The sequence below is a fragment of the Pristiophorus japonicus genome, chromosome 3, assembly GCF_044704955.1.
Source record: "Pristiophorus japonicus isolate sPriJap1 chromosome 3, sPriJap1.hap1, whole genome shotgun sequence".
Lineage (NCBI taxonomy): Eukaryota > Metazoa > Chordata > Chondrichthyes > Pristiophoridae > Pristiophorus > Pristiophorus japonicus.
This window is the reverse complement of record NC_091979.1, coordinates 97,163,234-97,307,412: the sequence shown is the minus strand read 5'-3', so window position 1 is coordinate 97,307,412 and position 144,179 is coordinate 97,163,234. Positions and strand designations below refer to the sequence as shown.

General features: G+C 46.4%; 1 protein-coding gene across 1 annotated transcript; it reads right to left on the bottom strand.

Moving 5' to 3' along the window:
- Window positions 1-30,779: 30,779 nt before the first annotated feature.
- On the bottom strand, window positions 30,780-132,605 carry LOC139254225 (TGF-beta receptor type-1-like). The gene is made up of 11 exons (XM_070873656.1): window positions 132,491-132,605; window positions 101,434-101,446; window positions 94,767-94,987; window positions 92,122-92,352; window positions 89,550-89,717; window positions 80,088-80,244; window positions 74,843-74,967; window positions 64,324-64,454; window positions 51,472-51,584; window positions 49,911-50,027; window positions 30,780-30,993 (listed from the first exon to the last, which is right to left on the bottom strand). Exons 1-11 carry the CDS (start codon window positions 132,603-132,605, stop codon window positions 30,780-30,782), a joined length of 1,605 nt encoding a protein of 534 aa, XP_070729757.1.
- Window positions 132,606-144,179: the final 11,574 nt, after the last annotated feature.

The following is a 144,179-nucleotide window of genomic DNA, read 5'->3' as shown; positions in this document are numbered from 1 at the left end:
GAAATCAAAATGGTATCACAAAGTAGCTTATCTGATTTTTGTGAACAATAAAGTCCATGAAATAATGGCCCAGAATTTGCTGGGAAAATAACAGCGAGTTTAATGTGTTATTAGTGTAAATAACGCAGCATTGTGCTCAAGGAAGAGACAGCTGCGAGTTGGGAATCTCCACAAATTGCTGGACGATTTGCCTGCTCCGCTGTTAGCCTCACGAAAACGGGAGCTCCCCGTCAAGCTCCCTGTCAGTTTCAACAAATTGCTGCATTTGTGCTGTGAAAACAATTGATCTCACCGCAGAAAGTTAGGGCTGGTACTTTACGACACAAGGACCCTTATAATGACAAGATTTATAATCCTACAATACCACTCAACCTCTTTGGTCCAGAAAGAGAACAATTCAAACTGTGGAGGTAATAAATTGTTCCTAGGACATTTTAAAAATTATGAATTTTTTTATATTTTTCCCTCTGTCGCTTTTTTCTCTCTTAATCAATCTTTCCTTCCCACTTTATTCCTCTTCCTTTATCTAACTTGATTCTAATTCACCCTATTTCCTTCCCCATCATTTCTCTGTTTATTACTTAATCCTTAAATCTCATTGGTTTAGGAGATAGACTGTTGATCCCTTCGTTCACCAAAATCTCAGATGCCCCAGTAACCTCGCACATCCAGCACAATAATGTCTTGAGCTGAAGGGTGAGGGGGGGAAAATCTAACAAAAAGGCTCGCCGTAAAAACGGTGATCAGCCCTGCTCCAGCAAATTCTGGGCCAATCATTTTAATTAATTTCTTTTCCAGTTTAAGTTCAACAAGGATTACAAATAGAATGTTATGACCATCTAAAATATGACAATTGTTACAACTGTGACAATCACTGGTTTAGAATATAAGAATTAGGAGCAGGAGTAGGCCATTTGGCTCCTCAAGCCTGCTCTGTCATTCAATAAAGTCATGACTGATCTTCTACCTCAACTTCACTTTCCTGCACTATCCCCATATCCCTTGATTCGCTTAATATTCAAAAATCTATCGATCTCTGTCTTGAATATACCCAAAGTCTGAGCTGCCACAGCCCCACACCATGCTCATCTCAGTCCTAAATGGCCGACCCCTTATTCTGAGATTGTGGCCCCTGGTTCTAGACTCCCCAGCCAGAGGAAACATCCTTCCTGCATCTACCCAGTCAAGTTCTGTAAGAATTTTGTATGTCTCAATGAAATCACCTCTCATTCTTCTAAACTCTAGAGAATATAGGCCTACTCTACTCAATCTCTCCTCATAGGACAATCCCCCCATCTCAGGAATCAGTCTGGTGAACCTTCGTTGCATTCCTTCTATGGCAAGTATATCATTCCTTAGGTAAGGAAACCAAAACTATACACAATACTCCAGGTATGGTCTCACCCAGACACTATATAATTGCAGTAAGATGTGCTTACTCTTATACTCAAATCTTCTTGTAATTAATTGACAGATACCGAGGGCTAAACACTACAGAATCTCTGGAGGAGTATAGAAAGTCCAGAGGTGAAAGTAAAAAGGATATTAGGAAAGCAAAAAGAGAACATGAAAGATTCTTGGCAAGTAAAATCAAGGAAAACTCAAAGATGTTTTATAAATATATTAAGAGCATGTGGATAACTAAAGAAAGGGTAGGGCCTATTAGAGACCATGAGGGTAATCTGTGTGTGGAGGCAGAAGATGTGGGTATGGTTCTCAATGAATACTTTGCGTCTGTTTTCACAGAGAGGGACAATGCAGGCACTGCTATCAGGGAGGAGGAGTGTGAAATATTAGATGAAACAAATATAGTGAGAGAGGAGATATTAAGGAGTTTTGCAGCTTTGAAAGTGGATAAGGCCTCAGGCCCAGATGAAAAGTATCCCAGGCTGTTAAGCGAAGCAAAAGAGGAAATAGCAGAGGCTTTGACCATTATTTTCCAATCTTCACTGGCTTCAGGTGTAGTGCCAGAGGACTGTAAGACTGCTAATGTGGTACCTTTGTTTAAGAAGGGAGAAAAGGATAGACCGAGTAATTACAGGCCAGTCAGCCTAACCTCGGTGGTGGGAAAATTATTGGAAAAAATTCTGAAGGATAGGATAAATCTTCATTTAGAAAGACACGGATAATCAAGCGTAATCAGCACATACTTGTTAAGGGAAGGTCATGTCCGACAAACTTGACTGAATTTTTTGAGGAGATAACAAGGAAGGTAGTGCGTTTGATGTAATGTATATGCATTTCAGCAAAGCTTTTGATAAGGTCCCTCATGGCAGACTGGTCACGAAAGTGGATCCAAGGCAAAGTGGCAAGTTGGATCCAAAATTGGCTCAAAGTCTGGAAGCAGAGGGTAATGGTTGATGGGTGTTTTTGTGACTGTAATGCTGTTTCCAGTGGGGTTCCACAGGGCTCAGTACTAGGTCCCTTGCTTTTTGTGGTATACATCATGAGGGAGTGCAGCGAAGGTTCAGAAGGCGTTCGACAAGGTCCCACACAAGAGATTGATGTGCAAAGTTAGAGCACATGGGATTGGGGGTAGTGTACTAACATGGATTGAGAACTGGTTGTCAGACAGGAAGCAAAGAGTAGGAGTAAATGGGTACTTTTCAGAATGGCAGGCAGTGACTAGTGGGGTACCGCAAGGTTCTGTGCTGGGGCCCCAGCTGTTTACACTGTACATTAATGATTTAGATGAGGGGATTAAATGTAGTATCTCCAAATTTGCGGATGACACTAAGTTGGGTGGCAGTGTGAGCTGCGAGGAGGATGCTGTGAGGCTGCAGAGCGACTTGGATAGGTTAGGTGAGTGGGCAAATGCATGGCAGATGAAGTATAATGTGGATAAATGTGAGGTTATCCACTTTGGTGGTAAAAACAGAGAGACAGACTATTATCTGAATGGTGACAGATTAGGAAAAGGGGAGGTGCAAAGAGACCTGGGTGTCATGGTACATCAGTCATTGAAGGTTGGCATGCAGGTGCAGCAGGCGGTTAAGAAAGCAAATGGCATGTTGGCCTTCATAGCAAGGGGATTTGAGTACAGGGGCAGGGAGGTGTTGCTACAGTTGTACAGGGCATTGGTGAGGCCACACCTGGAGTATTGTGTACAGTTTTGGTCTCCTAACCTGAGGAAGGATATTCTTGCTATTGAGGGAGTGCAGCGAAGGTTCACCAGACTGATTCCCGGGATGGCGGGACTGACCTATCAAGAAAGACTGGATCAACTGGGCTTGTATTCACTGGAGTTCAGAAGAATGAGAGGGGACCTCATAGAAACATATAAAATTCTGACGGGGTTAGACAGGTTAGATGCAGGAAGAATGTTCCCAATGTTGGGGAAGTCCAGAACCAGGGGTCACAGTCTAAGGATAAGGGGTAAGCCATTTAGGACCGAGATGCGGAGGAACTTCTTCACCCAGAGAGTGGTGAACCTGTGGAATTCTCTACCACAGAAAGTTGTTGAGGCCAATTCACTAAATATATTCAAAAAGGAGTTAGATGAGGTCCTTACTGCTAGGGGGATCAAGGGGTATGGCGAGAAAGCAGGAATGGGGTACTGAAGTTGAATGTTCAGCCATGAACTCATTGAATGGCGGTGCAGGCTAGAAGGGCCGAATGGCCTACTCCTGCACCTATTTTCTATGTTTCCATAGAAACATAGAAAATAGGTGCACTAGTAGGCCATTTGGCCCTTCGAGCCTGCACCACCATTCAATAAGATCATGGCTGATCATTCGCCTCAGTAACCCTTTCCTGCTTTCTCTCCATACTCCTTGATCCCTTTAGCTGTAAGGGCCATATCTAACTCCCTCATGAATATATCCAATGAACTGGCATCAACAAATCTCTGCGGTAGGGAATTCCGCAAGTTAACAACTCTCTGAGTGAAGAAGTTTCTCCTCATCTCAGTCCTAAATGGCTTACCCCTTATCCTTAGACTGTGTTCCGAGGTTCTGGACTTCCCCAACAGCGGGAACATTCTTCCAGCATCTAACCTGTCCAGTCCCGTCAGAATTTTATATGTTTCTATGAGATCCTTTTTCATCCTTCTAAACTCCAGTGAATACAGGCCCAGTCGATCCAGTCTCTCCTCATATGTCAGTCCTGCCATCCCGGGAATCAGTCTGGTGAACCTTCGCTGCACTCCCTCAATAGCAAAAACATCCTTCCTCAGATTAGGAGACCAAAACCGCACACAATATTCCAGGTGAGGCCTCACCAAGGCCTGTACAACTGCAGTAAGACCTCCCTGCTCCTATACTCAAATCCCCTAGCTATGAAGGCCAAACATACCATTTGCCTTCTTCAGCACCTGTTGTACTTGCATACCAACTTTCAATGACTGATGTACCATGACATCCAGATCTTATTGCACCTCCTCTTTTCCTCATTTGCCGCCATTCAGATAATATTCTGCCTTCCTGTTTTTGCCACCAAAATGGATAACCTCACACTTATCCACATTATACTGCATCTGCCATGCATTTGCCCACTCACCTAACCTGTCCAAGTCACCCTGCAGCCTCTTAGCGTCCTCCTCACAGCTCACACCGCCACCCAGCTTAGTGTCATCCACAAACTTGGAGATATTACACTCAATTCCTTCTTCTAAATCATTAATGTATATTGTAAATAGCTGGGGTCCCAGCACTGAGCCCTGCGGCACCCCACTAGTCACTGCCTGCCATTCTGAAAAGGACCCATTTATCCCGACTCTCTGCTTCCTGTCTGCCAACCAATTCTCTATCCACGTCAGTACATTACCCCCAATACCATGTGCTTTAATTTTGCACACCAATCTCTTGTGTGAGACCTTGTCAAAAGCCTTTTGAAAGTCCAAATACACCACCTCCCTTGTCCACTCTACGAGTTACATCCTCAAAAAATTCTAGAAGATTTGTCAAGCATGATTTCCCTTTCATAAATCCATGCAGACTTGGACCGATCCTGGCACTGCTTTCCAAATGCGCTGTTATTTCATCTTTAGTAATTGATTCCAACATTTTCCCCACTACTGATGTCAGGCTAACCAGTCTATACTTACCCGTTTTCTCTCTCCCTTCTGCGGGTCCCAATGTGTCGCAGAAAGCCACACCTGGGAGACGGCAGAGCAGGGTGGGAGGGAGAGCTGAACCTGAAATACAGGATGCAGGGAACATAGGACTGCTCGTGGGGATGAGTGGGGATAGCATCCAGCTAACGAGATTGCTCCTGGAAATCTTGGATGGAGTGAGGGTAGAATTAGCAGGACTGGCATTTGAAGTAGCAACACTGGCTGAAGGAATGGGTGAGGTGAGGGTAGAAATTGCAGGACTGTCATTACAGGTGGCAACACTGTCAAGAAATGAGGGAGGGGATGTCAGAGGTAGTAGCAGCAATAAGGGGGCACACCCAGGCTGTCATCGGTGCCACTAACATTCTAATCCCCAGACCAAAGTCAGGGGTTGATCCACAGGCTGAAGAAGAGTCTGGAGGAACCTGAGCCTTCCACAATGATGTCTGCTAGCTTTGTTCTTGTAGAAACCCACCAGCAACAAACACGCTGTTATAAAAAAAAACAGAAAAATCTTGGGGAGTGGGTGTTTTGGGTTGCCGTCGGATGCTGGTCTTTGTGCTGTTTTATAAGTTAATTTAACAGGGAGTTTTTTTCCCAATATTTTGCAGTGGCTGGGGGCGGTTGATTGGCTTAATATGTGATCTTAGAGATTATGATCATTCTCTGTAAAGGGGCATGCGAGTGTCACCTGCCTGTCCGATAGGAAATATCATCAGAGTTCTTCTACCAATTCAACGCGTAACATTAGTGCTTGTAGTTTCCCTTTCAGCTCCAGTACACAGTCACAGAATGGGAAACTAGAAGATTGGGAAAATTTTAAACGACAGCAAAGAATGACTAAAAAAAGCAATAAAGAAAGGAAAGATAGATTACGAAGGTAAACTTGCGCAAAACATAAAAACGGATAGTAAAAGCTTTTACAGATATATAAAATGGAAAAGAGTGACTAAAGTAAATGTTGGTCCCTTAGAAGATGAGAAGGGGGATTTAATAATGGGAAATGTGGAAATGGCTGAGACCTTAAATAATTATTTTGCTTCGGTCTTCACAGTGGAAGACACAAAAACCATGTCAAAAATTGCTGGTCACAGGAATGTGGGAAGGGAGGACCTTGAGACAATCACTATCACTAGGGGGGTAGTGCTGGATAGGCTAATGGGACTCAAGGTAGACAAGTCCCCTGGTCCTGATGAAATGCATCCCAGGGTATTAAAAGAGATGGCGGAAGTTATAGCAGATGCATTCGTTATAATCTACCAAAAGTCTCTGGACTCTGGGGAGGTACCAGCGGATTGGAAAGCAGCTAATGTAATGATTCTGTTTAAAAAAGGGGGCAGACAAAAGGCAGGTAACTATAGGCCGGTTAGTTTAACATCTGTAGTGGGGAAAATGCTTGAAACTATCATTAAGGAAGAAATAGCGGGACATCTAGATAGGAATAGTGCAATCAAGCAGACGCAGCATGGATTCATGAAGGGGAAATCATGTTTAACTAATTTACTGGAATTCTTTGAGGATATAACGAGCATGGTGGATAGAGGTGTACCAATGGATGTGGTGTATTTAGATTTCCAAAAGGCATTCGATAAGGTGCCACACAAAAAGGTTATGCAGAAGATAAGAGTACGTGGAGTCAGAGGAAATGTATTAGCATGGATAGAGAATTGGCTGGCTACCAGAAAGCAGAGAGTCGGGATAAATGGGTCCTTTTCGGGTTGGAAATCGGTGGTTAGTGGTGTGCCACAGGGATCGGTGCTGGGACCACAACTGTTTACAATATACATAGATGACCTGGAAGAGGGGACAGAGTGTAGTGCAACAAAATTTGCAGATGACACAAAGATTAGTGGGAAAGCGGGTTGTGTGGAGGACACAGAGAGGCTGCAAAGAGATTTAGATAGGTTAAGCGAATGGGCTAAAGTTTGGCAGATGGAATACAATGTCGGAAAGTGTGAGGTCATCCACCTTGGGAAAAAAAACAGTAAAAGGGAATATTATTTGAATGGGGAGAAATTACAACATGCTGAGGTGCAGAGGGACCTGGGGGTCCTTGTGCATGAATCCCAAAAAGTTAGTTTGCAGGTGCAGCAGGTAATCAGGAAGGCGAATGGAATGTTGGCCTTCATTGCGAGAGGGATGGAGTACAAAAGCAGGGAGGTCCTTCTGCAACTGTATAGGGTATTGGTGAGGTCGCACCTGGAGTACTGCGTGCAGTTTTGGTCACCTTACTTAAGGAAGGATATACTAGCTTTGGAGGGGGTACAGAGACGATTCACGAAGCTGATTCCGGAGATGAGGGGGTTACCTTATGATGATAGATTGAGTAGACTGGGTCTTTACTCGTTGGAGTTCAGAAGGATTAGGGGTGATCTTATAGAAACATTTAAAATAATGAAAGAGATAGACAAGATAGAGGCAGAGAGGTTGTTTCCACTGGTCGGGGAGACTAGAACTAGGGGGCACAACCTCAAAATACGGGGGAGCCAATTTAAAACCGTGTTGAGAAGGAATTTCTTCTCCCAGAGGGTTGTGAATCTGTGGAATTCTCTGCCCAAGGAAGCAGTTGAGGCTAGCTCATTGAATGTATTCAAGTCACAGATAGATAGATTGTTAACCAATAAGGGAATTAAGGGTTACGGGGAGCGGGTGGGTAAGTGGAGCTGAGTCCATGGCCAGATCAGCCATGATCTTGTTGAATGGCGGAGCAGGCTCGAGGGGCTAGATGGCCTACTCCTGTTCCTAATTCTTATGTTCTTATGTTCTTATGTTCTTAAATCATGCTTGAGAAATCTTCTGAAATTTTTTGAGGATGTTTCCAGTAGAGTGGACAAGGGAGAACCAGTTGATGTGGTGTATTTGGAATTTCAGAAGGCTTTCGACAATGTCCAACACAAGAGATTAATGTGCAAAGTTAAAGCACATGGGATTGGGGGTGCTGACATGGATTGAGAACTGGTTGGCAGACAGGAAGCAAAGAGTAGGAGTAAATGGGCAGGCAGTGACTGGTGGGGTACCGCAAGTTTCTGTGCTGGGGCCCCAGCTGTTTACGTTGTACATTAATGATTTAGACGAGAGGATTAAATGTAGTATCTCCAAATTTGCAGATGACACTAAGTTGGGTGGCAGTGTGAGCTGCGAGGAGGATGCTATGAGGCTGCAGAGTGACTTGGATAGGTTAGATGAGTGGGCAAATACATGGCAGATGAAGTATAATGTGGATAAATGTGAGGTTATCCACTTTGATGGTAAAAACAGAGAAGCAGACTATTATCTGAATGGTGACAGATTAGGAAAAGGGGAGGTGCAACGAGACCTGGGTGTCATGGTACATCAGTCATTGAAGGTTGGCATGCAGGTACAGCAGGCGGTTAAGAAAGCAAATGGCATGTTGGCCTTCATAGCACGGGGATTTGAGTACAGGGGCAGGGAGGTGTTACTATAGCTGTACAGGGCCTTGGTGAGGCCACACCTGGAGTATTGTGTACAGTTTTGGTCTCCTAACTTGAGGAAGGACATTCTTGCTATTGAGGGAGTGCAGCGAAGGTTCACCAGACTGATTCCCGGGATGGCGGGACTGACATATCAAGAAAGACTGGATCAACTGGGCTTGTATTCACTGGAGTTCAGAAGAATGAGAGGGGATCTCATAGAAACGTTTAAAATTCTGATGGGTTTAGACAGGTTCGATTCATGAAGAATGTTCCCAATGTTGGGGAAGTCCAGAACCAGGGGTCACAGTCTAAGGATAAGGAGTAAGCCATTTAGGACTGAGATGAGGAGAAACTTCTTCACCCAGAGAGTGGTGAACCTGTGGAATTCTCTACCACAGAAAGTTGTTGAGGCCAATTCACTAAATATATTCAAAAAGGAGTTAGATGTAGTCCTTACTACTAGGGGGATCAAGAGGTATGGCGAGAAAGCAGGAATGGGGTACTGAAGTTGCATGTTCAGCCATGAACTCATTGAATGGCAGTGCAGGCTCGAAGGGTCGAATGGCTTACTCCTGCACCTATTTTCTATGTTTCTATGTTTCTATTATGGCCCTGACATTTATGGAGAGGCGGGGAGGGTGAGGGTGAGCATGGAAATGAGGAGGGAGGTCGCCGATTGGAGGAGGGAGCCAGATGTCGGGACTGGTGCCGGGGGGAAGGGATAGGTCGTGAGGGACGCGGAGGTGAGAAGGAGGGAGGTCGCTGATCGTGGGAGGGAGCTAGAGATCAGGGCTGGGATGGTTGGAGGTCGCTGATCATGAGAGAGAACGAGAGATCAGGGCTGGGTTGGTTGGAGGTCACTGATCGTAGGTGGGAGGGAGGGAGATCACCAATTGGGGGAGGGTGCCAGAGGTCGGGACTGGTGGTAGGGGGGATAGATGGCTGATTGTGGGAGGGAGGGAGCCAGAGACAACAATTGGCAGAGGGGAGCCCAAAGGCTTCCATGAGCAGCCGTGGAAAACACTCCTTCTCCTCCTGGCCAACAAGGAGTGTTGGAAAGAAAGAAGAAAGACTTGCATTTATATAGCACTTTTCATGACCACCCGACGTCTCAAAGCTCTTTACAGCCGATGAAGTACTTTTGAAGTGTAGTCACTGTTGTAACGTGGAAAACGCGGCAGCAGAGCAAGCTCCCACAAGCAGCAAGGTGATAATGACAGATCATTTGTTTTTGTTATATTGATTGAAGGATGAATATTGGCCAGGACACCGGGGATAACTCCAATGCTCTTCTTTGAAATAGTGCCATGGAAAAGGAACTTACCTTCTTGAGCTAGCAGCTGCAGCCTCCCTTTCGCTGTCGGGTTTTCCCGGGTCCTGGGAAAACCCGACAGCAATTGTTAAATTTGAATTGGGCTCCCAATTGCGCTGTGGGAGCCTGATTTAAAAATGATAATTAATTTTCCTGCTTCGCGAGGGAGGGAAACACACACACACAAATTCTGAATTCAGGATTGAAAAAAAATCAGGAAAGAGTGACAACAGAGGTTGTATCTGCATTGATAAACATTATTGTAAGCAGTCAGTCAAAAACCTACCTAGGAAGCCAATAATTGGATTCCATTGCTTTAGCTCATTCCTTAGATTTATAGCTTTCAAATCACCAAACATGCCCTGCAGTAAAAGGAATAATTTGTTTCTTGGACTTAACATTGCATCACTCACATACGTATAACCGAAATCTTAAATGCCATATATTTATTTTTCTAAGTTATCTACACTTCCATGACACTTGCCAACAAAAAAAAAAATTACACTCAAAGTACACTCCTAACCATAAAAGTAATGCAAGACTGCAACAATGGTTGAAATTATGTTAATAACTGCTCGTTTCACTTTCATGGTTTATGACATTCTATCAACTTCTATAGCATGTGACATATTGCAACCAATGCATATGCTAAAATCAATGGAAATAAAAATCAATTTTCTTGAGATAGATGAAAATTAAAGTTATTTTCTCCCAGTTGAAAACCTAGCGTAATTGTTGAACAGAAAACAGTCATATCATAATATATTTCCATATGGAGCAACTATAACTTGTGCATTGTGTACTCAGTTGCATTTACAAATTAGGTAGTCAGTCCGAGAAACACAAATTCTGTTTTACAATACCTCCATCTGTGTTTTTTATTAATTACAACATGGTATTAATGAAAATGTTGGGAAAAATACACTCGGGATGAAGTGAAACTTTCTACAGATTTGCATAGAAATTCTCTGTAGATTTTCACTCATCTCCACAATAGCAAAACAAAATATTTAATGAGTTAATGAAACATCCATCTTCCCCTTTAAGCTAGTTGTCTTAGCTTCCACCGCATCAAAGGTCATTTGTTCATTGCAGTGAAGTCAGTATAATTCGCCATCTCCATACTAACTGGAGGAAGTGCATCCAGGAGGGTGCTGAGCACCTCGAGTCTCGTCGCCGAGAGCATGAAGAAATCAAGTGCAGGCAGTGGAAAGAGCGTGCGGCAAACCAGTCCCACCCACCCCTTCCTTCAATGACTATCTGTCCCACCTGTGACAGAGACTGTGGTTCTCGTATTGGACTGCACAGCCACCTAAGAACTCATGTTAAGAGTGGAAGCAAGTCTTCCTCGATTCCAAGCGACTGCCTATGATGACGATGATGATGTACTCATGCTTTGATCTGTTATTACAACTATCATTTACATTGCATATAGGTTTTTCAAATTTGATTAAACTTTTTTTTTTAATTCCTGAAAAATAATGCCAGTTATCATTCAACATTCTGAAGATGGGTGAAAGGGTCCGCTGTGTGAGGGGAAGACACCGAGTGAATTAAGTGGGTAAGGAGGCAGAAGAAGAGCTCAGCGTCGTGCCGAGCTGAAAATTCATTGAGGTGAGTCATTAGAGGATGAAGCTGAGGCCTTTGCTGAGGACTGTACAGCCACCATTCGGGGTCAGAAAGGGGAAGGTCAGAGTGGATAGTGAAAACACGGCAAGGGGAGAGATTGGAGGAAGGGATGGGGATCAGAGAAAAGTGAAGGGAAAGGAGCGTTCTGGAGAGGTGATGGTATCCAAGAGATGGTAAAGCTTGTGATCCATGACACCTAAAAGGAAGGAAAAAATGTTTTGTTGAAGCACTGGATGAGGTGAAGGATGGAATGGAACTGAGGACCAGGACAGATTTAGAGTGATGGTGCTGCTGAAGAGAGAGGTTGAGAGTGTGCATGTGGCGGCTTTAGCATTGAGTGTGGATCCCAGGATGCGGCGAGAGCAGTGGTTGGAGGAACGCTGAATATCTCGGAGATATCTGTAATCCTGGGTGGATCCAAAACATGAAGAGTGGAATTTCAATTGGAATCCACGTGGAATAAGTCGGAGCCAGAGACAGTTACTGAGAAAAGAGATACTGTGAAAGTGAGTCTTGGCAGATACCTGATCAAAAACGAGAAGGGAAACAGAAAGCAATGAAGATGAACAAGGAAAAAGAGACAAACAGAAATCCCGAAGGAAAGAGCAGAACTTCAAGGTGGGCATTCCTGGAAGAGAAGTGGCAGTTAATTAAACAAAAAATAAATTACTGTAGATGCTGGAAATTGTAAATAAAAACAGAAAATGCTGGCCAGTTTCCTGGCCCTAACCAACTCCTTTTTGCCATGGACATCCAATCCCTACACACCTTTTCCCCCCATCAGGACAGCCCAAGGGCGCTTTGCTTCTTCTTTGAACAGAGGCTCAGCCTAACCAGTCCCCATCCACCACTACCCTCCTCTGCCTGGCTGAACTTGTTTTCACGTTGAACAACTTCTCTTTTGACTCCACTTATTTCCTCCAAAAAGTAGGTGTTGCTATGGGTACCTGCATGGGTCCTAGTTATGCCTCCCTTTTTGTGTGATATGTGGAACATTCTTTGTTTCAGTCCTACTGGGGTCCCCTCCCTCACCTCTTTTTCCAGTACATTGATGACTGTATCAGTGCCGTTTCCTGCTCTCGCCCTGAACTGGAAAATGTCATTCACTTTGCTTCCAATTTTCACCCTTCCCTTGGTCCGTCTCGGACACTTCCCTTCCCCGCCTCGACTTCTGTGTCTCCATTCCTGGGGCTAGACTATTGACCAGCATTCACTATAAGCCCAACAACTCCTGCAGCTACGTTTACTATACTTTCTTCCACCCTGCTTCCTGCATGGACTCTATTCCATTCTCCCAGTTTCTCAGTCTCCATCGCAACTGTTCTGATGATGTCATTTTCCCCACCAGTGCTTCTGATATGTCTTCCTTTTTCCTCAACCGAAGAATCCCCTCCACCATGGTTAACCGAGCTTTCGACTGTGTCTGTTCCATTTCCCGCACTTCGGCCCTCAGCCCTTCCCCTTCCTCCCAGAACAACAATAGGATTGCCCTTGTCTTCACCTTCCACCCCACCAGTCTCCACATTCAATGGATCATCCTCCACCATTTCCGCCACCTCCAGCGTGATCCCACCACCAATCACATCTTCCCCTCCCCACCACTTTCAATATTCCGAAGGGACCGTTCCCTCCACGTTCCCTCACCCCTAATGCCCCCTCCCCACGGCACCTTCCCATTCAAGCGAAGGAAATCCAACACCTGCCCTTTTACCTCCTCCCTTCCCACCATCCAGGGGCCCAAACACTCCTTCCAGGTGAAAGAGCGATTCACTTATACATCTTTCAATGTAGTTTACTGTATATGCTGCTCACGATGCAGTCTCCTCTACATTGGGGTGACCAAATGCAGATTGGGTGACCGCTTTGCAGAACACCTCCTTTCAGTCTGCAAGCATGACCCCGAGCTTCCAGTTACCTGTCACATTAATTCTCTGCTCCACTCCCACTCTGACCTCTCTCTTCTTGTTCCAATAACGCTTAAAATAAGCTCGAGGAACATCACCTCATCGTTTGATTAAGCACTGTAAAGCCTTCCGAACATTAAGTTTAACAATTTCAGACCATAACCTCTGCCCTTATTTTTTCAGATGGCAACTTGTTGATGTTTCTACCATTCCCATTTACACTTCTTCTAGACTTCTCTTTTGCTCCTTTACTTGTTCCATTCCCACAAGACAGAGGTCGATAAATTTTTGGGAACTAAGGGAATTAAGGGATATGGGGATAGTGCAGGAAAGTGGAGTTGAAGTAGATCAGCCATGATCCTGTCGAATGGTGGAGCAGGTTCAAAGGGCCAAATGGCCTACGCCTGCTTCTGCTCCTATTTCTTATGATCTTATGTTAAAGGATGACCTTCAGCCACTTGCGAAAACCTGCATTGCCTTCTCAATGGCCATGAAGGTAACCACAGAATTGAACATCTATGCAGTCAGGTCATTTCAGTCAGACATATACAACATCACCCAGAGTGCTGCAAGGGCCTACATTCACCACGTCATAGATGCCATATTCTGTAGGACTTCATAGACTGTGACATCCTCTCAACAGCAAAGGGAGAGGTCCCTTGCATTCTAAAAGATTACTGGCTTCCCCAAAGCGATTGGGGCCATCAATGGAACCCATATTGCACCCTGTTACATACATCAACAGGAAGGGGTTTTATTCCTTAAATGTAATGATCAGCTGTGATGCCCAACCACGGATTCTTAATGTAAATGCAGATCACCAGGGAAGTGCTCATGACACCTTCATCCTCTGGCACTCAGTCTTACATGACGCCCTCAGTACATTGCGTTCAGGATCTGGATGAATATTGGGCGTCAAGGGCTTCCCGTTAAAACCGTGGCTGATGACACAATACCGCAGGACCAATAATGAAGCAGACGAGAGATATAACAGTGCACATCCTGGAAATGTCAGGGGGACTTTGTAATACTCATCTGTGAAAGTGTCAAGGATTGTGGTGGGCTGTTGCACTATGCACAACTTTGCTATGCGGGAAGGACTGACCCTTAAACTTACAGACGAGATCCCCATCGAAATGGACAACATGGAGGATGCCAACATGGACGTTCCTATGCTTAGGCTTGGTGGGGCACCCGAGAAAGCAACAGCTGCAGAAAGCAGACGGCTAGCAAGCAACTAGTGGCTAATACGTTTACAAGAAGGAAACAGTAAACATTTACAATGGTGAAGCACGTTGATCTGGCAATCACAGAAGCTGATATTCCGTGCAAACCTTCCAGCCAACATAGCTGGACAGAGCAACAATGAAACACTCACCTTTCCTTATTCCAATGTCTGCATGGGCACCAGACACTGAACTGCCACTGATGCCCTACAGCTGAGTGAGCCTTTCCTCTTGCTCCGTCAACTCCTTCAGAACGGACAGACCACCGCCTGTCATAGCATGCTCTCAGGCATTATGTACCATCATACTCTAAAGAGATGAAAATTAAACTTCAGTTTTTGCTTACTTGTTGGCTAAAAAAGACCACCTGGCTGCTTTGGAGGCAGGATATTGTTCACTAATTGCAATTGCACATCTCAAATCTATGGAGAACAGATAAAAGATGTTTACAAGCACATAGTGTCTTTCACCATCTCCAAAGCAGTTACAACTAGTTGACTGAATAATGAAGTCACGACACAACACCTATGCACATAAACAAGCTTTTCTATTTTGCTATAGTAAAATAACATTTCAGGAAACCTTACATTTAAAATTTGAAATAACTGTACAAACCTTAGAGCGTATTAAATCATTCAGATTTTAGCGACATTGTTGTGCGGCACAGTGAAGTTAGCACTAACTGCCTGCGCAACATTCTTCCATGATAACAAGCTTCATTTACGTGGCGCTATGGACATTTTACTACCAATGAGGCACTAACGCTTTGCCTCCACCTCATCGAGGAGTGTGTTCCGGTTATCTACAATAAAGTTGAGAGCCCTTTTCATCTCAACTATCTTTGCCGCTGTCAAATTCTCTCTGTAAGTAAGTGCACAACTTTACTTGTACTTTACTTTTTACAAACTGTCCATTTCACTTTGCCATTTAATTAAAATTATTTAACATTATTTAAAATTTTTTAGTCTTTCATAGTCTTCAAAAAGTTTTTATAAACATTAAAATCCACTTACATTTAACAAACACAAGTAATTTCAATGCTACTCACCTTTGCAGACTGAAAGAAGCTTCTGTGGGCGTGGCTTATGCAAATGTAAGTTGACAGATTTTGTGAACATGCCTTCTCTTATGCATAGGTTTTATGCTGCGCTCCTGGGCTCTGTGATGCAATACATTGCGCGCAACTCTGCAGCATTGGACAGCAAGATTATATGTGGGGCCTCACACCAGGTAAGTGCAAATTATTTTCGCAAGGGGGTGACATACTTCATAGCTATGCCACCGATTGCAATTTCTGGGCCATCATCTTTTTGGAATTAAAATATTGAAGAAGTGTGATAGAAGTCACATATACAAGGGACAAAAGTTCCTCAGTACAGCAGAGAGTTTAACATTTCAGTCGAAGATTGGCACCTCAGTATTGCGCTGGAGTGTCAACCTATGATAGTTAGTCACTTACTGACACGCAGAATGGCCTATACATTGAGTGCATGTCAGTCAGTGTGCATGTTCCTTCAATTTCCAGTATCTCAATATTACATTTCTCCTTGTGCAACACATTAAGCACACAATTCTTACTTGGAGAAAGGCTTTCCTGGCGAAGCATCAGTGGCAAAGGTATGTCTGTGACAGGCCCAGGGAACTCTGAGGAATATATGACCCTGTATATTCGGAGATCGGGAGGAGCTACCTGCAGCAGCGACAAGAGTAAGAGACATAAAGTAAAAAGAATCGAAATCGAAGAGTGACGTCACAGCCAAGCAGTAAGCGATTGGCCAGTTGATTGGTGAGTATTTCTTTGTTTTTAAAAAAAAAAAGCCTTGGGCATTGGTGTAAGTTAGGAGCTGCAACTAAATAGACAAGTGCTATTTATTATCCAAAGAAACCTGATTAATTAAATCAACTGTTTGCTGAGTAGTGGCTGGGTGTGTTTTGCTAAGGTTTACAGTTTATTTCTGCTTGATAGTTCCGAGTGTAACTAGAGGGATGGCAGGGCAGCTCAATTCCGTGGATTGCACATCCTGCGGCATGTGGGAAGTCCTGGACGCTTTGCGCGGCCTAGACAACCATGTGTGCAGGAGGTGTCACCAGCTGCACCAACGCGAGCTCCGCGTTTTGAGCTTGAGCGGCGCTGGAGTCACTGCATTGCATTCGCGACACTGAGAATTTTGTGGATAGCACATTTCTAGAGGTGGTCACCCTACAGCTTAAGAGTGTGCAGGCAAAGAGGGAGTGGGTGACCACCAGACAGAAGAAGAGGACTAGGCAGCTAGTGCAGGAGTCCCCTGAGTCCATCTCGCTCTCCAACTGGTATTCTCTTCTGAGTACCGGTGGGGGCGATGGTGCCTCTGGGGAGTGCAGCCAGAGCCAAGTCCACGACACCACGTGTGGCTCAGCTGCACAGGGTGGGTGGGGGAGGAAGAAGAATGGAAAAGCTTTAGTGGTAGGGGATTCAATAGTGAGGGGAGCAGACAGGTGTTTCTACGGCCGCAGACGTGACTCCAGAATGGTATGTTGCCTCCCTGATGCCAAGGTCAAGGATGTCACCGAGCGGCTGCAGGGCATTCTGGGGGGAGAGGGCGTGGTCCATATCTGGACCAATGACATAGATAGAAAGAGGGATGAGGTCCTGCAGGCAGAGTTTAGGGAGCTAGGAGAAATACTAAAAAGCAGGACCTCAAAAGGTAGTAACCTCCGGATTACTCCCGATGCCACGAGCTAATGAGTACAGAAATAGTTGGATAGAGCAGATGAATGCATGACTGGAGAGGTGGTGCAGAAGGGAGGGCTTTAAATTCCTGAGACATTGGAATCACTTCTGGGGGAGGTGTGACCTGTATAAGTCAGACGGAATGCACCTCAGCAGAGCCAGGACCAATATCCTCGTGGGGGGGGGGGGGGGGGGGGCGGTTGCTAGTGCTGTTGGGGAGGGTTTAAACTAGCTTGGCAGGGGGATGGGAACTTGAGAATAGATTCAGTAGGGAGGGGAGTAAAGCTGGAATTGAAAGGATGTAGAAAGTGAATTTGAAAGACAGAGGAAACAAGGGCTAGAAAGTAGGCAACAAAGAGGTCTGGCTATACTAAATGGAATACACCTCAATGCAAGGAGTATAGCGAATAATGTAGATGACCTGAGAGCAAAGGTAGATACTTGGGAGTATGATATTATAGTTATTACAGAAACATGGCTAAAGGAGGGGCAGGTATGGCAGCTTAACATTCCTGGTTATAGGATTTTGAGACGGTACAGAGAGAGGGGCAAAAAGGAAGGGTGGGTCGCGGTATTGATTAAAGAAACTATTACAGCTGTGAGGAGGGATGCTATGTTAACGGGATCATCAAACGAGGCCATATGGGTCAAACTGAAAAACACAAAAAGGGCGATCACACTGCTGGGCATGTACTAGAGACCCCCAAAACAGTGAGAGGTAGAAGAGCAAATATGTAGGCAAATTTCTGGGAAGTGCAAAAACTATAGGGCAGTAATAGTAGGGGATTTCAACTATCCTAATATTAACTTGGACAACATTAGCGTGAAGGGTATTGAGGGTGCGGAATTCATAAAATGCATTCAAGATAACTTTTTTAGCCAGCATGTAGCAAGCCCAGCATGGGAGGGGGTGGTTCTGGATATAGTTTTTGGGAATGAAGCTGGGCAGTTGGAAGGGATATCAGTGGGGGAGCATTTAGGTGCAAGTGACCATAATTTAGTTAGATTTAAGGTAGTTATGGAAAAGGACAAGATTAGACTAGTAATAAAAGTTCTAAATTGGAGAAGCGCCAACTTTACTAAGCTGAGGGGTGATTTAGCCATAGTGCACTGGAAACAGCTACTTGAAGGTAAATCAGTGTTGAGCAGTGGGAGGCATTCAAGGAGGAGATCCGCAGGGTTCAGGCCAAATATGTACCTTAAAGAAAAAGGGTGGGACTAACAAATCTAGAGCCCCTGGATGTCTAGGGACATACAGGGTAGGATAAAGCAAAAAAGGGAAGCTTATGACAGATACCGAGGGCCAAATACTGCAGAATCTCTTGAGGAGTTTAGAAAGTCCAGGGGTGAGATCAAAAGGGATATAAGGAAAGCAAAGAGAGAGCATGAAACATTCTTGGCAAGTAAAATCAATGAAAACCTAAAGATGTTTTATATATATATTAAGAGCAAGAGGATAACTAAAGAAAGGGTAGGGCTTATTAGAGACCATGAGGGTCATCATAGGTCTTCCTCGGAATCGAGGAAGACTTGCTTCCACTCCTGAAGTGGGTTCTGTTATGTCTTTAGATGTTCTGATAATAACTCCACGAGGCACAGTATTGCACTTGAACTGTAGCGACTTTAGTCTATTTAATATAACTCCAGAGTGAGGATACCACATGGTGGACTCCCTTTTATACCTGGGTACCTGTGGTGTACAGGTGACCCCTGGGCCTCCACCAGTTGCACCCTCTGGTGGTGCCAGCATAGTGCATACAGTGTGAACCTTGTTGATGGTACCTCCGGAAAACAAGTCTCCAGCTTATGCAACTATACAGTGACTACACAGAGAGTATATCTTTAGTATGTATATATAACATCACCCTCTCCCAAGACTTTTGTGCCAATATTTTTGCACCATGTGCTCTGGCTTAGCTCTCCCCAGACAAGTGCCAATAGCCCTTGCACCTTGGCTGTGCTTTGGCTTGGCTCCCGCCCTGTTAACCCCCAAGTCCTTATTGCCACAACACTGGGTAGTGGGTTACCAGTTGGGATGGTTCGATGATGCAGTGAGACTTCAGTGCATTCTGGGAGTGATCCATGTGTGTGTCCATGGCTACATGCATCCATTTCCCCCCCCCCCCGCCCCACATGTAGATCATGTTGGTGGCTCATCACATTCATATATATTCAAGTCCAGAAAAGGAAATTTATATTTACATCATTGCGTTTATGGTACAGTTGTGAGGCAAGTACATTTGACTGATGAGATACATTGATGGTACATCTTTTGGATCAGTGCTGGGGTCAGCACCGGTGTGTGAGGACAAGCTCGTTCCAGAGCTGCTGGATGGTGTCCAGGCAGCCTGGTGGCGGCGCGTTGCCCGGTGCTGGCAGTGGGATACCGGTTGGTTCGAGTTGCCTGCTCTCGGGGCCTTTGCCGCTGCTCCTAGCATCGGGCAGGTTCATAGATGCCTGTGACCTCCCTGTCTTCTCTTTGCACCCCGGGTCGCTGCTGCTCCCAGAGGAGCAGTTGTCGAGCAGTGCACAGGGAACTGCTAACTCGCTTGTCTGGGCGTTATTTGGTTTGGGATCCTGGCTGGTCCCAGTCCCAATTGGAAAATCTGGTGCGGGTGATCCCTCATTCCCGGGCGTAACTTTGGTGGTTATGGGGTCTGGGGGCTGCGTCTTAGCGCAGTTTGCTCTTTCAGGCTTGTGGTGGTTGGTGCCATCGGGTGCCTGAGAGCTGGAGCCGATCAGGGGCAGGGTATCGATACCGGTGCCGTTGCCCTCCTGAGATCGCTTGCTCTGCAGCTTGTCTATTTTAGCTGCTTGTGGCCACACTCCGTGGTGCATCACCCTGGTCCCAGGGGCGCAGGTTACAGCATCGGGTAGCCCGCTGGACCTGTGTGCTTCCGATGGGTGTTTGCCCGCTACATAATCAGAATACAGTTGAAATCCTGCATCGCACAACGTTTTATTGCTTATTGTAGATAAACTGTAGCTCCGATCAAATCGCCCGACTTTTCTTTGCTTATTACATGTATAAAATTCTGATCAATTACAAGCTTTACATTTAGCTCACAGTTGTTATTAAATTGTGTGAGAATGTGGGACTGTCCCTTTAAGTGTGGTGGGTTGCTGCCCTTCTTTAAGAGAGCCTTGCTATCTTTACCCCAATCCTCTTCTTCACTTGGTACCATGTGTTGCTCCATCAGCGCTGCACCTCATGGTCTGCCCGCCGCCATCTTTTCCTTCAGCGCTTCACCTCGTGGTTTGGGCACCATCTTTCTTCCATCCATGATGTCGGCTGCTGTGATCCTCTTCTCTCCGGGTTCTGCCACCGAAGCTGGGAAGTCGTCTTGGGATCCAATTTTCTTCCTCCAGAGTCCTGCCACTGGAGCCTGGAAGGTGCGTTCGGGTCGTCTCAGCTGGATCATCTCCACGCAGTTGTGCTGAGCGGTCTGTGCCTCGGGTGCTGTGCTGGCCTGCTCTCTGGTGCCGGATCCAACCTCAGGTGGGGGCTTGTTTTGCCTCTGAGCATGGGGGACGTCAATCGTTGGAGGGATTAAATCTTCCCAGCTCCAATGGATCTTCTCCATCCACCTTCTTCCGAGTAGCGTTGGTCCATCACCTGCAACAATCCACAGGGGTAACTTATGCACCGCGCCATCATGGAGTACCTTTATATTCGCACTACCAATGACTGGGATGAGTTCATTGGTGTAGGTGAGCAGCTTTGCTTGAACCGGGACCAACTTGGGTCATTTAGTTTGATTATCCCATAGCCTCTCAAAGGCTTCTTGATTCATTACTGACTGGCTCGCCCCCATGTCCACCTCCATGAAGACTGGAGCGCCGTTTATCTTGACTTCCATTCTCAACGGGGAACATTCTGTGGTGCAGGTAAACCTCATCGTGGGGCTGAGCTTCCTCTCTGACTGCCTCTTCATAATCCACGCTGGATTCATGGCCCTCTGCAGACTCTTCATCAACACGGTGAGTCCTATTTCTTTTACACATTCACTGGAGGTGGCCCTTTATGCGGCACCCTTTGCACTTGTGAGCCTGGTGATTTCCTCCGCAATGCCAGCATGGTGCTAACTGATTAGTCCCCCTCGGCGGACTCAGATTTAAGGGACTCGGGGGCCTGTTCGCTCTCCCCTGAGGAGATTCACATTCTACAGTCCAGCCTCTAAAAGGCGCTAGTGTGTGTACAGTGCTTGCTGGGTTTGAGTCCTGAGGATGAGTCATCCGCCTAGAGCCGCAGGTCGAGGTCATGAATGCCTGGCTCATGGTGATGGCCTTCTGCAGTGTGACTGTGGAATCCTCAGATAGTAGCCTGTGAAGAAGGTTCTCGCAGCTGATTCCAATGACAAAGATATCCCGCAGCGCTTCGGTGGGGGAGGCCCAGGGGTCGCCTGTACACCACAGGTACCCAGGTATAAAAGGGAGTCCACAAACGGACCAAGGTCACTACAGTTCATGTGCAACACTTTGCCTTGTGGAGTCATTATCAGAGCATCTAAAGACATAACAATTGGCGACGAGATTATGGACTTTCACGCGAAAATGGCTAACTTTAGTGCATTGCAGCAGTTCGCCGATGGGGATGATTGGGACACCTTTGTGGAGAGGCTCGAACATTTGTTCACAGAAAATGACCTGGCAGGCGATGATCCGGCCACACTGGCTGATAAGCGCAGAGCTATCCTGCTCACCAGTTGTAGGCCCACCGTCTATGGCCTCGTCAGGGACTTGCTGACACCAGCGAAGACAATGACCAAGACGTACGAGAAGCTTGTAACGCTGATCCAAGAACAACTCAAGCCCAAAGAGAGCATCCTCACAGTCAGACACCGGTTTTACACCCACCGACAGCCCGAAGGCCAGTTGCGCCCTCTGGTGGTGCCAGCATAGTGTACACAGTGTGAACCTTGTTGACGGTACTTCCGGTAAACAAGTCTCCATCTTATGCAACTATACAATGACTACACAGAGAGTATATCTATAGTATGCATATATAACAGGTTCTTTGGTGGCTGAACAGTCCAATATGAGAGCCACAGACTCTGTCACAGGTGGGACAGATAGTCATTGAGGGAAAGGGTGGGTGGGACTGGTTTGCCGTGCGCTCTTTTCGCTGTCTGCGCTTGATTTCTGCATGCTCTCGGCATTGAGACTCGAGATGCCCAGCACCCTCTCGGATGCAATTCCTCCACTTAGGGCGGTCTTGGGCCAGGAACTCCCAGGTGTCAGTGGGGATGTCGCACTTTATCAGGGAGGCTTTGAGGGTGTCTTTGTAGCGTTTCCGCTGCACACCTTTGGCTCGTTTGCCGTGAGGGAGCTCAGAGTAGAGCACTTGCTTTTGGAGTCTCGTGTCTGGTATGCGGACTATGTGGCCTGCCCAGCGGAGCTGATCGAGTGTGGTCAGTGCTTCAATGCTGGGGATGTTGGCCTGAATGAGGACGCTGATGTTGGTGCGCCTGTTCTCCCAGGGGATTTGTAGGATCTTGCGGAGACATCATTGGTGATATTTCTCCAGCAACTTGAGGTGTCTACTGTACATGGTCCATGTCTCTGAGCTATAAAAGAGGGCAGGTATTACTACAGCCCTGTAGACCATGAGCTTGGTGGCAGTTTTGAGGGCCTGGTCTTCAAACACTCTTTTTGTAAAGTCCTGTCCCCTCAGTACATATTCACACGAGGCATGAAGTGAAATCAAGGTCACTCTGGACCTGCACCTTTATTTCACAGCTCTGGAATCCTGCACTTGCCTGAGACCTGTCCTTCTATACCTGTCTCTTGCAAGTGCACCCCTGGTGGTAAGGTATGCTGGTGGTTACAGGTCATATCTTATTACAGTCATGTATAGCATGTTAGGATACAGTTATATATAATAATGTAAGATACATGACATCACCCTCCCCCAAGGTCTTATTATCTTTATAGATTCAGTCTCTCAGGTGGTCTACGCTCTCGTGTGGAGCGTCTGAGTTGTGGTTCAGTTGTTTACCTTGGTGTCTGTTTTTCTTTGGGTGTGGTTGCTGGTATCTTGCCTGGGCTGTCTGTTTCATGTGGTGTGATTGTTGTTGACTCGCCTGGGCTGTCTGTTGGGATTGCCCTTTCCTCAGGTTGCTCCCTCTGTCTGTCCACCAGGTGTGGTGCGAGTTCCACATTGTAGTCTGTCTCTGGTTCCGCAGTGTTGTTGGTAAATCTGCTTTTGACTTGGTCTACATGCCTCCGGCAGGTTTTGCCATTGTCCATTTGTACTACCAGTAGCCTGTTTCCTTCCTTGCATGTTACTGTCCCTGCAAGCCATTTGGGACCCCTGCCATAGTTTAGTACAAACACTTTGTCCCCTATCTCATTCCATCTCCCCCTCGAATTTCTGTCATGGTACTCAGTCAGCTTACGGCGCTTTGCCTCAACAATTTTGTGCATGTCTGGGAGGATTAATGAGAGCCTTGTTTTTAAAGTCCTTTTCATCAACAGTTGCGCGGGGGGGATCCCAGTCAGTGAGTGCAGACGAGATCTGTATGCCAGCAGCAGTCGCGACAGGCGACCCTGCAGCGTGGGACCTTGGATTTTAACCATGCCTTGTTTAATGATTTGCACTGCTCTCTCCACCTGGTCGTTGGAGGCCAGCTTGAACTGTGCCGTCTTGACGTGATTTATGCCATGGTCAATTATAAAGTCTTGGAATTCTGCGCTGGTGAAGCACGGACCCTTGTCACTGACCAATATGTCAGGGATTCCGTGCGTTGCAAACATGATTGCGAGGCTCTCCACAGTGGTGGAGGTTGTGCTCGAGTTTAAAATGGTGCATTCGATCCACTTTGAAAATGCATCTACAACTACGAGGAACATTTTGCCCATGAATGGGCCCGCATAGTCTACGTGCACCCGTGACCACGGTTTGGTAGGCCAGGGGCTCAATGGAGCCTCCCTGGGGGCATTGCTGAGTTGGGCACAAATGGTGCACCTTCGGACGCAGAGCTCCAAGTCCGCGTCAATACCAGGCCACCAGACGTGGGATCTGGCTATGGCCTTCATGAGAACGATCCCTGGGTGCTCGCGGTGGAGCTCCCGGACAAATGCCTCTCTGCCTCGCAGAGGCATGACTACTCGGCTGCCCCACATCAGGCAGTCTGCTTGTAGTGATAGCTCATGCATGCGCCTGTGAAAGGGTTTTAATTCCTTGGGGCAGGCATCGCGAGCCTCTGCCCAGTCACCGGTTAGGACACATCTTTTTACTAAGGATAACGTGGGGTTGCTGGCTGTCCAGGCTCTGATTTAGCGAGCCGTCATGGGCAAACCTTTGGACTCAAAGGCATTGATTGCCATGACTATCTCACAGTCCTGTTCGTCAGACCCTTCCGTGGTCGCCAGGGGTAGCCTGCTGAGCGCGTCGGCACAATTGTCTGTGCCTTATTGTGTAGTCGTAGGACGCCAGCATGAGTGCCCACCGTTGAATTCGCGGCGAGGCGTTGGCGTTTATTGCCTTGCTCTCGGATAGGAGGGACGTGAGGGGCTTGTGGTCGGTTTCTAACGCGAACTTGGCCCCGAAAAGGTATTGGTGCATCTTTTTGACACCGTACTCACACGCGAGCGCCTCCTTCTCTACCATTCTGTACCCGCGCTCCACCCGCGAAAGTGACCTGGAGGCATAAGCTATGGGTTGTAATTTGCCCGTACTATTGCAAAACGCACCCGACCCCATACGCTGATGCATCGCATGTGAGAACTAACTTTTTACCTGGGTCAAAGAAAGTCAAAACACTGTTGGAACACAGAAGGTTGCGTGCCTTATTGAAGGCGCGTTCCTGGACGTCCCCCAAAACCAATCGCACCCCTTCCTGAGTAGCACGTGGAGAGGCTCCAGCAGCGTGCTTAAGTTCTGCATAAAGTTCCCAAAGTAATTGAGTAGCCCGAGAAAGGCGCGCAGTTCTGAGACATTCCGGGACCTGGGTGCCAGGCGAATTGCTTCTGTTTTGAACTCTGTTGGGCGGATTCCATCAGCGGCAATCCTTCTGCCCAAAAATTCAACCTCGGGTGCGAGAAACAGGCACTTGGATTTCTTGACTCGTAGACCTACCTGATCCAACCGCTTTAGTACTTCCTCCAAATTATGGAGATGGGAGTCGGTGTCCCTGCCCGTGATAAGTATGTCGTCTTGAAATACAACCGTCCCCGGGATGGACTTGAGCAGATTCTCCATGTTGCGCTGGAATATGGCAGCTGCCGACCTGATGCCGAATGGGCATCGATTGTACATGAAAAGGCCTCGATGTGTATTGATGGTGGTGAGTAGCTTGGATTCCTCGGTCAATTATTGCATCATATACGCAGATGTGAGGTCTAATTTTGAGAAAAGTTTACCTCCAGCCAATGTGGCAAATAAGTCCTCTGCTCTGGGCAGCGGGTACTGGTCCTGTAGGGAGACTCTGTTTATGGTAGATTTGTAGTCCCCACAGATTCGTACGGATCCATCAGGCTTCCTGACTGGGACGGTGAGACTTGCCCAGTCGCTAAATTCCACAGGTGATATAATGCCTTCCCTCAGAAGCCTGTCTAGTTCGTGTTCAATCTTTTCCCTCATCACATAGGTACAGCTCTGGCCTTGTGATGGACCGGTCTAGCATCCTGTGTGATGTAGATTTTGACTTTGGCCCCTTTGAAAGTGCCCACACCTGGCTGAAAGAGATGTTCAAATCGCTTTATAACTGTTGAGCAGGAGGTCCATTCCTCTAATGACATGGCATGGACATCATCCCATTTCCAGTTTAGTTTTGCCAACCAGCTTCTCCCCAGCAGTGCTGGGGGGTCTCCGGAGACAATCCACAGAGGAAGTCGGTTCACTGTCCCTTTGTGTATGACAGAGAGCATGGCACTGCCGAGGACTGGTACAATTTCTTTGGTGTGGTGTCGACCCTTGTGCGTTTTGGTCTGTCCCTTTTATGCGGCCACAGTTATTCAAATTGTTGAGCGCCCATGAAAGATTGACTCGCTCCCATATCCAGCTCCATGTTGACAGATATCCCGTTGAGTAGGACCCTCATCATTATAGGAGGCATCCTGTTGTAGGAGCAGCGGCCATTGATCGTGTTGACCCGCTGTACACCGGTGTACCAGGTACTGTCCCCACCATCTTCTGGTCCGCTTTCTGACCCATCCAATTCGTATACCAGCCGAGCTGCCGTTTTTTTGCACATGCGGGCCAAATGCCCTATCTATTCACAATTTCTGCAAACAGCCTGCTGAAATCGACATTCCCTTGACGAGTGCCCACCCCCACACCTCCAGCACAGACCTGTTCCATTGTTCAAAGAGTTCCCATAGAATGAGCTGCGTCTGGCTGATCTCTCTTGAGCTTCTCTCAGTTTGTAGTTGATTGCTCACATTGTGGGTTGATGAGGTGTGAACAGCCGTTCCTGTGGCCCTTGATGGCTTCTGCCTGCTGTCGAGAGCCTGTTCTCCCGTGTTTGTCTGTGTGTGGGGGTAGCAGCTTGTTTAGTGCTTTGAACAACTTCTTCCAATATTTCGTTAGTTGTTGTACCTGCATTGTAAATCAACCTCATTTCTTCTTCCCCTACCAAGAATGTCTGTGCAACCAGTGCTGCTGCCTCTAAGGTCAGGTTCTTGGTCTCTATGAGCTTTCGGAATATGCCTGCGTGGCCTATTCCTTCAATGAAAAAGTCTCTCAGCATTTCTCTCCTCAGTTCATCGGAGAATTCACATAAACTAGCCAACCTCCGAAGTTCCGCCACGAAATCGGGTATGCTCTGGCCCACACAGCGTCTGTAGTTGTAGAACCTGTGTCTGGTCATGTGTAGGCTGCTCGCTGGCTTCAGGTGTTCTCTTACCAGTGTTCTCAATTCTTCAAACGACTTGTTTGCTGGTTTCACGGGTGCCAACAGATCCTTCATTAAAGCGTATGTTTTCGAGCCACAGCTGGTCAAGAGATAGGCTCTTCTCTTGTCTGCCTTATCGTCGCCTAACCAGTCTTTGGTTACAAAGCTTTGCTGGAGCCTTTCTATAAAGTCCTCCCAATTATCTCCCGCATTGTACTTTTCATCTGATCCGTTGTTCGCCATTCTGTGGATTCTGTAATCCCATCCTCGTCACCACTGTAAAGTCCTGTCCCCTCAGTACAGATTCACACGAGGCATGTAGTGAAATCAAGGTCCCTCTGGACCTGCACCTTTATTTCACAGCTCTGGAATGCTGCACTTGCCTGAGACCTGTCCTTATATACCTGTCTCTTGCAAGTGCACCCCTGGTGGTAAGGTATGCTGGTGGTTACAGGTCATATCTTATTACAGTCATGTATAGCATGTTAGGATACAGTTATATATAATAATGTAAGATACATGACACTTTTCCTGTGGCCGAAGGCGGCACTGGAGGTGGTGTTGGATCTCGTTGTCGATGCCTGCTCTTGTTGATAGGAGGCTCCCGAGATCGGGGAATTGGTCCTGTGTTCAGGGCTGTGCCGTGGATCTTGATGACTGGGGGGCAGTGCTGTGTGGTGAGGACAGGCTGGTGGAGGACCTTTGTCTTATCGATGTTTAGCATAAGGCCTCAGGTGGCCTTGACTGCGTTGAAGAATCCTCGCACATCATGGTTGTCGACCAGCTGCTGTATCTCCTGTGCTTTCTCCATCCACCATCTGTTTTTTGTTGGACCTCAGCCTTGAGCTGTTTGTAATGTTGCTTTGCTGCTCCCACGTTGGATTGTTATTTAGAGCTCAGAAATGTTCTGCGCTTGTGATCTATTAGCTCTTGGATCTCCTGATCATTCTCATCAAACCAGTCCTGGTGTTTCCTGGTTGAGTAACTGAGTTTCTCTTTGCAGGCACCGGTTATGGAGGCCTGGAGGGCAGACCAAGCCCTGTGGGCATTCTGCGTCTGGGGGTCGTCAAGGCACGCCAGGTTAGCTGTGAGGCGCTGGTTGTATAGGGCTCTCTTAGCTGGGTCCTTAAGTGCTCCGGCATTGACTATTGTGCGGCACTGCTTCTGCTGCCCCCTCCGCTTTAGGGCATGAGGGTAATCTGTGTATGGAGGCGGAAGATGTGGGTATGGTTCTTAATGAATATTTTACATCTGTTTTCACAAAAGAGAGGGGCGGTGCAGACACTGCTATCGAGGAGGAGGAGTGTGAAATATTAGATGAAATAAATATACTGAGAGAGGAGATATTATGGGGTTTAGCAGCTTTGAAAGTGGATAAGTCCCCAGGCCCGGATGAAATGTATCCCAGGCTGTTCAGCGAAGCAAAAGAGGAAATAGCAGAATCTTTGACCATTATTTTCCAATCCTCTCTGGCTTCAGGTGTGGTGCTGGAGGACTGGAGGACTGCTAATGTGGTATCTTTGTTTAAGAAGGGAGAAAGGGATAGACTGAGTAATTACAGGCCAGTCAGCCTAACCTCAGTTGTGTGAAAATTATTGGAAAAAATCCTGAAGGACAGGATAAATCTACATTTAGAAAGACATGGGTTAATCGGGGACAGTCAGCATGGATTTGTTAAGGGAAGGTCGTGTCTGACTAACTTGATTGAATTTTTTGAGGAGGTAACCAGGAGGATCAATGAGGGCAGTTCGTATGATGTAGTGTATATGGATTTTAGCAAAGCTTTCGATAAGGTCCCACATGACAGATTGGTCATGAAAGTAAAAGCCCATGGGATCCAGGGCAAAGTGGCAAGTTGGCTCCGAGGCAGGAAGCAAAGGGTAATGGTTGGTGGGTGTTTTTGTGACTGGAAGGATGTTTCCAGTGGGGTTCCGCTTTTTGTGGTATGTATCAATGATCTAGACTTGAATATAGGGTACATGATTAAGAAGTTTGCAGATAATACAAAAATAGGCTGTGTGGTTGATAATGAAGAAGAAAGCTGTGGACTGCAGGAAGATATCAATCGACTGGTCAGGTGGGTAGAACAGTGGCAAATGGAATTTAATTTGGAGAAGTGTGAGGTAATGCATTTGGGGAGGGCTATCAAGGAAAGGGAATACACATTAAATGGTAGGACATTGAGAAGTGTAGAGGAACAAATGGACCTTGGAGTGCATGACCATAGATCCCTGAAGGTAGCAGGCCAGGTGGATAAGGTGGGTAAGAAGGCATATGGAATTGCTTGCCTTTATTAGCTGAGGCATAGATTACAAGAGCAGGGGGGGGTTATGCTTGAACTGTATAAAACATTGATTAGGCCACAACTGGAGTACTGCATGCAGTTCTGGTCACCGCATTACAGGAAGGATGTGATTGCATTGGAGGGGGTACAGAGGTGATTTATGAGGATGTTGTCGGGAGTGAACAATCTTAACTATGAGGACAGATTGGATAGGCTGGATTTATTTTCCTTGGAACAGAGGAGGCTGAGGGGAGACCTCATTGAGGTGTATCAATTTATGGGGGCTGAGATATAGTGGATAGAAAGGGCCTATTTCTTTTAACAGAGGGGTCAACAACCAGGGGGCATAAATTTAAAGTAATTGGTAGAAGGATTAGAGGAGATTTGAGTGGAAATTTCCTCGCGCAGAGGGTTGTGAGAGTCTGGAACTCACTGCCTGAAAGGGTGCTAGAGGCAGAAATCCTCACCGCATTTAAAAAGTACTTGGATATGCACTTGAAGTGCTGTAACCTGCAGGGCTATGGACCTAGAGCTGGAAAGTGGGATTAGGCTGGATAGCCTCTTGTTGGCCGGCATGACACGATCGGCCGAAATGGCCTCCTTCCATGCTATAAACTTCTATGATTCTATGATTCTGATATTTGAACAACAGCCGGTCTGTGCAACTCTCAGGATTTTCCAAACCCCTCTGCCACACTATTTACAGCGCATACATGAACATCACATCCACGCCTTAAATTGAATTCTTCAATAACCACTTACAATTACTTATTGTAGCTGTAATAGGACCTGCAACTTTAAACCGTTACCATTGTGTTGGGCAAAATACGCAAATTGCCCGGACCAAATTTGCAGCCCATTATCTGACACCATTTCTTCGGGCAGGCCATGGCATGCAAAAATGTCCCATAATTCATTCAATGTACGCTCTGTAGACGTAGATGACCCCATATGACATACCTTCAGCCATTTCGAATGGCTATCGATTAGCTCAATATGTATTGTATCTCTCAAAAATCAATATGCATTCTTTAGAATGGTCTCATTGGCTAAGCCCATGTTTGCAGCAGATCTTTTGGTGGCTTGGTCCTGCAGTCTTGACAGATAGTACACTTACTTACTAATACTTCTAAGTCTTTATCCAACCCAGGCCAATAAACAAAACTTCGGGCTACCACTTTCATGCCTATGATGCTAGTATGTTCGCTGTGAAATTCCATCATGACTTTGGCCCGTAGTGCACTGGGAATTACTAGTGCACTGGCTCTCGTATCGGACTGTTCAGCCATCAAAGAACTCACTTTGGGAATGGAAGCAAGTCTTCCTCGATTCCGAGGGACTGCCTATGACTACTCTCAGGCCCCATTTTAGACATCCCTGCTCACGATAATTCATGCCGAGTATGATAAAAGGGCTTTATCCGCTTTATCATCTAAATGCGTCTGATCTTCAGAACACCCTCGCAGGGTGTGCTCAGAGGCCCGCTGTAACATGGCATCTTTCTGTCTGTGCTCTTCAATAACAGAGGCGGTGACCGGAAAGTCTTCATCAACGACATCTAGAGTGAAGATTGACTGTTCGCGGCCAATTTCAGAATCTTCATATCTTCATGAGGCAACCTTGAAATGGTATCCGCCCCTGCATTCTGCTTCGATGTGCGATACTCGATTTTGTAATCATACTGGAGACAATAAAATAACCCATTTTTGCATCCTAGAAGCCGCCATAGATGGAATTGCCGCCTTTGGGCCTAGGATAGCCAGTAACAGTTTGTGATCGGTTACTAGCATGAATTGTACCCCCAAATAAAACTGGTGAAACTTTTTAATACCAAATATAATTACCAAAGCCTCTTTCTCAATCTGTGCATAAATTTGTTCACATTTGTTGAGCGAACATGATGCAAAGGCAACCAGTTTTTCTTGCCCATCATTCCGTGATTTCAGGAGTCCGAGGAGCAGGAGGGCTGGAGGTCGGCAAGGAGTTCACTTCCGCCGAGGATCTCACAGCCCTCTTCCGGGCCAGTATGTGGTTGGCTGTTTGATTGGTAAGTATCTCTCTCTTTTTCTTTTTAATTAGATAAGTTTAATTAGAGGGATGGTAAGGGAGCTCAGTCCTGTAGGGTGCATGTCCTGCGGCATATGGGAAGTCCTGGACGCATTACGCGGCCTAGACAACCATGTGAGCAGGAGGTGTCTCCAGCTTGAACTACTCGAGCTCCACGTTTCAGAGCTTGAGCGGCAGCTGAAGTCAATATGGTGAATCCGCGAGGCCGAGAGCTACGTGGATAGCACATTTCAGGAGGTGGTCACCCCGCAGCTTAAAAGCGTGCAGGTAGAGGGGAAGTGGGTGACCACCAGATGGAGTGAGATCATTAGACAGCTAGTGCAGGAGATCCCCCAAGTCCATCTCACTTTCTAGCCCATATTCTCTTGAGTACCGGTGAAGGCGATGGTGCCGCTGGGGAGTGCAGCCAGAGCCAAGTCCAAGGCACCATGGGTGGCTCAGCTGCACAGGGGGGAGGGACAAAGAATAAAAGAGCTATAGTAACAGGGATTCAATAGTTAGGGGAACAGAGAGGCATTTCTGCGGCCGTAGATGGGACTCCAGATTGGTATGCTGCCAGGGTCAAGGATGTCACAGAGCGGACGCAGAGCATTCTAGGGGGAGAGGGTAAACAGCGAGAGGGTGTGGTCCATATCGGGACCAATGACATAGGTAAAAAGAGGGATGAGGTTCTGCAGACAGAATTTGAGGAGCTCGGAGGAAAATTAAAGGGTAGGAACTCAAAAGACAGTAATCTCTGGGTTACTACTGGTGCCACGTGCTAATGAGTACAAGAATGGAAGGATAGAGAGGATGAACGTGTGGCTGGAGAGTTGGTGTAGGAGGGAGGGTTTTAAATTCCTGAGGCATTGGGACCGCTTCTGGGGGAAATGCGACCTGTACAAATTGGACGAGTTGGCACCTGAACAGAGCCAGGACCAATATCCTCGCGGGGAGTTTTGCTAGTGCTGTTGGGGCAGTTTAAACTAGCTTGGCAGGGGGATGGGAACCTGAGACCAAATTCAATAGGGAAGGAAGTAAAGCAGAAATTGGATAGCAAGAATGTAGAAAGTGAATCTGTAAGACAGAGGAAACAAGGGTTAGTAAGCAGTAATCAAGGAAGTCTTCCTGTGCTAAATGGTATATACTTTAATGCAAGGAGTATGGCGAATAGGATAAGCTAAAAGCACAGGTAGACACTTGGGAGTATGACATTATAGTCATTACAGAGATATGGCTGAAAGAGGGGCAGGTTTGGCAACTGAATATTCCTGGTTACAGGATTTTTAGACAAGAAAAAGAGGGGAGTAAAAAGAGGGGAGTAAAAAGAGGGGGTCGTGGTATTGATTAAAGAAACTATTACAGCTGTGAGGAGGGATGATATGTTAGAGGGATCATCAAATGAGGCCATATGGGTCGAATTGAAAAAAAAAGGGCGATCACACTGTTGCGAGTGTATTATAGACCCCCAAACAGTGGGAGAGAGATCGAAGAGCAAATATGTAGGCAAATTTCTGTGAAGTCCAAAAACCATAGGGCAATAATAGTAGTGGATTTTAACTATCCCAATATTGATTGGGACAAATATAGTGTGAAGGGTATAGAGGGTGCGGAATTCTTAAAATGCATTCAAGAGAACTTTTTTAGGCAGTATGTAACAAGCCCAACACAAGAGGGGGCGGTTTTGGATTTGGTTTTAGGGAATGAAGCTGGGCAGGTTGACGGGGTATTAGTGGGAGAGTACTTGGATGCCAGTGACCATCATTCAGTTAGATTCAAGATAGTAATGGATAAGGACAAGGATAGACTAGGAATAAAAGTCCCAAATTTAGGAAGCGCTAACTTTGCCAAGTTGAGAAATGATTCGGCCACAGTGGACTGGAAACAGCTACTTGTAGGTAAATCAGTGTCAGAACAGTGGGAGACATTCAAGGAGGCGATCCGGAGGGCTCAGACCAAACATGTGCCCTTAAAGAAAAAGGGTGGGAATAACAATTATAGAGCCCCCTGGATGTCTAGGGACTTACAGGAGAGGATAAAGAAAAAAAAAAAAGAGAAGCTTATGTCATATACCGACAGCTAAATACTGTAGAATCTTTGGAGGAATATAGAAAGTTCAGAGGTAAAATTAAAAAGGATATTAGGAGAGAGAGCATGAAAAATTCTTGGCAAGTAAAATTAAGGAAAACCCAAAGATGTTCTTTAAATATATTAAGAGTAAGACGATAACTAAAAAGCGGGTAGGACCTATTAGAAACCATGAGGGTAATCTCGGTGTGGAGGTGTAGATACTGGATTCTTTTCCCTTCAATCTGTTTCAGCGAATTCACTGACACACGAACACTTTTAGTCTTAGCAACATAAGACCTTTATTAGAGATTCTCCGGCCGGGACCTGTTAAGATAAAGGGAACACCCTCGATTTGAGCCTGTCCACCTCTCTCTTGACAAGTTCCGTAACAGTACAAAAGCTCAATATTTATACATTGTTACAGCAGAACATATTTGAGTGACACTCAGTTTATACAATCATTGGTCAACTTCCCCCATAGCATACCCAATTGCAGGCTAACAACTCTCCAAATAGGGCGAGCTCCAGGGATGTGTTTATAGTTTCGATTTACATAGCATTTCCCTATTTTATGGCTGGTTATAGCAGCCCCTCGTCTGACTCGTGCCTGACTTTGCTTTTTCGCGTAACTCGTGTTTGACCACAACTCTGAGTAACCCCTTTTTGTGTCGACATTGCAAATATCTCAGCTTGACATTTTCTTTTAGCTATCTTCCCATGATCCTTTTCAACTGACACATTCACAACTCTTCTATTCACATTCTCATTCCCCCCTTTTATTATTCCATGATAACCCTGGTGATTATTCCAGGAGTATCGCATTCAGCCGTTCGCATTCTTGTTTCTCATACTCTTCTTGATCCTCGAGTAAACTTTTAGTCTGTTGAACCAGATTCCGGGAGCTCGTGACTGTAAGAGTTTGCTCCAATTTTGCCATCATTACTTTACAACAGACATTAAAGCAACCAATAATCAGACAACAGGTAACTGTTATCATAACGAGAATAACTGCTCCATGCATTAAATAAGATCCCCAGGATCCTCCAAATAACCAATCCAACCAACTATTTCCTTTCTTTGGGCCCTGCCTAAACTCATCCAGCTGCTTTTTTTATGGCATCAATGGCTTGGGTGATATTGTATGATTCATCCGTGACATGTGTTATACATTTGTCCCCTATAATTGTGCACATTCCTCCTTGTTGGGCCAGCTGATAATCCACGGCATAGCGGGTTTGCTGCGTATACAATCTTAGTTCAGACAGTTCTCTGTTGATGTCATCCAGTCCCTTAGACGTGCTATTTCCCAAAATGGTCAATCCGCAAATAAGGTAGTTCCTATTTTTGGCACTAATTACCCCTGCCAATCCACCCTACAGATAGGGCCCCGAGGAATCCATAGCCGAGTGATGATCCCAGCATGATAGGATCCTCCCAATCGGCACAGAACTCCTTGCTGATGGCCCATGTTACTATCCTTCTCTGGGAATGCCCCCTTTTATATTCGCCCGTTTGTCCCTCACAGGGTGCATCCGAGGTATCCGCCGTATATAAATCGCGGGGAGTCCACCCAGGGGTAGCCACGAACAGGGCCTCTACTGATTGGGCTAGTGGGTAACACACAGTTCGATTGCCATGCAATCGGGTATGGGTCTGCTAAAATAAGTTATCCTGTAGCCCTTCTAGTTCTGCTAGGATAGCACAAGATAGCACAATTATACCTGCTAGCTTACACATGCTTAAATAATTTTAGACGATACTACACATTAGTTAACAATAAGATAAGGATAGATCAGAAAACAGCTAAGACTGCTTGTTCCTTTCTCCTGCCATGTTCTTGGCGTTTTTCTTCCTGCCCCAAGGATGTGGTTTATTCAGCTATGGAGGAGAGGAAGTCTGGAACAGAAACAAGGGTTAGGACGACCAGTGAGATAGGCTCATTATGAAGTAATAAGTTTACAGTGGTGCAGGTGAACCCAGGCACTTCTCCCTTCAACCTTAGCTGCGGTGGGGGTAGTGAGTAACACCTGAAAAGGCCCCTCCCATTGTGGCTCTAGTCCCTTTCGAATCCATTTCTTATTCAGGACATACTTCCCTGGTGCCACGAGGGACGATTCGGGTAAAACTGGGAGGTCAAGATGAGCCTCTCGAACCTGGTTGTGAGCTAGTCGCAGAGCCTGAGTCAGAGAAAGAACATAGTTGGTCATCAGTCGAGCTGGGATACCATATCTAGGAATAATTTCCCTCATTAACACCTTAACAACAGTTTGAGCCTTATTGTCCAGGGTAGGGTAGGCTTCAATCCATCTGCTAAACACATCTACTATTACTAACACATATTTGTAACACTGAACTTTTTGCAACTCAATGTAGTCCAACTGCAATGTCTCAAAGGGACCTTCTGGTAGGGGCGTCTTACCCCAATCACAGGGGACTCCCTTCCCTGGATTATGTTGCTGGCAAACCAGGCAATGGCTACTGATGTTCTGGGCGAGCGCCTGGAGTCTAGGGTGCCAACAAGTAGCCAAAAGTGTGTCACTCGTGGTCCTTGCTCCACAATGAGTAGCAAAATGCATACATTCAATAACCCATAGAGCCAACTCGTCAGACATGCAAGTCTGTTCTGCGGGAGTGGTCCAGAGTTTAGAAACATTGTCATAAGTACATCCATAATCTTTCCACAACAGTTTATCTTTTTCAGGAGCGTCCTCCTGTGCTTTAATGACATCTTGGATGGTTGGCATTGGTTTTTCCGAGGCTAACTTATCCTTGGCAGGATTTTTAGTTTGACTCATCATTCTAGGCACCACCATTTGTTGTCCGCAAGAGGCCTGTTTAGCCTTTCTGTCAGCACAGCGGTTTCCTATGTCAACCGGAGACTTTCCGGTGGTGTGGGCGGTACACTTGACAATGGCAATGCGCTTGGGGAGCATGAGGGCTTGCAACAAATCAGATACTAGTTGCCTATGGGATATCTCATTCCCCTGTGAGGTTAGGAATCCCCTATTTTTCCATAATTGTCCGAAATCATGGGCTACCCCAAAGGCATACCTAGAGTCGGTATAGATATTGACTTTGAGGTCTTTGGCCAAGATACAGGCTCGGGTGAGGGCGAATAGTTCAGCTTGTTGGGCGGTATAGGCGGTTTCAAAGGCGGCAGATTCCAAGACCTGATTTTCCTGGTTTACTATGGCGTATCCTGAGATTCGTGCACTTTCTGGATTAATAGAAGAACTTCCGTCAACATACATAATACAGTCTGGGTCTTCCATTGGTACGTCAACTAAATCTTCCCTGACCGATGAGGCCTCTTGAATTAAAGATAAACAATCATGACTGGGTTCTTCCTCATCTTGGGGTGGCTCAGTAAGAAAACAGGCCGGATTAATGGCAGTACAGTGCTGAAAGGTCAGCTTAGGATTATTCAGTAGGTAGATCTCATATCTGCTTTGCCTGGCCATGGTAAGGTGTCGAGTCTGCAGTTGGCTCAGGAGGACAGCTACGGAGTGAGAGGTGTTAAGACAACGGTAGCACAGTCTTTCAGGATTGTACAATACAGTTGAAAGGGCCGGTCATAGAGGGGCTGGCCCAAAGCCGGAGCTTGCAGCAGGGCTGGCTTTAGTTCCTTAAAGGCTTGGACGTCTGCGGTTTTTATTTCAAAGCTGCCTTCCTTATTTGTATACGGGGTGAGGTGCTTAGTCATCAGGGCAACATTAGGGATCCAGGATCTGCAGTAATTGATCATCCCCAACCACTGTCGCATTTGTTTAGCCGTGCTAGGGACTGGAAACTGGCAAATTGGTTCGTCATCCGGGGAGGTTCTCTGTACAATCAAGCTACGTAATCGGGAGACGGTTGGCCAAAGGGGTTGTTCTGGGAGAAGTTAGTGTAAGATCCCCGTTCTCTCCCCCCTTGCCCCCCTCCTCTTCCTCTTTCGTGCCGACGGGAGGGACATTCTCTACTCCAATGTCCTTCTTGCCCACAATTAAAGCATCCATCTCATCTTTCCCAGCCCCGACCTCTTCCCATATCAGGCCGGGGACAATAGGGCGGTCCGTAATTAGCAGGGCCCGGGCCATTTGGGTGTTTGGTATAACCGTATCCCTGTTTATCCACCCAACCCTGCACGCAAAACTACGGTTCCATCTGGTATCCCCTTGGGTCGGGTTTTGGTCCTTCCACCCGAGGCGGCTCTTCCTTTCTAGTCACGTATTCAGTCTTGACCCGGGTTGGGGGCGCACCTCCCCCCTCTCCTTTCTTTTCCTGCCAATAATATTTAACCGCCCTTTCCATCTGGGCTTTACTGTTATCTGCCCAATTCATATTATTTGTCCGGATAGCAATCGAATAGGGCAGGCACTGAAGTACGATAGCGCAGAATTGAGGTGAATTATCCCCTGCCCTGAAGGCATTATCTCCTGATTGACCTCCGTATATTTCAATAAATCTTCCCATGAATTCATCGGCAGTTTCTTCTCGTTTGGGTTTAGTTTCTAATATTGCTGACATACTGATGGGCTTCTGAAGGTTCTTGCTGAGAGCATTAAAGATAGCATTTAGGCGATCCTGGGCATTATTAGGGTGAGCAGTCACTAATGCATTATGGGTGGCTCGCCCCAAATTTTCTAAGAACCGGACATGTTCAGTCGGGCTCAGGGCCTGCTGCACTAAGGACCACAAGTCTTTTGATTCTGCATTATAAACTGAAATAGTAGTTCGAAGATGATCTATAAACTTGACAGGTTATTTTTTTCGATCTGGTATGGTAGCCAGAAGGGCCATAATTTCGTTCGGTTTCCAGGGCACATAGACATCTATGGTGGGGTGGTTTGCAGCTTGTTGTACATCAGGGTTTGACATTGGTCAGACTGGGAATTGGTGTCGGGGCTTTGGGATGGGGGTGTCAATCTTGGAAAGCATTTCTAGGTCGGAGGATGGTTCGGAGCTGTCTGACTGCTCGGCACCTCCGCGTCTCGATCGGCGGGAGTGTCTGCTATGCTGTTCACAACTGGGACTGGTAGTTTGACTCGAGGATTTACGGGACTGTCTGTGATGTCGAGATATAGTTCTGCCCTTCCGAGTGTGAGATCTAGTCCTTTCAGCTATATTGCCTGTGAACTGGGGATCTGAATCGCTATCAGAGGATGAGGAGTTCGTTTGGGCTTGTCGCTTCGTTGGTGTGGGGTTACATTTATCTTTAACTCCTCTCGCCGGAGTATAAGGTGGAGGGGGATGGGAAGGAGGCTGTGACAAAGGGTCAGAGGCTGCAGGAGGCGCCGTTGGGCGCGGCTGTATCCATTCATCAATTTCATCATCAGCCTCGGTCAACGCAAAGCCAACCATTCGACTACGTAGTCTATCGATACCCTTCTCAGAGGTCCCAGGGGAACTCTTAGTACGTTTCTCGTGCGCGCACTCTAAGACGTCTACAGTTTTAACATGTCCTCCTTCTGTCAAGGAGAATCCTAGTTTAGTGGCATTTTCCCGCCAGCTTGACAGAAGGGATTCATCTTTCAGCTTTTGACAGTACTGTCTCCATTTGGCTATTAAATCCTTTTTTAACCACCGGGACCATATATTTTTTTTTTTTACTCAACAAACCTATCCTTTGTGCATTTCCTGGCTCCGTAACTTATCATCCGAATATACGTAATTCAATAAGGTTCACACTCTTAAACTTCCCACATACAGGACAACACTATGAAGGGTTAAAAAAAACTTTCACTGTTTGAAAAAGTGGGTGGAGCTAAAACAAACCACAACTCCCCCGTTTCCTACACAAGCTTCCTTATCCACAGTAAAAATCATACAAGCATTTCTCATTTAAAACAGACGTTCACAAGAGTCTCTCTTCTTTCCTATTAATTTTTGGATCCATGACCTTTCAGGGAATTCGTAGTTTTATCTAAATTACCCATCCTCATGTTGCCGCACATTGGATCAGGGTCCTAATTAGTCCTAATTGTCCCCACGTCGCCCCGTGGTGGTTTCAGTTATCTTACCCAGAGCCTAGGCGGACCAAGTGATATACAAGATCGACGTCACACCTGACTTGGACACTTATTTCCTAAGTTTAGAAAGTGTTCGCCAGATTGACCTGGATCTCGTTCAGACACCACCTGAGAACCAGCGAGTGGATAAACTTTCCTCAGACTTTTGAAACCGGAGGAAACTGGAGCAGTATTGAAATTATACTTACTCTAGTGGCCATTTTCCTCTCGTCTCGTCCAAGGCTAGTCTGGCTCTTAATTCGCAAGTTTTCAGCAGTTGTCCATTGAGATCCCACTTCTGACACCAAATGTAGATATTGGATTCTTTTCCCTTCAATCTGTTTCAGCGAATTCACTGACACACGAACACTTTTAGTCTTAGCAACATAAGACCTTTATTAGAGATTCTCCAGCCGGGATCTGTTAAGATAAAGGGAACACCCTCGATTTGAGCCTGTCCACCTCTCTCTTGACAAGTTCCGTAACAGTACAAAAGCTCAATATTTATACATTGTTACAGCAGAACATATTTGAGTGACACTCAGTTTATACAATCATTGGTCGACTTCCCCCATAGCATACCCAATTGCAGGCTAACAACTCTCCAAATAGGGCGGGCTCCAGGGATGTGTTTATAGTTTCGATTTACATACCATTTCCCTATTTTATGGCTGGTTATAGCAGCCCCGCGTCTGACTCATGCCTGACTTTGCTTTTTCGCGTAACTCGTGTTTGACCACAACTCTGAGTAACCACTTTTTGTGTCGACATTGCAAATATCTCAGCTTGACATTTTCTTTTAGCTATCTTCCCATGATCCTTTTCAACTGACACATTCACAACTCTTCTATTCACATTCTCAGAGGCAGAAGATGTTGGTATTGTTCTTAATGAATAATTTACATCTGTTTTCACAAAAGAAAGGGGCAATGCAGATACTGCTATCAAGGAGGAGTGTGAAATTCTGAATGAAATAAACAGTGAGAGAGGAGGTACTAAGGGATTTAGCAGCTTTGAAAGTAGATAAGTCACCAGGTCTGGATGAAATGCATCCCAGGCTGTTGAGCGAAGTAAAAGAGGAAATAGCAGAGGCCTTGACCATCATTGTATTTGGACATGGTGCCAGAGGATTGGAGGACTGGAGGACTGCTAATGTGGTAGCCTTGTTTAAAAAGGGAGAAAGGGATAGGCCGAGTAATTACAGGCCTGTCAGCCTAACCTCAGCGGTCGGAAAAAATCCTGAAAGACAGGATAAATCTACATTTAGAAAGGCAAGGATTAATTAGGGAGAGTCAGCACAGATTTGTTAAGGGAAGATTGTGTTTGACTAACCTTATTGAATTTTTCGAGGAGGTAACCAGGAGGGTCAATAAGGTAGTGCTCATGATGTAGTGTATATGAACTTTAGCAAAGCTCTTGATAAGGTCCCACGTGGTAGACTGGTCACGAAGGTTAAAGCCCATGGGATCCAGGGCAAAATGACAAGTTGGATCCAAAATTGGCTTAGAGATAGGAATCAAAGAGTAATGGTTGATGGATGTTTTGATGACTGGAAGGATATGTCCAGTGGGGTTCCACAGGGCTCAGTATTGGGTCCCTTGCTTTTTGTGGTATAAATCAATGAACTAGATTTGGATTATAGCGAGTATGATTAAGAAGTTTGCAGATGACACTAAAATTGGCTGTGTGGTTGATAATGAAGAGGAAAGTCATGGACTGTAGGAGGATATCAATCTACTGGTCAGGTGGGCAGAACAGTGGCAAATGGAATTTAATTCGGAGAAGTATGAGGTAATAAACTTGGGAAGGGCTCATAAGGAAAGGGTATACACATTAAACGGTAGGCCGCTTAGAAGTGTAGATGAACAAAGGGACCTTGGCGTACTTGTCCACAGATCCCTGAAAGTAGTAGGCCAGGTGGATAAGGTGGTTAAGAAAGCATATGGAATGCTTGCCTTTATTGGCCAAGGCTTAGAATATAAGAGTAGGGAGGTTATGCTTAAATTGTATAATACTCTGGTTAGACCACAGCTGGAACACTGCATGCAGTTCTGGTCACCGTATTATAGGAAGGACGTGATTGCACTAGAGAGGGTGCAGAGGAGATTTACTAGGATACTGCCTCATAATGGAGAATCTTAGCTATGAGGACAGATTGGATAGGTTGGGTTTGTTCTCATTGGAACAGAGGAGGCTGAGAGGAGACGTCTCAAATTCTAAGGGGCCTGAATAAAGAGGACAGCAAGGGTCTATTTCCCTTGGTGGAGGGGTCAATTACGAGAGGGCATAGTTTTACGATGGTTGGTGGAAGGTTCAGAGGGAATTTGAGAGGAAGGTTCTTCACGCAGAGGATTGTGGGGGTCTGGAGCTCACTGCCTGGAAGGTTTGTGGATGGAGAAACCCTCACCACAGTTAAAGGGTGCTTGGATGGGAACTTGAAGTGCCGTGATCTGCAGGGTTATGGACCTCGAGCTGGTAAGTGGGATTAGACTGGATAATTTCTTGTTGGCTGGTGCATATACGATGGTGAGTACTTCAGGGAATCTAATACGGCCAGAGTTGTCTCCTGGACTAATTTTGATCACCTGGATAGATCGGGGAGGAATTTTTCCAGATTTTTTCCCCAATTGGCCTGGGTTTTTATCTGTTTTTTTGCCTCTCCCAGGAGATCGCATGGCTCTAGTTGGGGGTGGAGTGTAGAATGTTGCTGTGCAAGGGGTGTCACAGTTGTGTGGGGCGGACTGGTTGGGTCGGATGCTCTTTACCTTTCTGCCATTGTTCATTGTTTTTTATGTAACCTTCAGGGCTGCTGATCGAGGGCCGTGTGGCTCTTTGTTGGACGGCGTAGACACGATGAGCCGAAATGGCCTCCATCTGCGCTGTACATTTCTATAACATTTCTGATCACTGCTCCTGCACCATACCCAGAGGCATCACATGCTAGTCTTAGTTCACGAGTCAGATTATAATGGACGAGAAGAGCACTACTGCTCAAGCATCGCTTGCATGTGTCGTATGCATTCTGTTCGTCTTTGTCCTATATCCAACACAGCCCTTTCTTTAATAAATCATGGAGCAGTGTGAGCACCGTTGCTAGTCCAGGAAGACGAGGAGCATAATAATGTACCATGCCTAAAATGGATCATAATTCAGCAATGTTTTTCGGTTCCGGAGCCATCATGCTGGCTTGCACGTTCTCTTTAGCTGGTTGGAGACCATTTTCATAAACCCACAATCCTAGATAAACTACCTCACTGTATGAATGCACATTTACTCCTCTTCAGCTTCAGATTATGGTCATTGAACCATCTGAATACTTCTTCTAGGATTTCCAGGTTTTCCCTCTCTGTGCTGGTGGCTATCAACACATCATCATGATTGCATAAACAGTGATTCATTCCCTGCAAGATCTGATTCATGGTAGCCTGAAATATCTTTGGCGAGGACTTGATATCATAGGGCAACTTAGTGTATGAATATAAACCTGTGTGTGCTGACTGTCAGATAGTGCTAACTATCCTTGTCAATGTTGAGTTGAGCATAGGCGTGGGAGAGATCCAGTTTTGAGAAGATTTTGGCGACTGCCAGTTCTGCTTACAGGTCCTGTGATGTCAGTAAAGGGTACTGTTCATCATCAACTGTTCGATTCAGGATAATTTTATAATTCCCACAGAGCCATACCATTTTGTTTGCCTTTAGAGCCACAACTAAACGGGGTGGCCCAGTCACTTCTACCAGTCTTCACTAAAACTCAATTTTTCTCCAACTTGTCAAGCTCTCGTTCAATCTGTGATTTTAATGCATATGGTACCGGCCTTAGTCTACAAAAAATAGGCTTGACATCTAACCTAATCCGAATATGTGCATTGTATCCCTTGATGCCCTCGTATGAGTCCGCAAACATATTAGCATATTTCTCCAACAGAGTATCTAGCCGAGACTTAACTATTTCTGTACTACAGATGCTGTACCAATCCAAATGAATCCAATCTAAGCAAAACTTTGCCCATAAGTGTTGACCGATTGACATATTTTGCTATAATAAGTAGGGGTAAAATCCCGCCCTCACCGGGTCCGTATGGAATACAGGAATACGTACAGACCCGGCGAGGCCTCGCAAAAGCCGGTTTTCGACGCACAATGCTCATGCACCGAAAACCAGTTTTTCTGATCGATCAAGATTTCACTTGACAGATCCTCCGCATCACCGAAGGAAGGACATTCGCACGGGTAAGCATATAAGAACATAAGAAAGAGGAGCAGGAGTAGGCCATTTGGCCCCTCGAGCCTGCTCCGCCATTCAATAAATCATGGCTGATCTGATCTTGGGCTCAGCTCCACTTCCCCGCCCGCTCCCCATCACCCTTCACTCCGTTTATCTCCACCTTAAATATATTCAATGATCCAGCCTCTACAGCTCTCTGGGGCAGAGAATTCCATAGATTTACAATTCTCAGAGAAGAAACTCCATCTCATTTCAGTTTTAAATGGGCGGCCCCTCATTCTGAAACTATGCCCCCTAGTTCTAGATTCCCCCACAAGGGGAAACATCCTCTCTGCATCTACCTTATCGAGACCCCTCAGTATCTTATATGTTTCAGTAAGATCACCTAAACTCCAACGAGCAGAGGCCCAACCTACTCAATCTTTCTTCATAAGTCAACCCCTTCATCTCAGGAATCAACTTAGTGAACCTTCTCTGAACTGCCTCCAATGCAAGTATAGCCCCTCCTTAAATAAGGAGACCAAAACTGTCCGCAGTACTCTAGGTGTGGCCTCACCAATACCCTGCACAGCTGTAGCAGAACTTCTCTGCTTTTATACTCCATCCCCCTTGCACTAAAGGCCAACATTCCATTTGCCTTCCTGATTACTTGCTGTACCTGCATACTAACTTTGTGTGTTTCATGCACAAGGGCCTCCAGGTTCCTCTGTACTACAGCACTTTGCAATTTTTCTCCATTTAAATTATAATTTGCTTTTCTATTTTTTTCACCAAAGTGGATAACCTCACATTTTCTGACATTATATTTCATCCGCCAAATTAGCCTGTCTATATCCCTTTGCAGATTGTGTGTGTCCTCATCACAATTTGCTTTCCCACCCATCTTTGTTACATCAATAAACTTGGCTACATTACACTGGGTCCCTTCTTCCAAGTCATTAATATAGGTTATAAATACTTGAGGCCCTTGGTTTAATGTCTCATTAGAAATAGGCGGTCTTAGTTATACTGCAGGTATATGGTTGAAAGCTGATTTCAGGACAAAAATATGACACCAAGGTTGTGGACAGTCTGGTTCAGCCTTAGACAGGAGTTGGGGAGAAGGATGAAGTCAGTGGCTGGGGAACAGAGTTTGTGGCTGGTACTGAAAACAATGGCTTCTGTAATGCATTTGCTTCATGGGTTCTTTACTTAAGAATTCATAGCAACACATTACTATTAAGAACTAGTTGGTTTATTAGCAAAGGTTTATCACATTACACATTACCAATTCATCCACCAGGCTCACAAGCACCAGCCTCATTGTGGATCCCCTGAACCCAACTGGCTGGGGTTTTATTGAGTCTTGTGAACATCATGAGACTGGCCTTATAAGCCATTCCCAACTCAACAGCTCTACAACTATTTTGTTGTAAACAGAAAATCAATTAGATCAAGTGCTCCCTTTAAAGGGGGGGCATTCCAAACATTTTCAAACAAGTGTCCCATTTTTTTTTAGGGCACTAAAAAACACATATTTTACAAGTACCCCATGGCTAAAGGGGGAGGGGGCACTAAAACCCGGCACAATAAACCAATTAAACTTTAAATAGATAAAATCAAATTAAAATTTGGTTGCCGGGGTTGATGATGCACTCCAGTCCCTCCAGCGCCCACCTCTCATCAACAGCTCAACAAATCTGTGAGCATACTCACAGGTGCATACATTACACCTACGCTTGAGTTTCCGTGATCTTTTGCGCTGGTTCAGCCAATTTCACCCTTGCGTTGATAAAACTAGTGTAAATTAGTGGAAACTCTACCCAATTATGTTCACTCATGGAATCAATTTTGTTTCACCCACTGCCCTATCGAATCAAGTTACATGTTTGCCTTAGTCCATATCTAAAATAGCTCTGGCTTGCTCTTTAAATTCACATATGCAAATAGATGCTCATTCCAATAAACACCCTAAAAGATTTGTTTAAATTACATATTTTGTTTATTTGAAGCTACAGTATGTGCTTGATTAAAAGGGCCATCAGGAACAGGTAAGAACAGCTTGGCCTGAGAAAACAGGTTCAAGATAACTAATTGATTGCTGGATGATACATCATATAGGATACCTGTGATATTAAAAACATTACAATAGAAACACTAAGATTTATAATTTGGCCCAAACTTTTGTGCACATATTTTCCCAATCTCAGCAGCCATCACAAGATGTTCCAGCTGACAATTCTTTAAGAGAGGCACAAAATTAGACTGGGGATTTGTTTCGAACCACTCATGCACACAGTCTTGTGGCTTTATGATAAAATGGTAAAGGCAAGATGTGTGAGGTTGCTTTGTTGTCGAGGAAATGTTAGTAGGGGGAAAAAAAATTGATATACATTATGAGCTCAATTTTCCCCAATGTCGTTTTATTGCGTATATCACGAGTTATGCCCGTTTTTTTTTTGGGCCACACTACACCAAAAAAATAATTTGAAAGTTTCCCTGTTTTAATTTTTTTTTAATTGGCGCTTGTTCTTTAGCTTTGGGGATGTGGAACCTAATGTCTGCACCGAAAAGACGATGCCCCCCCCCCCCTCTCCTTCTGTGCACGCACGAAAAAAAAATGATGTTTTTGACATGACTGCTATGGGTGCGCATGTCCAGTACACCTCCCGGTCTGCATTCGGCCATTTTTAAAGGAACCAGTTGTGTGTGAGAACTGTGAGAACTTTAATTCTCAGTGGAAAAATTGGAGCTACAACATGTAATGCAGCTCAAGGACCAAGAAATTCTCACGAGGAAGACACTAGTTACTGTGATTGAGGGCAGATGGCATGAGCTGGTCACCAGCAGAGGTCACATAAAATTTTCACCAAAAGAAATGAAGAAAAGCTGGAACCAACTGGCACAAGATTACTGTGCAATGGTGACCATCCAGAAGTCTGGAGGCCAGTGCAAAAAGTGGCAGGACCTTGATCTAGTAGTTAGCGCAAGTAATATTTTCATTTATTCACTGGAATTGCAATTGTAAATGTAGCCATCTGTTTTTTCCACCAAGCAGAATGACACCCTCTCTAAGTTATATTTTCATTTTTTCAGCAGAAGGTGGCACACAACAAAGAGAGAACTCGAACAGGAGGGGGCCCGGCAAATCTGCACCCACTGACACACTTGGAAGACAGGGTCGCTGCTTTGATGGGTCCTGCCTGGAGAAAAGCAATCACTGCACAAGCTGGGCCCACACTCGAGGGTGAGGGCAAGTCCTGCAAATTCCACAGTCTGGCTTTGCTAAATGTTAAGTACTGCACGGGCTAGCCATACTTCGGTTCATGGGGATGTCTCCATCAGCTACGCTTCGGGTGATGCAATGTGTTATCATTCATCGTGCTCCTTCAAGTGAGCCTGCTACCTGCGCTGTGTGCGCCTACTCATGCCACCCTGCCTCCTCCTCCATTGCTAACCATTTGTCTGTTCTGTTATATTTTGCAAAACTTGAGGCCAACCCTGACGAGGCTGAAGCCAATGTAGAAGATGATTCATATGCAGACGAGCCTGAAGAGAACATCTTTCAATCCCACTTTCCAGACCAAGAGCATGAGGGTGAGGGGCAGGGGCAGGGGGAAGATGAAGCCCCCACCATTGTGTTTACTCTGGTGGTGGTCTGGTGCCGCCCATTGAGGTGCCAGCCACTTTCCTGAATGATACGAGTGTTGAGACATTTCATGGTTTCACAGTCCAAGGCTACAGGTCCCAGTGGGATACAGCGAGCCACACTCAGGGTGAGGAGGGAAGGAGAGCTCGCCAGCACTCTCCTGTGGTGCAGGATGTAACAGATGTGGTTCAGATGATGGCAATGAGTGCGGAGAGCATTGACCTTACACGATCACTCCTGGACACCATCAGTGGGGTGGGTGAAGTAGTATCGGAACTGTCGGGAGAAGTAACAACGCTCACGAGAAATGGGAACACTCTCCGGGCACATGAGGGAGGGAATGTTGCAGGTAGTTCAGACACTGTCGGGGCACATGAAGGAGGGAATGTCGGAGTTAGCTGCTGCAATAAGGGAACACGCTCAGACCTTGTGGCCACTGATGGAATCAACTGCCACTCCCACTCCAATCCCTAGACCAGCCTCTGAAGAGACCCAAGCCGGGCCTTCCATATTACCACCTGCCAAGCACCCCCATCCAAGAAGTGCACATTACCAGAGATGCTCGAAAGAATAAGCTTGGTACCAACCTGAGAAATGCTGCGCCACTGGCTGCGGGCAGGGGTGGAGTCACCAAGACCAAGCGCAGCAGGCAGTCTTAGAATAAGGTGGCGGAGAGATGGGTGCAGCCTTTCTTTGCTGTTATTGTTATTATTATTGTTGTTATTGTGGTAGCTGTTCTCAACTTGAAAGTTTTTTGTAAGTTATGTAAATTTACAAGTTTAAAAGTTTGTAAGTGATCTTAATTGAAAACTTTAAAGTTTAATACAAGAATATTTTTATTGAAGTTAAGTTAAGTTCAAACAAGTGTTAAACTTTTGAATAAAATATACTTTAATTTATAACTGAATCATTTCCCATTATTTGTTCCATTAACACAACACATTATGGAACAGGTCAAAACCATAACCCTAACCCTAAAAACATGGTCCATTTGGAATAGTTGCCACTGAGCCTTCAGGCAGCAAAGCGTTCACGGATAAGCTGCTGGTGCAAGGCGCTCCAGCAATCGTTAAAGGGGCACGACAACCTGCCCTCCTCCAGGTTCAGGTAGTTGCATAGTTTCCTCGGCCTCATCCTCCTGGTCATCTGCCACTCTCACCTCAGGTGGGTCTTCTACTACCAGCTGCTGCTGCTGCCTCATGGTGGTTAAGTTGTGCAGCATGCAGCAGACAGTGAACTGACCGGCAATCTCAGGGGAGTATTATAAGTAGCCTCCGGAATGATCCAAGAATCGGAAATGCTGTTTCAAGATGCCAATGGTCCTCTCTATTATGCTGCATGTCGCAACATGTTGTATTCCGCTCAGCTTCTGTCTGGGTTACATGTAGGGGCATCATGAGCCAGGTGGCAAGGCCGTATCCTTTGTCTCCCAGCAACCAGCTCTGCCCTTCTGGCTGCTGCTGAAACATGGCAGATATAGCACACTCACTTAGGATGAACACATCATGGGTACTCCCAGGGTATCTCACATCAACTGCAATGATACGATGCATGTCGTCACAGACAAGCTGCACATTCACAGAGTGTAAGCCTTTTCTGTTCCTGTACATCTCGGAATCCTTCAAAGGTGCTCGCAAGGTGATGTGGATACAATCAATGCAGCCCTGTACCTTTGGGAAGCCAGCAATCCTGGAGAAGCCCACAGTCATGTCATGCATTGCCTGGGCAGTCATGGGGAACTTTATGTAGTCATTCCTCCAGGCATATAGTGCAGCAGTCACCTGCCGAATGCAGGTATGTGTTGCATGTTGAGAAATGGCGCACAAATCCCCAGTTGTGGACTGGAATGATCCAGATGCATAGAATGAAAGTGCAGCTGTAACCTTTACTTCAATTGACAAAGCAGTCCTCCTGACGCTTCTAGGTTGCAGGTCTGCTTTTATTAACTCTCAGATCTCGGTTACAACTTCTTTGTGGAAATGCAGCCTTCTAAACAGGTTTGCATCACTCAGGTGCAGGTATGAACGCCTGACTCGATATATCCGATGTGGGCAAGACCTCCTGTCCATCATTCTGTAGTGCTCTGAGGTTCCTCAGGTGATGATGCCAAATCAATCTTCTCTACAGCACAATCATGCAGAAGGCTTGCACGAGGTATGGCATTGTCAATATTGCCCCCATAATTTAATTGCAGCTTTGTAAGAAGCTCAAAACAGCAGGACAAAGCACTCACACCTTCTTTCCTCTCTCTCTCCCCAAGGTCGATGCCCTAGTATGGACCACACCCGGGTCTGCGCATGCGCAATAGGCTTGCTTAGAACGGGAAGCTAGGCATTCAATAAAGAAACAAAGTCTAATGCAATTCTTTAATTTTTGATTTTTTTCGAAGTACCACCCCACCACTGAATGTCTCCTCACCGGGGTCGGAGCATCGGCCGGCAGAATTGCTCCCTTGCCCGGACACAGGGGTTCGGGATCCACCCCAGCTCCCGGGCTTCTTTTCAAGCTGCAGTACAGACGAAGGGTTCTCATCCCTTCAGTTCAGCTTGCATCTCACCCTCACCCCCACCGCTTCTTTTGAAGCCGAGCCCCGAGCCCGTGTCCGGGTGAGGTAGCGATTCTGCTGGCAGAATCTCCGACCCTCGAGCCCAGTGAGGAGACGGTCGGTGGTGGCATAGTACTTTCGAAAAAAAAATCAAAAAATTAAAGAATTGCATTAGACTTCCATTTTCTCCCTTTTGACTTAAAAAAATTAAGCTTCATGATGCATATTCTTTGCCTTCTTGACTCCCTCAAACTTGCCTAAAAACAATGGCATCTTTCTGCGTCAATTTTTTAAATGTGCGCTGGGTTTTCCTAAGTGCCCAGAGGTTTTATGGGAGTGGTCACATACGCCGTCCTAGGAAAAATGTAAGTTGGCCAAACTTGCTTAAATGTGAAAAACTGGCGCAGACATCAGGTTACGCCCCCATGACGCAAAAAAAAACTAAAAATCGTAACCAGCTGAGTTACGTTGGTGCAGAAACTTTGGGGAAACTTGGATATTTTAATTTTTGCCAAAAAAAGCAGTGCACGCCATAAAAACGGCACAGATAACTGGGGAAAATTGAGCCCTTTATCTTAAAAATCTGGGAGAATCTCAAAAGTCTTTCAAACAGAATTTTTTTTACCGAAGAAGAGCAAGTGTATCTTATTATGGTTTATTTATGTACTTTGATATATTGATCAAGCAGCAATAAAATGACGTGTACAAGATGTTAACCCTCTATCACAATTATAACCAGAGTTCTAATATTGTAAATTTTTTATGCTTCTCAGTTTATCTTACCAGAATAGGCTAAATTCTGGACTAAAACTTTCCAATACCAGAAAGTATCTGCCACATTTCAGTTTTGCATTCCAATAGAACATTGAGAATAAACTGCATTGTTTAGAATTTGAACAGTCCTGATTTCAGCAATGGCCTGTGTGTGCAATCAATAGTGATCATCCATAGATTAATCTTGATGCATTAACTGTTAAGTTATCAACTCACATTACATTAAAATGACATTAAAAGTTTGACTCACTTGCTCATTTAAATGATGTAACACAGGTATTACATTTTGTTTCACGACAAAAGTATTATTCTCAATGGAAACAGATATTTTTAAGTAACAATTACAATGCTCTTACATCACAATCAGAAGCTTTGTATCATTTCATACTTGCTTTCATGGTACAATATCACATCAAAAAAGTTAGAAATAATTTAATCAAACCAGCTAATTGACCGAGAAGCTAGTTGGCCTACACGTGTGTTTATTGGTTGTACATTTGCTAAAACCAAAATCAATGTGCTCAGTGTAAAAATTCCTTTCATACCAATTATTAACTGCAGAAATTTGTTTTATGTTGACAAGAGTCAAATGTTGTGGCTACTTTGTTTAACTAACCTGGCCAATCACATTTTTTGGCATTTATTAACCAATCTTCATTCAGACTGGTCACTATTTCACCTTTGTAAATATGAATACTGACAGTACCAGTACCTGGTCCTCAATTATTTGCAGGAGCAACTTCTCAATACTGAGGTTTGGCTGCTTGGTAGTTGTGAGGTAGCATAATGACCACTGGATGCTCACTGTTCCTGCTCACTTAGTTGAGAGAGGGTTTTCTTGATGCGAAGTGCTGTCAGTCGCGCTGCTCCATTGGCATACCAACATTCCCGCATGATTTTACCCATCACCCGTAGTGCCTTTAAAAAGAAAAGCAAATTTATATATTTATTTGCTTCAGTTGCTAATAAACAGCTAGCACTGTTGTTAGTAATTGCGATGCATGTTCTAATCCCAATAGAAGTTTCAATAATATTTTAATTATAATAAAAATATGGTTGAATCAATTAAACACAGATCTGATCTCATTCACTTTACATAATGCATATCCCTACAACATTTAGGACAAAAGCTGGTGTCCTCAGTTCTCAGATAAATTCATCTCAAATAAATATTATTTTCTTAATCCAAGCAACCTCAACTGAATTCCTGAGAAAAGCAAGATAGTTTTATGGAGTGAGCTGCCAAAGTCTGGTGATGGCACTTGGCCTACAGTTGCCAGGCGAGCAGTGTGAAGTGTTATTTTCAATGCAAAATTGGAGAAATTAACTGTACGTCTGAATATAGAAAGTACAGAGAAGATCTAAAAAAGGGAATAGTGGAACAAAATGAGTGTATGAGAGTAGATTAGTGGCTAAAATAAAAGAGAACTCAAAGGACTTTTATAGAAGTCATAAATAGAAAAAGAGCAGTCAAAGGAAGGGTTAGGCTGATTAAACACCAAAAGGGAGATCTTGTGGAGGCAATGGACATGGCTGAGGTACTAAATGAGTATTTTGCATCTGTCTTCACTCGAGAAGAGGATGCTGCAAATGTAGCAATGGAGGATGAGGAGGTGGCGCCGACCTGGGTGGGAACAGCAGCAACGCTGGGGACATAGAGAAACTAGCCACTGCAGGGAAACTGTGCGAGCTGTCCTCATGAGGACGACAAAATCGACGTGACCGGAGGACAAGCCCAGCGGCGAGATCAGGAACCAGGAACGGCGTGGAGCGGAGGTCAGGGCCCAGGAGGAGCATAGCGGAGGTCAGGGCCCAGGAGGAGCGGAGCGGAGGTTGGGGCCCAGGAGCGAAGCAAGGTCTGGGCCAGGAGGAGTGGAGCAAGGTCTGGGCCCAGCAGCGAGGTCGAGGCCCAGGGAAGGAGCAGAATGGATCAACAGCAAGGCAATGAATCCCAAGGAAAAAGGACCTGTGGAAAGGTGGAAGGAAGACAGTAGGAGTATGTGTGTGTGAACAAACTGGGCCCAAGCAGCAGTGCCTGGACTCCAATTGTCTTGAATCCCCTTGCCATTGGACCAAGACCTTGCTCTGTCAAGCCCGTGTGGTAGCTGGTGTACAGTGGCCACCTCACTTTGAGAAAACTCATGCACAAGCATCTTCCACCCTTTAAAATGAAGTTCTGGACCTGGAATGTTAGGACCCTCATGGACAACCCCAACAGCAACAGACTGGAATGTCGCACCGCCATTGTTGCCCGGGAACTCAAATGTTTCGACGTAGGCATCACCGCCCTAAGCGAGACCCGGCAGGCAGGGGAAAACCAGCTCAAGGAACAAGGCGATGGTTACACCACCTTCTGGAAAGGTAAACCAGAAAAAGAACGCTGCCTCCATGGGGTAGGCGTCGCCATAAAAAATGAACTAGTTGGCCGTCTCAGAGACGCCCCTTGCGGGATAAATGAATGCCTCATGACTCTTCGGCTCACCCTAGCCCGGAACCAGTGCACTACAGTCATCAGCGCGTATGCCCCAACCCTGGAAGTTACAGATGAGACCAAAGAGGAATTCTACTCCAGCTTGAACAATCCCAGTTCTAAGTTTCAACGGGCGACAAGCTAATCCTCCTTGGTGACTTTAACGGCAGAGTTGGAAAGGACACAGACCTCTGGGGAGATGTGATCGGCAGAGAGGGGGTAGGGAAATCTAATTCCAACGGTACCCTCCTCCTGACGAAATGCTTAGAACATAGCCTTGTCATAACTAACACCTTGTTCCGTCAGAGCGACAAGTATAAGGCCTCATGGCAACACCCACGCTCCAAGCACTGCATCTGCAAGATTACGTCATCATCTGAGCGAGGGACTGCAAGGAGGTGGGCATCACCCGCGCCATGACAGCAGCTGATGACTGCTGGACGGAGCACCGCCTAATCCGCTCTGCCATCTCCATCAATGTAGCCCCAAAATAGCGACAGCAACAGAAACAATGCCGCAGGAAGATCAACGTTGGAGCACTCACAAACCCCGCTAAGAAAGCATTATTCAGCCACCGCCTCGCTACCAACCGGACAACAAATACAGAGTGCCTGGTCTCTTACCCTCAAGGCCTCCATAATCAGCACCTGTGAAGAGACGCTCGGTCACTCGACCAGGAAACACCAAGACTGGTTCAACGAGAACAACCAGGAGATCCAGGAGCTAATAAGCCGCAAGCGCAAGGCATTCTTGAACTGGAAGCAGCAACACAACTCGAGAACAAGCAAGCAGCTCTACAGACATCTGAAGTCCGAGGTCCAACAAAAATCTCGACCTAAAGAACAGATGGCGGGTGGAGAAAGCGCAGGAGATCCAGCTACTAGCCGACAATCACGACGTGCGTGGATTCTTTAGCGCAATCAAGATCACCTAAGGCCCAAGCACCCAAGGTCCTATCCCACTGCTGACCAAGCATGGAGAGGTGCTCATCAAGGAGAGAAACGCAGTGTCCGCTGGAAGGAACACTTCGAAGATCTTCTCAACCGAGATTCTGTCTTCGACGTGAGTGTCCTCGACTCCATCCTGCAGCATGCTACCCACCACCATCTCAGCGCAACCCCAGCCCGGCATGAGGTAGAAAAGGCCATCAGACAACTGAAGAACAACAACAAGGCCTTGGGAGCAGATGGAATCCCCAATGAAGCACTAAAACGTGGTGGGGAAGCACTTTTGGTGCAAATACATGACCTAATTTCTCTTATCTGGAAGGAGGAGAGCATGCTACGACATCTCAGATGCCGTAATCATGACCATCGTCGAGAAAGGTGACAAGTCTGATTGCGGTAACTACAGAGAAGATTCCCTGCTGTCGGCCACAGGGAAAGTCATCGCAAGAATCCTCCTCAATTGCGTTCTCCTTTTGGCTGAAGAGCTCCTCCCATATAGTCGCATTGCGGATTCAGCCCACTAAGGGGCACAATGGACAGGATCTTCACCGCGCGGCAAATCCAAACGCAGGGAACAGCACCAATGGTACATGACCCTCGTTGACCTCACTTTGGCTTTCGACACCGTCAACCGTGAGGGATTATGGCCTCCTCAAATTTGGTTGCCCTCAAAGGTTTGTCACCATCCTCCGCCTGCTTCAAGATGACATGCAAGCAGTGATCCTGACCATCGGATCCACCACAAACCCAATTCACATTCAGACCGGGGTCAAGCAAGGCTGTGTCATCGCACCAACACTCTTCTCGGTCTTCCTTGTTGCAATGCTTCATATCACCCTTAGCAAGCTCCCCGCTGGAGTGGAGCTAATCTACAGAACAATCGGGAAACTGTTCAACCTCCGTCGCCTGCAGTCCAGATCCAAGTTCATCCCATTCTCGGTCATCGAATTACAGTACGCAGACGATGCTTGCATTTGCACACTCAGAGGCCGAACTCCAAGCCATCGTCAATACCTTCACCGAAGCATACGAGAGCATGGGCCTTACACTAAACATCCGTAAGGCAAAGGTTCTCTATCAGCCTGCCCCCGCCACACAGTACTGCCGCCCCCGATCATCAAAATTCATGACGAGGCCTTGGACAACGTAGACCATTTTCCATACCTCGGGAGCCTACGGTCAACAAGGGAAGATGTCGATGATGAAGTCCAACACCACCTTCAGTGTGCCAGTGCAGCCATCGGTCGCCTGAGGAAGAGTGTTTGAAGACCGGCACAAAGCTCATGATCTACAGAGCAGTAGTGATACCCGCCCTCCTATATGCTTCAGAGACATGTATTATGTACAGCAGACATCTCAAAGCACTGGAGAAGTACCACCAATGCTGCCTCCGCAAGATCCTGAAAAACCATTGGCAGGATAGGCGCACCAACATCAGTCTTCTCGCTCAGGCCAACATCCCCTTGCATTGAAGCATTGACCAGGCTCGATCAGTTCCATTGGACAGGCCACATCATCCGCATGCCCGATAAGAGACTCCCAAAACAAGCGCTCTACTCGGAACTCCGACACGGCAAGCGGACCCCAGATGGGCAGAAGAAACGCTTCAAGGACACCCTCAAAGCGTCCTTGAAAAGTGCAACATCCCCACTGACACCTGGGAATCCCTGGCCCCAAGACTGCTCAAAGTGGAGGAGAAGAATCCGGGAAGATGCCGAGCGTAGACAGCGGAAGGAGCGCACGGCAACCCAAGCACCCCACCCACCCGTTCCTGCAACCACCGTCTGCCCCACCTGTGACAGAGACTAGTTCCCACATTGACTCATCAGTCATCTGAGAACTCATTTATAGTGTGGAAGCAAGTCATCCTTGACTCCAAGGGACTGCCTAAGAAGAAGAAAGGAGGAGGAAGTAGCAATATTAGATAGGATAAAAATAGATAAAAAGGAAGTAAGTAAAAGGTTGGCAGTCTTCAAAGTAGAAAAGTCACCCGGTCCAGATGGGATGCATCCTGGGTTACTGAGGGAAGTAACAGTGGAAATTGCAGAGGCTCTGGCCACAATCTTCCAATCTCCCTTGGATATGGGGGCAGTGCCAGAGGACTGGAGGAATGAAATGTTGCAGCCCTGTTTAAAAATGGGGAAGGATAACCCCAGCAACTACAGGCCAGTCAGCCTAACATCAGTGCTGGGGAAGTTTGAGGAAAATCATGACTTGGAATTTATGATCATGGGGACAGTGAACGAACGGCATTCACCATCATTTCATCTATGAAACTGACCGCAACTTAAGGATTAAGTCTAACGTGGAATCCGAATGTTATGATCGGTCATTCACTGCTCCTCCACAGGCTGTGATGTGCACACCCACCCCCCACACAGCCGGCAATCAGTTAAGTCTCTCAAATCTTGGAAACAGATGACGAAAACTTTGGCTCTTCCGCAGTAATTACACTGTTAAATAACCCATTAAAAGTTAGACCCTTTTGAATTAGGTGTGACTGAGGTTTTTAAACAGCTTATTGTTAGACTGTTTGTCCGATATCCAGGACTGGATGAGCAGACATTTTCTCCAATTAAATATTGGGAAGGCCAGTGTCTTTGGTCCCTGCCACAAACTGCGATCCCTAGCCACCAACCCTATCCCTCTCTCTAGCATCGGTCTATGGCTCAACCAGACTATTGACAACCTAGGATTCATATTTGACCCTGAAATGAGCTTCCGGCCACATACCCGTGATATAACTAAAACCGCCTATTCCCACCTCCATAACATTGCCCATCTCTGCCCCTGCCTCATCAGCTGCTGTTACCTCTAGAGTCCCAGGAGGGTTGAGAAAATGCTTCAAGGACAGCCTCAAAGCCTCCTTGAAAAAATGTAACATTCCCACCAACTCTTGGGAATCCCTAGCTCAAGACCACTCAAAGTGAAGGAGAAGGCCAGCATTGCAGGAGGAGGCCAGTATTGCGAGAGAGGAGCGGGCGCGGGATTAAAAAAGGGCAGCGGCAGCTTGGAACAGCAGCAGTCGGGAGGAGGCCAGCTGCAGCAGGGGCAGAAAGTAAAGAAAGAAGTAAAAAGAAATTGAAGTATGATGTCACAGCTAAGCGGGTAAGTGATTGGCTGGTGGATTGGTGAGTATTTTATCTTTTTTTTCTTTTTTTTTTTTAAAATCAGTAGGTAACCTTTGGCATTGTTGCCAAATTAAGTTAATTTAAGGGTTAATTCATGGCAGGAGAGCCAAGACCCATGTCATGCTCCTCCTGTGCTATGTAGGAAATCAGGGATGCTTCCAATGTCCCCGAATACTCTGTGTGCAGGAAGTGTGTCCAGCTGCAGCTCCTGACAGACCATATTGTGACACTGGAGCTGCACATAGATTCACTCTGGAGCATCCACGATGCTGAGGATGTCATGAATAGCATGTTTAGTGAGCTGGTAACACCGCAGGTAAAGGTTACAAAGGCAGATAGGGAATGGGTGACCAGCAGGAAGAGCAGGGGAAGGAAGGTAGTGCAGGGGTCCCCTGTAGTCATCTCCCTCCAAAACAGATATACCGTTTTGGGTACTGTTGGGGGAGATGGCTCATCAGGGGAAGGCAGCAGCAGCCAAATTCATGGCACCATGGGTGGCTCTGCTGCACAGGAGGGCAAGAAAAAGAGAGTGGGAGAGCTATAGTGATAGGGGATTCTATTCTAAGGGGAATCGATAGACGTTTCTGCGGGCGTAAATGAGACTCCAAGATGGTATGTTGCCTCCCTGGTGCAAGGGTCAAGGATGTCTCGGAGCTGCTGCAGGACATTCTGGAGGAGGAAGGTGAACAGCCAGCTGTCGTGGTGCATATAGGTACCAACGATATAGGTAAAAAAAAAAAACTGGATGAGGTCCTACAAGTTCAATTTAGGGAGCTAGGAGTTAAATTAAAAAGTAGGATCTCAAAAGGTAGTAATCTCAGGATTGCTACCAGTGCCACATGCTAGTCAGAGTAGAAATAGCAGGATAGTTCAGATGAATACGTGGCTTGAGGAGTGGTGCAAGGGGGAGGGATTCAAATTCCTGGGACATTGGAACCAATTCTGGGGGAGGTGGGACAAGTACAAACCGGACACAGTCTGCACCTGGGCAGGGCTTGAACTGATATCCTAGGTGGAGTTTTGCTAGTACTGTTGAGGAGGGTTTAAACTAATATGGCAGGGGGATGGGAATCTATGCAGGGAGGCAGAGGGAAGTAAAAAGGGGGCAGAAGCAAAAAAACAAGAGTGGAGGGCAGAGAAATCAAGGGAAAAAAATCAAAAAGAGCCACATTACAACATAATTCTAAAAGGACAAAAAAAAGAGTGTTAACAAAAATAAGCCTGTAGTCTGTCTAAATGTGAGGAGCATTTGTAATAAGATGGATGAATTAACTGTGCAGATAGCTATGATATGATGTAATTGGGATTACGGAGACATGGCTCTAGGTTAACCAAGGCTGTGAACTCAACATCCAGGGATATTTAATATTCAGGAAGGATAGACAGAAAGGAAAAGGAGGTGGGGTAGCGTTACTGGTTAAAGAGGAGATTAATGCAATAGTAAGGAAGGACATTAGGTTGGATGATGTGGAATCTATATGCGTAGAGCTGCGAAACACCAAAGGGCAGAAAACAATAGTGGGAGTTGTGTACAGACCACCAAACAGTAGTAGTGAGGTTGGGAATAGCATCAAACAGGAAATTAGTGATGCGTGCAATAAGGTACAGCAGTTATCATGGGTGACTTTAATCTACATATAGATTGGGCTAACCAAACTGGCAGCAATACGGTGGAGGAGGATTTCCTGGAGTGTATAAGGGATGGTTTCCTAGTTGGTTCCTCAACCAATATTTCGAGGAACCAACTAGAGAGCAAGCCATCCTAGACTGGGTCTTGGGTAGAGAGGATAAATTAGCAATCTGGTCATGCGAGGCCCCTTAAAGGAAGAGTGACCATAATATGGTAGAACTCTTCATTAAGATGGAGAGTGACACAGTTAATTCAGAGACTAGGGTCCTGAACTTAAAGAAGGTAACTTCGATGGTATGAGATGTGAATTGGCTAGGATAGACTGGCGAATGATACTTAAAGGGTTGATGGTAGATAGGCAATGGCAGAAATTTAAAGATCACATGGATGAACTTCAACAATTGTACATCCCTGTCTGACGTAAAAATAAAAAAGGGGAAGGTGGCTCAACCGTGGTTAACAAGGGAAATTAGGGATAGTGTTGAATCTAAGGAAGAGGCGTATAAATTGGCCAGAAAAAGCAGCAAACCTGAGTTCTGGGAGAAATTTAAAATCCAGCATGGGGGACTAAGGGTTTAAATTAGGAGATGGAAAATAGAGTCCGAACATAAAAACTGACTGCAAAAGCTTCTATAGATGTGAAGAGAAAAAGATTAGTGAAGACGAATATAGGTCCCTTGCAGTCAGAATCAGGTGAATTCATCAAGGGGAATAAGGAAATGGCAGAGCAATTGAAAAATACTTTGGGTCTGTCTTCACGAAGGAAGACACGAATAACCTCCTGAAAATAATAGGGGACCGAGGGTCTAGTGAGAAGGAGGAACTGAAGGAAATCCTTATTAGTCAGGAAATTGTGTTAGGGAAATTGATGGGATTGAAGGCCGATAAATCCCCAGGGCCTGATAGTCTGCATCTCAGAGTACGGAAGGAAGTGGCCCGAGAAATAATGGATGCATTGGTGGTCATTTTCAAACATTCTATAGACTCTGGATCAGTTCCTATGGATTGAAGGGTAGCCACTTTATAAAAAAAGGAGGAAGAGAGAAAACAGAATTATAGACCGATTAGCCTGACATCGGTAGTGGGGAAAATGTTGGAATCAATTATTAAAGATGAAATAGCAGCGCATTTGGAAAGCAGTGACAGGATCGGTCCAAGTCAGCATGGATTTATAAAAGGAAAATCATATTTGACAAATCTTCTAGGATTTTTTGAGGATGTAACTAGCAGAGTGGACAAGGGAGAACCAGTGGATGTGGTGTATTTGGACTTTTAAAAGGCTTTTGACAAGGTCCCACACAAGAGATTAGTGTGCAAAATTAAAGCACATGGTATTGGGGGTAATGTATTGATGTGGATAGAGAACTGGTTGGCAGACAGGAAGCAAAGAGTAGGAATAAGCGGAATGACAGGCAGTGACTAGTGGTGTACCGCAAGGTTCAGTGCTGGGACCCCAGCTATTTACAATATACATTAATGATTTAGACAAAGGAATTGAATGTAATATCTCCAAGTTTTCAGATGACACTAAGCTGGGTGGCAGTGTGAGCTGTGAGGACGTTGCTAAGAGGCTGCAAGGTGACTTGGACAGATTAGCTGAGTGGACAAATGCATGGCAGATGAAGTATAATGTGGATAAATGTGAGGTTATCCACTTTGGTGGCAAAAACAGGAAGGCAGAATATTATCTGAATGGTGACAGATTAGAAAAAGGGGAGGTGCAATGAGACCTGGGTGTCATAGTACATCAGTCATTGAAAGTTGGCATGCAGGTACAGCAGGCGATGAAGGCGGCAAATGGCATGTTGGCTTTCAAAGCGAGGGGATTTGAGTATAGGAGGTCTCACTGCAGTTGTACAGGGCCTTGATGAGGCCACACCTTGAATATTGTGTACAGTTTTGGTCTCCTAATCTGAGGAAGGACATTCTTACTATTGAGAGAGTGCAGCGAAGGTTTACCAGACTGATTCCCGGGATGGCAGGACTGACATATGAAGAAAGACTGGATCGACTAAGTTTATATTCATTGGAATTTAGAAGAGTGAGAGGGGATCTCATAGAAACATAAAATTCTGATGGGATTGGACAGGTTAGATGCAGGAAGAATGTTCCCAACGTTGGGGAAGTCCAGAACCAGGGGTCACAGTCTAAGGATAAGGGGTAAGCCATTTAGGACCGAGATGAGGAGAAACTTCTTCACTCAGAGAATTGTGAACCTGTGGAATTCTATACCACAGAAAGTTGTTGAGGCCAGTTCATTAGATATATTCAAAAGGGAGTTAGATGTGACCCTTACAGCTAAAGGTGTATGGAGAGAAAGCAGGAATGAGGTACTTAAGTTGTATGATCAGTCATGATCATATTGAATGGTGGTGCAAGCTCGAAGGGCCAAATGGCCTACTCCTGCACCTATTTTCTATGTTTCTAAGTATCCATAAAGGTACCGAACACTTTGTCGGGAGCACGCAGAAGCCAAGTACAAACAGCATACATCAAATCAAGCACCCGACCCACCCATCCCTCCAAACACCATCTGTCTCACCTGTGACAGGGACTATAGGCTCCAAGTTTCCACATGATTTGCTCCTGATTTTTAGGAGCAACTGGTGTAGAACGGAGTATCTTAGAAATCGGAATTCTCGTCATTTAGTTTGCTCCAGTTCTAGTCAGTTAGAACAGTTTCACTTTGGAACAGAATTTTTTTTCAAAAGGGGGCGTGTCCGGCCACTTACGCCTGTTTTCAAAGTTTCGTTAGTGAAAACTTACTCCAAACTAACTTAGAATGGAGTAAGTGAAGATTTTTGTACGCTCGAAAAAACCTTGTCTACACTTTAGAAAATCAGGTGTAGGTTCCAAATCAGGCGTAGGGAATGGTGTGGGGGGGGGGGGGTGGGGGTGGTGTTTAAAGGGAAGTTTACAAACATTAAACACTTCAGTTTTACAAATAAAGAGCCATCATCAATAATAAATGATAAATACATCAATAAATCAACCAATAAATCAATCAAAAAAAATTAAGAAGAAATAATTTTTTTTTTCAATCAATAAATAAAACATTTTCTACTTACCGACTGCAGCACCGGGAGACCTCCAGCAGCGTGCTGGGATGCCCCCCTCAGTGTGTCTCTGTCAGTATCTCTATCTCTCTGTCTGTCTGTGTTTCTGACAGGGAGGGATGGGGGGGGGGGGGGAGGGGGAGGGACGGGGGATGGGGGGGAAAAGGAGAAGGAGGGAGATGGGGGGGGGGGGAAAGAGAAGGAGATTGGGGGGGGGCAGGGGAGAAGGAGATTGAGGGGGAGGAGGAGATTGGGGGAGGGGGGAGAAGGAGATTGGGGGAGGGGGGAGAAGGAGATTGGGGGAGGGGGGAGAAGGAGATTGGGGGAGGGGGGAGAAGGAGATTGGGGAGGGGGGAGAAGGAGATTGGGGGAGGGGGGAGAAGGAGATTGGGGGAGGGGGGGGTCAAAAGGAGATTGGGGGAGGGGGGGGGGGAGAAGGAAATTGGGGGAGAGGGGGGGGAGAAGGAGATTGGGGGGGTGAGGCTGAACGGGCTGGGCCCGAGACTTCGGGCAGGGCCCGTCCCCAGCACCGGATTTACAGGTAGGTGGCGTTGGGTCGGTTTGGGTCGGGGGGAGGGAGGGAGGGGAGAGGGAAGTCAGGTCGGGGGGAGGGGGGAGCGGGTGTCGGGTCTGGTCCGGGGGGAGGGGGGGGAGCGGGTGTCGGGTCCGGTCCGGAGGCGGGAAGCGGGAGTCGAGTCGGGTCGGGAGGAAGCAAGAGCTGGCCATGGGAGGAGCCTTATTCACGCAGCCCCAGTGAGGCCATTCGGCCAGAGCTAGGGGCTGCGTGCTTCGGGCCCCTCCCACACAGTTTCGGGTGCCTGGAGCTACTGCACTTGCGCGCCCACTGTAGCGCGCATGTGCAGAGATCCCGGCACTGTTAGTGGCGCAGGGACCTGGCTCCGCCCCCATACAGCTCCTGCTGCACTGCGCCGCGGGCCAGAGGACCTGCAGGGAGGTGGAGAATACGGAGGGTTTTTTTAGGCGCACTTTGTGGAGCGAAAAACGGGCGTCCAGGTCGGGACTGCGCCGTTCTAGGCGCGGCTCGAAACTTGGGCCCATAGAGTCTGCATTAGTCTCATCAGTCACCTTAGAACTCATTAGTGTGGCAGCAAGTGATGCTCGACTCCGGGGGATTGCCAAGAAAGAAGACCTCTAGACTGGACTATTCCAAAGCACTCCTGGCTGGCCTCCCACATGCTACCCTACGTTAACTTGAGTTCATCGAAAACTCGGCAGCCCGTGTCCGAAGGCGCACCAAGTCCCATTCACCCCTGTGCTCACTGACCTACATTGGCTCCTGGTTAAGCAATGCCTCGATTTCAAAATCATCCTCCTTGTTTACAAATTCCTCTACGGCCTCACCCCTTTCTACCTCCAATCTCCTTCAACCTCACAACCCTCCAGAGATATTTGCGCTTCTCAAATTCTGCCCTCGAGCACCCTGATTATAACTGCTCAACCATTGGTGGCTGCACCTTCAGCTGCCTGGGCCCTAAGCTCTGGAACTTCCTCCCTAAATCTCTCTGCTTCTCTTTCCTCCTTTAAGACGCTCCTTAAAACCTACCTCTTTGACCAAGCTTTTAGTCATCTGCCGTAATTGCTTCTGATGTGGCTCGGTGTCAAATTTTTTTTTTGTCATAGTACTCTTGTGAAGCGCCTCGAGATGTTTTACTGCATTAAAGGCGCTATATAAATACAAGTTGTTGTTGTAGTAAACAAAGATTATGGCCCTGAAAAACTAATTTAAATTTTTTGTAGTGTCAAATTTATCCATTTTGATAAAAATTAAAATTAACATTTAATAAATGTTTAATTTTTTAAAAAAGTTTGTTCATCTTTATTTCAGGTTTGCCTTTTCGCTATGCGAGAGCCCCAATCTTTGTTTTGCTCTCTCTAACATTTTTTTTTAAGTTAGAATTTTAGGAGCTTATCCACATCCTGGTTCATTGGCTGTGAGAATTCTGTGTTTTGATTGGCTGCTTATTCAGCTTGTTGACATCACAGCAGCTCTTCACTGGGAATCCCCTCTGTACTCCGCTGATTTCAATTACACTTCGAAAAATCCGAAAATCACGCCACAAGATCTTTGTGCGAGGCTTACTTAGAGGCCAGCAGCAAACGCATTCGTTTCCGTCCAATCAGTTTTATTTGTTACAAGTTAATTAGCATCGTTATGATTTTTAAAAAAGCATTTAAACCAGTGTGCATTAAATATAAAATTGCTGGTTTCAAATCACTTTTGCGAATTTCCTTGAGCTATTTGGAAAATACATGTTGATGAAAATATACATCTTTGGTGATAATAAATGCAAGCTGGTAGCTGACTATTGAACACCAATATATTCTCCACTATTAGCAACAACACTGAAAATTGTATACATTTAAAGTTACAAATATTAGTTGATATCCAATGCAAGCCATACCTCAGAGCTTTGCCATTGATTTGGAATGCTTGGCCTAAGTTTTTGATCACAGACTACTTTTTTCATGTCTTCTATGGAAGGGTCCGAAGGAACAAGATCATAATAAGGCAACTGATATTCATCATGGAGTCCTATGTAAAATAGAGGCATATGCATTATTGATCATTGGACTTTCACAAATCTGCCACTTTTCTTTTTAACATTAAAATATTTATATGTTCATATTAAATTCACTTAAAGATACCCAAACAAAAATATCTACTTTGGATCATCATAAAAGCCACGCCATATAATCAGATATCTAAAATAAAACAAATGATGTGTGTATTTACATGGTAGCCTACATCATAATCTGCCAACATCCAGATTTGAGTTGACAGAGAGTTTACACTTGCACCACAAATGTGCCAGCCAATCATCTCCAACAAGAAAAGGTTCAATCACCAGCCCTGACCTTCAATAATACCATCACTTGAATAACCCATTGCAAACATCTCCTCCCGACCCCACATTTAAAGAACACGAGATGCCGCCGCAATTGTCGCCGTTCCTCACCCGACCCCCATTTCTTCGGTTACAATTCCCTCGGGCCCTCAATCCTCACTAGACCCGAGGGGCCACTGCGATACTAGTAGTGGCCTGACCTTTGAACATTCTTTGCAAGCTTGATAGTAATGAGGCCCAAAGCTCAAAATCTCACTATTCAGACGCAGGTCTGCTACTTGTTTCCCGTGTGCCCAGAAATGGGTGCACCCAGAATTTCTACTCCATAGTATTCAATAAATCCCCGCACCTCGCATCCATCAATCTACTTTAGGTTCGGAATGGTAAAAAGACTGTGTGTTGGCAGTGGAGCTTTGCGGGGGGGGGGGGGGGGGGGGGGCGGTATCCAGTTTACTCTCAAATTCATCGAATTGGTAGAGTCCATGGGTTGGATTTTCGGCTGATTTGCGCCCCATTTAGCGCCTCGGTGGGGCGCAAAATTGAATTTTTTTGGGACGTGTAACAAAGCGCACAAGATTTTGCGTCCGGGCAGAACTTTTAGCAATGGTTTTGTGGCAATGCGAAAACTTACCGCCCCCGCCACTGTTTTGACCGTTGGGATGACGTAAATCGGCGTCCATCGCCCGAAATCCCGCCCAGAAAAACCACACGGCCCCTCAGGTCGAGTGAGGATCGAGGGCCCGAGGGAATCGTAACTGGAGAAATGGGGGTCGGGCGAGGACCAGCCGCTACCGGCGCCATGCTGAAAGCGAAGGAGAAAGTTGCAGTTGTGAGTAATTAAAAGGTTTGGGAGAAAAACACTGCATTACTGCATACGTTTGTGAAGTTTGTGTGAGTTTCTAGTTTGTTTTATAAAGGACTGTTATGTATTAATGCTTGGGGGTCACCAGACGCCGCTGCGGTCGGAGGTCATTGGGCTATACGTATGTAGCATGTGTGCTTGGTCACCTGTATATAAGCTGGGTGTCTTTGTCACCCAGGCACTCTTCGGCTGGAATAAAGATGGATCTGGTTGCACCTGAGTGAGTTTACAGTAACCAGACTCTAGTCATTACAATTGGCGACGAGATAACTTAAGAACCTTCGCATCCACAATGGGCACTGTTGGAATCCTGGAGAGATTCGTGGAGGGCAAGGATTGGGTAGATTTTGTTGACCGCCTGGATCAGTATTTTGTGGCCAATGGCATGGAGGCAGAGGCCTAAGCAATTAAGCGCAGGGCAGTTCTCCTCACCGTTTGTGGTCCGAAAATCTACGGCCTCATGAAGAAAAGTAAAAGTGGAGGGCAGAGAAACCCAAGGCAAAAATCAAAAAGGGCCACATTATAGCAAAATTCTAAAGGTGCAAAGTGTGTTAAAAAGACAAGCCTGAAGGCTCTGTGCCTCAATGCAAGGAGTATTCGTAATAAGGTGGACGAATTAAATGTGCAGGCAGCTATTAATGAATGAGATATAATTGGGATTACGGAGACATGGCTCCAGGGTGACCAAGGCTGGGAACTCAACTTCCAGGGGTATTCAACATTCAGGAAGGATAGACAGAAAGGAAAAGGAGGTGGGGTAGTGTTGTTGGTTAAAGAGGAAATTAACACAATAGGAAGGAAGGACATTAGCTTGGATGATGTGGAATCTGTATGGGTGGAGTTGCGGTATACCAAAGGGCAGAAAATGCTAGTGGGAGTTGTGTACAGACCACCAAACAGTAGTAGTGAGGTTGGGGACAGCATCAAACAAGAAATTAGGGATGCGTGCAATAAGGTACAGCAGTTATCATGGGCGATTTTAATCTATATATAGATTGGGTTAACCAAACTGGTAGCAATACGGTGGAGGAGGATTTCCTGGAGTGTATTAGGGATCGTTTTCTAGACCAATATGTCAAGGAACCAACTAGAGGGCTGGCCATCCTAGACTGGGTGATGTGTAATGAGAAAGGACTAATTAGCAATCTTGTTGTGTGAGGCCCCTTGGGGAAGAGTAACCATAATATGGTAGAATTCTTTATTAAGATGGAGAGTGATACAGTTAATTCAGAGACTAGGGTCCTGAACTTAAGGAAAGGTAACTTTGATGGTATGAGACATGAATTGGCTAGAATAGATTGGTGAATGATACTTAAAGGGTTGACAGTGGATAGGCAATGGCGAACATTTAAAGATCACATGGATGAACTTCAACAATTATACATCCCTGTCTGGAGTAAAAATAAAACGGAGAAGGTGGCTCAACCGTGGCTAACAAGGGAAATTAGGGATAGTGTTAAATCTAGGAGGCAAATAAATTGGCCAGAAAAAGCAGCAAACCTGAGGACTGGGAGAAATTTATAATGCAACAGAGGACGACAAAGGGTTTAATTAGGAGGGGGGAAATAGAGTATGAGAGGAAGCTTGCTGGGAATATAAAAACTGACTGCAAAAGCTTCTATAGATATGTGAAGAGAAAAAGATTAGTGAAGACAAACGTAGGTCCCTTGCAGTCAGAATCAGGTGAATTTATAAAGGGGAACAAAGAAATGGCAGACCAATTGAACAAATACTTTGGTTCTGTCTTCATGAAGGAAGACACAAATAACGTTCCGGAAATACGAGGGGATCAAGGGTCTAGTGAGAAGGAGGAACTGAAGGAAATCCTTATCAGTCAGGAAATTGTGTTAGGAAAATTGATGGGATTGAAGGCCGATAAATCCCCAGTGCCTGATTGGGATGCGTCCCAGAGTACTTAAAGAAGTGGCCCTAGAAATAGTGGATGCATTGATGATCATTTTCCAACAGTCTATTAATGCTGGATCAGTTCCTATGGACTGGAGGGTAGCTAATGTAACACTACGTTTTAAAAAAAGGAGGGAGAGAAAACAGGGAATTATTTACCAGTTAGCCTGACATCAATAGTGGGGAAAATGTTGGAATCAATTATTAAAGATGAAATAGCAGCGCATTTAGAAAGCAGTGACAGGATCGGTCCATGGATTTATGAAGGGGAAAATCATGCTTGACAAATCTTCTAGAATTTTTTGAGGATGTAACTAGTAGAGTGCACAAGGGAGAACCAGTGGATGTAGTATATTTGGACTTTCAAAAGGCTTTTGACAAGGTCCCACACAAGAGATTGGTGTGCAAAATTAAAGCACATGGTATTGGGGGTAATATATTGACGTGGATAGAAAAGTGGTTGACAGACAGGAAGCAGAGAGTCAGGATAAACGGGTCCTTTTCAGAATGGCAGGCAGTGATTAGTGGGGTTCCGCAGGGCTCAATGCTGCGACCCCAGCTATTTACATTATACATCAATGATTTAGATGAAGGAATTGAGTGTAATATCTCCAAGTTTGCAGATAACACTAAGCTGGGTGGTGGTGAGAGCTGTGAGGAGGATGCTAAGAGGCTGCAGGGTGACTTGGACAGATTAGGTGAGTGGGCAAATGCATGGCAGATGCATTATAATGTGGATAAATGTGAGGTTATCCACTTTGGTGGCAAAAACATGAGGGCAAAATATTATCTGAATGGTGGCAGATTAGGAAAAGGGGAGATGCAACGAGACCTGGGTGCCTTGATACATCAGTCATTGAAAGTTGGCATGCAGGTACAGCAGACGGTGAAGGCAGCAAATGGCATGTTGGCCTTCATAGCTAGGGGATTTGAGTATAGGAGCAGGGAGGCCTTACTGCAGTTGTACAGCCTCACCTGGAATATTGTGTTCAGTTTTGGTCTCCTAATCTGAGGAAGGACGTTCTTGCTATTGAGGGAGTGCAGCGAAGGTTCACCAGATTTCCGGGATGGCAGGACTGACATACGAGGAGATATTGGATCAACTGGGCCTGTATTCACTGGAGTTTAGAAGGATGAGAGGGGATCTCAGAAACATAAAATTCTGACTATATCTAACAAACTGGCATCAACAACTCTCTGCAGTAGAGAATTTACAGGTTAGCAACTCTGAGTGAAGATGTTTCTCCTCATCTTGGTCCTAAATGGCTTACCCCTTATCCTTAGACTGTGACCATTGGTTCTGGACATCCCCAACATCGGGAACATTCTTCCAGCATCGAACCTGTCCAGTCCCATCAGAATTATATTCAAGAGGGAGCTAGATATGGCCCTTATGACTAAAGTGACCAAGGGGTATGGAGAGAAAGCAGGAAAGGGGTACTGAGGTGAATGATCAGCCATGATCTTACTGAATGGTGGTGCAGGCTCGAAGGATCGAATGGCCTACCCCTACACCTATGTTCTATGTTTCTATGCTGCATTTGCCAGGTGACTAATGCACTGTACGCTCGCAGAATGGACTTCATAAACTTCAAGACCAGGGAGACCCAAAATGAGAGGGCTAAAGGTTTTTGGATGATGATTTGCTGGCTTCCCCAACATTCAGGGTTCCATTGACTGTATGCACATCACCCTGCAAGCATCTTTACAGAATGCAGAGGTTTTCCAAAACCAAAAGGGATTCCACTCCATGAACATACAGATGATCTGCGACCATACTCACCGCATCATGGCAGTCAATGCCCAATATCCAGGGAGCATCCATGATGCTTTCATCTTGCGAGAGCAGTGTCTCATGCATGTTCCAGCGTCAACCACAAGGCCAGAGCTGGATGCTCAGGGACAAAGATTACTGCCTCGCCATCTGGCTCATGAACCCCCTCCGGAACTCTCAGACAGAAGCCACGCATTGCTATAAGGAGAGCCATGCAGTCAACGCAACATTGTCGAACAGACCACTGGAGTGCTCAAGCAGCGCTTCCGATGCTTGGACCACTCTGGAGGCTGCCTACAATACTCCCCTCAGCAGGTCTCAGAGTTCATTGTGATGTGCTGCATGCTACACAACTTAGCCATCATGAGGGGACAGGAATTGCCAATGGGGATTGCAGGACCATCTCAGGAGAAAATGGAGGAGGAGGAAGACGAGCCTGGCGAGGAACCCATGCCACCACCACCATCACAACCACAGGGGAGACATCATGAAGATTTTGTCACTGCAAAAGCCTTACATCGGCAGCTCATAATTGAACGCTTTGCTTGAAGAGTGAACGGCACGTTTGACCGTTGCCTGGCCACTCTATCCCACCATGTTGACTATTCCCTCTCTTATTCTGCAAATGAGACACTACACAGAAATGGTTAAGGTAAAGTAAAAATGTATTGCACATTGTAACATTGTAAATTTTGTAACCTTCATTTTGAGACTTAAATAAAATGAGCTGTATCCAGCTGTGTGATAATTCAACAACATTATCAGAACATAATCCAGTATCAAGCATCAACAACATAATCCAGTGATACTGTAACAATGATACTGTAACATAATATATAATACATCCAGCATCAACATAATCCAGTGTGGTACTGTAACATAATGATACTGTAACATAACATACGATGCATCCAACAACGTAATCCAGCAGCATCAATTCCTGCCCCACTATTTCCCCCCCCCCCCCCTCCATCATGTTTTGCCCTCCTACCCTTCATCACCCTCCGTTGTCTGCTGCTCCTACTCAAAGTGGCACCAAGATGGCATGCAGTAAGGCTGCCAGAGCGCTGCTGTGATGGGGGGAGACACAGTATCTGGGATACACTGGACTAGCTCTGTCAGAAGTGGTTTCTGACACATGTGGTTTGGGTGACAACCGTCGCTGAAGCCTGGTTGGCAACTGAGTGGGGGTGGGGGGGGGGAGAGACAGAATGCTGTCATCCGGAGAAATGACACCACTTCCCATAACCCTGGAACCACTCAGTTGCCGACGGGGCTAGTCCCTAGCAACCGCAGCACCTTGCTGGCCTGCTTCGGAACCATCACCTCCCCGTGTGACAGTGGAGAATGCAGAGAGTATGGAGGCAGGCATGGACTGCATCATCTGCCCAAGCTGAAGCAGAGCTTGTGCCTGTGATGTACCATAATCTGCAAGGACTCACACCACACTCTCCGGGACTCCACTGTCACTGCTGGAGTCCACCAGCCTCGTGTGGGCATTGATGGCCTCACTGGTATCACGGCTCGCACAGACAATCTGCGACCCTACCTCTGTAGTGATCGTTTTCAGACCGTCAATGCTCGTGGGAATCCTACCCAAGACATCAAGCAGCTGACGGCTGATTTGGATGCTCTCCCTGGATATTCCCACCATGTCCAGTTCCATGTCTGCCTGCCTGTAGCAACCGACTTTGCCGACTCACCCTCCGGAGAGATAGCCTGTGGCAGTCAACCCCAGCACTGCATTACTGCACGCCACTAGTCCCAGGAGCCTCACATGCCTCGAACCCTGAGAACGTCACATCATCCTCAGAGGCGCTGAGTGCCAGTGGTGGAGCAGGGGTCAAATGATGCTGTGCCGGAGTCAGCTCCTCCTCCTCCTCCTCCTCCTCCAGAAGATGGCCTGATGTGGAGTGGTCCCTTGAGGGATGCTGTGACTGATCATCTGGAAGTAGAGATGACCAGTAGTAGGGAGGGGGCAGAGTAACATGAGGCAGGTCACATAGCACAGGCTCATTTGAAGGACTGCCGCTACTCCATTATGTCTAGTCCAGGGACATTGCTCCAACCGAGCCCAAGGATTGTGCAGGACATTGCCCCAACCTAGTCCAGAGGCACTACAGGACATTGCCCCAACCCAGCCCAGCCCAGGGAGTGTGCAGGACTTACCCTCAGTATCCGAGCGGAGTCAGTGCCCCCACTGGCAGCTGCCTGACCAGTGACGCCAATGTGGTCTGTCACTCTCTCCTCGATGTCCATAAGTGGCAGGGTCTGATGCGTACCACCACCTGAAAATGGGAATGGTTACATGATGATCCATCTGCTCTTGTGGCACAGATAGATAGCCACCAAAGCACTTATACCAAACTGTCTGAATGTAATACTCTGTTTAATGGCCATGGAAATGCATATGGTTCATCAGCAGGACATCGAAGTGTGGAGCCATCTTAAGAGATTTCAGAAAGCAATCTTAATGTGTAAATATCATTCATGGCAAATAGGTAGGCTTAGTTCGGCACCCTATGTGTCATGCTGAGAGTCACTAACAGCATGCAAATATTACTTGCCACTTATCAGCCCATGACTGCCGCACATCTCAACATTGTAAAAAATTATAAATAAGCACAAAGCCTGAGCAGTTTATGATCTGATCTCATCTCATTGTGTTACTGGCTTGCTGCAAACTGAATGCAATCTTATCTAGGAAATAACGATATTATCTGTACTTCACTTCAAAGATGAGTGTTGGTGTTTGAAGAATATTTGCTGTAGTCTGTAAGCACTGGGATTGGTCTGGTCGACCAGTGGATGCTAGCTGAGCTTAGCACAGGTTCACACAGCACGCCACTTACACACGGTCTTTGAAGGACATCTATGGAACTGCCTTAATGCAAGCAACGGTAAAATAAAACCAGAAATGCAGGATATATGCACAAGACCATCAGCATCTGATGGGAAAAGACAGGTGTGAACCCTCTCTCTGAAACAGAAGATAAACCAGTCCCTTTATAGGATTGAATCATTACAGGGTGGAGAGAGAGCCAGCAGAATTAGCACACAGATTCTTTCAAAGAAATGAAAAACTGAGGGAAGATAAGCAGAGGTCTTGGTGAGGCAGTGAAAAGCCATTGCAAGAAAAAGATGCCGAAATAGCTAAAAAGGCATGGGAAAGAAAAGACTTGCATTTCTATAGTGCCTTTCACAACCTCAGGACATCCCAAGGTGCTTTACAGCCAATGAAGTACTTTTGAAGTATAGTCACTGTTGTAATGAAGGAAAGCTACAATTGTTTTAAAAAGGTACCCGAAATATGATGAAATTAATTGGAAGATGGATCAAATTCAAGAAAATAGAGGCTGAGAGCTTGGTGAAGTCAGTATTATGAACAAAGAGCTGCACATCCAACTCTTCATTGACTGACATATGAGGAGAGACTGGATCAACTGGACATTATACACTGGAGTTTAGAAAGATGAGAGGGGATCTCATAGAAACATAACATTCTGACAGGACTGGACAGGTTAGATGCAGGATGAATGTTCCTGATGTTAGGGAAGTCCAGAACCAGGGGACACAGTCTAAGGATAAGGGGTAAGCCATTTAGGACTGAGATGAGGAGAAACTTCTTCACGCAGAGTTGTTAACCTGTGGAATTCTCTATCACAGAGTTGTTGATGCTAGTTTATTGGATATATTCAAGAGGGAGTTAGATATGGCCCTTACGGCTAAAGAGATCAAGGAATATGGAGAGAAAGCAGGAAAGGTGAATGATCAGCCATGATCTTATTGAATGGTGGTGCAGGCTCGAAGGGCTGAATGGCTTACTCCTGCACCTATTTTCTATGTTTCTATAGCGAGAAGGCGGTTGAGGAGGACTCAAGCGACAACTTTCCCAGTGGTTGATAGCAGGGAGATTCCTCTGTAGTTGCCGCAGTCGGACTTGTCCCCTTTTTTGAAGATGATCATGATCACTGCATCTCTGCCATCTTCTTTCAACAGCCCTACTAAAGCTTCATTAGCCTCGTGGCTGAATCGCCTGGCACGTTGTCTGCAATAGTCATCCTCCACACACAAATTCAAAATGTGAAATGGCTAATTCAGCCTCGGTTGTACTGCGCATGCGCACGCAGAAGTGGCCACGCCCTGCATTAGCATTTGCAACAGGAGACAAGACCAGAAGTGCGGTAAAAATTAAAAATGTAAAAATCCCGCATGCACAGAACGGCAGATCGCATCAGCGCTGGAACTTTTGGCTCCGGTGCAAAGTCTGTGGTGCAACGCCGGAGTTAACACTAATGCACCACGTGGACTTTCATTCGGCGAAAGTTCCTCACTCTGACCAACGTTATCCTGGCACTAAATTTTTCACTCGGCCATGAATTGTACCAGGAAACGAGCGAAAACGCAAAGAGCTGAAAATCCAGCCCCATTATTATAAAACGCTAACTTGCAACATTTAGCTTTTATGTTTAAAGGAAAACCAAAGTTCTGATCAAATTTGGAGAGACACCATGAAAATCTTTTTTGTGAAGCTAAATAGCCAAGTCAAGGTGGGGATGGGGACGGGGGAACGGTTGTGGGGAAGAGATTACATTAAAAAGTTCAGGTTGGGGAAGGGCTCTATCATAAATAAGCAATGTTTTTTTCTTTCTTTTCTCAATTTATTTGTAGACTTCCTTATCAGCAGAAGAAACAGAAAGGGAGAGGTTTTGTCACAGCAGGTAACTACAAAAATCGAAAACACAAGACATTAATCACAGGGGTTTTCAATTACCCAGATAACTGCAGGGGAAAAACCAAAGGGGATGCATGTTTCTATGGTAAATGCAGGGTTGCTTCCTTCCTCAGTTTATCGAGTTGCTAACAAAGTCTAAGAGACTACTGTGGATCAGTATAGAATCATAGAATGGTTACAGCACAGAAGCAAGTCATTCGGCCCTTCGAACCCGTGCCAGCTTTCTGCAAGAGCACTTCAGCTGGTCCCCATCCTTTCCCCGCAGCCCTGCATGTTTTTCCCCTTCAGAAATTCAGAGGTTTATAAAGCAGACGTAGAGGAGCATTTATAATTCATCCAATATAAGAATTAAAATATGCAGCTCCCTCAGTTGGTTAAGACAGACAGTTGCTGATGACATTCCCTGCTCTATGGCATTTGTACAATTTTGGTGAATGCGGATAGTGAGTTGCTGAGGTTTTTGTTTGCTTTAACTTTATTAGCAAGGAGGTAAGCAAGTTTTGATTGTGAATTATGGAGCACTTTGTTGTATCTATGGCCTATTAATAGTGTGGAGTACAACAGTGGTAATGCAAAGTTTTACGAGACATATTACATTCGATTCTCAACCCTTCAAATGTTAAATGTCAATGATCACACTGCTTAAAGAACTAATGCAAGTACTGTGCAAGTCAATGACATAAATGTGCACTAAAGCAAATAGGTTTTGCACACCAGCCGACCAACCATAATATATCTGGTTTTCATTGGCAAAATGCATTTTTCATGCTCACAGTTTTCAAATCTCAAAATTGATTACCTCCAGCAGAACATCTGTGTGCTATCTCCCAAAATACCAGACCCAAGGCATATACGTCTATACGTTTGAACAAGTCAAAATGCCTCATATTGATAGTATCATCAAGAACTTCTGGTGCCATGTACCTGAAATTCAATAATATATTAATATCTTGAACTTCAATCGAGCATAACAATAAATGTAACCGATCCCTGATCATTTAAACTTTGACATACACTGAAAACTTTTCAATTTAAATTAATCCATTTCAAAGAGCATAGCCATAAAACTGAAAATTTAAAATTAGGAGGAACATTATTATGCATGTTGTGCATCATTTCCTGAAAGCCCTTTCCACAAACCTTCTGATAAAATATGAATTAATACAATGGAAGATTTATTTTGTTTAGCATTTACAACAAATTAATAAATGCTATTATAACGAACGCATATACAATTTCACTACAAATTTTGAAGAGATGATTAGAATGGCCAATCATGAAGGCCCAGTAGACATCATTTACTTGAATTTCTAAAAAGCTTTTAATAAAGTGCCACGAAAAGGATTGTGCAAAAAAATGGGGTCTTGTGGTTTGGGGAATCAAATGAGAATTTAGTTTAAAAAGAAACAACAGGTAGCTTCCCAGTGGCGGCCAATCACAAGTGCATTGCCCAAGATTCATTACTGGGTCCCCTTCAGCTCATTACATTCATTAATGATCTGGAGGAGAGCATAGGCACCATAAAAATTACATTTGCAGGTACACCAAATTGTTTTGCAGAGGGAAATAGGTTGCAGCTGGATTTGAATAGATTGGGGAAGTGACTCCAAGACTGGGGGGGAAAAAATCCTTCAAATGTAACAGTGTACAGTTACGCATATAAATACACATAATAAGTAGGTGTCAGTTAAAAAGCAATTGTAAGGGAGAAAGATTTCAGATGGCAAGCTGGATGATTTTGGGAAAGCCCAAACAGGCAAGCTGCATCAGGTGCCCGATTGATCTCTGCAGATTAGTGATGAGGCCTGAGGCCCAATTTGTGGCCAATCCCTGAAAATTCATATTCAGTACATGGGGCATGTCCAAAGCAAATTGGCCATGTTGTATTACAAGACTGATCACAAAATTGGGATGTATAAGGCTTTAGTATCCCATCATTTGTCCAAGTTTGGTCCTCCAACATCAGGTAGGGCGGGAGAAATTGGACCGTGTGCCTGTTTTTTTTTTAAAAAAGGCACAAAATGCACATCGGAGGTACTAATTTCTGATCATGATTTCCAAGTTGGCAGTTGATGACTTTCAAATGCCTGGAGCACCCATTTAAAACAGGCATTAAGACCTTGAATATGTTAATCAAGAGAATCATGCCGGTTTTGGGACTCCGATGTCATATTCAGCCAAAACTGGGTGGAGCATGTGCCGGGAGTGAATCACTTCGTTTTTGTAGGTCTACGGCGACCTAACCAGTGGTCCTTAAAGGGACCACCTTGTTCAACTACCTTAATATGGAGCCAGGGATAGCAGGAATGCTTCTCCTGAATCTACAGTAAACCACTGCCAGACAATGGCTTGCCCATTCCCTCCCCAGGTTAATCAGAGGGCCAGTTCGGATGACAAGCTGGATGATTTTGGGAAAGCCCAAACAGGCGAGCTGCATCAGGTGCCCGATTGATCTCTGCAGCTTGCTGTTATTAGTGATAAGGCCTGAGGCCCAATTTGTAGCGAGCTTCAGGCCTCCTCCTTAGTCCACGCATTGTAGATACGTCACCAATTTCGCACTGGTTCCCGGTGATAATCAAGTTACTCGGTTATTGTGTTCTGGATTTTCATTTATAAAAATGCAAGTTGCTGTTGCGATGGTGGTGCTGATGGGATCAGGTAAAATACTGGTTACCCAATCAAACTGAGGAAGCATGGGTTTGAGGTTGTATGTTGGTAGTCTTACTTTTCCAAGAAGGTACTGATCTGTGGAACATGATTTCAGAGGAGGCAAAGTAGTCTGATCTATTATAACTTTTCAAAAAAGATGTTAATGGTGTTAAGTCTTAGGATTTTTGACCATTTTTCCAGGGAAAGGATTTGAAAAAAGTTAATGTTGGGTGTTTATTACTTGTTATACAAAAGAAAGGTTGTGATGATAAGTAGTTATGATGCTGATGAGCTAGCAATAATGTTGTTTCCTCAGAGTGTAAACAACCCATTTGTTAGCTTATCTCAACAATTAATCTCACACCCACTGTATTACAAAGTGTTTTATTCTCCTTTTTTGGCTATTTACAAAAAGGTGGAAGAAAGGCTCTTTTTGAAATAGTAAGGCTGAGCAAACAGTCAAGGTTTGTTAAAGGGAATGCTGTGCGGGCTTTTGCTAAGGTGAAGGAGGTTAGAAATGCTGGAGAATAGTTAGGACACCTTTGTTTAAGCCAAGTAAATTGACCCACTGATATGGTGAAGCATGGTAATGTTCTCGTCACTGCACGGAGAAGTTGCACCAATTAGTAACAAGCCTCACCTTACCTAATGTGAATTTGAACAGATTGAAGAAATACATGTGCCAATGACACAAATATCTGCTCCAGATCACAAGAGGGTGTGACTGTTATGCTATTATGCAAACAGATACAGGACAGTGAGAGTCAACGCCCATAAAAGTAAAATGCTTCGACAGCTTACAAAGTGACGAATGCCACTGAACCCGAAAAGATATCTATGGCAGACCCAAATTTGTAACTGATGAATTTCTGGGAAATGAGGTGCTCACAACATGTGGAAAACAAGAGTAAATCATTCTACAAAATAATTAATGATTCTAGGACCAGCAAGAACTTGCCTCATCATGCATGACAGGACCGGAGAAGAATTTTGGCCATGCAATCCTGAATTGACTACAATTTTTGTGTCTTTGAGGAAATAGTGGAAGGAATAGTTATACACAGGGATGAAATCAACTGAAGAATGGGGACAAGTCTGAATAGGCCTGATGGCCTTTTCTTGTCCTAGATTCAGAAAAAGTAGCAAATCTTCATCCAGTGTTTCTGAAAATTTTCAATTTTCAGCAAATACAACTGAACATTAACAGAAAGAATGCAGAATTCCACTTCCAATTAAATAAGCAATTAAATCCACATCTGGTTACATGTGGCTTTATTTCCCATCCAAGCCTTTTGTAACATCATATCTTAAATGACATCAATGTTACAAACAAGTAATATTATGATCCCTCAGTTTATCAAAGCTTGTTTCTCAATGTGATGTATGAAGTTATGAGATTGAGAGGGAATATGATTGAAGTTTCAAATTAATAAGGCTCAGGGGATAAAGGGCTATTTGAATTGGCAAGAGGCAGCAGAATCAGGAAACACAAGTATAGTGAGAAGATGATGGAACAAGTCACTTCGATCATTTCAGGGCAAGATTAAACAAATTATCTTGAAGAAGCATTACTGGATATAACATGCCAGGATGGGAAGTCGTCAGATTAGATGGATTTATGAGGGTTGATATTCCTCATTTTCCCCCTCCCCCACCCTCCCTGGGTGCAAGTCAACAACAACTTTTATGTATATAGCACCTTTAACGTAGTAAAACATCCCAAGGCACTTCACAACAGTGTTGCAAGACAAAACAGATAAATCTGATACCGAGCCACATAAGAAGAAATGATGGCAGATGACCAAAAGCTTGATTAAAGAAGTAGATTTTAAGGTGCGTCTTAAAGGAGGAAAGAGGTAGAGAGGCAGAGAGATTTAGGGAGGGAGTTCTAGAATATATCCAAAGTGCATTCCACCTGACCTGACCCCACCTAAAGTCAGGTCATTACCCTAGGCCCAGCATTCCTCTGGTGCAAAGCTGGCTCTTGATCAGGCCTTATGTCTGGAAACTGGGAAAGAAAGTTAACTGTTGTCACAGGTCTCAGGCAAAACAGCTACCAGAAGGCCTCCAGTCCCAAATACTCTGCTACATCAGTAGAGAAAAATGTACATCATTGTTTTGCTTTTTTCATGTACCGCATATGAAATGTGCATTGCAACTCGGATCAAGTTCTTACAAATCAAAATATTAAGCTAATAATAGCACTGTTCAACAGTTTTTGCTGATAGACAGATTACAGCTCCAAGATTGCTTCACAGTCATTTGATTTAATAGAGGATGAGGAGCAGGAACAGAGAAGGTCAGCTACAGATGTTAGATAGCAACAGAGCTGTTCGGTTTACACTCACAGCTTCCACAAGTTGAGACACAGCTACGTAGAAATGCCTAAAGGAACACTCCTCCAGAACTCAGGTTTGAAAGGAAGGCAGTTACAGAGTTATATTGTCCATTTCAAGTGACAGGGGAGCATTGAAAGCTGTGAACTATCTGCCAGCAAAAACTGGTCACCATTGATAGCTTATGATTCCTGATGTGTGAGAACTTGGCTGAGCTCCAAAGTGAATTCATATACAGTGCATGAAAGCAATGTCAGCTCGTCCCTTAACCAATAATACTCCAACTTTCAAGCTGATTACTGCAAAGTCTGACTGTAAAAGAGCACTGTCCACTGAAAAGTCCTACAGCAAATTAGAAACAGCACTGAGTGGGATGTGTAAAACTCAGCACTCCCCAGTAATTCTTGTGTCTAACTGCTCATTTGCTGCCATCATATTGCACTATGCCAGCAGGGGTTCCTAAACTATGTTCATTTATTTTTCATAGACTCCTTACTTAAGATTATGAATTGACACATTGAAGGAGATTGAAACAGGCTGCAGAAGTAATAAAGTTTTAACAAATAATCAGAGAATGTAAACATACTAATTAGTAAATATATTTTTGTTAAAACTTTGTAGTTTCCCAAATGACACATTTTGTTCACTCCCTAGGTATTGGGCAACCAGTGCTGCAGAGTGTGAATTCTTATTCTTGGCTCAGGAAATTTTCTTTGCACTTGGAGAAGTGATTCACACAAAATTGCAGAAAACACACTTGCAATAATCTTCATTAAAGTATACATTTTAAAGACAAATTATCCACATATTGCATGCATAAACAAAATAAACAATGGGGTACAGTGCAATATTGAGTTTATTTTTCCTGTGAGGGAAGCTTCATGATTTATCTGGCTTTTTCACTTGGGATTTATCAATTCTTCATGAATAGAAGAATGGCTATTAGTGAGTGCCTTCTACATATGCAAGTAATGGAGAATCGCCAATCTAAAGATTTACAATAGCTAAGTACATAAGCAAAAAAATATATAAATTACATAGATAGATTTTAAACAATACCTCTTGGTTCCCACTCTGTGATTGTGTGTAATATCAATGGTATCTGTCGCTGAATCATGACGTACTGCCAAACCCAGATCAGCAATGGCACATGTTCCATTCTTTCTCACGAGAATATTTTTTGATTTGAGGTCACGATGTGCAATAGCAGGCTTACCTATTACATAAATCATGATTCATTTAAAGTTGTTATCCCATCACTGGTGCTTACATGGTTATTAATTTTCACATAACGGGCCATTTTACAAGTCCATGCTGTGGTCAGGAAGCCTCACCGATCAGGAGCACAGGTTGGAAATTTGGAACCCACTTGTTTTGTAAAATTGTCGGCAGTACATGCCTCTATTTACAATATACAATTATGGTGGGCAAGGCTCCTCACCTACAGCACAGATTCTTAACAGTAATTTAGAATAGTTTAAAAAAAGAAATAATACCGTTGAAGCATTCAATTTCTATTTCTTGCTGAACTTTTGTACGTCACTGCAAAAGCCTGTAAAAGGCTCAGCAGTCCGGGGAGCGTCGAGAGAGGCGGGAGTCCAGAGAGGCAGCGGCCTGTAAAAGGCTCAGCAGTCCGGGGAGCGTCGAGAGAGGCGGGAGTCCAGAGAGGCAGCGGCCTGTAAAAGGCTCAGCAGTCCGGGGAGCGTCGAGAGAGGCGGGAGTCCAGAGAGGCAGCGGCCTATAAAAGGCTCAGCAGTCCGGGGAGCGTCGAGAGAGGCGGGAGTCCAGAGAGGCAGCGGCCTGTAAAAGGCTCAGCAGTCCGGGGAGCGTCGAGAGAGGCGGGAGTCCAGAGAGGCAGCGGCCTGTAAAAGGCTCAGCAGTCCGGGGAGCGTCGAGAGAGGCGGGAGTCCAGAGAGGCAGCGGCCTGTAAAAGGCTCAGCAGTCCGGGGAGCGTCGAGAGAGGCGGGAGTCCAGAGAGGCAGCGACCTGTAAAAGGCTCAGCAGTCCGGGGAGCGTCGAGAGAGGCGGGAGTCCAGAGAGGCAGCGGCCTATAAAAGGCTCAGCAGTCCGGGGAGCGTCGAGAGAGGCGGGAGTCCAGAGAGGCGTAGCGGTGCAGCTCCAGCTGGGAGAGAAGGCAAAAAAGTAGAAGGAAATCAAAAGGTGACGTCACAGCCAACGTGGTAAGTGATTGGCTGCTGATTGGTGAGTAGTTTTTCTTTTTCTTTATTAGTCAGTAACTTTTAACATTGTTGTCGGCAATTTAAGTGTATCTAAGGGTTAAGTCATGGCAGGACAGCTCGGTCACGTGATATGCTCCTCCTGTACCATGTGGGAACACGGGGACAACACCAGTGTCCCTGACGACTACATGTGCGGGAAGTGTGTCCACCTCCGGCTACTGACGGTCCGCGTTGCGGAGTTGGAGCTGAAGGTGGATTCACTCTGGAGCATCCACGATGCTGAGAATGACGTGAGTATCACGTGTAGCGAGTTGGTCTTACTGCAGGAGAAGGGTCCACAGCCAGCGAGGGAATGGAAGACCAGCAGGAAGAGTAGTGCAAGGAAGGTAGTGCAGGGGTCCCCTGTGGTCATCCCCCTGCAAAACAGATACACCGCTTTGAGTACTGTTGAGGGGGATGACTCATCAGGGGAGGGCAGCAGCAGCCAAGTTCATGGCACCGTGGCTGGCTCTGTTGCACAGGAGGGCAGGAAAAAGAGTGGAAGAGCGATAGTGATAGGGGATTCAATTGTAAGGGGAATAGATAGGCGTTTCTGCGGCCGCAACCGAGACTCCAGGATGGTATGTTGCCTCCCTGGTGCAAGGGTCAAGGATGTCTCGGAGCGGGTGGAGGACATTCTAAAAAGGGAGGGAGAACAGCCAGTTGTCGTGGTGCACGTTGGTACCAATGACATAGGTAAAAAAAGGGATGAGTTCCTACGAAATGAATTTAAGGAGCTAGGAGCTAAATTAAAAAGTAGGACCTCAAAAGTAGTAATCTCGGGATTGCTACCAGTGCCACGTGCTAGTCAGAGTAGGAATCGCAGGATAGCTCAGATGAATACGTGGCTTGAGCAATGGTGCAGCAGGGAGGGATTCAAATTCCTGGGGCATTGGAACCGGTTCTGGGGGAGGTGGGACCAGTACAATCCGGACGGTCTGCACCTGGGCAGAATCGGAACCAATGTCCTCGGGGGAGTGTTTGCTAGTGCTGTTGGGGAGGAGTTAAACTAATATGGCAGGGGGATGGGAACCAATGCAGGGAGATAGAGGGAAACAAAAAGGAGGCAAAAACAAAAGACAGAAAGGAGATGAGGAAAAGTGGAGGGCAGAGAAACCCAAGGCAAAGAACAAAAAGGGCCATTGTACAGCAAAATTCTAAAAGGACAGAGGGTGTTAAAAAAACAAGCCTAAAGGCTTTGTGTCTTAATGCAAGGAGTATCCGCAATAAGGTGGATGAATTAACTGTGCAAATAGATGTTAACAAATATGATGTGATTGGGATTACGGAGACGTGGCTCCAGGATGAGCAGGGCTGGGAACTCAACATCCAGGGGTATTCAACATTCAGGAAGGATAGAATAAAAGGAAAAGGAGGTGGGGTAGCATTGCTGGTTAAGGAGGAGATTAAGGCAATAGTTAGGAAGGACATTAGCTTGGATGATGTGGAATCTATATGGGTAGAGCTGCAGAACACCAAAGGGCAAAAAACGTTAGTGGGAGTTGTGTACAGACCTCCAAACAGTAGTAGTGATGTTGGGGAGGGCATCAAACAGGAAATTAGGGGTGCATGCAATAAAGGTGCAGCAGTTATAATGGGTGACTTTAATATGCACATAGATTGGGCTAACCAAACTGGAAGCAATACGGTGGAGGAGGATTTTCTGGAGTGCATAAGGCATGGTTTTTTAGACCAATATGTCGAGGAACCAACTAGGGGGGAGGCCATCTTAGACTGGGTGTTATGTAATGAGAAAGGATTAATTAGCAATCTCGTTGTGCGAGGCCCCTTGGGGAAGAGTGACCATAATATGGTGGAATTCTGCATTAGGATGGAGAATGAAACAGTTAATTCAGAGACCATGGTCCAGAACTTAAAGAAGGCTAACTTTGAAGGTATGAGGCGTGAATTGGCTGAGATGGATTGGCGAATGATACTTAAGGGGTTGACTGTGGATGGGCAATGGCAGACATTTAGAGACCGCATGGATGAACTACAACAATTGTACATTCCTGTCTGGCATAGAAATAAAAAAGGGAAGGTGACTCAACCGTGGCTATCAAGGGAAATCAGGGATAGTATTAAAGCCAAGGAAGTGGCATACAAATTGGCCAGAAATAGCAGCGAACCTGGGGACTGGGAGAAATTTAGAACTCAGCAGAGGAGGACAAAGGGTTTGATTAGGGCAGGGAAAATGGAGTATGAGAAGAAGCTTGCAGGGAACATTAAGACGGATTGCAAAAGTTTCTATAGATATGTAAAGAGAAAAAGGTTAGTAAAGACAAACGTAGGTCCCCTGCAGTCAGAATCAGGGGAAGTCATAACGGGGAACAAAGAAATGGCGGACCAATTGAACAAGTACTTTGGTTCGGTATTCACGAAGGAGGACACGAACAACCTTCCGGTTATAAAAGGGGTCGGGGGGTCTAGTAAGGAGGAGGAACTGAGGGAAATCCTTATTAGCCGGGAAATTGTGTTGGGGAAATTGATGGGATTGAAGGCCGATAAATCCCCAGGGCCTGATGGACTGCATCCCAGAGTACTTAAGGAGGTGGCCTTGGAAATAGTGGATGCGTTGACAGTCATTTTCCAACATTCCATTGACTCTGGATCAGTTCCTATGGAGTGGAGGGTAGCCAATGTAACCCCACTTTTTAAAAAAGGAGGGAGAGAGAAAACAGGGAATTATAGACCGGTCAGCCTGACATCGGTAGTGGGTAAAATGATGGAATCAATTATTAAGGATGTCATAGCAGTGCATTTGGAAAGAGGTGACATGATAGGTCCAAGTCAGCATGGATTTGTGAAAGGGAAATCATGCTTGACAAATCTTCTGGAATTTTTTGAGGATGTTTCCAGTAGAGTGGATAAGGGAGAACCAGTTGATGTGGTATATTTGGACTTTCAGAAGGCGTTCGACAAGGTCCCACACAAGAGATTGATGTGCAAAGTTAGAGCACATGGGATTGGGGGTAGTGTACTGACATGGATTGAGAACTGGTTGTCAGACAGGAAGCAAAGAGTAGGAGTAAATGGGTACTTTTCAGAATGGCAGGCAGTGACTAGTGGGGTACCGCAGGGTTCTGTGCTGGGGCCCCAGCTGTTTACACTGTACATTAATGATTTAGATGAGGGGATTGAGTGTAGTATCTCCAAGTTTGCGGATGACACTAAGTTGGGTGGCAGTGTGAGCTGCGAGGAGGATGCTGTGAGGCTGCAGAGCGACTTGGATAGGTTAGGTGAGTGGGCAAATGCATGGCAGATGAAGTATAATGTGGATAAATGTGAGGTTATCCACTTTGGTGGTAAAAACAGAGAGACAGACTATTATCTGAATGGTGACAGATTAGGAAAAGGGGAGGTGCAAAGAGACCTGGGTGTCATGGTACATCAGTCATTGAAGGTTGGCATGCAGGTGCAGCAGGCGGTTAAGAAAGCAAATGGCATGTTGGCCTTCATAGCAAGGGGATTTGAGTACAGGGGCAGGGAGGTGTTGCTACAGTTGTACAGGGCATTGGTGAGGCCACACCTGGAGTATTGTGTACAGTTTTGGTCTCCTAACCTGAGGAAGGACATTCTTGCTATTGAGGGAGTGCAGCGAAGGTTCACCAGACTGATTCCCGGGATGGCGGGACTGACCTATCAAGAAAGACTGGATCAACTGGGCTTGTATTCACTGGAGTTCAGAAGAATGAGAGGGGACCTCATAGAAACATATAAAATTCTGACGGGGTTAGACAGGTTAGATGCAGGAAGAATGTTCCCAATGTTGGGGAAGTCCAGAACCAGGGGTCACAGTCTAAGGATAAGGGGTAAGCCATTTAGGACCGAGATGCGGAGGAACTTCTTCACCCAGAGAGTGGTGAACCTGTGGAATTCTCTACCACAGAAAGTTGTTGAGGCCAATTCACTAAATATATTCAAAAAGGAGTTAGATGAGGTCCTTACTGCTAGGGGGATCAAGGGGTATGGCGAGAAAGCAGGAATGGGGTACTGAAGTTGAATGTTCAGCCATGAACTCATTGAATGGCGGTGCAGGCTAGAAGGGCCGAATGGCCTACTCCTGCACCTATTTTCTATGTTTCTATGTTTCTATGTTTCTAAGAATGGAATATTTCCCAGTTTTTACTACCCAGTGTCAATATCACGTGCTCCCAAGTCAGGTAGCTACAGACAGGTAATGCTCCCTCTATTCTACCCAAACTTCCTTAGAATAGCTCCAAATACAAAGTGTAAAATTTTCCACTTCTCACATTTTGCCTTTTTTGAAGGAAACTGACAATATAGTGTTGTTATTTTTTGCTGTGACCCATGGCCATCAGAATCTGTATTGAATAAGTAAATAAGTAAAGTAAATTTTCCATTGAATCACACTAGTCAGAAGAGGGGACTTTCATCCCATCAGCCTGGATTGGATTCAGAATAAGTCCTAAAGATGTGCTAATTCACCATCTTACTCGGCCTTCCATATTAGATCAGAAAGATGACTGACTAATCATTTCTAAGTACTAATCCTTCCATTCCTTCAAACTTATAATTGGATGAAAAATATGGCCTTTGGAGCTCACTTTTAATCAAAGAAAGCCACTCTCTTTTTGTAAAATGCTATCAATTCCAAAGTGGCAGTTGAATCCAGGAGGGAAAAAGGAAAAGGGAAATAAAATGTTAAGAAAAATTAGTTAAAATAGATGAATTGTTTAAAAATAAATAACGGAGAATGGGAGGAAGTACTTAAAATACAACTTTGAAAAAAGTTTTTAAGTATATATTTTAATTGTCATGAGTTAATATAAGAGTTACAATGATCTAATAGACTTTGACTCGTCGACTCACCCTATCCCGGAACCAGTGCGCCACAGTCATCAGTGCGTATGCCCCAATACGCGATGCAACAGATGAGGCCAAAGAGGGTTTCTACTCCAAGCTCGAAAAATCCTTGTCCTGCATCCGCGCGGGCGACAAGCAGATCCTCCTCGGTGACTTCAACGCCAGGGTCGGCAATGACACAGACATCTGGGGAGGCGTGATTGTCAGAGAAGGGATAGGGAAAACCAAGTCCAGCGGTACCCTACTCCTGACAAAATGTCGAGAACATGAACTTGTCATCACAAACACATTGTTCCATCAGAGGGACAAATACAAGGGCATCATGGCAACACCCTCGCTCTAAACACTGGCAACCTGCTCGACTATGTCATCGTCTGAGCCATGGATCGCAAGGACATGCGCATCACCCGTACCATGACAGGAGCTGACGACTGCTGGATGGACCACCGCCTAATCCGATCCAGCATTGACAACATAGCCACAAAGCGAAGGGGGCAGCAGAAGCAGTGCCGCAAAAAAGTCAATGCCGGGGCACTTAAGCACCCAGCTAAGAGAGCCCTATACAGCCAGCGCCTAACAACTCACCTGGCGTGCCTTGATGACCCCCGAGAGGCAGAATGCCCACAGCGCTTGGTCTGCCCTCCAGGCCTCCATAACCAGTGCCTGCAAAGAGACGATCAGTCACTCAACCAGGAAACACCAGGACTGGTTTGATGAGAATGATCAGGAGATCCAAGAGCTAATAGATCGCAAACGCAGGGCATTTCTGAGCCTTAAACAACAACCCAACTCGGGAGCAGCATAGCTGCATTACAGACGGCTCAAGGCTGAGGTCCAACAAAAAATCCAGGACCTAAAGAACAGGTGGAGGAGAAAGCACAGGAGATACAGCAGTTGGCCGTCAGCCATGGTGTGCGAGAATTCTTCATCACAGTCAAGGCCACCTACAGTCCAAACACCCATGGCCTCGTCCAGCTGCTGGCCAAGAATGGGGAAACACTCATCAAGGACACCGAGGCAGTCAGGGCCCGCTGGAAGGAGTACTTCGAAGATCTCCTCAATCGAGACTCTGCCTTTGACTCGAGTGTTCTCGACTCCATTCCACAGCATGCTACCCCACCACCACCTCAGTGAGACCCCAACACTGCACGAGGTAGAAAAAGCCATAAGACAGCTAAAAAACAACAAGGCTACGGGAGCGGATGGAATCCCTGCTGAGGCACTGAAGTATGGCAGAGAGGCACTGTTGGCGCGAATACATGACCTCATCTCTCTCATCTGGAGGGAGGAGAGCATGCCGGGAGATCTTAGAGATGCAGTGATCGTGACCATCTGTAAAAAAGGGGACAAGTCCGACTGCGGCAACTACAGAGGAATCTCCCTATCAGCCACTGGGAAAGTCATCTCTCAACCGTCTTCTCCCTGTGGCCGACGAACTCCTCCCGGAGTTGCAGTGCGGATTTCGTCCCCTACGGGGCACAAGAGACATGATTCTTGCAGTGCGACAGCTGCATAAAAAAGCAGGGAACAGCGCCAGCCCTTATACATGGCCTTCTTCGATCTTACAAAGGCCTTTGACACGGTCAACCGCGAGATTCTATGGAGCGTCCTCCTCTATTTCGGAAGCCCCCAAAAGTACGTCACCATCCTCTGCCTGCTCCACGACAACATGCAGGCCGTGATCCTTACCAATGGATCCATCACAGACCCAATCCACGTCCGGACCGGGGTCAAGCAGGGCTGAGTCATCGCCCCAACCCTTTTCTCAATCTTTCTCGCTGCCATGCTCCACCTCACAGTCGACAAGCTCCCCTCTGGAGTGGAACTTAACTATAGAACCAGTGGGAACCTGTTCAACCTTTGCCATCTCCAGGCCGGGTTCCAAGACCACCCCAACCTCTGTCGTCGAGCTACAGTACGCGGACGACACCTGCGTCTGTGCACAGAGGCTGAACTCCAGGACATAGTCAACTTATTTACTGAGGCATGCGAAAGCATGGGCCTTATGCTAAACATCTGTAAGACAAAGGTCCTCCACCAGCCTGTCCTCACCACACACAACTGCCCATATTCATCAAGATCCACGGCACAGCCCTGGACAACTTCCCTTATCTCGGGAGCCTCTTATCAACAAGAGCAGACATTGACGATGAGATCCAACACCGCCTCCAGTGCGCCAGTGCAGCCTTCGGCTGCCTGAGGAAAAGAGTGTTTGAAGACCAGTCCCTCAAAACGGTTACCAAGCTCATGATCTACAGGGCTGTAGTAATACCCGCTCTCCTGTATTGCTCAGAGAATGGACCATGTACAGTAGACACCTCAAGTCGCTGGAGAAATACCACCAACGATGTCTCCGCAAGATCCTACAAATCCCCTGGGAGGACAGAGGCACCAATGTTAGCGTCCTCAACCAGGCCAACATCCTCAGCATTGAAGCACTGACCGCACTTGATCAGCTCTGCTGGGCAGGCCACATAGTTCGCATGCCAGACACGAGACTCCCAAAGCAAGCGCTCTACTCGGAACTCCTTCACGGCAAACGAGCCAAAGGTGGGCAGCGGAAACTTTACAAGGACACCCTCAACGCCTCCCTGATAAAGTGCAATAAATCCACTGACACCTGGGAGTCCCTGGCCAAAGACCGCCCTGAGTGGAGGAAGTGCATCCGGGAGGGCACTGAGCATCTCGAGTCGCCGAGAGCATGCAGAAACCAAGTGCAGGCAGCAGAAAGAGGGTGCGGCAAACCAGTTTCACCCACCCTTACCCTCAACGACTTTCTGTCCCACCTGTGACAGAGACTGTGGTTCTCGTATTGGACTGTTCAGCCACCTAAGAACTCATGTTAAGAGTGGAAGCAAGTCTTCCTCGATTCTGAGGGATTGCCGATGATGATGATGATGATGGAGTCTTTTGATGCAATATTAGTGTTTATTTCATTATCACAGTATGCAAGTTGAATGATGATTCGGGGGGAACTGGGCTGTGGGAAGGTGGAGTTGTCCCCCGCACCCCCTCCCCACCACCACATCCCCGGGGAAGGGGGGAGGAAGTTGAGTTAAGGAAAACCTAAAAGGTTCTGTAGAGTGAGGGAAAGTATATAATATATCCCTATCTTGCAGTACTTACTTGAGTGATCACACTTACAAAATATTATTTCGATGGACCTGCCAACAGTACATCAAAGCCATCAGGAGGGTAAATTTAAACTTTGCACACATCTCTGCCTAGTTTAATATCAAGCATATTATTACAAAAAAAAGCACAGTATGCGCTCTTCATTCGGAGTAATAATTAACACTTCACAGCGTATCTAGCAATTTCAAAATTAAAATGCAAATATTATCATGCCTACTCAGATTTAAACACATCCTAATTGAATGAACGTAATCAAACCTAGTTGGTAATAGCTACAGAAATAAGAAACTATGGTCCGCATTTCAATTATTGACTTAACTTAAAAACAAAAATGTTTTACCTTGTGTGCCAACTATTTCCATATGGAGATGTGCTAGTCCACTTACTATAGAGAAGGCAAGTTGCATCATACCATCTACAGTCACAGTGTATCTGTTTAAGTAGTCAAACAATGAACCATGCTCATGGTAATCTGACACAAGCCAAAGCTGAGTCCATGTGCCATTATCTAATAGGAAAGAAATATGTAAACAATATTTAGAATTGTTAATTAATACAGAATATTTAATTTACGAACACTACTTTCATTTTAAAATCTAATCATTAAGAATATATATTATTTGCTAAATGTTCATTTCAGTTAGGTTCGTGACTATCAATATTTAAGTCACATACACAAGTGTAACTTTGAACAATTCCACTCAGAAGGCCATTATTCGGCTAAGTATATCACTGAGGGCAATCAAAGCTCAAAACTATAATTAATTAGAATACTATGTAACTGAACACAATAACCCTTACTCCAAAAGTGGTAAATAATACTTTGCAACAAAAGTTGTTGAAGTATCTAATGGGCTCAATTTTCTCGGGTCATTTGCACCATTTTTTTTGGAGCCGCTGTTTTTTCTGGCATAATTATTTAATTCAAAGTTTCCCCCTGGAATCTGCACCAGCGTAACTGGTTTAGTGCCGATTTTTCTAGATTAGTTTTTTTTGACATCATGTCTGCACCAGTTTTTAGCATTTTTCATAATTTGCCCAAAAATGTTTTATCCTAGGTCGGCGTATCTGGCCACTCCCGAAAAACCTTCTGGTGAGTTAACAGAAAGCAGTGCACATTGAAAAATCGACGCTGAAAGACGCCATTGTTTTTCATCAAAGTTTTTGGAGGGAGTCTCTTGAAATATCCATAATAAAGTTCAACTTTTTTTACCTTTCAAATCAGTTCATGGAAGTTTCTTGGATTTCTGAAGTTTTCATTTTTTTTTTACTTACACACCACCACCAAAAGTCTTCAAGCTGGACTGGAGGGGGGTCATAGCATTGGCCGTTAGAGGCTCAGGGCTCAGCTGGAAAACAAGCCCGGTGGTGGGGGTGCGGTTGAGGTGGCGAGCGGAAGGCTTCTGCACTGAGCCCGGGGAGGGAGGTGGCGATCGGAAGGCTGCTGTACTAGGCACAAGACTGCAATGAGTTTTGGGGAGGGGGCGGGAGAAGGGAAGCAGTCACAAGACTGCAATGAGTTTGGGGGAGGGGGCGGGGGCGGGAGAAGGGGAGCAGTTACAAGACCCGAGTGTGGTCCATCCATACAGACCTTGGGGAAAGAGAACAAAGAACCTGTCCTGCCTGCCTTCCTGCCATTTTGAGCTTCTTGCAAAGGTAAAATTTAACTACGGGGGCAATATTGACAATGCCATATCTCCGTGCAAGCCTGCTGCATGATGGTGCTGCAGAGGAGAAGACTGATTCGATGTCATCGCATGAGGAATATCAGAGCCCGTACAGTGCTGGGCAGGAGGCCTTACCCAAGTCGGGTATATGGAGACAGGCTTTGATGTACTGTTGGCAGGGTTTTCCAGAATCCTTAAAATGTTCCCGAATCCGGACCCACCGACCTTGCCGACCTCAGGGCCCCACCGCTGCCCGACCTCGATAGCCTTGCCGCCGCTTGCCTCGGGGCCTCCTCGCCTGAACATGTCCTCAGTGGGGCTGGACTCTCTCTCCTCAGCGAGGCCCCAACCCCCTCTCCTCGCCGAGTCCCTCCCCCCCCACCCCACCTCACCACCACCTTTCTGACATTCCGAAATCCGGAAATACCCGAACCTGGGCTCAAGTGTTTCTAGATTAGTGATGTTAGAAAGACGATCGAGAGTCTGGAAAAGCCCGGAATCCGGAACGGCCTCGATCCCGAGGGTTCCGGATTCTCGACGCTGCATCTGTAATCACAAAGATTCGGACTTGCTTTGTTCGTTGGTCCTTTTTTGTGCCTTTAAGGACCACCAAGGTCAGTTTAAGTTGCTTCCCTAATGAGTGATCTCTCCAGTTCACCCAGTTGTAATTACACGAAACAAACAAAACACAGAAATCAGGGGCAATTCAGATTTTCAGTTAAGTTCAGGTCTTACTCCTCATAGTTTCTCTACTATTTTCATAATATCTGTTTTTTGAACTCTGTGCATGAGGAAGACATCTAGACATAATTAAGTTTTTGCAATCAGTATGCTGAATTAAATACCACCTTGGTGCTTTTTGTTTCCCGTTCATTACTTTGTATATTAAACAGAATTCAAAGTTCCTCTAAAAAAAATATGGACCGATTCAGAAGTTATTAAATTTTGAGCTTCAGGAATCTTGTATAAGAAATCAGAAAACTTGTTTGATACATTATAAACATGATGGATTACATTAGTAAAATAGCAGCTACTACAGAGAATATCACTGCTAGCATTTGTCAATGAAATTAGACACTAAAATGAGTCAAGTAATAGACATTGTACAATCCTTTTCTTTGATTTTATGCAGATTTTATACAATTGGCAATGGTAAATTCTTCAACAAATCTAATTATCACATTATTTACTTAGGTATTAGTTTCATTTTAAAATTCCTTTATTTTAAACTTATGAATGTATTACCTTTATTGTCAGCAGCAATGAAACCCAGGATATTTTCATGTCGCAGCATGACAGTTTGGTAGATTTCTGCCTCTCTGAACCAGGACCGCTCTTCACGTGAGGAGAAAATTTTAACTGCTACATCTTCCCCGTGCCACTTTCCATGCCATACTTCACCAAACCGTCCTTTGCCCACAATTTCATGAAGAACAATTGTTCTGGCTATTGTCCTTTGGACAAGTAGTGGCAAACCTGACAAGTATTATAGACTCATTATTCAATAGAGCTATTTTCAGTTTTGACATTCATAAAAGACTGCACTAAAACACTATTTAGTTTCTGAAGAGCAAGTTCTTAAGCATATTTTTAATAAAGTTCCAACATTTTCTTCTTTTTTACATCCAAAACCGTTTATAACATGTCAAATAAGAAAAAAAATAATTCAAAATACATTATTAGAAGCATAAAATACTGGGAATCCACAACAGGTTCAGCAGCATCAATAAAAGGACAGGTTTAAGTTTTAGGTAGAAATCCTTCATCAGGAAGTATAAAAAAGAAGCATGGTAGGACTGACCAAAACAGAAAGAACTACAGGTAAATGTCAAAAACTAGATATGCAAACTATTACTACTACTACAACAAAAAGGCAAAGATTTTTTTTTAAACTGGTAAGGTGTTAAATGCTGGTGATAAAAATAATTTCAGTGGGACTAATTAAAGATGAGTAAACCAGCTCCAAAATGGAAGGGGTTAAAGATGAATATGAATGGGAGAAACTGCAGGGAAAGAAAAATAGGAAAAATTGTAAAAGTCTGAAGTTTCTCTAAAGTTTCCCATCGTTCTCCTTCTCCATCTAATGTATCTACTCTGGTGACTCAATTTTCTGCAAGTTTCCAAAATATTCTTTATCCTTCACTGAGGTTTTCCCTTGTGTGTGGTTGATGAGGTCCTTGACCATATCTGGTCATTTCTATGCCTCCACTCTCACCCTTTGTCCTGCTCTCATATCAACACAAACTCTCATCTCGCTTTTCATCCTACAATGTCCTGCATCCATTATAGAATTGTACAGCACAAAAGGAAGCCATTCAGCCTAGCATGCCTGTGCCAGTTCTTTGAAAGAGCTAGCCAATTAATCCCATTACTCTGCGCTTTCCCCATAGCCCTGCAAATGTTTCCTTTTAATTATATATCCAATTTCCTTTTGAAAGATGCTATTGAATCTGCTTCCACCACCCATTCAGGCAATGCATTCCAGATCATAACTCGCTACATAAAAAAATTCTCCTCATCTATCCTCTCATCTTTTGTCAATTATTTTAAACTGCCAGATTTGCCAATCATCTTTTGTCAGATAATCTTCTGCCGCTCACAATGGCCGGATTTTGTGGTAGAGATAATGGTGAGGCTATCAATGCTCACCATTACTCAGGAGTAAATCGGACAGCAACTTTAGGCGTTCGCACATGTGTCGTTAAATGCTGAAAGCAGGATGTTGCTGTACGAGATGCCCTCTCCTCCACAAGCTTCGCCATCTCGCCGAGAAACACGGCATTCATACACATGGAAGGGTGCAAAGTTGTGGTATTTACCCACGAAATACCTACTAAACACGCTAGAAATAGTTAGGGCTTGTCCATTCATGTGCAAGAGAATTTTTAACAGCGTGATAAGTCTTAATTACTGTCAAACCACCTCTCTGGTACTGAAAATTTACTTTTAAAAATGTAGAGTCTCAATCCTTAAGATTTTAACTATTGTTGGAGATTTTTTTTTTTAAGTTTTTCAACAATTACTTTTTCTTTGTCTGCCAATCAACATCTTTGACCCATTAAAGTGAACAATTAAAAGGGTGGAGTCTAATTCCTTTAGATTGTGAATTGTTGGAGATTTTGAAATAAAAATAAATCTTTACTTTTCCTTTCTGTTCCTTTTTTCTCTCTCTCAATTCAATCTTTCTTTCCCTTTCTATTTCTCTTTCTCTACCTGATTTGACATTGAAATCACCCACTCCAATTCATCCTCTTTCTCAGTCCTTACTCTGCTCATTTCTCAATCTTTATATCTCATTGGTTATGGAGATACACTGCTGGTCCCATTGTTCACCAAGGTCCCAAATGCCCTCACTGCACCGTAATTGGTTTGCACTTCCAGCAACTTTGTGGGAAAAATTTCCTTGAGCTGAAAGTGCAGGAACACGTCTAACCAACAGGGCATGGCATGAGATGCCCTGCTCTTGCAAATTCTGGGCCATTAAATATATTTTAAAGTGTCAAATAACAAAGTATTTTAAACATTTTTTGATCAATCTACTGTTCAGAAGATGAAGGGGTAAACTGGTACAATTTAATGTTCTCTATATCTATCACATATCACTATGTGGACTGAAACGTGAGGATACCACATTTTAAAGAGGTGGTGATGATACAGCCAAAAAGAACAATGTCAAGAGTATAATAAATGTAATGCAGCAAGTTCACAAAGGATTAAAAGTTATGTCTCTGAGAAATCTTACAGAATAAGTTAATTCTTTTTTTTTTAAAAAAGGGTGTGAATTAATTTGATCAAGTTAAGAATACCCAAAAGGAAATTAAGGTTAACAATGATCCTAATGCACATTATAACAACTTTCTTACTAGTTTGTTATCCTATTATTGACCTACCAGAGCCTGATCCTGTAGTCATATCTGTGAGAAGATCCTTCAGTGTTTTTCTTGCTGTAACATAGCTACATCCAGGGTCCTCATCATTGTGTCTTTTCGTTTTCACATTGGCACACGGTTGTCTACAGAATGCATGCACTATCACCAACAGAACCAAGCACGAGAAACCTAAAGGTGCGGTTATTACAGCTGCCAGCTCCATGGGTCCCCAGCTTGATTCACTAAGGTGATTTTCTATCAAAAGAGAAATGAGAAAGCACATTTTAATGTATTTTTTTATAACACATACATCAGTCTATTAAATATATCCTTTAAGATACCAGCCATTCCATTCCCATTAACAAAACATCTTCTTAGATTAGGTCCTATATGCTACACATCATTTCCTAGAAAGAGTGGCCAACTTTTCCCAGACCCCTCCCATTCAGCTCTAACTATCAGCAAAGTGGAGAATGAGACAATTCAATGTTCCCGTGACTTGCTGTCCAATTATCCCTGCCACCCCCATGAGCAAATGCTTAATTTGCCCTTGACATATTACTCTGCCAGAGCAGTTGAGATGGTGGGCATCAAACTGGTACCTTACCACTCTGATACAGCGCGTCTCTACACCAATTCAGTACACCTTTTGAAATCCTTACTATAGGATTAGCCAGGTTACAGATTAGCCAGTTGAGCAGTCCTATACAGATGAGGGGCTGCCTCTTCCAAACTGCAGGCAGTTAGAAACAGACAAGCATGGAGATGCAGATATGGAGACTGGAATGCCCTTATGCTATTAAAACAGAATTGTTCATTACTCAACATGTCTATTATCACAGGCCTATTAGTCATACTTCTATTCTGTGTAAACTAATGGAATCAACCATCAGGTATAAACTTGAGAATTACCTATACAATAATAACCTAGTAACCAACAGTCAACAGGTATCCAGAAGGGGAAGATCCTGCCTGATCAACTCAACTTTTGAGGAAGTAACAACCCAAGTCGACAGTGAAAAACCCCAAGACATGGAGGGGGTGCAATTGGTCTTGGGGAGTAGCGCAAAATAGGTGATAGCAAATAGGCAGCCCATTTTGCACCATATTGTGGAAAAGAAAATAGAATTGCTATAAAACAGGCTGCTGATTGGTATTGCCTGTTTTGCACTATTGCCCAAGAGCAATTTCACCCCCCGCTCCCCCGATGTACCTCAAGCTCCACACAAAAGGCTATCAATTCAAGTCAAAGCTGCGGGGATTCAGGGTACACCTTAGCATAAGAAACTGGCTATAGGGTATGAAACAACAAATAGCAGTTAAAAGAAGTTATGCTGAGGTGGGGAAAACTATCGTGTGAAGTGCCTCAGGAGTCAGTGTCACACCACTACTATTTCTAATTTACATAAATAACCTGAAGGCCGAGGTCCAACATAAGACTCGATCTAAAGAACAGATGGTGGGTGGAAAAAGTGCAGGAGATCCAGCAACTAGCCGTCAACCATGAAGTGTGTGGATTCTTTAGCACAGTCAAGACCACCTACGGCCCCAAGCACCCAAGGTCCTACCCCACTAAGGGCCAAGAACAGAGAGGTACTCAAGGACAGAGACACAGTTAGTGCCTGCTAGAAGGAGCACTTCGAAGATTTCCTTAACTGAGACTCTGTCTTCGATGTGAATGTCCTCGACTCCATCCCACAGCATGCTACCCACCACCATCTCAGCACAACCAGAGCCCTGCAGGAGATTGAAAAGGCCATCTGGCAACTGAAGTACAACAAGGCCTCAGGAGCAGATGGAATCCCCGCTGAAGCACTAAAGAATGGCGGAGAAGCATTATTGGTGCGAATCCATGAACTCATTTCTCTTATTTGAAAGAAAGAACATGCCAGGGGATCTCAGACGCCGTAATCGTGACCATTTTCAAGAAAGGTGACAAGTCCGATTGCAGTAATTACAGGAGTTTTCCTGCTGCCTGCCATAGGGAAAGACATCGCAAGAATCCTCCTCAACCACCTTCTCTCAGTGGCTAAAGAGCTCCTCCCAGAGTCGCAGTGTGGTTTCCGCCCACTAAGGGGCACAATGGACATGATCTTCACCGCACATCAAATTCAAGAGAAAAGCAGGAAGCGGCACCAATCTCTGTGCATGGCCGGCTTTGACCTCACAAAGGCTTTCGTCATGATCAACCGTGAGGGATTATGGAGTGTCCTCCTCAAATTCAGCTGGCCTCAAAAGTTCGTCACCATCCTCCGCCTGCTTCACGATGACATACAAGCTGACCAATGGATCCACCACAGACCCAATATACGTGCGGACCGGGATCAAGGTTGTGTCATCACACCAATGCTCTTCTCGATCTTCCTTGCTGCAATGCTCCATCGCACCCTCAGTAAGCTCCCCGCTGGAGTGGAGCTAATCTACAGAACAAACAAGAAATTGTTCAACCACCGTCGCCTCCAGTCCAGATCCAAGGTCGTCCCATCCTCGGTCATCGAACTACAGTTTGCACACACTTGGAGGCTGAACTCCAAACAATCGTCAACACCTTCACCAAAGCATACGAGAGAATGGGCCTTACACTAAACATCCGTAAGATAAAGGTTGTCAATCAACATGCCCCTGCCACACAGCATTGCCCCCCGGTTATCAAGATCCATGACAAGGCCTTGGACAACGTGACCATTTTCCATACCTTGGAAAGCTACTGTCAACAAGGGCAGGCAGAATCGATGATGAAGTCCAACACCGCCTTCAGTGTGCCAGTGCAGCCTTCGGTCACCTGAGGAAGAGAGTGTTTGAAGACCAGGACCTCAAACCCGGCACCATGCTCATGGTCTACAGAGCAGCAGTGATACCCGCCCTCCTATATGCTTCAGAGACATGGACTATATACAGCAGGCACCTCAAAGCACTGTAGAAGTACCACCAACACTGCCTCCGCAAGATCTTGCAAATCGATCAGCAGGATAGGTGCACCAACGTCAGTGGTCATGCAACATCCCCAACATCGAAGCATTGACCACACTTGATCTGCTGCGATGGATGGGCCACATCATCCGCATGCCCGATACTAGACTCCCAAAACAAGTGCTCTACTCAGAGCTCCGACAAGGCAAGCAAGTCCCAGGTGGGCAGAGGAAACGTTTCAAGGGCAGCCTCAAAACCTCCTAAAAAGTGCAACATCCCCACCGACACCTGGGAATCCTTGACCCAAGACCATTCAAAGTGGAAGAGGAGCATCCGGGAAGGCATCGAACACCTCGAGTCTCTTCACCAAGAGCACACAGAAGCCAAGCACAAACAGCGGAAGGAGCGCACGACAACCCAAGCACCCCACCCATCGTCTACCCCACCTATGACAGAGACTGGAGGTCCCGCATTGGACTCATTAGTCACCTGAGAACTCATTAGAGTGGAAGCAAATCCACTCTAGGGATCAGAGGGTCTAGCAAGAAGGACGAACTGAGGGAAATCCTTATTAGTCGGGAAATTGTGTTGGGGAAGTTGATGGGATTGAAGGCCGATAAATCCCCAGGGCCTGATGGATTGCATCCCAGAGTACTTAAGGAGGTGGCCATGGAAATAGCGGATGCATTTACAGTCATTTTCCAACATTCCATAGACTCTGGATCAGTTCCTATGGAGTGGAGGGTAGCCAATGTAACCCCACTTTTTAAAAAAGGAGGGAGAGAGAAAACAGGGAATTATAGACCGTTCAGCCTGACATCGGTAGTGGGTAAAATAATGGAATCAATTATTAAGTATGTCATAGCAGCGCATTTGGAAAGAGGTGACATGATAGGTCCAAGTCAGCATGGATTTGTGAAAGGGAAATCATGCTCGACAAATCTTCTGGAATTTTTTGAGGATGTTTCCAGTAGAGTGGACAAGGGAGAACCAGTTGATGTGGTGTATTTGGACTTTCAGAAGGCTTTCCACAAGGTCCCACACAAGAGATTAATGTGCAAAGTTAAAGCACATGGGATTGGGGGTAGTGTGCTGACATGGATTGAGAACTGGTTGGCAGACAGGAAGTAAAGAGTAGAAGTAAATGCGTGCTTTTCAGAATGGCAGGCAGTGACTAGTGGGGTACCACAAGGTTCTGTGCTGGGGCCCCAGCTGTTTACATTGTACATTAATGATTTAGACGAGGGGATTAAATGTAGTATCTCCAAATTTGCGGATGACACTAAATTGGGAGGCAGTGTGAGCTGAGAGGAGGATGCTATGAGGCTGCAGAGTGACTTGGATAGGTTAGGTGAGTGGGCAAATGCATGGCAGATGAAGTATAATGTGGATAAATGTGAGGTTATCCACTTTGGTGGTAAAAACAGAGAGACAAACTATTATCTGAATGGTGACAGATTAGGAAAAGGGGAGGTGCAATGAGACCTGGGTGTCATGGTACATCAGTCATTGAAGGTTGGCATGCAGGTACAGCAGGCAGTTAAGAAAGCCAATGGCATGTTGGCCTTCATAGTGAGGGGATTTGAGTACAGGGGCAGGGAAGTGTTACTACAGTTGTACAGGGCCTTGGTGAGGCCACACCTGGAGTATTATGTACAGTTTTGGTCTCCTAACTTGAGGAAGGACATTCTTGCTATTGAGGGAGTGCAGCGAAGGTTCACCAGACTGATTCCTGGGATGGCGGGACTTACATATGGCTTGTATTCACTGGAGTTCAGAAGAATGAGAGGGGATCTCATAGCAACGTTTAAAATCCTGACTGGTTTAGACAGGTTAGATGCAGGAAGAATGTTCCCAATGTTGGGGAAGTCCAGAACCAGGGGTCACAGTCTAAGGATAAGGGGTAAGCCATTTAGGACCGAGATGAGGAGAAACTTCTTCACCCAGAGTGGCGAACCTGTGGAATTCTCTACCACAGAAAGTTGTTGAGGCCAATTCACTAAATATATTCAAAAAGGAGTTAGATGGAGTCCTTACTTCTTGGGGGATCAAGGTGTATGGCGAGAAAGCAGGAATGGGGTACTGAAGTTGCATGTTCAGCCATGAACTCATTGAATGGCAGCGCAGGCTCGAAGGGCCGAATGGCCTACTCCTGCACCTATTTTCTATGTTTATATGTTTCTATCCTTGACTCCGAGGGACTGCCTAAGGAAAAGTTTACTAATTTACATAAATAACCTGGATTCAGAAACTCAATGCAAAATGTTCAAACTTGTATCTCTCCCATCTCCCCTCATACCCTTCCCAAGTTCACCTCGTCCAAGAGACCCACTTTCTGCTCCCTTGAACCTATTCCCACTTAAACTGCTGACCACCCAACTTCCCTTCCTGGCTCACATGTTAGCTGATAGGAGAGGGAACTGTTACCTTCAAATCTGCCATCATCACCATCTCCTCAAAAAAAACAATGCTTCACCCGTCAGTCCTTACAAACTACCCATCCCCAACCTCCATTTCCTCTCCAAAATGCTTGAACGTGTTGTCACCTCCCAAATCTGTGGCCAGCTTTCCTTGAACTCCATGCTTGAATTCCTCCAATCAAGTTTCCGCCCCGCCACAGTACCGAAACGGCTATCAATGTCACAAATGACATCCTATGTGACTATGACAAAGGTAAACTATCCCTCCTCATCCTTCGTAACCTGTCTGGAACCTTGACATGGGTGACCACACCATCCTCCTCCAAAGCCTATCCACCATCATCCAGCTGGGTGGGACTGCACTCGCCTGGTTCCATTCTTACCTATCTAATCGTAATCACATGCAATGGCTTCTCGTCCCGCTCCCGCACCATTACCTCTGGTGTTCCCCAAGAATCTATCCTTGGCCCCCTCCTATTTCTCATCTACATGCTGCCCCTCAGCAACAGCAACCGAAAACATAGCGCCAGTTTCCACATGTACGCAGATGATACCCAGCTCGACCTCACCACCATCTCTCTCGATCCCTTCACGGTCTCTAAATTGTCAGACTGCTTGTCCAACACCCAGTACTGGCTAAGCATAAATTTCTTTCAACTAAATATTAGGAAGACCCAAAGCCATTGTCTTCAGTCCCCACTACAAACATTCTAAGAACATAAGAAATAGGAACAGGAGTAGGCCATACGGCCCCTCGAGCCTGCTCCGCCATTCAATAATATCATGGCTGATCTGATCATGGACTCAGCTCCATTTCCCAACCCGCTCCACATAACCCCTCATCGTTTAAGAAACTGTCTATTTCTGTCTTAAATTTATTCAATGACCCAGCTTCCACAGCTCTCTGAGGCAGCGAATTTCACAGATTTACAACGCTCAGAGAAGAAATTTCTCCTCATCTCTGTTTTAAATGGGCGGCCCCTTATTCTAAAATCATGCCCTCTAGTTCTAGTTTCCCCCCATCAGTGGAAACATCCTCTCTGCATCCACCTTGTCAAGCCCCCTCATAATCTTATAAGTTTTGATAAGATCACCTCTCATTCTTCTGAATTCCAATGAGTAGAGGCCCAACCTACTCAACCTTTCCTCATACGTCAACCCCCTCATTCCCAGAATCAACCTAGTGAACCTTCTTGAACTGCCTCAAAAGCAAGTATATCCTTTCGTAAATATGGAAACCAAAACTGCACGCAGTATTGTGTACAGTTTTGGTCTCCTAACTTGAGGAAGGACATTCTTGCTATTGAGGGAGTGCAGCAAAGGTTCACCAGACTGATTCCCGGGATGGCGGGACTGACCTATCAAGAAAGACTGGATCAACTGGGCTTGTATTCACTGGAGTTCAGAAGAATGAGAGGGGACCTCATAGAAATGTTTAAAATTCTGATGGGTTCAGACAGGTTAGATGCAGGAAAAATGTTCTCAATGTTGGAGAAGTCCAGAACCAGGGGTCACAATCTAAGAATAAGGGGTAAGCCATTTAGGACCGAGATGAGGAGAAACTTCTTCACCCAGAGAGTGGTGAACCTGTGGAATTCTCTACCACAGAAAGTTGTTGAGGCCAATTCACTAAATATATTCAAAAAGGAGTTAGATGTAGTCCTTACTATTAGGGGGATCAAGGGGTATGGCGAGAAAGCAGGAATGGGGTACTGAAGTTGCATGTTCAGCCATGATCTTATTAAATGGCGGTGCAGGCTCGAAGGGCTGAATGGCCTACTCCTGCACCTATTTTCTATGTTGCCAAGATTAGTGGGAGTCCAGAGGATTGGGAATTTTTTAAAAACCAGCAATGGACAGCTAAAGTGGACTGGGAAAACAGATTAAAGTATGGGATGGTTGATGAGTAGTGGCACACATTTAAGGAGATATTTCATAACACGCAACAAAAATATATCCCAATGAGAAGGAAAGACCAAAAGAAGGGATAACCATCCGTGGCTAATTAAGAAAATAAGGGATGGTATCAAATTGAAAACAAGGGCATACAATGTGGCCAAGACTAGTGGGAAGCCAGAGGATTGGGAAACTATTAAAAGACAGCAAAGAACAACTAAAAAATGAGGGAAGATAGATTATGAAAGCAAACTAGCATAAAATATAAAAAGATAGTAAGAGTTTCTACAGGTACATAAAAAGAAAAAAAAAAAAAAGAGTGGCTAAAGTAAATGTTGGTCCCTTAGAGGATGAGATTGCAGAATTAATAATGAGGAACAGGGAAATGGCAGAGATGTTGAACAAATATTTTGTATCGGTTTTCAAGGTAGAAGACACTAAAAACATCCCAATAATGAATAATCAAGAGGCTACAGAGAGGGAGCAACTTAATACAATAACTATCACTAATGAAGTAGTACTCGGTAAAATAATGGGACTAAAGGCGGACATGTCCCCTGGACCTGATGGCTTGCATCCTAGGGTCTTAAAAGAAGTGGCTGCAGAGATAGTGGATGCATTTGTGGTAATCTACCAAAATTCCCTGGATTCTGGGGCGGATTGGAAAACCATAAATGTAACACCCCTATTTAAAAAAGGAAGCAGATAAAAAGCAGGAAACTATAGACCAGTTAGCCCAACATCTGTCGTTGGGAAAATGCTGGAGTCCATTAATAAGGAAGCAGTAGCGGGACATTTGGAAAAGCATGATTCAATCAAGCAAAGTCAGCATGGTTTTATGAAAGGGAAATCATGTTTGACAAATTTGCTGGAGTTCTTCGAGGATGTAATGAGCAGGGTGGATAAGGGGGAACCAGTGGATGTGGCGTATTTGGATTTCCAGAAGGCATTCGATAAGGTGCCACATAAAAGATTACTGCACAAAATAAAAGCTCTCGGGATTGAGGGTAATATATTAGCTTGGATAGAGGATTGGCTAACTATCAGAAAACAGAGTCGGGATAAATGGTTCATTTTCTGATTGGCAACCAGTAACTAGTGGTGTGCCGCAGGGATCAGTGCTGCGTCCTCAACTATTTACAATCTATATTAATGAGTTGGATGAAGGGACCGAGTATAATGTAGCCAAGTTTGCTGATGATACAAAGATGGGTGGGAAAGCAAATTGTGAGGAGGGCACAAACAATCTGCAAAGGTATATAAACAGGCTAAGTGAGTGGACAAAAAGTTGTCAGATGGAGTATAATGTGGGAAAATGTGAGTGTTGTGTATGGAGAAAGAATCAGACTGAACACTGAGCTCAAAGTAAAGTGTGATCTTAGTCTTTTATTGCAGGTCTCCAGAGTGCCTCTCCAACCTGTGAAGCCTCCTTAAAAACCTGTGTTCCCAAGGGATTATGGGATCCCTTGGGACTCCAGGGGATGAGCCCTCTGGCGGCTATACAGAGTAAATACAAGTCCACATATATAACAACACTCTTTTCCCCCTCCCTCCTCCCCCAAAGTCAATGTGAGTTGATCTGGGGCCCTTCTTGCCCTGGTTGATCGTCTCGATGTGAAAGCTGGTGTTGTTGAATCATTTGTTGGGCCCTTGCTGGGCTGCTGTGCAGCTGGCCTTGCTGGGCTGCCTAATGTGTTGGGCCCTACAGGGCTGCTGTGGATGATGGGTTCTGCTTCATGGTCAACCACGGTGCCGGTTGCCACTGGTGTGTATGTTGGGGGATCAAAAATGGTACGGTCCAAGATGGGTTGCTCAGGATAGTCCGTGAATCTGAGTTTGATTTGATCCAAGTGTTTCCGGTGAATGAGTCCATTTGAAAGTTTGACCCGAAACACCCTGCTCCCCTCTTTGGCCACGACAGTGCCGGGAAGCCACTTGGGACCTTGCCCATAATTTAATACAAATACAAGATCATTGATTTCAATCTCGTGTGACACATTTGCACTATCATGGTATGCACTTTGTTGAAGTCGCCTGCTCTCCACCTGTTCATGTAGATCAGGGTGAACCAACGAGAACCTTGTCTTAAGTACTCTTTTCATGAGCAGTTCAGCAGTTGGGATCCCAGTGAGTGAGTGGGGTCTCGTGCAGTAGCTAAGTAGGACTCGGGATAGGCGAGTCTGCAGTGAGCCTTCAGTTACCCTCTTCAAGCCTTGCTTGATTGTTTGTACTGCTCTCTCTGCCTGACCATTGGACGCTGGTTTAAATAGGGCAGATGTGACCTGTTTGATCCCGTTACAGGTCATGAATTCTTTGAACTCAGCACTGGTAAAACATGGCTCGTTGTCGCTCACCAGGACAATCGGGTAAGCAGCGAGTGGCAAACATGGCCAGCAGGCTTTCAGTAGTGGCAGCGGACGTGCTAGCCGACATTATCTCACATTCAATCCACTTCGAGTATGTGTCTACAATCACAAGAACATTTTACCCAAGAACGGGCCTGCATACTCAACGTGTACCCTAGACCATGGTTTGGAAGGCCAAGACCATAAACTTAGCGGCGCCTCCCTGGGTATATTGCTTAACTGCGAGCATGTATTACATCTGTGAAAGCAGGACTCTAAGTCTGCATCGATACCAGTCCACCACACGTGGGATCTGGCTATCGCTTTCATCATTACGATGCCTGGGTGGGTACTGTGGAGGTCATTGATGAAGATGTCTCTGCCCTTCTTGGGGACCACTACTCGTTGCCCCACAGAAGGCAGTCTGCCTGTATAGACATTTCATCTTTGCGCCGCTGGAACAGCTTTATCGCTTCCTGCATTTCCACTGGGACACTGGACCAGTTCCCGTGAAACACACAGCTTTTGACTAGAGATAATAAGGGATCCTGTCTTGTCCAGGTTTTGATCTGCCGAGCAGTGATGGGTGATAGCTCACTCTCAAATGCTTCCATAACCATGGCTAGATCTGCGGGCTGTGCCATTTCCATCCCTGTGATTGGCAATGGCAGCCTACTGAGCATCGGTGCAGTTTTCTGTGCCTGGCCTGTGGTGAATGGCATAGTTGTATGCGGACAACGTGAGCGCCCATCTCTGGACGCGCGCCGATGCATTGGTATTTATCCCTTTACTCTCGTGTTGATGCAGGTGAGGGCCTTCGGCGATTCCTCCTGTTCCTGCGTCATGTAGGCTGAAGTCAGTTCCAGCTCCGTGAACATCTTTCCTCCCGCCAGCGTTGCAAAGAGGTCATCGGCCTTTGGTAGTGGGTATTGGTCCTGCAGGGAGAAACGATTGATAGTTACTTTGTAATCGCCATAGATTCTGACGGTGCCGTCTCCCTTGAGGACTGGGACGATAGGACTGGTCCACTCGCTGAACTCGATTGGTGAAATGATGCTCTCTCTTTGCAGCCGGTCTAGCTCGATCTCTACCCTTTCTCTCATCATGTATGGTACTGGTCTCGCCTTATGATGGATGGGTCATGCTCCCGGAATTAGGTGGATCTGCACTTTTGCTCCTTGGAATTTCCTGATGACTGGTTCGAACAGCGAAGGAAATTTGTTTAAGACCTGGGCACACGAAGTGTCGTCAGCGGGCGATAGCGCTCGGACGTCCTCCTAGTTCCAGTGTATCTTTCCCAGCCAGCTCCTGCTGAGCAGCGTGGGACCATCGCCCGGTACCATCCAGAGCGGTTACTTATGCACTGCTCTATCGTAGGAGACCTGTATGGTAGCACTGCCGATTACAGGAATCAGTTCTTTAGTGTAAGTTCTTAGTTTCGTGCGAACTGGAGTTAAGAATGGCCTTGAGGCCTTGTTGCACCACAACCTTTCGAAATTCTTTTTGCCCATGATGGACTGGCTCGCACCCATGTCCAGCTCCATTGACACCGGGAGCCCATTTAGTTCAACATTCAACATTATCGGGACACAATTCGTGGTGAATGTGTGCATCCCATGTACCGCTGCCTCCCCAATCTGAGGCTCTGGTTCATTGTGATCCTCCGTGGATCTGTCCTCCTCTGCAACATGGTGTGGTTTCCAGGTTTAACAGGCTTTGCAGCTCACCTACACATTCATTGGAGGTGTCCCATTGTTCCACAGCCCTTGAAAACGTACTCTTTAAATCAGCACGAATGGAAACGATGATCACCCCCGCAGCGCCAACAAGGTGTTAATGGCCTTGCATTCATCACCCTTGATGGTGGACTCAGACATCTGCGGACATGCAGCTGCAGGTTTGTGTGACCTGCCCTGTATGTTACAATTCAAAAACAACATCACTTCGTTCACAGTACTTGTAGCAGCACTTGTGCGCTGAGAGATTTGCTTTGTATGGTCACTGGTGCCAATGAACGCCTGGGCTATTGCTATGGCCTTACTCAAGGTTGGGGTCTCTGCAGTCAAAAGTTTGCGAAGTATGGTTTTGTGGCCAATGCCAAGTAAGAAAAAGTCTCTGAGCATGTGCTCCAAATGTCCCTCAAATTCGCAATGTCCTGCAAGGCGTCTTCGCTCGGCAACATAACTCGCCACTTCCTGGCCTTCAGACCTTTTGTAGGTGTAGAACCGGTACCTCACCATCAGAGCACTTTCCTTCGGGTTTAAATGTTCTCGGACCAGTGTGCACAAATCGTGGTACGATTTCTCCGTGGGTTTCGCTGGAGTGAGCAGATTCCTTCATGAGGCCATACATTAGTTCTCCACAGACGGTGGGGAAGATCATCCTTCATTTGGCAGCGCTCTCTTCCCCATCTAGCTCATTGGCCACGAAGTATTGGTCGAGTCGCTCCACAAAAGTTTCCCAATCATCTCCCTCTGAAAATTTCTCCAGGATGTCCACTGTTCTCTGCATCTTTGGATTTGCTATCTATATCTTGTTGCCAGTTGTTGTGTATGGAGAGAGTCAGACTGAATACTGTGAGCTCAAAAGTAAAAAAAAAGTGTGACCTTCGTCTTTTATTGCAGGTCTCCAGAGTGCCTCTCCAACCTGTGAAGCCTCCTCAAATACCTGTGCTCCCAAGGGATTATGGGATCCCTTGGGACTCCAGGGGATGAGCCCTCTGGTGGCTGCACAGAGTAAATACAAGTCCACATATATAACAGTGAGGTTATCCGCTTTGGCAGAAAAACAATAGAAGAGCAAATTATAATTTAAATGGAGAAAAATTGCAAAGTGCTGCAGTACAGAGGGACCTGGGGGTCCTTGTGCATGAAACACAAAAAGTTAGTATGCAAGTTATTGTGCTCCTAACACAGATGAGGCTGCACAAAAGGAGGTTAAAGTAACAGTGACCTCAGTCTTTAATAAGACACTCCAGAGTGAGGAACAGGCCTTAAGGGCCGGCTTATATAGTGCCCCCAAGGGATGCTGGGATGCCTTGGGACTTCAGGGGATGAGCTCCCTTGTGGTGGAACATGGGAGTGCATACTTTACAGATACACAACACAAGTAATCAGGAAAGCAAATGGAATGTTGGCCTTTATAGCAGCGGTATGAAATATAAAAGCTGGGATGTTCTGCTACAACTATACAGGGTTTTGGTGAGACCACACCTAGAGTACTGCACACAGTTTTGGTCTCCTTATTTAAGGAGTGATATATTTGCATTGGAAGCATTCATCAAAGGTTCACTAGGTTGATTCCTGAGATGAAGGGGTTGACTTATGAAGAAAGGTTGAGCAGGTTGGGCCTATACTCATTGAAGTTTAGAAGAATGAGGTGATCTTATTCAAACATATAAGATACTACGAGGGCTTGACAAGGTAGATGCAGAGAGGATGTTTCCAATTGTGGGGGAATCTAGAACTGGGGGCATAGTTTCAGAAGAACGAGTTGCCCATTTAGAACTGAGATGAGGAGAAATGTCATCTCTGAGGGTCGTAAATCTGTGGAATTCTCTGCCCCAAAGAGCTGTGGTGGCTGGATCATTGAATATATTTAAAGGTGAAGATAGACAGATTTTTGAGCAATAAGGGAATGAAGGGTTATGGGGAGCTGGCAGTGAAGTAGAGCTGAGCCCAAGGTCAGATCAGCAGTGATCTTATTAAATGGCAGAGCACGTTTTAGGGGCCAAATGGCCTACTCCTGCTCCTATTGCTTATGTTCTTAGGTTCTTATGACACCAAAGCTGCCCAACTCCCATAATAAAACACATTGTACAACAGTGCACATCAGAGGCCAATAGGAACTCTCCTTCTCTCCAGTTGGTATTGCGCCAAATTTCTGTTGTTCTCTCTCCCTTTCCATTTTGATTTGCTGTCTCTCCCTTTCCCTCACCAGTTTGTGTTCATCTCCCCTCCTTCCCTCACCAGTTTGTGTTTGTCTCCCCTCCTTCCCTCCCAAGTGTATGTTTCTCGTCCCTCCTTTCAGTTGCTCTCCCTCTCCAGCCCCCACCCCACCTTAGTTGCTCTCTCCGGACACGCGGAGTTTGCAGACGATTTTCATTAACCGCGATAGCATCATCCTCAAAAGTTGCAATGAAGCAGTGATTCAGAATAGCAGGGCTCAGAAAATCCAGTTTGATTGCAAGCCAGGACAGCCAGGGGATGGCGCGTGCACCAGCCACACACACAAGGACCATTTCTCACAAATCACCAGCAGCAGCTCTCGGGAGACTCCCGCCCAAAGCAGGAGGGTTGAGAACACTACTTAAAGCTTCAAAATTTTGTGTGTGTTTTCCAGTCAAGTAAATTTATCTACATAACCCATGCCCTCATCATTATAAATAGCTAGATCACATACTGAATCGATGTTTCTTACGCTCACAAAAACAAGCTGTCTTTATAGTGTCAGCTATGGCTTAGAGGGCAGCATACTTGCCTCGGAGTCAGAAGTCCCACTCCAGGAACTTGAGCTCATAAATCTATGCTGACACTCCAGTGCAGTGCTGAGGGAGCGCTGCACTGTCTGAGGTGACATCTTTCAGATGAGACATTAAACCGAGGCCCCATCTGCACTCAGGTGGATGCAAGAGATCCAATGGCATTATTTTGATTCAGAGCAGAAGTTATCCCCAGTGTCCTGGCCAATATTTATCCCTGAAATCAATGTATCAAAAATAGGTTATCACATTTCTGTTTGTGGGAGCTTGCTGTGCGCAAATTGGCTACCGCGTTTCCCACATTCTTCTTAGGCAGTTCCCCGGAGTCGAGGATGACTTGCTCCCATACTAAAATGAGTTCTAAGGTGACTGATGAGACCAATGCGGGATCGACAGCCTCTGTCACAGGTAGGGCATAGAAACATAGAAAATAGGTACAGGAGCAGGCCATTCGGCCCTTCGAGCCTGCACCGCTATTCAATGAGTTCATGGCTGAAGATGCAACTTCAGTACCCCATTCCTGCTTTCTCGCCATACACCTTGATCCCCCTAGTAGTAAGGACTACATCTAACTCCTTTTTGAATATATTTAGTGAATTGGCCTCAACAACTCTCTGTGGTAGAGAATTCCACAGGTTCGTCACTCTCTGGGTGAAGAAGTTTCTCCTCATCTCGGTCCTAAATGGCTTATCCCTTATCCTTAGACTGTGCCCCCTGGTTCTGGACTTCCCCAACATTGGGAACATTCTTCCTGCATCTAACCTGTTTAAACCAGTCAGGATTTTAAACGTTGCTATGAGATCCCCTCTCATTCTTCTGAACTCCAGTGAATACAAGCCCAGTCTTTGATATGTCAGTCCCGCCATCCCGGGAATCAGTCTGGTGAACTTTCGCTGCACTCCCTCAATAGCAAGAATGTCCTTCAAGTTAGGAGACCAAAACTGTACACAATACTCCAGGTGTGGCCTCACCAAGGCCCTATACAACTGTAGTAACACTTCCCTGCCCCTGTACTCAAATCCCCTCACTATGAAGGCCAACATGCCATTTGCTTTCTTAACCGCCTGCTGTACCTGCATGCCAACCTTCAATGACTGATGTACCATGACACCCAGGTCTTGTTGCACCTCCCCTTTTCCTAATCTGTCACCATTCAGATAATAGTCTGTCTCTCTGTTTTTACCACCAAAGTGGATAACCTCACATTTATCCACATTATACTTCATCTGCCATGCATTTGCCCACTCACCTAACCTATCCAAGTCATTCTGAAGCCTCATAGCATCCTCCTCGCAGCTCTCACTGCCAACCCAACTTAGTGTCATCCGCAAATTTGGAGATACTACATTCAATCCCCTTGTCCACATCATTATCTGAAAAGCACGCATTTACTTCTACTCTTTACTTCCTGTCTGCCAACCAGTTCTCAATCCATGTCAGCACACTACCCCCAATCCCATGTGCTTTAACTTTGCACATTAATCTCTTGTGTGGGACCTTGTGGAAAGCCTTCTGAAAGTCCAAATACACCACATCAACTGGTTCTCCCTTGTGCCCTCTACTGGAAACATCCTCAAAAAATTCCAGAAGATTTGTTGAGCATGATTTCCCTTTCACAAATCCATGCTGACTTGGACCCATCATGTCACCTCTTTCCAAATGCGCTGCTATGACATCCTTAATAATTGATTCCATCATTTTACACACTACCGATGTCAGGCTGACTGGTCTATAATTCCCTGTTTTCTCTCTCCCTCCTTTCTTAAAAAGTGGGGTTACATTGGCTACCCTCCACTCCATAGGAACTAATTCAGAATCTATGGAATGTTGGAAAATGACTGTCAATGCATCCGCTATTTCCAAGGCCACCTCCTTAAGTACTCTGTGATGCAGTCCATCAGGCCCTGGGGATTTATCGGCCTTCAATCCCATCAATTTTCCCAACACAATTTCCCGACTAATAAGGATTTCCCTCAGTTCCTCCTTCTTACTAGACCCTCTGACCCCTTTTACATCCGGAAGGTTGTCCGTGTCCTCCTTAGTGAATACCGAACCAAAGTACTTGTTCAATTGGTCTGTCATTTCTTTGTTCCCCGTTATGATTTCCCGTGATTCTGACTGCAGGGGACCTATGTTTGTCTTTACTAACCTTTTTCTCTTCACATATCTATAAAAGCTTTTGCAATCCGAGTTAATGTTCCCTGCAAGCTTCCTCTCGTACTCTATTTTCCCTGCCTTAATCAAACCCTTTGTCCTCCTCTGCTGAGTTCTAAATTTCTCCCAGTCCCCGTGTTCGTTGCTATTTCTGGCCAATTTGTATGCCACTTCCTTGGCTTTAATGCTATCCCTGATTTCGCTTGATAGCCACGGTTGAGCCACCTTCCCTTTTTTATTTTTACGCCAGGCAGGGATGTACAATTGTTGTAGTTCATCCATGCGGTCTCTAAATGTCTGCCATTGCCCATCCACTGTCAACCCCTTAAGTATCATTCGCCAATCTATCCTAGCCAATTCATGCCTCATACCTTCAAAGTTACCCTTCTTTAAGTTCTGGACCATGGTCTCTGAATTAACTGTTTCATTCTCCATCCTAATGTAGAATTCCACCATATTATGGTCACTCTTCCCCAAGGGGCCTCGCACAACGAGATTGCTAATTAATCCTCTCTCATTACACAGCACCCAGTCTAAGATGGCCTCCCACCCTAGTTGGTTCCTCGACATATTGGTCTAGAAAACCATCCCTTATGCACTCCAGGAAATCCTCCTCCACCGTATTGTTTCCAGTTTGGTTAGCCCAATCTATATGCATATTAAAGTCACCCATGATAACTGCTGCACCTTTATTGCATGCACCCCTAATTTCCTGTTTGATGCCCTCCCCAACATCACTACTACTGTTTGGAGGTCTGTACACAACTCCCACTAACGTTTTTTGCCCTTTGGTGTTCTGCAGCTCTACCCATATAGATTCCATATCATCCAAGCTAATGTCCTTCCTAACTATTGCATTAATCTCCTCTTTAACCAGCAATGCTACCCCACCTCCTTTTCCTTTTATTCTATCCCTCCTGATTGTTGAATAACCTTGGATGTTGAGTTCCCAGCCCTGATCATCCTGGAGCCATGTCTCTGTAATCCCAATCACATCATATCTGTTAACATCTATTTGCACAGTTAATTCATGTTGTTTGGAGGGACGGGTGGGTGGGGTGCTTGATTTGTCATATGCTCCTTCCGCTGTTTGTACTTGCCTTCCGTGTGTTCCCGGCGGAGAGACTAGGTGTTTGGCGCCTTCTCGGATGCTTCTCCTCCATTTTGAGCGGTCTTGGGCCAGGGATTCCCAAGAGTTGGTGGGGATGTTACACTTTTTTCAAGGAGGCTTTGAGGGAGTGCTTGAAGCATATTCTCTGCCCTCCTGAGGCTCACCTGCCATGACATAGCTCGGAGTAGAGTGCTTGTTTCAGGAGTCTAGTATTGGGCATGCGGACAATGTGGCCCATCCATCAGAGCTGATCGAGCGTGGTCAATGTCTCAATGTTGGCCTGAGAGAGAACGCTGGCGTCTGTGCGCATATCCAGCCAATGAATTTGCAGGATTTTGCAGAGGCAGCGTTGGTGATACTTCTCCAATGCTTTGAGGTGCATATTGTACATAGTCCATGTCTCTGAAGCATATAGGAAGGCAGGTATCACTACTGCTCTGAAGACCATGAGTTTGGTGCTGGGTTTGAGATCTTGGTCTTCGAACACTCTTTTCCTCAGGCGGCCGAAGGTTGCACTGGTACACTGAAAACTGTGTTGGACTTAGTCATCGATGTGTGTCCTTGCTGATCGTAGGCTGCCAAGGTATGGGAAGTAGTCCACATTGTCCAAGGTCTCGTCATGGATCTTGATAATCAGGGAACAGTGCTGTGTGGCAGGGACAGGTTGTCTTACAGGTGTTTAATGTAAGGCCAAGACTCTTGTACGCTTTAGTGAAGGTGTTAACGATGGTTTGGAGTTCAGACTCAATGTGCACAAACGCAAGTGTCATCTGCACGTAATTCAATGATGGAGGTTGGAACAACCTTGGATCTGGCCTGGAGGTGTCGGAGGTTGAACAATTTCCCGCTTGTCCTATAGATTAACTCTACTCCAGCTTGTTATGGGTGAGATGAAGCATTGCAGCAAGGAAGATTGAGAAGAAGAACGTTGGGGCGAAGACACAGCCTTGCTTGATCTGGTCTGCACTTATGGTTTGCATGTCGTCATGAAGTAGGTGGAGGATGGTGACAAATTTTTTTGAGGGCAGCCGAATTTGAGGAGGGCACTCCATAATCCCTCACGGTTGACACGGTCAAAGGCCTTTGTGAGGTCAAAGGAAACTATGAACAGAGGTTGATGCTGCTCCCTACATTTTTCTTGGATTTGCCGCGCGGTGAAAATCATGTCCATTGTGCCCCTTAGTGGGCGGAATCCGCATTGCGATTCTGGGAGGAGCTCTTCAGCCACAGGGAGGAGATGATTGAGGAGGATTCTTGCGATGATTTTCCCTGCAGCAGACAGCAGGGAAACTCCTCTGTAATTACCGCAATTGGACTCATCACCTTTCTTGAAGATGGTCACGATTACGGCATCGCTGAGATCCCCTAGCATGCTCTCCTCCTTCCAGATAAGATGAAGTCATGGATTTGTGCCAAGAGTACTTCGCCATGCTTTAGTCCTTCGGTGGGGATTCCATCTGCTCCTGAGGCCTTGTTGTTTTTTAAGTTGTCAGATGGCCTTTTCAACCTCATGCCGGGCTGGGATTGTGGCAAGGTGGTGACAGGTAGCATGCTGTGAGATGGAGTCAAGGACACTCACGTCAAAGACAGAGTCTTGGTTGAGGAGATCCTTGAAGTGCTCCTTCCAGCGGGCACTGACTGCTGCTCTGTCCTTGATGAGCACCTCTCCACTCTTGGCTCTCAGTGGAATAGGACCTTGAGTGCTTGGGCTGTAGGTGGTCTTGACTGCACTAAAAAAATCCATGCACGTCATGATTATCAACTAGTTGCTGGATCTACTGTGCTTTTTCCACCCACCATCTGTTCTTTGGGTCCGGAGTTTTTTGTTGGACCTCGACCTTCAGTTGCCTGTAGATCTGCTTTCTTTTGCTCGAGTTGTGGTGTTGTTTCCTGTTCAAAAATGCCTCGTGTTTGATTAGCTCCTGGATCTCCTGGTCGTTCTCGTCGAACCAGTCTTGGTATTTTCTGGTAGAGTAACCAAAAGTCTATTCGCCAGTGTTAATTGGTGGGCTTGAGGGATGACCAGGCACTATGGACACTCTGCACCTCCGGTTCATTGGTAGTCGTCTAGTTGGCCGTGAGGCATTGGTTGAATAGGGCTTTCTTTGCAGGTCTTTGCGTTGATTTTGTTGCGGCAGCAGTACAACAGTGATGACATTCAAAAAGTACTTCATTAGCTGTAAAGCGCTTTGAGACGTCCGATGGTCATGAAAGGCACTAAATAAAATACAAGTCTTTCTTTCTTTTCCATAACATCACGCTGAGTCTCCAAATCATCCTTCTGTGAACGGTCTCCAATGCATCATTATTACTGTGAAGGTAAGACACTGAAAATGGCAAATATTCTAAATGTAGCCTTAGTAAAGAGTTATGATTTACATTACTTGATTAACCTTATTAATAAAAGCTTGACTGAAAAACTTTGCAATGATTACAGGGCCAATTTTTCTGGCTCCCTCTTGCCCAGGTGTTGGACAAGCAGATCACATCCAAAATGCACTGCACCTATACAAGCTGCAAAACACCAAAATTTCATCCACCAGAAAATGAACATGGTCCAGTCATGCTCCTGGGGCAGCCTCAAACAACAGCAGGGCCTTGCACCAGAGAACAGCGGCAAAAGCAGCAGCTGCATAGCTGGTCATTGGTCGTGAGACATTCTGGCTGCAGTTTTGAGAACAGCAACCAGAAGATCTCCTGACTTAAACATCCAAAAGGTCCCTGCAACAAAAATGCAGCCATTTATCTTTTAGGGCTTTCTTCACCTTGGTGAATAGTTGTTCAAAGTCAAGGTCCAGTCAGCTTTTTCAGGTATCTGGGCACTCTTACTGCATAACAAAAGGAACGCAATTCCAGGCTCATAGCAGCTCTTGATCAGTGCATATTGTGGGCACAGCCCTGCTTCAGGAGAATCCCCAGATACCCAGGGCAAAGTAAAGGAGACGGAGACCAGAGGCCGCAGACTTCTGCTGCCAGTTTCCTAACATTTACCACCAAACAGGTGTTCCCTAGGCAACGGCCTCAGGAAAATAGATCCCACAACCTTTGCCAATGAAGATCTATTCACAATGCTTGCATGGTAAATTCATAACTCGAATAAAAATAATACAATCTGATTAATTTTAAGCACATTTATATTTCAGAATAGTGTCAGCTGTGGCCGAGTGGGTAGCACACTCGCCTCGGAGTCAGAAGGTTGTGGGTTCAAGTCCCACTCCAGGGACACGAACACACAAATCTAGGCTGATACTCCAATGCAGTGCTGAGGGAGTGCTACACTGTCAGAGATGGTGTCTTTCGTATGAGACGTTAAACCGAGGCTCCATCTGCTCTTTCAAGTTGGCATAAGATATCCCATGGCACGATTTCGAAGAAGAGCAAGGAAGTTATCTCCAGTGATCTGGCCAATATTCATCGCTCAATCAACGCAGCAAAAAAACAAATTATCTGGTCATTATCACATTGCTGTTTGTGGGAGCTTGCTGCGTGCAAATTGGCTGCTGCATTTCAACATTACAACAGTGACTGCACTTCAAAAAGTACTTAATTCAAAATGCTTTACAGCCAATAATGAAAATCAAGTGAAAGGTACTATATAAATGCAAGTCCTTCCTTTCCTTTAGATTTTTAATCTTGAAATGACATTTGAATTTTCAACAAACCAATACTTAGCCAAAAGTTACCCTAATGACTCTCCCACATCCAGCAACCCCCACACATCAGTTCACAAAGGCACTTAATGGCAGTCTGGATCCAATTCACAAGGACGTTGTTTGGATTCAGACTGTTCAGAAACACCAGCAGTTAAATTGGGATGTGTAATGCCCGTTTTTCAGGTTCTACGTGGCCTCCTAAAGTTTCAAAATGGCAGGCAGGAAATGAGCAAACACTTATGACCGGAAGTGCACCGTCTGCCATATTGCGCAAGGACAAACAAGAGGCGTCCTTTACCCATGCCAGAATCAGGTGTTAGTCTCTTTGATATGCAAATGCCTCCACACTGCTCCCGGACCACTGCACCTCCGCTCGTTTTATGGCCCCGACCTGCCACTTCAGGCAGCAGTGTGAGCTGGTGCAGGTGGGCGACGACTTGGAGAAGGGCGACTGGATTGGACGTCACGAAAATCAAGTTCACTGATTGGAGCATGGGGGCAGGTACAGCAGGAGAGGCGGCAAGCAGCAGAGGAGCGGCAAGGTCCGGGCGAAGGAGCGGCGAGAGATTGTAGAGAGATGTGATCCGGGCCCAGAAGAGGCGAGGGCCCAGGGACAGCATGGGCCAGCCGGGTCCATGCAGCAAAGCTGGTCTCCAGTCGTCTTGATTAATCTTTGCTGCTGGAACAAGACCGAGCTCAGTCAAGCCCGTGTGGTGGCTGGTGTGCAACAGCCACCACACGTTAAAAAATCCACGCACAGGCATCTTACTCCCTTCAATATGTAGTTCGGAACCTGGAATGTCAGGTCCTTCATTGAAACACCTGTGAACTCATCCCTTTTTGGTGTGGAAGCAAGTCATCCTCGATACGAGGGACCGCCTAAGAAACATAGAAACATAGAAAATAGGTGCAGGATTAGGCCATTCAGCCCTTCTAGCCTGCACCGCCATTCAATGAGTTCATGGCTGAACATGAAACTTCAGTACCCCATTCCTGCTTTCTCGCCATACCCCTTGATCCCCCGAGTAGTAAGGACTCATCTAACTCCCTTTTGAATATGTTTAGTGAATTGGCCTCAACTACTTTCTGTGGTAGAGAATTCCACAGGTTCACCACTCTCTGGGTGAAGAAGTTTCTCCTCATCTCGGTCCTAAATGGCTTACCCCTTATCCTTAGACTGTGACCCCTGGTTCTGGACTTCCCCAACATTGGGAACATTCTTCCTGCATCTAACCTGTCTAAACCCGTCAGAATTTTAAACATTTCTATGAGATCCCCTCTCATTCTTCTGAACTCCAGTGAATACAAGCCCAGTTGATCCAGTCTTTCTTGATAGGTCAGTCTCACCATCCCAGGAATCAGTCTGGTGAATCTTCGCTGCACTCCCTCAATAGCAAGAATGTCCTTCCTCAAGTTAAGAGACCAAAACTGTACACAATACTCCAGGGTGTGGCCTCATGAAGGCCCTGTACAACTGTAACAACACCTCCCTGCCCCTGTACTCAAATCCCCTCGCTATGAAGGCCAACATGCCATTTGCTTTCTTAACCGCCTGCTGTACCTGCATGCCAACCTTCAGTGACTGATGTACCATGACACCCAGGTCTCGTTGCATCTTCCCTTTTCCTAATCTGTCACCATTCAGATAATAGTCTGTCTCTCAGTTTTTACCACCAAAGTGGATGACCTCACATTTATCCACATTATACTTCATCTGCCATTCATTTGCCCACTCACCTAACCTATCCAAGTCACTCTGCAGCCTCATAGCATCCTTCTCGCAGCTCACACTGCCACCCAACTTAGTGTCATCTGCAAATTTGGAGATACTACATTTAATTCCCTCGTTTAAATCATTAATGTACAATGTAAACAGCTGGGGCCCCAGCACAGAACCTTGCGGTACCCCACTAGTCACTGCCTGCCATTCTGAAAAGTACCCATTTACTCCTACTCTTTGCTTCCTGTCTGACAACCAGTTCTCAATCCACGTCAGCACACTACTCCCAATCCCATGTGCTTTAACTTTGCACATTAATCTCTTTTGTGGGACCTTGTGGAAAGCCTTCTGAAAGTCCAAATATACCACATCAACTGGTTCTCCTTTGTCCACTTTACTGGAAACATCCTCAAAAAATTCCAGAAGATTTGTCAAGCATGATTTCCCTTTCACAAATCCATGCTGACTTGGACCCATCATGTCACCATTTTCCAAATGCGCTGCTATGACATCCTTAATAATTGATTCCATCATTTTACCCACTACTGAGGTCAGGCTGACCGGTCCATAATTCCCTGATTTCTCTCTCCCTCCTTTCTTAAAAAGTGGGGTTACATTGGCTACCCTCCACTCGATAGGAACTGATCCAGAGTCAATGGAATGTTGGAAAATGACTGTCAATGCATCCACTATTTCCAAGGCCACCTCCTTAAGTACTCTGGGATGCAGTCCATCAGGCCCTGGGGATTTATCGGCCTTCAATCCCATCAATTTCCCCAACACAATTTCCCGACTAATAAGGATTTCCCTCAGTTCCTCCTCCTTACTTGACCCTCCGACCCCTTTTATATCCGGAAGGTTGTTTGTGCCCTCCTTAGTGAATACCGAACCAAAGTACTTGTTCAATTGGTCCGCCATTTCTTTGTTCCCCGTTATGACTTCCCCTGATTCTGACTGCAGGGGACCTACGTTTGTCTTTACTAACCTTTTTCTCTTTACATACCTATAGAAACTTTTGCAATCCGCCTTAATGGTCCCTGCAAGCTTCTTCTCGTACTCCATTTTCCCCGCCCTAATCAAACCCTTTGTCCTCCTCTGCTGAGTTCTAAATTTCTCCCAGTCCCCGGGTTCGCTGCTATTTCTGGCCAATTTGTATGCCACTTCCTTGGCTTTAATACTATCCCTGATTTCCCTTGATAGCCACGGTTGAGCCACCTTCCCTTTTTTATTTTTACGCCAGACAGGAATGTACAATTGTTGTAATTCATCCATGCGGTCCCTAAATGTCTGCCATTGCCCATCCACAGTCAACCCCTTCAGTATCATTCGCCAATCTATCCTAGCCAATTCACGCCTCACACCTTCAAAGTTAGCCTTCTTTAAGTTCTGGACCATGGTCTCTGAATTAACTGTTTCATTCTCCATCCTAATGCAGAATTCCACCATATTATGGTCACTCTTCCCCAAGGGGCCTCGCACAATGAGATTGCTAATTAATCCTCTCTCATTACACAACACCCAGTCTAAGATGGCCTCCCCCCTAGTTGGTTCCTCGACATATTGGTCTAGAAAACCATCCCTCATGCACTCCAGGAAATCCTCCTCCACTGTATTGCTTCCAGTTTGGCTAGCCCAATCTATATGCATATTAAAGTCACCCATTATAACTGCTGCACCTTTATTGCACGCACCCCGAATTTCAAGTTTGATGCCCTCCCCAACATCACTACTACTGTTTGGAGGTCTGTACACAACTCCCACTAACGCTTTTTGCCCTTTGGTGTTCTGCAGCTCTACCCATATAGATTCCACATCATCCAAGCTAATGTCCTTCCTAACTATTGAAAGAGAAGATATGCACATAAGGGGCCATCACCTGCTTCTAGTTCTTACTCCAACATTGGTTTGCTAGCGCTGGCTGCCTCAGAGAAAAACACTAAACATTGCATAAATTAAAAAAAATGAAAAGTACAATTACCATCCTGATCACCGCTGCACCCAATCCAGAGATCCCCGAATTCCGACCTCAAGGCCACGGTCCCGATCCCCATCCCCAAACCCCAATGTCCCTCCTCCTGTCCCCAAGCCTCAAGGCCCTTCCCAAAAACCCTGTCCCTCCACAACCCCACCCGCTGACCCTCCCCTGGGTCCCCCAATCCAAAGACCACATCCCCCACCCCCCGATTCCACTTCGAAGTCCCTGATCCAAAGTCTGAGGCCCCCAATACCAAGCACAATTATCTTTGACCACTTACCTGGAACAATGACCTTGTGCTGCCTTCTCCCACAGCACAGTCTTCATTGTAATGAGGTCTGAGGTCCAATATCCAGGGCACCTTGGGCCTCACCATTTGTGCACAGGATAATCATCCAACTTTCCCAGGTCATACTGATACTCTTCTCCCCTTTCAACACACTTTAAGCTGTTACACCTCGTCTACCCTCCTGCATTTAAGATAGCACTCTACTTCCACCAACTGAAGTTGGCATCCTAATTCCCCTCGAACCCTCTTAATACAAGCTCACACCAGGTTCACGTTGGCACTCTTTTCCCCTCTCTTTACTGTTGGCCTTTGCAGGAGCACTGGAACCAGTATCGACAAATATTTATTAAAGGCACCAGGTGAATTCTTAACCCCGTCATCTTAACTCATCAAGAAACCATCTGGGTTTTACCATTCACCCTACATCCAGCAGTGAATGATGTCCAAATTTGGCTCACTGAACTTTGCTACACCAAGCAGTTCGGACTGTTTTTGCATTTACCTAACCAATCTCCAGTTAGGAAACATACAAGCTGCTGAGTGCATAAACTAACCCTTTCTTGCCAATTTGTCAAAAGCAGTCAGACAGCAAATCATATACTAACAATTGTTTATTAAGTTCATTAATAGTTTACTTAGTTTAGCTTTCAGATTTCTCACTGCTGCACTTTACATCAATGAGAGGATTGGAGACTAACGTTACCAAAGATCATCATCATAGGCAGTCCCTCGGAATTGAGGAAGACTTGCTTCTACTCCTGAAGTGAGTTCTTTGATAGCTGAACAGTCCAATATGAGAACCACAGACACTGTCACAGGTGGGACAGACAGTCGTTGAGGGAAGTGGTGGGTGGGACTGGTTTGTCGCACGCTCTTTCCGCTGCCTGCGCTTGATTTCTGTATGCTCTCGGTGACGAGACTCGAGGTACTCAGCGCCCACCCGGATGCGCTTCCTCCACTTAGGGCAGTCTTTGGCCAGGGTCTCCCAGGTGTCAGTGGGGATGTCACACCTTATCAGGGAGGCTTTGAGGGTATGCTTGTAACGTTTCCGCTGCCCACCTTTGGCTCGTTTGCGTAGAGCACTTGCTTTGGGAGTCTCATGCCTGGCATGCGAACTATGTGGCCTGCCCAGCGGAGCTGATCAAGTGTGGTCAGTGCTTTGATGCTGGTCTGGTCGAGGACGCTAATGTTGGTGCGTCTGTCCTCCCAGGGGAATTGTAGGATCTTGCGGAGACATCGTTGGTGGTACTTCTCCAGCGACTTGAGGTGTCTACTGTACATGGTCCATGTCTCTGAGCCATACAGGAGGGTGGGTATTACTACAGCCCTGTAGACCATGAGCTTGGTGGCAGTTTTGAGGGCCTGAACTTCAAACACTTCTTTTCCTCAGTCGGACAAAGGCTGCACTGGCGCACTGGAGGTGGTGTTGGATCTCGTCATCAATGTCTGCTCTTGTTGATAGGAAGCTCAGATTATGGGAAGTGGTCCATGTTGTCCAGGGCCGTGCCATTGATCTTAATGACTGGGGGACAGTGCTGTGCAGTAAGGACAGGCTGGTGGAGGAACTTTCACTTGCTGATGTTTAGCGTAAGGCCCATGATTTCGTACACCTCAGTAAATATGTCGACTTTGTCTTGGAGTTCAGCCTCTGTATGTACGAAGATGCAGGCGTCATCCACGTACTGTAGCTCGATGACAGAGGTTGTCTTGGAGCTAGTCTGGAGACGGCGTAGGTTGAACAGCTTCCCACTGGTTCTGCACTTTAGTTCCACTCCAGCAGGGAGCTTGTTGACGGAGAGGTGAAGCATAGGAGCGACGAAGATTGAGAAGAGGGTTGGGGGGGGGATGACGCAGAAGTTCAAAAAACAAAACAGTTCGGAACCTTTAGGAACAGTTCCCGGCACGAGTGAAAGGCAAGGCAGTGGCAAGCAGCCCCGGTCTGTGGGAGGGAGGGAAACAAACATCATCAGAGTGGCAGCGACGACGATCCCCACTGGCAGCACAGCTCCCTCTCAGCAACAGGGATAGCGGAGTGGAGTAGTGTCAGAGGTCGGGACCCGAGGCCAGCATCGAGGTCGGGACCAGAGGCCAGAATATGTGCAGCCATTAGTAAAAATACAATGTTTAAAGTATGAGCGCTGGAGAGAGAGCAGTAAAAAATGCAGCAGAGCCTGTGAATGGAGAGCAGCGTGCTAGAGCTGGAGTACAGTTTCAGTACTTTATGGATAAACTCACAAGCTGCTCCAAGATTAATGTGCTCACCTACACTGTGATCTCTGAAAGAGAAAGAGAGTGTGCGAGAGTAAGAATGCAAAACTCTGGAGAGGTGTGATTGCAGGGAAGGAGTAGGGAAAACCAACTCCAAAAAGGTATCCTGAAATAATCAACAGCTTTGTTTTGTCAGGGAGACAGGCACAAGACCTCATGGCAACACCCTTGTTCCAGGCATTGGCATCGTTAGATTACATCATTGTCCAAACCAGGAACCACCAGGATGTGCGCATCACCCGCACCATGACAGGAGCTGATGACTAACCACCGCCTAATCCGCTCTGTTATTTCCATCAACTTAGCCTCAAAGTGGCGGCGGCAACAGAAATGCTGCTGCAGAAAAATCAAAACTGAAGTAAAAGACCCTGCAAATAAAGCCCTATTCAGTCAACACCTCAGTCAACCCGACGACACCCAATGAACCGGAGCCACAGGGTGTCCAATGCCTGGTCTGCCCTCAAGTCCACCATAATTAGCACCTGTGAAGAGACTCTTGTTACTCTACCAGAAAACATCAAGACTGGTTCAATGAGAACAACCATCTAACAAACAGAAAACAGAGAGTCGGGATAAATGGGTCTTTTTCTGATTGGCAAACAGAAACTAGTAGGGTGTCGCAGGGATCAGTGCTAGGACCCCAGCTAGAAGGAAACTATAGACCAGTTAGCCTAACATCTGTCGTTGGGAAAATGTTGGAGTCCATTATTAAAGAAGCAGTAGCAGGACATTTGGAAAAGCAAAATTCGGTCAGGCAGAGTCAGCATGGATTTATGATGGGGAAGTCATGTTTGACAAATTTGCTGCAGTTCTTTGAGGATGGATAAAGGGGAACCAGTGGATGTGGTGTATTTGGATTTCTAGAAGGCATTTGACAAGGAGCCACATAAAAGGTTACTGCACAAGATAAAAGTTCACGGGGTTGGGGGTAATATATTAGAATGGATAGAGGATTGGCTAACTAACAGAGAACAGAGAGTCAGGATAAATGGTTCATTCTCTGGTTGGCAACCAGTAACTAGTGGAGTGCTGCAGGGATCAGTACTGGGACCCCAACTATTTACAATCTATATTAACGACTTGGAAGAAGGGATTGAGTGTAACGTAGCCAAGTTTGCTGACAATACAAAGATGGGAGGAAAAGCAATGAGTGAGGAGGACACAAAAAATCTGCAAAAGGACATAGACAGGCTAATTGAGTGGGCAAAAGTTTGGCAGATGGAGTATAGTGTGCGAGGTCATGCACTTCGGCAGAAAAAAATCAAAGAGCAAGTTATTATTTAAATGGAGAAAGATTGCAAAGGGCAACAGTACAGCGGGACCTGAAGATACTTGTGCATGAAGCACAAAAGGTTAGTATGCAGGTACAGCAAGTGATCAGGAAGGCCAATGGTATCTTGGCCTTTATTGCAAAGGGGATGGAGTATAAAAGCAGGGAAGTCTTAAAGCTATATAAGGTATTGGTGAGGCCACACCTGGAATACTGCGTGCAGTTTTGGTTTCCATATTTACGAAAAGATATACTTGCTTTAGAGGCAGTTCAGAGAGGTTCACTAGGTTGATGGGGTTGACTTATGAGGAAAGGTTGAGTAGGTTGGGCATCTACTCATTGGAATTCAGAAGAATGAGAGGTGATCTTATCGAGATGTATAAGGTTATGAGGGGGCTTGACAGGGTGGATGCAGAAATGATGTTTTCACTGATGGGGGAGACTCAAACAAGTGGGCACAATCTTAGAAATTTCTTCTGAGGGTTGTGAATCTGTGAAATTCACTGCCTCAGAGAGCTGTGGAAGCTGGAACTTGAATAAATTTAAGACAGAAATAGTTTCTTAAACAATAAGGGGATAAGGGGTTATGGGGAACGGGAGCTGAGTCCATGATCAGATCAGCCATGATCTTATTGAATGGCGGAGCAGGCTCGAGGGGGCTGTATGGCCTACTCCAGTTCCTATTTCTTATGTTCTTATGACGCAGGGAATCGATGCTGGGGCCTCAACTATTTACAATCTATATTAATGACTTGGATGAAGGGACCGAGTGTAATGTAGCCAAGTTTATTGATGATACAAAGATGGGTGGGAAAGCAAATTGTGAGGACACAAAAAAAGCTGCAAACAGATATAGACAGGCTTAGTGAGTGGGCAAAAATTTGGCAGATGGAATATAATGTGGGAAAATGTGAGATTATCCACTTTGGCAGAAAATATAGAAAAGCAAATTATAATTTACATGGAGAAAAATTGCAAAGTGCTGCAGTACAGAAGGACCCGGGGGCCCTTGTGCATGAAATACAAAAAGTTAGTATGCAGGTATAGCAAGTAATCAGGAAGGGAAACGGAATGTTGGCCTTTATTGCAAGGGGGATACAGTATAAAAGCAGAAAAGTCCTGCTACAACTGTACAGGGTAGTGGTGAGGCCACACCTAGAGTACTGCATACAGTTTTGGTCTCCGTATTTAAGGAAGGATATACTTGCATTGGACGCTGTTCAGAGAAGGTTCACGAGGTTGATTTCCGAGATGAGGGTTGTTATGTATGAATAAAGAGTCTGACTAGATACTGTGAACTCAAAGTAAAGTGTGACCGTAGTCTTTTATTGCAGGTCTCCAGAGTGTCTCTCCAGCCTGTGAGGCCTCCTTAAATACCTGTGCTCCCAAGGGATTGTGGGATCCCTTGGGATCCCAGAGGATGAGCCCTCTGGTGGCTGTACAAGGTATATACAAGTCTACATATATAACAAGGGGTTTGACTTATGAAGATAGGTTGAGTAGGTTGGGACTATATTCATTGGAGTTCAGAAGAATGAGACGTGATCTTATTGAAACATAAGATAGAGAGGGCTCGACAAGTTAGATACAGAGAGGATATTTCCACTCATAGGGGAAACTAAAACGAGGGGGCGTAGTCTCAGAATAAGGGGCTGCCTATTTAAAACTGAGAAGAGGAATTTCCTCTGAGGGTTGTAAATCTGTGGAATTCTCTGCCCCAAAGCACTGTGGAGGCTGGGTCATTGAATATATTTAAGGTGGAGATAGACAGATTTTTGAGCGATAGAGAATAAAGGGTTATGAGGAGCGGGCAGGGAAGTGGAGCCGAGTCCATGATCTTATTAAATGGCAGAGCAGGCTCGGTGGGTTAAATAGAAACATAGAAAATAGGTGCAGGTTTAAGTCATTCGGCCCTTCGAGCCTGCACCACCATTCAATACGATTATGGCTGATCATGCAACTTCAGTACCCCATTCCTCCTTTCTCTCCATACCCTTTGATCCCTTTAGCTATAAAGGCCACATCTAACTCCCTCTTGAATATATTTAATGAATTGGCATCAACAACTCTCTGTGGTAGAGAATTCCACAGGTTCACAATTCTCTGAGTGAAGAAGTTTCTCCTCATCTCGGTCCTAAATAGCTTACCCCTTATCCTTAGACTGTGACCCCTGGTTCTGGACTTCCCAAACATCGGGAACATTCTTCCTGCATCTAACCTGTCCAATCCCAACTCCTGTTCCTATTTCTTATGTTCTTATGTTTTTATAAGAGATCCAGGAACTAATAAACCATAAATACAAGGCATTCTTGAATTGGAAACATCACCACAACTTGATAGAAAGAAAACAGATCTACAGACAACTGAAGATGGAGGTCCAGAAAAAACTAGTGACCTAAAGAATAGATGGTGGGTGGATAGAGCGCAGGAGATCAAGCAACTCGCCGACAATCATGATGTGCGTGGATTTTTTAGCGCATTCAAAACCACCTATGGCCCAAACACCCAAGTACCTATCGCATTGAGAGGTAAGGACGGAGAGGTGTGCAGCAAGGACAGAAAGGCAGTCAGTGCCCATTGGAAGGAGCACTTTGAAGATCTCCTTAACCAAGACTCTGTCTTTGACGCGAGTGTCCTTGACTCCATCCCATAGCTTGCTACCGGTCACATCTCGGCACAACCCCAGCCCAGCAGGAGGTTGAAAAGGCCATCCAACAGCTGAAAAACAACAAGGCTTCAGGAGCAGATGGAATCCCCACTGAGGGACTAAAGCACGGCGGAGAAGTCATCATAGGCAGTCCCTCAGAATCGAGGAAGATTTACTTTAGGAGTGGAAGCGAGTCCTTTGGTGGCTGAACAGTCCAATGCGAGAGCCACAGACCCGGTCATAGGTGGGTCAGCCATTCGTCGGGGGAAGGGGGGAGGTGGGACTGATTGGCCGCATGCTCCTTCTGGTGCCTGTGCTTCACCTCTGCACGGTCGCGGCGTTGAGATTCGATGAGCTCAACGCCCTCCCAGATGTACTTTCTCTACCCAGGGCACTCTTCAGCCAGGGACTCCCAGGTGTCAGTGGCGATGTCGCACTTTACCAGGGAGGCTTTGAGGGTGTCCTTGTAACTTTTGCACTGCCCACCTTTGGCTCGTTGCCGTGAAGGAGCTCCGCATAGAGCAATTGCTTAGGGAGCCTCGTGCCTGGCATGCGAACTATGTGGCCTGCCCAGTGAAGCTGATCAAGTGTGGTCAGTGCTTCAATACTGGGGATGTTAGCCTGGATGAGGACACTGATGTTGGTGCGCCTGTCCTCCCAGGGGATTTGCAGGATCTTAGAAACATAGAAACATAGAAAATAAGTGCAGGAGTAGGCCAGTCAGTCCTTCGAGCCTGCACCGCCATTCAATAAGATCATGACTGATCATTCCCTCAGTACCCCTTTCCTGCTTTCTCTCCATACCCCTTGATCCCCTTTGCCATAAGGGCCATATCTAACTCCCTCTTGAATATATCCAATGAACTGGCATCAGCAATTCTCTGCGGCAGGGAATTCCACAGGTTAACTACTCTCTGAGTGAGGAAGTTTCTCCTCATCTCAGTCCTAAATGGCCTACCCCTTATCCTAAGACTATGTCCCCTGGTTCTGGACTTCCCAAACATCGGGAACATTCTTCCGCATCTAACTTGTCCAGTCCCGTCAGAATCTTATACGTTTCTATGAGATCCCCTCTCATCCTTCTAAACGCCAGTGAATAAAGGCCCAGTTGATCCAGTCTCTCCTCATGTGACAGTCCAGCCATCCCTGGAATTAGTCTGGTGAACCTTCGATGCACTCCCTCAATAGCAAGAATATCCTTCCGCAGATTAGGAGAACAAAACTGGACACAATATTCCAGGTGAGGCCTCACTAAGGCCCTGTACAACTGCAGTACGACCTCCCTACTCCTATACTCAAATCCCCTAGCTATGAAGGCCAACAAACCATTTGCCTTCTTCACCGCCTGCTGTACCTGCATGCCAACATTCAATAACTGATGAACCATGACACCCAGGTCTCGTTGCACCTCCCCTTTTCCTAAACTGCCACCATTCAGATAATATTCTGCCTTCGTATTTTTGCTCCCAAAATGGATAACCTCACACTTATCCATATTATACTGCATCTGCCATGCATTTGCCCACTCACCTAACCAGTCCAAGTCACCCTGCAGCTTCTTAGCATTCCCCTCACAGCTCACACGACCACCCAGTTGAGTGTCATTTGCAAACTTGGAGATATTACACTCAATTCCTTCATCCAAATCGTTAATGTGTATTGTAAAGAGCTGGGGTCCCAGCACTGAGCCCTGCGGCACTCCACTAGTCACTGCCTGCCATTCTGAAAAGGACCCATTTATCCCGACTCTCTGCTTCCTGTCTGCCAACCAGTTCTCTATCCACGTCAGTACATTAACCCCAATACTACGTGCTTTGATTTTGCACACCAATCTCTTGTGCGGGACCTTGTCAAAAGCCTTTTGAAAATCCAAATACACCAAATAGACTGGTTCTCCCTTGTCCACTCTGCTAGTTACTTCCTCAAAAAATTCCAGAAGATTTGTCAAGCATGATTTCCCTTTCATAAATCCATGCTGACTTGAACCGATCCGGTCACTGTTTTCCAAATGCACTGCTATTTCATCCTTAATGATTGATTCCAACATTTTCCCCACTACTGATGTCATGCGAACCGGTCTATAATTACCCGTTTTCTCTCTCCCTCCTTTTTTAAAAAGTGGTGTTGCATTAAGCTACCCTCCAGTCCATAGGAACTGATCCAGAGTCGATAGACTGTTAGAAAATGATCACCAATGCATCCACTATTTCTAGTATTTAAATACTCTGGGATGCAGACTATCAGGCCCCAGGGATTTATCGGCCTTCAATCCCATCAATTTCCCCAACACAATTTCCCGCCTAATAAGGATATCCTTCAGTCCCTCCTTCTCACTAGACCCACTGTCCCCTAGTACATTCGGAAGGTTATTTGTGTCTTCCTTCATGAAGACAGAACTGAAGTATTTGTTCAATTGGTCTGCCATTTTTTTGTTCCCCATTATAAATTCACTGAATCCAACTGCAAAGGACCTACATTTGTCTTCACTAATCTTTTTCTATTCACATATTTATAGAAGCTTTTGCAGTCAGTTTTTATGTTCCCTGCAAGTTTCCTCTCGTACTCTTTTTTCCCCCTCTTAATTAAAACCTTAGTCCTCCTCTGTTGAATTCTAAATTTCTCCCAGTCCTCAGGTTTGTTACTTTTTCTGGCCAATTTATATGCCTCTTCCTTGGTTTTAACACTATCCTTAATTTCCCTTGTTAGCCACGGTTGAACCACCTTCCCAGTTTTATTTTTACTCCATACAGGGATGCACAATTGCTGAAGTTCATCCAGGTGATCTTTAAATGTTTGCCATTGCTTCTCCACAGTCAACCCTTTAAGTATCCTCTGCCAGTCTATTCTAGCCAATTCATGCCTCATACCATCGAAGTTACTTTTCCTTCAGTTCAGGACCCTAGTTTCCGAATTAACTGCGTCACTCTCCATCTTAATAAAGAATTCTACCATATTATGGTCACTCTTCCCCAAGGGGCCTCGCACAACAAGATTGCTAATTAGTCCCTTCTCATTACACATCACCCAGTCTAGTATGGCCAGCTCTCTACTCTAGTTGGTTCCTCGACATATTGGTCGAGAAAACCATCCCTAATACACTCGAGGAAATCCTCCTCCACCGCATTGCTACCAGTTTGGTTAGCCCAATCAATATGTAGATTAAAGTCGCCCATGATAACTGCGATACCTTTATTGCACACATCCCTTATTTCTTGTTTGATGCTGTCCCCAACCTCACTACTACTGTTTGGTGGTCTGTACACAACCCACATTAGCGTTTTCTGCCCTTTGGTATTCCGCAACTCCACCCATACCGATTCCACATCATCCAGGCTAATGTCCCTCCTTACTATTGCATTAATTTCCTCTTTAACCAGCAACACCACCCCACCTCCTTTTCCTCTCTGCCTATCCTTCCTAAATGTTGAATACCCCTGGATGTTGAGTCCCCAGCCTTGGTCACCCTGGAACCAAGTCTCCGTGATGCCAATTACATCATATCCGTTAACTGCTGTCTGCGCAGTTAATTCATCCACCTTATTCCGAATACTCCTCGCATTGAGGCACAGAGCCTTCAGGCTTGTCTTTTTAACACACTTTGCCCCTTTAGAATTTTGCTGTAATGTGGCCCTTTTTGTTTTGTGCCTTGGGTTTCTCTGCCCTCCACTTTTACTATTCTCCTTCCTATCTTTTGCTTCTGCCTCCATTTTATTTCCCTCTGTCTCCCTTCATAGGTTCCTATCCCCCTGCCATGTTAGTTTAACCCCTCCCCAACAGCACTAGCAAACACTCCCCCTAGGACATTGGTTGTGGTCCTGCCCAGGTGCAGACCGTCCAGTTTGTACTGGTTCCACCTCCCCCAGAACCGGTTCTAATGTCCCAGGAATTTGAATCCCTCCCTTTTGCACTACTCCTCAAGCCACGTATTCATCTAGGCTATCCTGCGATTCCTACTCGGACTAGCACATGGCACCGTTAGCAATTCTGAGATTACTACTTTTGAGGTCCTACTTTTTAAATTTAGCTCCTAGCTCCCTAAATTAGTCTTGCAGGACCTCATCCCATTTTTTACCTATATCGCTGGTTCCTATATGCACCACAACAACTGGCTGTTCACCCTCCCTTTTCAGAATGTCCTTCACCCGCTCAGAGTATCCTTGACCCTTGCACCAGGGAGGCAACATACCATCCTGGAGTCTCTGTTGCGGCCGCAGAAACGCTTATCTATTCCCCTTACAATCGAATCCCCTATCACTATAGCTCTCCCACTCTTTTTCCTGCCCTCCTGTGCAGCAGAGCCACCCACGGTGTCATGAACTTGGCTGCTGCTGCCCTCCTGTTAGGAGTCATCCCCCTCAACAGTACCCAAAGCGGTGTACCTGTTTTGCAGAAGGATGACACAGCGGACCCCTGCACTACCTTCCTTGCCTGCTCTTCCTGTTGGTCATCCATTTACTATCTGGCTGTGTACCCTTCACCTGTGGTGAGACCAACTTGCTAAACGTGCTATTCACGTCATTCTCAGCATCGTGCATGCTCCAGAGTGAATCCACCCGCAGCTCCAGTGCCTCAATGCGGTCAGTCAGGAGCTGGAGGCGGATGCACTTTCCGCACACGTAGTCGTCAGGGACACCGGATGCGTCCCTGACTTCCCACATGGTACAGGAGGAGCATAACAAGTGTCCGAGCTGATCTGCCATGACTTAACCCTTAGATAAATTTAATTTGGCAACAATGCTAAATGTTACTTACTGATAAAGAAAAAGATAAACTACTTACCAATCACCAGCCAATCACTTACCCCCTTGGCTGTGACGTCACCTTTCAATTTCTTTCTACTTTTTTGCCTCCCTGCTGCAGCTGCACTAGCTGGGCCTTTATAGGCCTCTGGCTGCTCAATCTCCCGCTTCACCGACGCACCTCGAACTCCCCGACTCCTGACCTTTATAGGTCTCTGGCTGCTTGATCTCCCGCCTCACCGATGCACCTTGCGGAGACATCGTTGATGATATATCTCCAGCAACTTGGTGTCTTCTGCACATCGTCCATGCCTCTGATCCATACAAGAGGGTGGGTATTACTACAGCCCTGTAGACCATGAGTTTGGTGGTAGATTTGAAGGTCTGGTTTTCGAACACTCTTTTCCTCAGGCGGCTGAAGGCTGCACTGGCGCACTGAAGGCCATGTTGAATTTCTGCATCAATGTCTGCTTTTGTTGACAAAAGGCTCCCGAGGTATGGGAAGTGGTCCACGTTGTCGAGGGCCGCGCCGTGAATCTTGATGACTGGGGGGCAGAGCTGTGCAGCGAGGACAGGCTGGCAGAGGACCGGTGTCTTATGGACCTTAACATACTAGCTGGCTTACATCTCACCTATCTTGATGAGAGGAAAACTTGCACCACAAAGTGACACATTTATATCTGCCTATAACTGGCTGGGATAACTGTACAATCGAATTTCTGTAACATCTCCCTCTTTCTCGGTCAGAAATTCATTTTTGCCTTTTGCAGAGACATCAGCTACATACATGCATACACGAGGTAAAGTCTAGTAAAAAAGCATAAACAAAAAAAACTGCAAAGAAGAAAAGCATGAATGTATGTCAAAGTACCCTCTTAAAGGCTCTTGATTTTCAATGACACATCCTTCCATTCAATTGACCAATCTGAGTGACATATTGGATATCAGCAGAGTTCTCCGCTTTTTGGTGTCAATCACCTCAAACAGCCATGTTAGTAACCCTGGTAACCTCGGGTTGCTGGTATTGGTGATCCACTTCACCTTACTTTGCAGTCTCTTAGTACAAAGAACTGGTGTTTTGTTTTCAGTTAGAGAGCTACCTTTGGGCCTGCAGATATGCTCATCCAATTTCTCTGAAAATATCTTGTTCTTACAAGGTCCCACAGCTTTAGCCATTTAGAATCCCACAGTTCCATTTGGCTACTTTGAGGACACCTTTAAAGCAATTTTCAGGGCATAGCGCTACACCTTCACTCCCTAGTCCCAATCAGTTTATTAGAATTCTCCTTCCACCTCCAACCAAAGCACCCTCCCAGCTTATTCCCCTTCATCATCATCCCTTTTGAAGAGATACCTGTAGCCCTCAATGTTTAAAGATGTTCAGTGCAAACCAACATGATACGCCTGTATTCAATAATTCATGATTGATTTAGTAATTGATTCCAGAAAACAGCTGGCAAAAATTGAAAAAAATGTGGCACAACAACATCCATAAGCAAAATTATTTGAAAAAAAGATGAGTCATTAATTCAAATACAAAACCAATTGCTGCATAATTACATGGGGTTTATAAATAGCTACTGGCTCCTTTATAGAATCCAGTGAATAGCTAACTGCAAACTTAACATTTTTTTAAAATCAGACTTTTACCAGAAACAAAATCAGATTACATACTGAAATCACTTACAGCAACATAATGTTAATTTGCATCTGTGGTCTATAATTACAACCCAAAACATTGATTTGTTTGATGGCCTTCGGTAACAAAATATTTTTTTTTCCAATTCATGCTAATTAACATTCATTCAAAACTATTTTTAAATTCTGGATCAAGATGTAATAAAATTATCAGAAGCTTGAATTCTTACCTTTGGGTAATGGCAGCTGTATGTCAATACTGTTACAATAGTCAGTGTCACAGCAGAATGTTTTGGACACATTTTTTGAATTGGCACAAGAGAAGGGTTTCCCTGGTGGAATCATTTCCCGGCGTCGCACACAGGCCTTCCATTGTTCTACTATTCCACCAGTAAGAGTGGCAGAAGCCAGGCAAATTCCATCTGTTTCGCAAGTGTAATTTTTACTCACACAGGTGATGCAGAAACATTTCAGGCCTAAAATAATGAAAATTAACCAGCATTAGAATATGAATATATAAAAAATGGGCAAGGAGGAAGAGGGGAGAGGGGAGAGAGGGGAGAGAGAGGGAGAGAGGGAGAGAGAGAGAGAGGAGAGGAAAAAGAGAGAGAGAGAGAGAGAGAGAGAGAGAGAGAGAGGCAATCTGCACAAAAATTGGTGAGAACCTTCATTCCTAAACTGGAGATGATAAGAGCAAGCAGAAGCAAAGGACAACTAATTTCACACACACAAGAACAGCTAATTGTCCCTCCTAAAACCCCTCAGTGTTGTACAAATTCAGTGCTATAGTGTTGTTGATGGGCATTTTGGAGGCTCACGAAAGGGGTTGCAGGTTCTGTCCCAGCAGATGACAACTCTCACCACCTCCCAATTAAACCGTATTAACCAGTGTCATTGCTTTTACGTTGTAGGTTCAAGAATGTCCATCAGGGTCTTTCGACAAGTCAGCTGCTCAACCTACTCCAAATAACATATATAAAGATATATTTCAAACAGGATCCTCTCCACCCCATGCTGCAGCTTTGACAGATGTCCTCACTATTGTGTTCCGAACATAGATGAGGCTGCACACAGGGAGGTTAAAGGAACAGGGACCTCAGTCTTTATTAAGACACTCCAGAGTGAGGAACAGGCCTCAGGGGCTGGCTTATATACAATGCTCCCAAGGGATGCTGGGATCCCTTGGGACTTCAGGGGATGAGCTCCCTGGTGGCATAACATGGGAGTGCATGCTTTACAGATACACAACATCACTCCCCACCCCACCCAAAGTCAAAGTGAAAACTATTTACAAGGTGAGGCAGTGGGGAGCCTTTCTTTCCCTGGTGGACCGCCTCTGTACAAATGTCTGTTCTGGTGTGTTGGTTGTGCCCTCGCTGGGCTGGCGTGTTGTTGGCCCTGCAGGGCTGCTGGGCGTGATGGGTTTGATTTCCTGGTCCGGGGTGGTGTCGTTGATCCTTTGGGTGTGTGTTGTGGGCTCGAAAAAGATGGTGTCTGCTGTGGGTTGTTCAGGGCAGTCTGTGAACTGCAGCCTCGTTTGGTCCAGGTGCTTTCTGCAAATTTGTCCATTGTCTAGTTTGACTATAAACACCCCCTACTCCCTTCCTTTGCTATCAACGTGCCTGCGATCCACTTGGGACCATGTCCATAGTTTAACACATACACAGGATCATTCAGATCAATTTCCCGTGACAGTGGCGCGAACATCGTTTACATTTTGTTGCTGCCGCCTGCTCTCTACCTGATCATGCAGATTGGGATGAACCAGCGAGAGTCTGGTTTTAAGTGTCCTTTTCATGAGTAGCTCAGCTGGGGGCACCCCTGTGAGCGAGTGGGGTCTCGTGCGGTAGCTGAGCAGTACTCGGGACAGGCGGGTTTGGAGTGAGCCTACTGTGGCCCGTTTAAGGCTCTGTTTGATTTGTTTGTACTGCCCGCTCTGCCTGCCCATTGAAGGCTGGTTTAAACGGGGCCGAGGTGACATGTGTGATCCCATTGCGGGTCATGAATTCTTTAAATTCGGCTCTGGTGAAACATGGCCCATTGTCACTGACCAGTATGTCAGGCAGGCCGTTGGTGGCAAACATGGCCCTCAGGCTTTCAATGGTGGCGGTGGCGGTGCTTCCCGACATTATTTCACATTCAATCCATTTTGAAAAAGCATCCACCACCACCAGGAACATTTTACCGAGAAACAGGCCCGCATAGTCGACATGGATCCTCGACCATGTTCTGGAGGGCCAGGACCACAAACTTCGTGGTGCCTCGCTGGGCGCGTTGCTCAACTGAGCACACACGCTGCATTGCCATACACAGGACTCTAAGTCAGAGTCGATACCTGGTCACCACATGTGGGATCTGGCTATCGCTTTCATCATTACTATACCCGGGTGTGTGCTGCAGAGACCCGAGATGAACGCCTCCCTGCCCTTTTTGGGTAGCACTAAGCGGTTACCCCACAACAGGCAGTCTACCTGAATGGTCAGCTCGTCCATTTGCCGTTGGAACAGCTTGATTAGCTCTTGCATTTCAATGGGGATGCTGGCCCAGCTCCCATGCAGTACAGTTTTTTTTTTTACTAAGGACAGCTGAGGATCTTGGCTGGTCCAAGTCCTAATAATTTTCAAACGCTTCCATGACCATCAACAAGTTTGCAGGCTGCGCCATTTCTACCCCCGTGGTGGGCATTGGACAGAGCATCCGCACAGTTCTCGGTGCCTGGCCTGTGGCGGATGGCGTAGGCATATGCTGATAGCGTGAGTGCCCACCTTTGTATGCGGGCTGATGCATTAGTATTTATCCCCTTGGTTTCAGCGAACAGGGATATGAGGGGCTTGTGATTGGTTTGCAGCTCAAATTTGAGGCGAAACAGGTACTGATGCATTTTCTTTACCCCGAACACACACGTAATGCCTCTTTCTCAATCGTGCTGTAGGCTCTCTCGGCCTTAGACGAGCTCCTGGAGGCATAGGCAACAGGTTGCAACTTCCCCGCAACGTTAACTTGTTGTAATACACACCTGACTCCATATGACGACGCATCACATGCTAGCACACATCGTTTACACAGGTTATACAATACAAGCAGCTTGTTGGAGCATAAAATGTTTCTGGCTTTCTCAAAAGCAATTACTTGTTTTTTTCCACATATCCAGTTCTCACCTTTACGCAACAATACATGTAGGGGCTCTAAGAGTGTGCATAACCACGGTAGGAAGTTACCAAAATAGTGAGAGAGTCCCAGGAACGACTGCAGCTCCGTGACATTCTGTGGCCTGGGCGCATTCCTGATAGCCTCTGTCCTGGCGTCTGTGGGCCGAATGCTGTCCGCTGCGATCTTTCTCCACAAAAACTCCACTTCTGTTGCCATGAAGACGCATTTCGACCTCTTCAGCCGCAGCCCTATGCGATTCAGTCGCGAGAGGACCTCCTCCAGGTTTTGTAGGTGCTTGACGGTGTCCCGACCCGTGACTAATATGTCATCCTGAAAAACCACCGTGTGTGGTACCGACTTGAGTAGGCTCGCCATGTTTCTCTGGAAGATCACTGCAGCTGACTGAATTCCAAACGGGCATCTGTGGTAGATGAACAGTTCCTTGTGCATGTTGATGCAGGGGAGGCCCTTCGAAGACTCCTCCAGCTCCTGCATCATATAGGCCGAAGTCAGGTCGAGCTTGGTGAACGCCTTGCCTCCTCCCAGCTTCACAAATAGGTCGTCTGCCTTAGGTAGCGGGTATTGGTCCTGTAGCGAGAAACGATTACTAGTTACTTTAGAATCGCCGCAAATCCTGACCGTGCCATCACTTTTGAGTACTGGAACAATCGGGCTGGCCCACTCGCTGAATTCCACTGGGGAGATGATGCCCTCGCGTTGCAGCCTGTCGAGCTCGATTTCCACTCGCTCCCTCATCATGTGAGGCACCACTCGCGCCTTGTGGTGAATGGGTCGTGCCTCTAGGACCAATTGGATCCGCACCTTTGCCCCAGAAAAGTTTCCAATGCCTGGCTCTAAAAGGGAAGGAAATTTGTTAAGAACCTGGGTACATGAGGCCAATAAGAACAAAAGAACATAAGAATTAGGAACAGGAGTAGGCCATCTAGCCCCTCGAGCCTGCTCCGCCATTCAACAAGATCATGGTTGATCTGGCCGTGGACTCGGCTCCACTTACCCGCCCGCTCCCCATAACCCTTAATTCCCTTATTGGTTAAAAAATCTATCTATCTGTGATTTGAATACATTCAATGAGCTAGCCTCAACTGCTTCCTTGGGCAGAGAATTCCACAGATTCACAACCCTCTGGGAGAAGAAATTCCTTCTTCACCCAGAGAGTGGTGAACCTGTGGAATTCTCTACCACAGAAAGTTGTTGAGGCCAATTCACTAAATATATTCAAAAAGGAGTTAGATGAGGTCCTTACTACTAGGGGGATCAAGGGGTATGGCGAGAAAGCAGGAATGGGGTACTGAAGTTAAATGTTCAGCCATGAACTCATTGAATGGCGGTGCAGGCTAGAAGAGCCGAATGGCCTACTCCTGCACCTATTTTCTATGTTTCTATGTTTCAACTCGGTTTTAAATTGGCTCCCCCATATTTTGAGGCTGTGCTCCCTAGTTCTAGTCTCCCCGACCAGTGGAAACAACCTCTCTGCCTCTATCGTGTCTATCCCTTTCATTATTTTTAAATGTTTCTACAAGATCACCCCTCATCCTTCTGAACTCCAACGAGTAAGGACCCAGTCTACTCAATCTATCATCAGGTAACCCACTCATCTCCGGAATCAGCCAAGTGAATCGTCTCAGTACCCACTCCAAAGCTAGTACATCCTTCCTTAAGTAAGGTGACCAAAACTGCACGCAGTACTCCAGGTGCAGCCTCACCAATACCCTATACAGTTGCAGCAGGACCTCCCTGGTGTAGTACTCCATCCCTCTCGCAATGAAGGCCAACATTCCATTCGCCTTCCTGATTACCTCCTGCACCTGCAAACTAACTTTTTGGGATTCATGCACAAGGAATTTGAAGGGGCTGCTCCTGAAATTCTGGCTGCACTTCAGTCCCACTCTCCTGATCTTTGGGCACCCTGTGCGGAGGGGAGCGGGTAGGTCCGAAGGCCTCCTCGTAGGACTGCTCCTGGGCACGGCCAAGGGTGCCATCAGCCGGTCCAGGCAGCGGGCGGTCGAGGGGGTCGTTCAACCTGACTGCCTGCCTCTCTTCCGCTCTTACATCCGGTCCAGGGTGTCCTTGGAGATGGAGCACGCGGTGTCCACCGGTACGCTCGCAGCCTTCCGCGAGAGGTGGGCACCGGGGGGACTGGAGTGCATCATCACGCCCGGCAACCAAATTTTAATTTGATTTTACGTTTTAAAGTTTAATTTGTTTTAATTGCCGGTGCTTTTAGTGTCCCCTTCCCTTTTATAGGGGGCACCGGAGAAATTGTGATTTTAGTGCCCAAAAAAAAAAAAAAAGGAAAAAAAGGGCCTTGTAAATGTCTGGTGTGTCACCCAGGTTGGGTGGCATGGTTTTAATGTTTATGTTTTTGCAGGTAAACTCAAAAGAGTTTCATGCACAAGGACCAATTGTGGAGCAGTGGAGGCGTGTCCTGCTCAGTTGCAGCTGTGAGCAGTGAGGGAAGCAGCTAGCACTTTGAGCTCCTGCCTGGAGAGCCCTGAGACCAGCCCAGGAATAGAAGGAAGAAAGGGGCTTCACCACAACTTTAACCCAGAGGGAGAGGAGGAGAACAGAAAACTTTAAACATCTTTATCATTTCTGCAAAGAGTTGGAGAGAGGGGGAAAAGACAACAACATCCAGTGTGGAAGGAGGGAGACTCTACATTCTACAGGTGGGTGTGGGTGCATTTCCCCAAAAAGACTTTGTTGTATCGGTGGGGGGAGGAAAGAAGACCACTGAGGGCCGGAACATCGCGGGGGGTGTGTGTGTGTGTGGTAGTGTGTGTGGGGGCCTTGCTTACAACTAGGCCCCCCCCACAATTGGAACCCCCCCCACCCCCCACATTTGCCTAGCCTGGGATAGCTGGAGCTACCAGGCTGAAGATTCTTTAAATCACCCTATTAAAGATCGTTTGGGATTGTGTGCCTGGTGGCTCTAGCTACCCCAGGTGAAGACGTCTTCTCCCCCCACCTGAAGACCAACCCAAAGACTGTGTTTTTTGTGTGTTTTGCCATCTGGGGAGTGCACCCACCCACAGCTGCGAGGGGAGACCTGCCCTCGCAGCCCCCCCCCCCTTCCCACCCCCCTCTCTCTTTCTCCGTTACTCTCTGTTTCTCCCCTCTCTCTCTGAGAGCCCTTTTCTTCCGAAATTTAAAAAAAAAAACCCAATTAAGACAACTGAGCAGAGGGAGCAAGGCCTCTCCCCAATTGTCAACGAGGGGAGAGGTGCCTCGTTAAGGGCTCCTCTGCTCAGTTAACATACGAGGCCATTAAAGACCATTAAGGCCTGTGACTCTGGGGTGGGTGTAGCCCTTAAAGGGACCCCGTGATGGAGACCCCATCCACGCCGGTGGCAGGGCCAGCAAGGACGTATGCGCAGGCGGTGTCCACATCCACGGCACCTCCTGCGCCACCCGCTGCCCTGCCACCGTTCAGACTTATAACCAGGAAACACGGGGTCAAGAGCTACACTCACCCCACAATGACCATCGAGGAGTGCGTGCGGGCGATGGCTGGGGTAGTCGGCCCCTCGGCCATTGTCGCGGCCTCCAAGATGTCTGGGAAGGCCGTGTTCTTCCTGGGGTCGGAGCGGGCGGTGTCCCTGGCCCTCGAAAAGGGGCTCACGGTGGGCGGGACGTTCCTGCCGGTGGACCCTCTCGAGGCCACCGCGCAGAGGGTCATCATTTCGAACGTCCCGCCCTTTGTTCCCGCTGAGCTCCTCCTCCCTCACCTACAACAACTGGGGGAGGTAAGGTCAGGGATCAACCCCATACCGCTCGGCCTCAGGGAGAACAGCCTGCGCCACGTGTTCTCCTTCCGCCGCCAGCTCTTTGTCCGGCTGGCGCGGGAGGACACGACGGAGGGGAATTTTAATGTGGTGCACGAGGGGACTGCCTACCGCGTCTTCTGGACGTCGGACGGCGTGCGGTGCCATGCCTGCAGGGAGGTGGGGCACGTTCGTAAGAACTGCCCCGCCTCCAAGGCCGCCAAACCACCGAAGGCGGCCAAGGCTGGCGCCGCCGCCACCCCTCCCCCTAGTTGCGTCCGCGTGCCGGGAGCCATGGGTGCGTGGGCATCGTCGGAGGCCTTTGTTTTCAGGGCCACCGGCGGGGGGGAGGGAGAGCGTCCGACCGGAAAGAAGGCGCGGAAGAAGACAAAACATCAAGAGGCGGGTCCCCTCAGTGCGCCGGATAATTTGACCACCGCGCTCAGCCCAACCCCGTCACCGGCGAGCGCGGGGTGCCCCGAGCCCGTGCCCGAGCCCTTGAACAACACCACAGAGGGGCCCGGGCGCGGGCAAGAAAAGGAAAAGGGGGGGGCGGAGCGGGAGGCCTCGGCAGACATGGAGGTCTCCCTGACTCCGCGCGCCCCCAGGAACAAAAAGAGGCACCGCCCCAATGACGCGGAGGGGGAACAACATCCCTCCGCGGAGGAGTCGGTGCCCGCCGCGTGTCCCGCGTCCCCCACCAGCGCCCCCAAATTGCGCTGCAGGCGCGAGGAGTCTTTCCCCGGGGAGGGTGAGACAGTTGAGGCTGCCCAGCCTCTGCCTCCTGGGGATGGAGTGGAAGATCTGCCTGTCGTGGGGGGCGTGGGGACCGCGGAGGAATGCGTAGCCGCCGGGCCGGGCGTCCCGGGGACTGAGGCGGGCGAGGCCGAAAAGGCCGAACCTGAGCCCGCCCAGCTATTACCCAACTTCCCCCGGGAGTTGCTCGACCCGGCAGAAACACAATATATTGATTTTAATGAAACTGTAGATGCTGGGCCGGGGGGTGGCAGCGGGGAGGGGGAGGAACACCCACCCTCGCCCCTTACTTTGGAGCTGGTGCACTTGGAGGGCCTGGGGATTTCCTATGGCCGGGTCTCTCCTTGTTCCCCGGTTCCTGGGGCGGAGGGGGAACCCCTTCCGCTGTCATTTCCCGACCCAGCACCAATTTTAAAAGAGCCCAGTGGGGACTCCTCTGCCGACGATCCTGGGGGTGGGATCGGGGCAGAGCCAGGGCCGGTTGGAGCGGCCGGTTCATTTGCCGTACCTTGTGCGGTCGATGGGCCGGCTGCTGGCGGCCACCTCCCGGAGGAGGACGGGGACTCGGTGGGGGACGCGGGAGAAGAACTAGAGACCACCGCCAGGGAGGCGGTGGATCTGCTCGCGGCCGCCGCTGAGGCCCTCCTCATTCCTGCAAAGGAACTCCGGGACTTTTTGGCCCAGAGCCGGGGTCGCCGCGACCAAGCCCGACTGGCCCTGGAAAAATGGTCCGAGCCGGAGCTGATCAAGGGGTCCGTCCGCGCCGCCGTCAAAACCTTGGCCGCGGGCGGGCCCTTGACAAAGGAGCAGCACCTTGAGCTGCGCGAGCTCGAGGGACTCCTCGCTGGGCTGCGGAGGGAGCGGAGTTCAACAAAAGACTCCGCTCCCTCCCCCACAATAGGTTAAGGTAGAGGTTGCACTATGCTTTTGCCATGAAGATAACCATAGCCAGCCTCAACATCAACGGCGGCAGAGGGGCACGCCGTAGATTTGACAATTTTTCGCTCCTGCGGGAGGGGAAATATGCGGTGTGCTTCCTGCAAGAAACCCACACCGTTCCGGGAGACGAAGCCACGTGGCTCCTGGAATGGCAAGGAGAGGTCCGCATGAGCCACCTCACCGCCATTTCTAGTGGGGTGGCCATCTTGCTGGGCCCGCATTTTCAGCCGGAGATCTTGGGGGTCGAGGAGCCCGTGCCAGGCCGCTTGCTGCACGTAACGGTTCGCCTGGGGGACGTGCCGCTCCATCTCGTGAACGTGTACGCCCCTCATCCCGGCCCGCAGCAGACGCGCTTCTTTGAAGAGGTGTCCGCTCTTCTTGGCTCCGTCGACGTCGGCGACTGCATTGTCCTCGGGGGGGATTTTAACTGCACCCTCGAGGCGAGGGACCGCTCCGGTGCCCCGCAGTGCATGACGGCGATGGAGAAGTTGAGGGACCTGGTCGGGTCCTTCGACTTGGTGGACGTCTGGCGAAATCTCCACCCCGACTCCAGCGCCTTTACTTGGGTGAGGCCTGGAGTTGGATGGTCTAGAGTCGACCGCCTTTACGTGTCTCGGGCGTACGTTTCCTGCGTCCCGGCGGCCTCCATGCGGCCGGTGCCGTGTTCGGACCACCACCTGGTGTGGGCGGAGCTCGCTTCGCTCCGCGCGAGGACGGGGTCCGCGTACTGGCACTTTAACAACCGGCTGCTGGAGGACGTGCGGTTCCAGGACTCGTTCCGTCGATTCTGGTCCGACTGGAGAAGGAAGCAGGGGGGCTTCCCCTCCTTGAGGCTATGGTGGGACGTGGGCAAGGCTCACGTCCGCGTCTTCTGTCAAGAGTACACGAGGGGGTCGACCAAGAGGCGGGCGGCCAGAGTCGGGCGCCTAGAAAAAGAGGTGCTCGACCTGGAAGCCCGTCTCGGTCAAGTCGTCCAGGACCCGGCCCTGCGGACGGTGTACGAAGCGAAGAAGGCCGCGCTGAAGGACCTGCAGCTCGTCGGGTCCCGAGGCGCGTTCGTGAGGTCGCGGATCCGGTTCCTGCGGGATCTGGACCGCGGCTCCCCCTTCTTCTACTCGCTGGAAAAAAGGCAGAGTGTCCGTAAGCAGCTCTTGACGCTGCTGGCCGACGACGGCTCTCTCGTCTCGGATCCGGAGGGCGTCAACAACAGGGTCCGTGAATATTACGGGGCTCTGTTCTCTCCGGATCCGTCCAGCGAGGAAGCGCGTAGAGTTTTGTGGGAGGACCTGCCGAAGGTCGGCCCGGAGGGCGCCGAAAATCTGGAAGCTCCGCTAAGCCTGGCGGAGCTGACCGGTGCCCTCGCCCGGCTCTCGAGGGGAAAATCCCCGGGGCTGGACGGGCTGACCGTGGAGTTCCACAGGGCGTTCTGGGACGTCTTGGGGAGCGACTACGCGCGGGTCCTGGGGGAAAGTCTGGCGACCGGGGAGATGCCCCTCTCTTGGCGCAGGGCAGTCATCGTCCTGCTGCCTAAGAAGGGCGATCTCCGCCTCCTTAAGAACTGGCGCCCGGTCTCCCTCCTCAGCACGGACTACAAAATCTTCGCCAGGGCGATGTCTGCTCGCCTTGGTGCCGTGCTGGACCACATGATCCACCCCGACCAGTCCTACACGGTCCCAGGCCGGACAATCCACAATAACATCCATCTGGTCCGGGACCTCATCCATTGCTCCCAGGAGGCTGGTCTGTCGGTCGCCTTCCTATCCCTCGACCAAGAGAAGGCGTTCGACAGGGTGGATCACGACTATCTGCTCGGAACTCTGCGCGCTTTCGGGTTCGGGACGCATTTCGTCGCCCGGATCCGACTTTTGTACGCCGCCGCGGAGTGTCTGATTAAGGTTAACGGGTCCTTGACGGCGCCCCTTCGCTTTAGGAGAGGGGTGCGCCAGGGATGCCCCATGTCCGGCCAGTTATACGCCGTTTGCGTGGAGCCTTTCCTGCGCCTCTTGCGGACGAGGTTGACGGGACTGGCTCTGCAAGGGCCGGGCGTGGAGGTCGTCCTCTCGGCTTACGCCGATGACGTGCTCCTCGCGGTAGAGGATCCCGCTGACCTGCGGAGGATGCGTGAGTGCCAGGAGATTTACTCGGCCGCGTCCTCCGCCAGGATCAACTGGGAGAAATGTTCCGGACTCCTGGTGGGTCAGTGGCGGGTGGACTCCCTGCCGGAGGAGCTCAGGCCTTTTGCCTGGAGCACGACCCATCTCCTCTATCTGGGAGTCTACCTTAGCCCCGACGAGGGAGCCTGGCCGGCGAACTGGCAGGAGCTGGAGGCCAAGGTCGCCGCTCGCCTAGGGCGCTGGACAGGACTGCTCCGAGTGCTGTCCTACAGGGGTCGAGCGCTAGTTATAAACCAGCTGGTGGCCGCAATGCTGTGGTACCGGCTGGTCACTTTGACCCCTCCCCCTGCGTTTGTCGCCAAGATACAGAAGAAGCTGGTGGACTTCTTCTGGAACAACAGGAAGCACTGGGTCTCTGCCGCGGTCTTGAGTCTCCCGCTTGAGGAGGGCGGTCAGTCGTTGGTGTGCGTCAGCGCCCAGCTCGCGACTTTCCGTCTTCAGACCCTGCAGAGATACCTTTACGTCGAGCCCCCTCCTAGGTGGTGTGCTCTGGCGAGGTATTTCTTCCGCCAGCAGCTCGACCTCAATTATGACACGCAGCTCCTGTTTGTGAACTTGGGGGGTGCCAGGACCGCCCTCCGGGAGCTGCCTGTCTTTTACAGGGAACTCATCAGGGTCTGGAACAAAGTCTCCACCAAGCGCAGCTCTCCACCGGCTGGAGTGGCGGCCGTCCTGCAGGAGCCGCTGCTCGGGAATCCGTACCTCCACGGCCGAGGTTTTATGTGGCGGTCGGAAGAGAGGGCTGTGGCTGGTGAGGTGACCAGGGTCAGGGACCTGCTCGATGGCGGAGGAGCGGGCTGGATGGCGCCAGACACGCTGGCGCGGCGCCTAAATTCTGCCAACGACCGCCACGCGGCCGATGCCATCGAGTCGCTAAAAACAGCTCTGGGCCCTGACTCCGTTAGGTGCATCGAGGAGGCTCAAGCACGTGGGGAGATCCCGTCCGAACTGACCCCCGTCCGGACAGAATTCCTCATCGGCGCCAAACCCCGGAACCTCCCTCGGGGGCCGGCGCCTCACAACTTGATCCGCCTCGGGGAAATCCCCTCCGTGCCTTTCAGTTCCGCGCGGAGGGGTTTCCTGTACGGGCTGCTCCTGCACACCCTCAACTTTGCCAT

What these genes read in the sequence shown, in the direction of transcription:
- LOC139254225 (XM_070873656.1), bottom strand. Translation starts at nt 132,605, where the DNA reads ATGATTCCACCAGGGAAACCCTTCTCTTGTGCCAATTCAAAAAATGTG. An exon ending in ACACAGATGTTCTGCTGGAG is followed by an intron (nt 64,455 to 74,842) that starts GTAATCAATTTT and finishes TATTTTACATAG; the next exon opens with GACTCCATGATGAATATCAG. An exon ending in CAACTAAGTGAGCAGGAACA is followed by an intron (nt 50,028 to 51,471) that starts GTGAGCATCCAG and finishes TTTTTTCGAAAG; the next exon opens with TACTATGCCACCACCGACCG.